Source organism: Mastigoproctus giganteus, chromosome 4 (assembly GCF_048544385.1).
Source record: "Mastigoproctus giganteus isolate SK-2022 chromosome 4, ASM4854438v1, whole genome shotgun sequence".
NCBI lineage: Eukaryota > Metazoa > Arthropoda > Arachnida > Uropygi > Thelyphonidae > Mastigoproctus > Mastigoproctus giganteus.
Window position 1 is genome coordinate 210,860,665 of NC_143578.1, and position 144,179 is coordinate 211,004,843.

The window sequence follows — 144,179 nt, forward strand, 5'->3', positions numbered from 1 at the left end:
TCCTTCAAAGGAAGCGTTGTCCATATACATCACAGTTTTCCATGCAATTTTTCAGGTATGTGCTCATTCTTTTTAGGTGGGAAAATTTCAGGGATGAGCAATATATTTGAGTGAAACTTCGATCGAACCCCCACTAGGAAAACAGTCGAAAAATAGAGGGGAAGAAGCCACGTTTTTCTTAAAAAAATAAATAAAAGTAAAATATTCTGTTTATCGTCTCACTCGACTACATACGTCAGAGTAGTTTACAGTTAGCTATTATAATATAACCATTAATCGTATTTAGCAGTCACGTGAGTTCGAACCACGGTCAACTCGGCTACAAGACTAACATACTGACCACTCGGCTAGGAATTGTATCCACGGTTAAACTGCCAATTAAGAGGATTAGAATGAAGTCCGGCCCTAATGATAGTGAAATGAAATGCGTAGTCTGCAGGAGCGAATTACACACATACATTTTCTAAATATATCTGGAGAAACATGAACTTTTTCGTTTTCATTATGTAATTACCATAATCTGTTACTAATACAAAAAAATCATATGCTTATCGGTAATAATAAGTTGTACCTCGGTACAAATTTTCATTTATAACTCACAGAATAAAGATGTTATTCTGGTGTTTGTGATCATTATCATAATTCTGTCAATCAGTGTACGTGCAGAAAGCAATGCAAACGATGTTTATCAGAACTTAAATTTAGTCGTTACGAGTGGCAGTGTTAATATGAAAGCCTAGTTCCTGCTTTCTTTATCTTGTTTCAACAGATGGCCTTCCACTTGACCGGATGTTGATAGTAACAGTAGAAAAGATTTAATTTCTACAGAGAAAGTGGCGCCAATTTTTAAAAGTATGACGTCCTTTCTAGGGAAAAGGCCACCTAGTGATTCATGATAGTGCTATTTCCGGGTACGGAAGGCAATCTTTTTTTTAATGAATGTGACAGGTTGACGCTGAAGGTCAAAGTGTTACGAGTTCACCACTATACAAGAAGCAGAAAGTGAATCAGAGCAGCCACTAGTTCCGTTTAGACGAATATTTTACAAGCTGGCCTAGTTTTGAAGGTGAAATTAGGATTTCCTTTTTTTTTTCTTCTTTTAAATTACATCGTCTGAAATTAAAGCAGCAGAAGACCAATTCTACGCTAACATTAATTGGGCAGACGCTTTAAATATTCAATGGCATTTACATGAAACTGATTGCTTTAGCATTTTAAGCGCACAAGAAGATAAGAAACAGAAGTGGCCCCAACACCGATCCCCGAGGGACTCCACTTGCTATACTCGTCCACTCTGAGCAATATCCATTTATAACTACCCTTTATATTCATTTTTTTTTTTAAGTAACTAAGGCGGTGGTCTCTTTTTTTCTATTGGTAATTTCATGTATTGTTTTTAGTCAATAATTTTAATTGACTAAAAATAATACAAGAAATTACAGAATATGATTTTTATTTATTTTTCTTCTATAGAGAAAAGTACACTCAAGAACTTTTTTATTAATATATTCATTACCTAAAAAACTAAATGATGGTTCTAAAATAAACTCTGCAAAGAAACTATATAAAAGAAAAAAAAATTAAAGAATTTCATCTTGGTGAAATTGAGGGTGTGGGTGGTAACAACGCCTTTGCTTATTTCCCTGCCTTACACAAATAATTGAACAGGTATGATCTATTTATTTTTAGCGAGCTTTAAATGTTTTTAGCTGTTTTTGAAAAATATTGGTTACACAACTTTTTACACAAGATGGCAGCACTCGTTATTCAACATAGCATCGGTCCCTCAAACAGCTAAATGCGCACATCATAGCTCAAGGTTGGTCTAATGATTTTTAAGACTGTAAAGATTATAACTTAATCGATTGCGAACACCAGGATTTGGTTTTATATGAAAAAGGAAAAAAATAAAGAGACCGGATGGATACACCCGCTTTGACTTAGAAATGATGAAATGAGGCGTCACACGAACAGGTTGGTCTCCAGCATCTTTCTACCACGTGATACTATGAGTTGCAGTGTGTAGGACGTCTATATTAAAAAAAATCTCTGGTTATGGGAACGGCAGCTACTTTCTTGATCAATCTTTCCCTCCCCCTTTCAGCAAACCCATCGGTGGGTGTTCGGAACATCTGCCTCAACGTCATCCTCGCTGTGAGCATGTCAGGTCCGTTCGTCACGGCCCCAGGCGTTGGACACCTCGCTACAAAAGGGCGGCCCAGAGGCGGGCCTTCTTATAAACGGTCATTGCTCTGAACGCACAGGCAGCGTTCCATAACGCGGAAGCCCAAGCATCGTCAGAGGTGTGTGTGTGCGAGTGTGTGTACGTTTGCAAAAGCTATCTCGGAGGTCCGTCAGAGAATATTCATGACTGTGCTGAGGAGCGAACAACAGACTTGGCTACCTCGTTCCAGGATGTGTTACACAGCTGTGCTCGCGTGCGTCTTGCTTGCAGGTAGGTGGTAATGCGATTTGTGCTAGTGCGTTGTTGTAGGTATCCCCTGAGAAAGGAACAGTACCGAATCTACTATTCATTTTTAGTGTTTAAAATATGCAAGAGGTCGCACATTCAGAGAACGGTAGATCAAGTTTAATAATTCCTTTTTATAATCTTATCTATCGGGTGGAAAAGTCTGTTTTTAATCCAATAAATCCGCATTTCCCATACTTTTGTCTTTTACCACCTACTATAATTTTCATAGAAGCATGAAAATAATTTTATAAAATTTAATTCATGGCACCATATTTAAATCTGTATATTTTAAGTAAAAATCTCGATACCTCATTATACCAAATCTTTCCTACTTCGGTTCGATGACAGGTTTCAATATGGAATCCAGAAACGTTGTTATTTACATTACTTCCACATTTGATTAATTTTTTTTTTATTTCGGTTTTTATTATTTCTTTTTAGTTTGGGCAAAAGCCATTCCTACAGATTGTACAGTCTGTTTTAAACACGGTCAGAAAGATGGACATCACTTGTTCAACAATAGTAATCAATATCGTAGTTATTGTGAATAGTTATTGGATATTTTACGTAACTTTAAACATAAATAATTGCAAATAAAAGTTGTCTTTTATGTATTAATCTTATATTTATTGGTCTCTGATATCAGTTGATGTCGGTTTGATATAAATTCTGTTTACAAATTATTTATGATAGTGTAGGGGGCCCCTTATAACGACTGGTTATTGTTCAGCTGACTCTTGTAGCAAACTGGAATGCAAGTGACCGGAAAATTTTCTTATTAGGACACGGAACAAGATTCTTTATGACTGGTTTTTCATCTTTGGTTAAGTGATTTTATGTCCATCGTGTCCTGGAAGCAGGCATGGAAATGTAATCGTCCTGGCCCTCGTAATAATGAGGGCAGTCAACTTCAGCCATGTTTATCAATGTGAAAGATGCCTAATTCAGTAGTAGAAATGAAAAGTGAATTATAAAACAAACAGTATTATATGAGTTCCATCATAGATATGAACCAATGAAGAATTAACCATCTAGGCTAATTGTAAATGGTTCTAACTTGGGCATACATTGAGAAAAATAGCTTAGTTTAAAATTTAACTTAAAAAACCGTGATGCAAATTTTAAATTTAAAAATTTATTTTATTAATTTTTTTAATTTTAAATATTTGCAATACATTTTTTTTTTTTTGTATTTTAATTCGGTTGCACTGAAATGAATCTTTTTGGTTTCATAAAGAGTATTTACTGTCCACTGACTCCAGATGAAGCAATAATTGAAGAATATCCGCGGTTCATTTAAATGTTTTTAAAAAACTGAAGACGCATTAAAAATATTTTTGGAACTGCAGTTGACGATTTACTTTATATGCATACTGACAGACGAAAAAAAAATGTTTCTTAATTGCATTTTTACATAAAACAACTATTTGAGTTTAAATATGTTATCATAATTTGAATTTTGTGAAATCATTTTCATGCTTCATAAATATTTACCCTATATTTCGGCTAACTCGTTTTTCAATAAAAAAAAAAAGAGAGAAAAATGATGTTGTGGTAGGTTTATAGATGCATTAGTGATTAAGGCCATATTTCTCCATATAATGTCTGTAAATTGTGTTCTGTGGTCGATTTTCTGTTTTGTTGGACGAAAAACACGAGTTTCTGGGGGAAAAAAACCATGCTATCCTCGCCTAAGACCGACTAACTCAGCGACGTTGTGAAAAAGACCCATAAAAATTCCTGACATCATTAACGGGACTCGAACTCGGGTCTGTTCCACCCAGTGTGGAAAATTAGATGTAACTTTGGATGAACTTTTACCCTGTTACGACTACTAAGTGCCCTGAAGCGAAACATGGTCATATCCTTGTAATTTTCTATTAACCAAGCTCCCTCATCGGAACTAAATCTGTCATGAAAATAACTTACTCTACGAGATTTGCTGATGATGTGCTGCTTCTAAAAAAAAGTAATTGCTGAAAATTGGTACTGTGATCTATAATTTAGTAACCCACACATGCGTCCTTTCACCCCCACCCTACTTATGCCCCATCTCTAATGACGCTACGCACCACCTTTGAACAGGATGTGGGAGACTAAAAGTACCCAGATGGAGTTATTTTCTTCTTTTTTGACACTGAAACCTCTTTCAAGAGAGCGCTTAAGGATTCTTAACTGAAATTTAGGAGAGATGAAATTCTCTCGAAAGAGCCGTTGATGACTTTTGAGACGTGCATTGAGCCTTACATTTTTGTGCAAGTGAGGATCCGTTTCCATGTAACTTGACCTGATCTGAACCTTAATTATTTAGTGTTCATATTCTCTGTACGACTTGTCTGTCAGTGTGACTCCCAAAATTTGCTCACTTGAAATTTTAATTGAGTACGTACACTTTATTTCCCAGTAAGTTCGAATTTCGATAGATTTGGTTTATTAAAATCTCATTGTTTATACGATTTGTATTTTGATTCTCCGCGACACAAAAGCGTGTTCCAGTAAGAGGCTTGGAACTGTGTAAGAACGAAAATCCCGAGTTTCTGGGAGAAGAAAACCATACTATCCTCTCCTGAAACCGACTAACTCAGCCAAGTTGAGGAAAAGGCCCATAAAAATCCCTCCCGTCATCGACACGACTCGAACTCAGGTCTTTTCCATCCGGTATGGGAGGACGGCGATTCTACCAACTGTGTTGCCCACGAGGGCATGGCGGAATTAGCCAATTAGATGGTTCTGAGATTTCCTAATATTTCACAGCCTTTATTGGGATGGAACCCGTTGCTGCAGCCCCTTCAGAATCCCTTCTAAATATGTTCCTCTGGTAGACTACTCCTAACAAAATGGGCGGTTTTGTACTTCAGTTAGGAGGGTGCTATTGTCGCCCACAATTTTTATTCTAGACAAGGCGGACTATGTTGGGTAACGTCAATTGGGTGTGCTACTGTGAAAAACGGTGATTCTCTGAAAAATGACAAATACAAAAACTACTAACTGACCCACTAATTTTCCCTTTTATGGGGACATCTTTTTAACTTGGTCTGATCAGTACTTTCGATTGAGACTCTTTTATTGCAATCAAAAGTACATAAAAAAATAAAAAATTAAAAAAATTAATTTATAATTTGGTTCCAATATCATCAATTTCTTCGATGAAGAGGAAATAATATGGGTAATACTCACGATAATATTATAATTTGTGAGAATTGTACCAAGACATACCATATCTTTATAGGGTTATTCCTAGAAAATATGTACAGAAATTTGAGTTCTTGTACAGAAATTTCAGTATCAAGTGAAGCAGATTCGTGTTTGAAAGAAGTAGCACAGGACTGAGTTTTAGAAGGATTGAAATCAATTAAGTTTTCTCCCCCTCTCCACTGATCAATCAGAATTTAACTGGTGGAGAATATTTGGAAAGTTATAGTCGGTAAAGAACAGGAGTTTATAAGTCGAAAATTATGGTTAGAATTTATTTCGAAATTTCAGTCTATTGGGTTAATCTCGAAGTTTTATTTCAGTATATTTATTTCCGATAGATAATAATCGTTTAAGTAAAAATACATTTTATACAGGGGGTAGCAACGGAGGTGTTAGACCCCCCGGGGACAAAGCTGGAAGGTGCAAGCATTATTGAAATTAAGTTGCAAGGTCAGATCATATGAGTTAGTTAGCAGGGATGGAAGGGGAGGAAATATTTTTGAATTACCACCTTTTGTGTACCTTGTGTTATGAATTCTTGCAAAAGATTCTTATGCGCATTTACCTGACTCGATTTTGCAGTTTCATTAAACAGCATGAAAGGAATTAAGAGGGCACTCCTTTGCCACCTTGACCCACATTGTTCACCAAAGGAAAATTCAAATACGCAGAACGACCGCTTTAATTCAGGAGTGGCGGGGAAGGCTGTTGTACCACGGCGGTATGCAACTATTCCTTTATTAAAAAAAGGAAATTTGGAAAACAGAGACATCCCTGAAATATCGTTCATTCTTCCCATCGTGGTTCTTTCAGCCTTCATACTGTCCTAAATTGGTAAAAATACACCACACACGTAGTACTCCTTGAGACATGACTCAAACACGTGGAAAAACCGGTATTGTGCCTACGACATTGCATCACGTACACTTCCGGTTCCAAAAAATGAAATCGACAAGCTGCTCGGGTCTGTGGACACGTGAAAGTGACGCACCGGCCCACGCGGATAAAACTCACTCTGACTTCATCACTTTTAAACAGCCCTTACAGATTTGGAAAAGCGATTTAGTACACTTAACATAAGATGCAATAGACTGCTGATGGAAGGTCGGATAATACCACTCTAATGAAGGTATATTATTGGTAAAAAGATAGGAAGAAAGTAATTCAGGATATGGAAAGTGTAGAATAAAATTCGCTTGCACTTTTTAAAAATATTAATAAAATATTTATCGACGATCGCTCTAAAAAGAAATGTTATTAAAAGGATTTTTTGTTTTTGACTAAGTCGGAGAGGGATTGATTAGTCTATAAACTACGTGACGACCTTTGATTTATGAATCAGTGTTGAGGGTGCAGATGACAGTGCTGACCTCTGTTGATTACTAACGATTCTCGGGTTGCTTTGCTGTCACCGATTTTTTGTTAGTCATCAGGTTGTGACGTTCTATACCTCGGGTTTTAGGAAATAAATCGAATTTCAAATACTAACTGACATTCAATTGAAAGTGATATATTTGCTTCTAGTGAATATTTCGTCACTTACTGATATCCCAGGACGCTCCAGGATAGCAAATACTACATAACTTGAGAGGTTATACAATAGATGGTTCAGAACAAGCGTATTTGATGGGGTGGGAAGTGAATAACGGAAATAAAGCTTACCGAAAAAAATTAATGTGCATTCATGTTAAATTTGTATTTTGTGCAGTTTTAGGTGGACTAGTGTTTATCACTGTAATGTATGTCCAAACAAGTAAATAACATTTAAAACATAAGATCATTTAACATACCATCGAAAGCGGTGGCTAATTTGGCCAATCTGAAGTTTTCACTCCACACAATGAAGGAGCCTTCTCTGAAATTTTATTTCAAATATTTAGGATTGCTTATAGCTTGAAATATATACAGGTAAGAGTTTGTTTTCAGTTTCAGCCCGCCGCCCCTAAATCAGATCCACTTGGTGCGCATCTTTTGTTCCTATTGATAAATAGGTCTCTGATCGAGAATCTCCCTTTCTGTGGTCTTCACATCATTGAGGTTTTGCCACTGTAGTTCAGTAAACCATGTCCTTGACGCCACTCATAAAAAAGTCTAATGGTGTTATATCCGGTGAGCAGAGATATCTGGCCATCACGTTCGCCATGCACATTACAATAAATGTAATATTCCAACTCAAAGCAATTGCTTTGAGGGATGGCAGTGTCAGCAATTTTTTTTTTAATCCTTGCTGATCACGTCATTATAAGTATGTGCAAAGTGTATTCATATCTCTGCAATGAAGAATATTTATTAGTTGAATTCACGGAGAATGCAACTAGCAAATTTCAAGACACCACCAGTATTCAGTACTGAACTCTACACAATGCAGTTTGTATTTCTGATTTGCTTTTAATGTTTTGAACATTATTACAGCAATCACACATAACAACACTTAAAATGTATAAAAATACACAAAAAAGAGCCAGTCTTACCTCAAAAAAATAAGTCTTGTTTTTGTTATTTAAAAAACAACTTTTCTGTCCTGGTCTACAGATCATTCTGGCATCCTTAAAAAAATCATGAGACTTTTGCTGCTACTTTTCATCTTTTGAGTATTTATTCCTAGAAATCAAAATATAAAGTTGACCAGGGATAAGGGAGACGATATGAAAATTAAACTTCACATTACATTATGGGGATTATTTTTTTAATTCAACTCGTTCAGATCTGGCTTTCTTTTGTGCAAAGCCCAAGCAGAACAAAAAAATCCACCTATCACATTAAATTTTAACAATGCCACTCACACCTTAGAATAACGCCATCTTGAAAAAAAGCGGATGTCTTAAATACATTGGAGTTTAATAAAATTTAAATCAATAAAATACGCATTAAGTTCACGCATTTTTATAAAAATCAACATAAATGGCAACATTATCATGAAGATTTTGTCTCTGTCAACGTCTTGTTAGAACATTTATTTTCTTACGTCGTTACTAGCACTCACATAATCAACGGTCTTTGCTGATTGTGCTGACAGGAAGTTGGCTTTAAACTAACTTCCTGTTATTGGATGCGATTATAAATTACCGGAGAGAAAAATGGCTTCGAATCTGCTGTTCTGGAAAACTTATGGACCATTCTACGAAATGAATAACTTTCACTGCGCTCTAAATGCCAAGGACGTGACGTCTACAAACACGAATTAAGAAAACAAACGTTAAAATCATTTAAATTTCATCGTGGATACTCCGAAGGGACGAAGGTTACCTTTTCGCACCGTGATCGTCTTCAGCGTGTCTGGCTTCGTTATCTGATCGTTGCATCCTTGAACAAAACAAGCGAGGAAATGGCCAAGCTTCGATACCCCGGCCCTTTTCCGCTTTTAACGCACGTATTGGAGTTATTAGTTATCGGCATTGTGTGGCCTTTCCAGATTTTCACTGCTGCAAGGTCGAAAGGCGAGCTGAAGTCGTGCTTGAGTAGTGTTATTCCAACCACAACACAGTCGTTGATTAATGTACTTGCATTAAGGTGTTGAATTTAACAAGCAGTAAATACGATTCCGGCTGCAATGCTCAACTGCAATCATTTCCATCTTTTATTACAAAAGTAATTGTCAACGATTTCGGTATCGATAATCCGGAAAATATTTAGAGGAACTTTCTTCATATAACAATTATAATAGGGTTTCTCAGAACTACCTTCAGAAAATAAGAATAGCGGTAATGAACTAGTAGACAACCTTTTAGGGGTAAACTGCTCGTTTCACTGTGGTGAAACGAGCAGTTTACTCCTAAAAGGTTGTCCACTCAGGTCCTTTGGGTGCTGGATTCATTTTGGTTTGGAATCTCTGCTACCAGTGGTGAATTTCTGAAATCGGAATGCCTGCGTATATGGAGACCATCTGAGGCTATTTTGAAAAACTAGTATTTTCAGTATTTCAAGAAAAGATAACTGGTTTACATATCATTAATTGTACAATAAGAACAAAAATGTAGTCAAGCAAATATATAACATTATTTTAATCTATATATCAAATAAAACAATGACAAAAGCTTTCCCAACATTTTTCGTAGTTATGACAGATCTACCATTTCTAGAACTGTTGAGAATACCCAGCAATGACTGATCAACTTTTGTTGGTGTCTCTACCATCAACAAAAGTTTTCTAGAATTATTTAAATTTTTTTTTTTTTCTTATCGCTGCATCTTTCTAAGAGGGCGCTCCAGAAGCTTATTTCAAGCACTATAGAGTCTGCATGAATGGCATTTGCGAATACAGAACGGTTGAATTAACATTAATTATTTTTATACATTTTAATTAGAAACTATGTAATAAATAACAATAATACTTATAAAACTTTCTTTCCGGTGGGTCCACAAAATAATGCAATTCATCCAACCATTTCACAGGTGGAGTGAAAATAATTATAAAAAGTAATCTGACAATTCAATAGACCCACTTGCTAGAATTGCGTTATGTTGCAATGCACGGTGACCCATTTTACCACCCAGCTTTCGTGTTAATTGGACAATCACCAGTAAGTAAACAGGAATGAATGAACGTCGCAGGAAAGATGGCAGAATGCGCAGCAAGAACTAGGTAGAGTGTGACTGTTATCTCGTGTAATCTAGACATTAAAACCCAGTGGAGACATTCTTAGAAGAAGCTCTCAAATAGGAAAATTCTCCCCTCCACTCCCTCCAGCGAAGAAGAAGCAGCCAACCGCGCAATAAACGAATAATGTTCAGTGATCTGCAATATTGCTCTTTGTTTAACGTCACTTGTATAGCAATGAAAGGGGAGGAAGCCAAATCAACGTTTAAAAAGATTGCCTCATGCTGCTTTATCCTTTGTTTCGCATCTTAGGATTCCAGCGTTGTAGGAGGTCAGGCGGGCCAAGGTCTCTGCGTGCAGCGTTTATATAATGAAACCCACTTCTGGATCTCACGTGAGAGCACAGGCAAACAGAACTTCAGTGGGAGTGTATAACGAGCTCTGCTACAAAGGATTTCGAGTATGATGTTTAAATTATTTCCTAATGAAAATGAGTTCCTAAAGCTGCACAAACGTCTCTTATTGTGTTTAGTTTTCAGTAACCCTCTACATACATTTAATAAAATAGCCAGGAAACGAGAAGGGACCATTCAAAAGCCATTACTATCGTTGAAGTGGAAGAATTTCTCTCTCTCAGATGCTGAGGATTCAAATATACCGTATTGCAAAGCACCTGCACTTCCTCATAGACCATGTCGGGGGCCTATTAGGAAACCTATTGTATGTTATTTGTGCGATACGTGGCAACTAAAAAAGAAACAGTTTTTTTACTCCCTTCCACGTAAAGGTTACAATATAGTGATAAAATATCTATTGATGGATATGAGGTATATCACAACTTTCACTCTTGCGGTCTTCTCTCCAGTTATCTGTTCGTTATCGGGAAAAGCACGGTGCGAAAGGGCCGAAAGGAAGCGCGTGTCCAGAAATAGCTAAACCACGGTGGAGTCAGTGACTTCGGCGTTCTGAAAATCCCGTTACCTGCATTAACGTGTGACCTTGCCACTAGTTGTTGGTTTCAGAGCATTGACCCTCCATCGTATGTGTCCCGTTAGGAAACTTCCTGATAGAGATGCTAGGTCAGGGACACCCCCGGGGGTGGCCAAGGACGTTTCCAGCAGAGATGTACGTAGTACCCCAGATGCCACCTACATACGTGGTGTGGATTAGCTCAAGGTATCGAATTGCGTGAACTCAACTCCACTGAGACGTCAGAAATACCTCTTAATTGGTCTTACACTCGCTTCCGGATTCTGGGGTCGTAATGTCTCGAGAAATTCCTACTAAGATATTAGCGTTTGATGAGATCGTCACGACACCTAGTGTGGTGCTCTGATAACGGCCATCAAACTGAGTACCGTCTAGTTTGTGGTGCATTATGGATGATTCATCTCATGTAATTTCCCAGTTCATGCTGCATCATCACACTACAGCCAGAAGGCACATTGGCCCAATTAAGCAACAGGCTACTTTATAATAATGTAACATCATCTGTCTAATTTGATGCAGCAAATACATTCTTCTACATGCTTTTCCCTGTAGGCAGAGAGAATGTGTTGCAACACTAGTAGGCAAGGACTGAAATGTTCGTATTTTGAAAACGAAAGACAATGCCCAAACATTATTTATTTTCAGTATTTTATTTTATTTTATTTACTGCTTCCTTTGAACTGGAACAGCGTCCAGCGATGTTCCAAAGCTCTGAAAAAAGGTTTTGGTTTCCAATGGTGCATTCCGGTCTGATTATTTGAAAATTTCTGGTCAAGAAGCACACGGGAGATAGAGCTAAGTGGGGATAAATCTTACGGAGGCTCAAAGGATTGTCTAGACAAGAATATTTGTAACACTGAAAGCATTGTTGCATTCGGTATAACTTTCTGCGTCTCTTGGCCTTGGTTGCCTGGCACATTTTGCCAATTAACTGTGCGTAGCTGTCCATGACGATTAGTTGTTTGTGACGATATCTCCTCTCAATAGGTATTAAACACGCACAATCCCTCCAGGCATCCGGAAAATGGATGAAATGACCTTGTTCCTAGACAGCAGTAAAAAAAATTACTTGGAAACAGAAATGAGTGATTCCGGCTTGTTTACTCCCAGGATCCTTCAAGTTTAAACGAAGCTGTTCCAAAAGCGCTTATGATTTCAATTTCATTCGATGCATTTACTGGATTTTATTTTTATTTAGATTCCCCATTTGTCATATCGAACTCATCAAATAAGGGGTCAGCTCTTATTTGAAACTTATAAGAAGGCGGGAGGGGGTCGCATTTAAAAGAATTCTCACTGTGGAACAAGGTGTTTGCCAATTCCCTTTCTCATGCCCTTCAGGGCCCAACCATAAAGAAAGGAATTACAGAAGAAGCGACCATGGAAGTATCTGTGGAACAGACGGATAAAGTCAAGGAGCTTGAGAGAGGTTTTTGGGGCATTGCCCCACATGTGGGAATAATATTCCATGTGGGGCAGTTAGAAGGATTGTAAAAAGTTGCTATTTAGAAGGAAAGTAACATAGACAGTAAAAGAGAAAATTCAGGCTTTTTTTGTTTTGTTTTTGATAGAGGAAGCAATACTTGTGATGTGCTTATGCCAAGAAAAGTTAGAAATAGGGATAATCCTAGATAAAGATATGTAACATTGTCTAGAAATTTAAGAGTTATCGAAATTGAGAATGGAAGCAGCAGACTATTTTTTGCGAGAAATAAGATAGAGTTGAGTTTTAGAGGGACTGACATTAACAAAGTTTTCCTCGCCTTGGAGACTGGCATATAGGCCAGAAGTAGCCAAGTGGTCAAAGCGGTGGTACAGAATTACACCCGTTTGAGTTGACCGTAGTTCAAGTCCACATGACCGTTATGTTCTTATTCTCTATTTGGTAAACTATTCCAACCCTATCTGGCTCTCCTGGGATATAAACAGAAAATCTATTTATTTATAAGGAACTGGTGATGGACATTCGAAAAGTTCAAGCCGTCATTCAGAGCAGGGCGTGTCAAACTAGAAGGTGAAATGCAGTGCGCTATCATTGCCAAAACTATGGACAGGATGTACAGTTGGTTGAAGAAGGTAATAAATATACACTGGTGTTCAAAGAGAGTGCATCACCCCTTAAAATTGGAATTGTCATCCGAATAACGTAAGCATATGGCAATATTTCTTACAGATTGCATCAGATAAGACTGACACGCGTAGGTGATGACGTAATATTGCATCAGCTGTTACTTTCAACTATATAAGCACTCTCTGCAAGAGTTGCAGTCATTCCTTGCTTGTGTCAGGATGGCGAGTTACGTGCAGTTGACGACACGGAGAAAGAGTGCTATTGTTGCTTTACGTGAGGAAGGATGTTCTTCCCGTCATATTGCTTATAGAGTGTCTTGTAATCAGTCGACAGTGAGTAGATTTATTTCCAAACTCAAGAATACTGGTTCTGCTGATAGGAAAAAAGGAACCGGACGCAAACGAGTCTTTACGCCGAAAGAGGACCGCGTTTTGAAGCGCTTATGCCTGAAAAACTGTAAAGCTTCTTCGTCTGAGCTGAAAAGAGAATGGGAAGAACATACAGGAGTGGTAGCAAGTGCAGTAACAGTCAGAAGATGCCTCTTCAAAAATGGACTTGTAGCCCGTCGTCCTAAGAAGAAGCCCCTCCTCATACAAAAAATGAAAAAGGCCCGATTAATTTGGTGTAAGGAGCATGTAAAATGGACCCCCAAGCAGTTATTTTCTCGAATGAAAAGAAATTCAACCTGCATGGCTTTGATGGAAGACAAACGATTCGCCGTAGACGTGGTGAAGAATTCCATCCAGACTGTATAGTGTCTACAGTGAAATTCCCTACCAGCCAAATGATATGGGGGTGCATTTTGTATCGCGGAGTAGGTCACTTGCAGTTTATAGAAGGTTCCGTAAATGACAATGGGTACCTGGCTATATCGGAAGGCAAATTGCTGCCAATCATTAGAGACCATTTCAACCTGCTAAGTAACTGCATCGGGCGAAAAGTGTAAGTTCTTTAGCTTCATTTCTGCATTAGAGGTTCGACAGTAATGTGTTTACATTTGTTACAGGAGAAAAAATGGTTGGAAGAACGGTCCATTACAATTGTCAGCTGGTTAGGAAACAGCCCGGCGCCGGACCTGAATCGTATAGAGAACTGTTGGCATCGTGTGGAATCTGCAGTTGCCAGAAAAAAACCAAAGACCCTTCGTGAACTTCAGGAAGCCATAATTCGTGTTCAGAACCACGAACTATCAGGTGATTATCTTCAGAAATTGATCTTGTCAATGCCTTGACGATGTACTGCTGTCATCAGGGTCAGAGGCAGTTTTTCATTTATGCCACGTAACTCGCCATCCAGGAATACTGGTTCTGCTCATAGGAAAAAAGGAAAATGATAAACTGAAGCAAAGTGGGGGCTTCTGATAACATTTCAGCCATAATTGTCGTGTTTAAGAAAACTGTTGTATAAAGGTTGCAAATGCTCATTTTGGAATATTTTGAGAGCACCTGTCAAATATTACTTAGCTTTTCCTTAACTATTAATAAATATCTTTTTCTATTTGTGATGCTAGTCATTAATGTAACATACCATCGTGAAAAGGGGTTAGAAATGTGAAATTCCTAGTTGATGCACTTTCTTTGAACGCCAGTGTGTAGGAGGAAGGGAGTGGGAGAAAGAACTGAATCTCAGAGAACACCATCGTTGGTGGAGAAGTTTGAAGACAGAAAGCCATCTACGTAGCATCACCTGCAGTGAGAGGTCAGAACAAAAACTGGATATCAAATTGCAAGAAACAGGCGGCAATTCATACCATAAGATGGAAGCTTGGTTAAAAGACCTTTACGCCAAATACGATAAGAAGACTTAGAAATGACAACAGCAACTTTTTGAGTTTCACGGAATTTTTGGAGTGAATTTATGCACAGATGAACAACGTACGCCATGATATCACCAGTGAATTAACACTAAGAAATCCACATAGGCGACCGTTGATCAGATGGAAGGTTTCGAGATAATTTAAGAGTTTGCAGTTGATGAATTTCTCCATTACTTTGGAATGAGGTGAGGTAAGTGCGGTGGGACGATAACTGGATTGAAGGGAATCGAATTTTCAAGAATTGGCAATATCAAGCCTGACATAGTCGAGTGATCAGGGGCGCGAGTGAAGTAGCACACACTCTTTGAGTGGACTGGGGTTCAAGCCCGTGACTGCTAAATACGATTAACATTTGTATTGATTGATTTATTGTAAACTCCACTGATCTGGTGGTCGAGCCGGAGTATAAACAAGAACATATTGGAAAATTTACATGCAAAAGGAAGAACACCAGTGGAATAAGAGAATGTAAAAAGGCAACACCAAACAGGAGTGAGTTCTGAGGCACAGCTTTTAACAGAAAGTGGAGAAATCCAACCAGAACCTGGATTGTTCAGAATTTTACTAATGTCTTTCCATCGGAAGCTCCGAATGATGTCTGGTTTGAGAGGCGTTGATTTAATAAGATCAGTGACGCAGGAGTTAAAGAAAAATTAGGATGCTAATAAGTCAGGTTTATCAGTCAGAATGAGGATGCATCGGAATTATTATGGTCTATCAGATGTAAATATGGATAGAAGCAGCGGCCAAAAGATATGTAAGAGAATAGAGGGCTAGACTGCCATTTGGCAAGAAGAAGTTTCCTAATCTTAATCATGTTCGAAATGGAGTTTGGATTGATTAATATTTTTACAATTGTTGTGAACCACTGGTTCACAACGATTAGTCAAGATCTGCAGATCTCACTACATCTCCAACTGCGACAAGTTATGTTCTTATCTTGTACAGTCTTAATCATTTTTATTGGAAAAACTAAGGTTGAAATAACGGACGAGACTACAGGATGGTTAAAGCCCGTGACTGCTAAATACGGTGCTGTTTCTTATATTCTCTCTATCTTGTGAACTCCTCTGACCGTGTGGTCGTCCCGGAGTATAAACAGAAAATTTATTATTATATACCACGAAGTTTTAAACCAGGGGCAGGCAGCTTTCTTTCTCACTGTATGAACTATCAGCAAGGTGACGAAATTGATCTACCACAATTTTTGACAAGTTTTATTTTAAATAAAGTACGATAGTTCTAGAATTGTAATTTTTATTATGAAAATCATTAGTAATAGGTACATAAAAATTTTAAATACACTCAAAAACTAAATCAGAAAAGTAATCAGGGAGATTTCTAGCATTGGCGTTCTCCAGAAAATTGTATTTTTATTTCTGTACACCGTGATCGAGCATTTACCCACCCTGTTTTAAACTCTACATGGGAGAGGGGCTCAATGGAAGAAGGGACCATCACCAAATTGTGATCAGAGAACCATTACCTTATTGTGTGCTTTGAAACACATTTCCCACCAACAGCAAGTTTATTGTGGCTGTTTGTGGGAAAAGATCAAGGGTGTTGGGTGGGCTGTTAAGGTTGCAGCAACTAAGGCCATTCTGGTAGCAAAATGAACAAGTTATATAAGATCATTAGTAACTCCAAAAGTTTCAGAACCTAGTTGCACGGAGATTTTAGTCAGAGATCAAAAAGAGATTCCAGCTTAGGGTATCTCTGAGAGGGAATGTCATAGCGAACATATGCACAAGTAACATTTAAAGTGAAAGGAATCACAATGCGAATGATTAGAACAAATGAGATGAGCGATTGTTGAATTAATCAATAACTGAGATTCTGTTAGAAAGAGTAAATGGAGCTTGGCAAACTGTAGGCGGAAGTGAACATCACTGAGATTCGAACAGTGACCACATATATTTGTGAATTGAAGGAGGGAGTTTTTGAGAGAGTCGGGTCTTTCCGCAGATAAGTTTGTTCTGTTAGTCTATTTATGATGTATTGAGTAACAGTTTGGAGCACGTGGTATGGGTTGATGAAAATTTCGGATATGGCATACTATAATAGCAAAGTACAGCGGGCTGAGACAATGCCACACTCGCAAGCATAATGCTCAGCCTCCCTCCAGTTACAACTAGCAGAGTAGAGCCAGTGAGATTATACGCTAGCTGATACAGATGCTGTTGTTGTTGTTGTTGTATTACGGTTTTAGGAGTATCAGCAACTAAGGCCATATTGCTTCATGTATATTGTCTTTAAATTGCGTGAGGTCGGTTTTCTGGACGAAAAATCCGAGTTTCTGGGAAAAAAAACGATGCTGCCCTCGCCTCAGAACGACTAACTCAGCCAGATACAGATGCTTCTAAAATGTTATCAATGAGTTCTGTCCGGTAGGCTATATGGCAGCCTGAGAAAATTGTTTTAAATCTTTACCCTCGAAATGTAAGGAATATTTGAATAACCTCAAAAGACATCTGTAATAGAAAAGATGGGAAGACCCTTAGAACTCCTGGTGATTGAACATGCGTATCACCGCCTCAAGCTTCCAATAAAAAAAGTCGTGGTATTGCACCAGGTGATGAAAATCAACAGTCACCTAGTACTGCCTAGTGACAGAGGGTGGCTTTATATCGCTAGGTGTGTGGTGTGCATGGCACGCCTTAATCCTTGCTTACGTGAATTAGAGTTGAATTTGAAAGTGACTGCAATTCTGCCCAGACACGATAGGAGGGAGTATATGATGAGAGCCTTGTCGATCAATTCGGCACTGGAAAGATTGTGTATGGCTCAAGGGGTACAATTTTTTTCAGCCTGGTCTGTACTTGTTAACAGGAGAGACTGCTTCTACAGGGATGGGATACACTTAAATAGAAAGGGTGCAAGTATATTTGCTGATGCTATCGAGGCAGTGTTAGGTGGGTCGGAAAACTGCTAGCTTGGGGGGGGGGTACAAGGACAAATAGATTAATAGTAGCACTGGCAGAGGTGAAAGTGATTCTTGCACTATTCTATTGGAATGAGCAGCAGCCTGGAAAACAAGATGCAGGGTATTTCAGAGACTGCTGGGAGTCATTACGGTACAAGTAAACACATGGGTTGTGTTAGGGTAGCTAATAATAGGAATAGGTGCATGTATGCTTGCATGTACACCAATGCTAGGAGTTTGGTAAATAAATTTGATGAATTTGAGGTATTGTTCAGAACATCAAAGGCAGATATTATTGTGATATCAGAGACGTGGTGTCACACAGATATAAAGAATGAAGAACTGGAATTTGGGGAGTACAATGTGTACAAGAAGGATAGACAAGATAGGAAGGGAGGAGGGGTTATGCTATTAGTTAAGAAACACATAAAATCCAAGGAAATGAAGCCAGTCGATATCGCTGGACAGTGCAGTGTCGAGACAGTTTGGTGTGACATAAGCATTGGGAGATCAAAATTGAGAGTAGGAGTGTGTTATAGGCCTAATGACTCTGATGGGTATAATAAGGAACTGTACAGGGGAAATAGAGAGGGCCAGTAAATCAGAGAGTCTTATAATGGGGGATTTCAATTTCCCAGATATTGACTGGAATTTGTGGGTTGGTCACTCACACACTAGCAAGGCTTTTGTGGATTTATTGGATGATTGTTTTCTACATCAGCATGTTCGGGAGGCAAATAGAGGGAGTAATACTCTTGATCTGATTATCAGTAGTGATTCTTCATGCATTAAGAATCTGCAGATAAAGGAACCACTAGGTGGCAGTGATCACAGTGTGCTGAAGTGGGATTTACTCAAAGAGGTAAATACCATCAGCGGTAAAGGGTAGGGTTTTTTCTTTCGTAAAGGTGACTACGGTGGTCTGAGACAGTATTTAAATTCTATACGGTGGGACCAACTGATAATGTTACCAACAGCAAATTCAAAATGGGAAGCATTCAAAGAATTTATCTTGGAAGCTACTAGGCTTTACATACCAAGAAATATTGTTCAAAGTTTAGGCCTAAATGGATGTCAGATGAACTAATGGGACATGTGGCAGAGAAGAAAAATGCATGGGATACATATAAATTAATGGGTAACATGGAAGCCTGTGATAGATATAAGCTGGTCTGTAACCAAGTCACAAATGAGATTAGGCAAGCAAAGGCAGATTATGAGAAATCCTTGGCAAACGATGCAAAGAAAAACAACAAACAGTTCTTTACCTATGTAAACTCAAGAAGGAAAGGGATGAATCAGATTGGTCCACTGGATATTGATGGTTCAACTGTTGATGATCCTGCTCAGGTGGCTAAAAACTAAATGAGTATTTTGCATCTATATTCACACATGAAGAGTTATTCAGGGAGGGGAATGCCAGAGGTGAGTTAAACTCTGGCAGTGAGCTGGATGATTTTGTAATAACTGAGAGGAAATTGTTGAAGATAAACATAAAAAAGGTACCCGGGTTGGACGGGATCTATCCAGTTATATTAAAGGAGGCAGCAAAGGAAGTAAGGTAAGCAAACCCTTAGCCATAATTATGAGAGCTTCTTTGGACTCAGGGGAGGTACCCATGGACTGGAGATCTGCAAATGTGACCCCCCCAATTCACAAAGGAGGATCAAAGGGCAACACAAGTAATTATAGATTTGTTAGTTTAACTTCTGTTCCAGGAAAATTAATGGAGGTACTGGTTAAAGAAGCAATGTAGGATCATCTAGACAAGACTTCAGTTATAGCTCGGACACAGCATGGTTTTGTTAAGGGAAAGTCTTCCCTGACTAATTTGATTGAATACTATGATGTGGTCACAAACGAATTGGATGCAGGGAATAACTTTGATATCATATATTTGGATCTTAGGAAGGATGTTGATAATGTTGCACATGGAAGCCTGCTGCACAAATTGGAGCAGTGTTGCACTGGAGGCAAATTGCTGCTACGGATAAAAGGATGGTTGAGTGGAACTAGACAGAGAGTGGTAATCAATGAAGATCATCGTGGACTAATGTTATTAGTGGAGTCCCTCAGGATGCAGTATTGGGTCCATTTTTGTTTTCTGTATTTATAAATAATATGGATGATGGTATATCAAGCTTAATGTCCAAGTTTGCAGACGATACGAAAGTTGGCAGGGTTGTTAAGGACACTAATGATAGTACGCTGCTGCAACAGGACCTAGAAAAGTTGAGCAGATGGGCTGAGAGGTGGCAAATGTAAAGTACTACATATGGGAAGCAGCAACCCCAGAGTAACGTATCACCTCTGTGGTACTACACTGACAAGGTATAAGGTATAAGGTATGTTCGTGTCAGACGGCACCTGGGATTTCTCCCATCTCCGCGTGTGTTTCGCTGTATCGAGGACAGTACACTGTCAAGCCAGAGACTTGAAAGTGTGTGGGTCGTGTCTGTGCAGTGTGATATGTTGTGCCCATTGTTTATCCGGCTTATTGGCCGCCAGGCCCCTAGTGGGGCCCGACGTTGCCCATACCCTGCCACGTGGAGGCTAGCCGGGTGTATCCAGTATCACAACAATTTGCTCTGGCAGGTCCTGCCACCTAGTTTCCTGGGATTTCAGTGGCTAGGGCCTATTTAAAAAAATAAAATAAATAAAAAATAAAAAATAAATAAAATAAAAGTTTATGCATTTGACATTAATGCTTAATGGGATTGCTGTTAGGAAATCGCTGGTTAGGGTTGAACACTAAAGAGATGTGTTAAAGGCCAAATAGGTCGGGCAAAATTTTGATGTTATTAAATTTAGACATGTAACGCTAGATAAAAGCTGATAGTGTTAGATATCTTAGAGATTTGCACAAAACCGGTAGAATTTAGACGTTGGTTATAATTTCTAAACTCTACCGGTTTTGTGCAAATCTCTAAGATATCTAACACTATCAGCTTTTATCTAGCGTTACATGTTTAAATTTAATAACATCAAAATTTTGCCCGACCTATTTGGCCTTTAACACATCTCTTTAGTGTTCAACCCTAACCAGCGATTTCCTAACAGCAATCCCATTAACCATTAATGTCAAATACACTGACAGTGGTAGAAAACGAAAAGGACCTGGGAGTAATTGTGCAGGCAGATATGAAGTTTTCTGAGCAGTGCAGACGGTCTGCAAGAGTAGCTCACATTGTCTTGTCAATGATATACAGGAATTTTTCTGGCAGGGATAAGGAAGTGATTATCCCCTTATATAAGGCAATGGTCAGGCCACACCTTGAGTACTGTATACAGGTCTGGAGGCCTCATTTTAGGAAGGATGTAGAGCTGTTGGAACGAGTACAGAGAAGGGCAACAAGATTAGTGAATGGAACAAAGTGTTGCACTTACGAAGAAAGGCTTATATTTTGCAAATTACAGTGTCTGGAGACTAGGCATCTGCGAGGTGATTTGATTGAGGTGTATAAAGCCTTGAATGGTTTGAGCATGCTCAATGCTGATGGAATTTTTCCTCTTGCTCGGAATAATCATTTGAGAGGGCATAAATTCAAATTGAGGAAAGACAGATGTAGAAAAGATGGACGGAAGTTTGCCTTTAGCGAGCGGGTAGTTGGTTGGTGGAACAGACTTAGCCTAAATAAATTTAAGGCTGAGCTGGACAGGTATTTGGAAAGAACGTAGGGGTGATATGATAGCGGCTTTTTTTTTTTTTTAGGCTGATGCTGCATAAGCTTGCTTTCTTGCATCATATGCCTCTACTAATGCTAATACGTTAATTCACACCTGGTTGATTATCTTCAGTCTACTATGCGCAATCTTGTTTAGACCTTGCACATGGAGATGTCTCAGTGTTGCCAACAGTAGTAAACGTGAAGACGCAAGAAAGACGACTGAATTTTGTCGAAATTCGACCCACTTGGCTCACAGGTGGGACCTGAATATTATTTTCATCCGTGTTTAAACTTCCAAGTTGTATAGTAGTATAAGTGTATAGTAGTAGCCTTAACTATCATCACTGGAAGAATGTGCGCAACAAAGCTGGCGGATAAGCCCAAGTAAATTGAAAAATTAAGCGCATAAGGAGTTAAAACATTAAATAAGAAAAAAACACGATTATAATTATAAATACATCATTATCTAAAATAAATCACATGAAATGTTTAAAAATTAAAACAAAAACCTCCTAATAATAATGAAATAAAATGTTTAATATTGATGAAAGGGACCAAGTCCAATTCACTGATATGCATAAAAAACAAAGTTTTTTAAAAAACTTTGTTTTTTTAAAAACCAAATTAGTTTTAAAAAGTAAAAACAAAGAAGTTCACACTCGTTTAAATTTATACCTTAACCGTTTTTTTTTTTCTTGTAAATTTGAACAGGATGTTTAAATATAAACAGTTTAGAACAGCCAATGAATTAGGCAAAGCTAAGCTTTATTATGCGATGCTAATCAAACACTCCTTATACCTTTAAGGACAAATTTATAATACCATAAATTTGTCCTTAATGGTGAAATAACTCCTTGATTTACTCAATGAAAATCTCTAGTTAAATGTTAAATCTCTAGTCTTTTTTTTTTTTTTTTCACAACGTGGCTGAGTTAGTCAGTCTCAGGCGAAAGTAGCATGGTTTTTTCTCCCGGAAACTCGAGTTTTTTGTCCAGCAAACAGAAAATCACCACAGAACACATGCAATTTACAGACAGTATACATGGAGCAATATGGTCTTAGTCGCTGATGCTCCTAAAACCGTGATCCCTACTACAACAACAACAACAACAACAACGTGGCTTAATGAAGATAATTAGGAAACTCCAGTTTTCGAAGTAGAGAATTTTGAATTAAGTACCTTGGTATTTTATCTACTATTTTATATCAGTTACATAATTAAACAGCCAAACAACGAGTGGATCAGTGATGCCATCATATCACAGAGTGTGCTTCATCAAATTGTGGCCTAAGAGTCAAAAACTCTACAGAGGTCAATGTAAATCGCATCTACCGATGCGATTAAAGGAAGAACCCAGCGTGGTTACCACCGAACCTCCAGAGCGAAAACCATGCATTTGAAACTTACCATGTGGTTTATATATTGAGATAATTTTCTCTGAATAACTGTATCAAAGATTTTAGAGATACTGCTTAGTAAAGTTATTGGACTATAGCTGAAGATCATATGAATAGATAGAAGAAAGCATGTTTAAATTGCACGAGATACTTGGCTTCTCGAAGTAATTTATTATAGATTAATAATTGAGTGATGAGGGCTGTTGTATATATTTTTATAATATAAAAGGGATAGATCCAGGGCCACAAGGAAAGTCATTTTTTAAATTTGACACAGCGTTCAAAATGTCTCATTAAAGTATAAAAGGACAAAAGACAGATATCGATGCGTATTCCAGTATTGGGCGAACAGTGGTGTGGACACTTAAGTTTTCCGTTGCTGGAGCACACCCAACTGCTTTGTATTCTTGTCAAAATGATTAACCGTAAACACCTCTGACGGATATGACTGTGCGGAGTATGACAGCCCACTGTAGCCGAGTGGTCAGCGGGAGGGTGCATAAGTACACGTGCCTTATTGGTCTGGGGATCAAGCCCTTGGCTGCTAAATACGGTGCTGTTTCTTGTATTCTCTCTATCTTGAATTCCTCTGACCGTGTGGTTGTCCCGAAGTATAAAAACAAAATTTATTTTATAAAATAGAAAAGTCTAATAGAAGATCTGAAGATTTCTCCTAAGGCCTTTTTTAATCTCGTCCCAGACAAGTGTTTAAGGATTATTTAGATGGAAGCTTAACTGATGTTTTTGATTTAAAAAGTAGCACAGATCTCAAAAGGGTATAGGTTTGCGCTTTTTAAATTTATTTTTCATTGCATTGGCGAATATCTTAAAAATACCCTAAAAGGCAAAGGAAGCGAATGTTCGTAATTTTGACATGTAAGCCCAAAGGCACAAATAAAAGACTCCATGTGACCCTCTAATCGGCAGGGAGCCGTTTTCTGACAGCGACTTCTTATGAAACTTGCCCATCCGTCTTCACAAGAACGGCAGATGCTTCAACTGGGTCAAGGAGATCGCGGATCAGGCTGGAAGGTTACCAGTTTCATTCACAACGTGCCTGTTTCGGATTTAGCTACTGGTGCGGCTACTTTGGAAGGGTCAGAGGTCTTTCGTAATTCATACGGGGATGTCAAGTCACACGCTGAAATGCATGATTCTTCAAACGAGGAAACCAGAATCTTCCTCAGAATCAATACTAACTGGAATAAACACAATTAAGAAGAAAAGATGTTTTGTCCCAACGACACCCTTTATTCAGGAGTTTAGCCAGATTCTAGCATGGGGTTAGTCGGTCATTATAAGCACGCGCCGACATGGTGAATAATGCTACTCAACCATGCCACATCCGGTAATGTTCTCTCTCTCTCTCTCTCTCTCTGTTATAGTTCTGTTCCGCCAGGTCACCCCTCTTGTTTTCTTGGACAATTGGTGGCCTATCAGCAGAACTCCCTTGGAAATACGTGGAAATAATAGGATAATCTTTTCCACCCCCCCCCCCCCCCCCCCGAGTCCCTCTCTATGCATGGTCGACGATCACTAATCAATGCTTGACATTTACCTCCTTGAACACTCCACTATTAGCCATAGTTATTACAGCAACATATCTGTGGTGTGCTCAACTAGAACCACGAACCCCGCTCCAGTTAATTCTCTATTGAGATAGTAGAAACAAGGTCTGCAGGGCAATTGTGATACTCCGAAAGATCTCTTTAATAATAGCACTCTTCATAACACTGATGAACCTACATTGCTGTTACTTAGGAGAGAAATTTATAAAGATCTCAATGTCATATCCAGCAGTTAAAACACGGGGCTTAATACAATACGTATTAAAAATGCTAATTTTGATAAGTACAGTATAGTTAAACAAAAAAATCATGTAAGAGCAGATTAATGAACAATTATACTTTAGATCAACGACTCTTAAACAGCACAAAGATTGTATTTGGTAAGAGCACCCTTACTTTTTGAGAATAACCTGACCAACAGCATTTTTTTTAAAAACAATGATGTTCAAACTTCCTTCCCGTTAGGCGTGAACATCCACTTTTTCACTCCTAATCTAAATACTACTGTATATACACTAAGGACGTTGAGATACACTGCTTGACAAAACTAACTGAACACGTAGAAAACGTGGTGTAATTCGTGCAGCTTGCGATGAAACTAAACAAAATTTGGTATGGTGGTGTACCATAGAATAACGATGAAATGAGGAAACAGTGAGAAACTTCGGTCAGGTATAAGGGACATTTATATATTTGTTTAAAAATTACAAAAAATACAAGATGCTCGAAAATATGGTCACATGACCATATTTTCGAGGTCTCTATAAGATTTTGTGGCAACAAATCCCATTCTTCCAACAGCGCCGACCTTAGCTCACCAAGTAACCGAGGATTTGGCTGTTAGCGGCCAATGCGCCTCCCAAGAGCGTCCCACACACGTTCGATCGGATTTAAGTCTGCTGATCGTGCTGGCCACGGCAGTCGTTGGATAGCTTCAGTTTCAAGATATTTCTCAACCACTTGAGCTCTACGTGCAGTGGCGCTGTCGTGCATGAAAAGAAAATCTGGGCCAACTGCACCCCCTAAAAAGTCGTGTTAGGGTTCGAGGATCTGTTCTCGGCACCTCTGCACATTACGGTACCTCTATCAAAAACACGAAGTGGGTGAAGCTGTTGATCATTATTTCGCCCCACACGAAAACACTTCCTCCACTGTAAGTGTCCCTTTCTCTGATGTTGGAGGGATGATACCGCATTCCTCGTTGTCTCCAGATGAAATAATGTATATAATCTGTTTGTACGCTAAAATGGGACTCATCAGAGAACAGAACTGTGCCCCATTTGTCAGGGCTTCAAGTTACATGTTCATGGCACCAGCTTCGACGAGCTCTGCGGTGGTTTGGGGTAAATGGGATGATTGTATAAATGGCGGTAACCAAGGTTTCCCCTATAAGTCGAGGGGTTAATGGGATAATTGTATAAATGGCGATAACCAGGGTTTCCACTATACGTGGAGGGGTTAATGGGATTTTTTTTTTTTTTTTGTACTTTGCTGCGGCCTCCAGGGTTTCCCCTATACGCCAATTGGTTAAGGGGATACAAACTGCTGGCTTCCTTGCGTAGAATCCACTTGAATTGAGCCTTCTTAACACAGTCGGGTTGGAAATGTTTTCACCTGTGGCCGCAGTAATCTAAAGAGACAGTTGATAACAGGACATCGTAGAGTTCTGTCTTGCTGTTAGAGTTAGATAGAGCAGTCTGTTCTGGTTGACGTAACTCGGGCGACCTTGGCCAGCTCTTCTTGTAATGGTTCCTGTCTCCTGAAACTGCTTCCACAGTGCCGAGACGACACTGCATGACATACTAAGCCAACGTGCCACCTCCGCCTGCGAATGCCCGGCTTCAAGTTGTTCAACGGCCCGACATCTCAAAGAATCATCTAAACGATGATGACTCGCCACCCTGAGTACTGGAGATGTGGCTATCCCACTGAGCAAGCCAAAAAGTGAGAATGAAGTGATGTGGTCGCAACCCATGTTTTTATAGGCATGAATAATTTGCATAATGTGCGGATATATAAAGTGATGGATCGATTTCAATTGGTTACTCGGAATTTGCATGCCAGGATGCTTATTATATCAAATATTCGCCTTCGGCAACACTGTTCACAATTAAATATTCATGAAAACTATTTTGTTCTGTTAAATTTGTAGAGCAGTGTATTATGTATATCAGCATACAAGAAGTTAGGAGTACGCAGTCCCAAAAGGGAACAGCTTAAAATGATCGAAACACTATTCTAGGGAAAATAATTAATATGAAATTTACGTGAAGGTGGAGAATATGTTATTGAAGCATTTCAGATGTTAAACCAGGTTTATGAGAATAATGTCTACTACAAGGGTTTTATGGCAGGCTGCAATCACGATGATGGGTAAACACAAAAAATCACAAGACCGAAAATGTTCAAGGGGAAGAGATTTCGTTCTTTCATATGGACGACTAACATTACACTTATTCAAAGCATTACATTTAGCTAAAGAAACAGATTCAGTGGGGTCTAATTTAACTATAAGGAATGTCCCTGTCAATGTGATTCTATAATTTGAGTCGAGAAAAGAAACAGCGAAGTACTGGAATTTGTTTGGATCTTTCAAGCAGGGCTACTACTAAATTATGAAATTATTATTTAACCTGCTCACCATAAGTCACAAAAGTAAGACCATATCTCTTTCTATGTTTTATATATTTTCTAATTTTTTTTCTAAATTCTAAACTATTAAACTTCTTAAAAAACTGAACTATTTCTAGAAGAGAAGGGAACTCTCCAAGGAGATACTATCTTCCGTAAACTATTTACTGCAGCCTTGGAAGAGGTATTTAGGGACCAAAACTAGATATCAGGAGGAATTAAAATAAAGGGAGAGAAGCTGACAGAATTAAGATTTGCCGAAGATGTGGTATTCATTGCAGAAGACATGTTGGACTCAGAAAGAAGACTAAACGAGCTTAACAAAGCCTCTAGTAAAATAGGTCTAAAAATAAACATGGCTAAGACAAAAATAATGACCAATAAACATATATACATGAGAACTGCTAAACCTGCTAAACCAAGAAATAAAAAGCACGTCAGCACATATCTATCTGGGACAAATAATAAGCATGGAAGACTGACATGCAATTAAAACATCTAAAAAATGGCACTCCTGCAATTTTCTGATTGAAAACAGCAGCGTCAAGACAAACATGGAGAGATACGAGGATGATCTTCGTCAGTCACATCGTCATTATCAGTCACACTGCTGGACGAGGGTGACCTTTGTCCAGCAATGTGACTGACAATGATTGAAGAAGATTTTTATAACTTTCAAACTAAGTTCAAGAAAACAGCAAATTTTGTAGACCATTATAAACTGGTAATGAAACTTGGTTGTTTTAGTATAACCCAGAAACCGAACTATGCAGAGTAGTCAATAAAAAACGACCTCATTTCAAGAAAAGCAAAGAAAATAATATTGGTTTATTTGTTATCAACGGCACTATTCATCCAGAATTCATCTCTTAACGGTGAAACAAACTTAACCTTTGGAAAATCGGGATGGAAAGGGGGAATTCTTTTGGGCACGCCCCAGGACTGAACTAATAACCTGATCATATTCTTAAGCCACATAAAACAGAGTGAAAGAGTGGAGAGCTTTTTTATATTAGAAAGGGCGGAATACGAGGCCAACAAATGTAGGTTACTCTGTACAGATTCGTTGTGATCACATCCATTAATGCGCTACAACGCGGGCGTGTCCTGAAAATAGTATTTTGTGCAGAAAACTATGGGCAGGATTTTTGATCTTTAAATGAAACCGATGAGTAGGTTAAACGATGAACGTTAGTGAAAAATACGCAAGAAGAGAAATGGTCAAAAATTTGCACTTCAAAAAAACATTAATACGAGTTCTTGCGTCACCTACCAATAAATTTAGACAGAGAAGCGGAAATGATTTCATGCGAAAGAAAAAAGAAAAATTCGTCATATCTCGAAGTATTTGTGATATCATAATAGTATTATTTCCCCTTCGATAAAACTGATACCCTCCATTCTGGCAGCTGGAGAAATAATCTTTACTTCGTGGAGCTCATTCTTTCGAATATCCCAGAGGACACAGAGGTCGTTAGAGTGAGAACAAAATTGTTGCTGGGATTTTCCATACATCCGGCTGAACTCGACCTTGACTTTCCTTCAGAGGTTTCCACCTAATAACATCCCACGGTATCTTTAATCGATGGCGTAGTAAAGACGTTATCTAGTCTTAAAAAAGAAAAAAAAACTAAAAGAATCACGAACACAAAGACAACTTTTACTTTCATTTTTTTTTTTTTTTTTTATTATCGAAGAAATAAAAGTTGCGAGGAGGAAAATGAATATCTGGTACTGAAAAATTTGCCTTTCACATTAGAATGAAATCTTATGATTTACAAATGTTAACTATAAATATATTTTTACTTTTAATTCTCTTTTTAGGTGGAGGAAAAAGAAATAAATATTTTTAAACTTTCAAAATCTATTACGATGTGAACCAGTAATTTATTAAAATTATATTTATGTAGTATAAAACATTTAGAAAGCGGCTATTTTTAAATATAATTTTATAACTTTATTTCCTTTAGCAGTAATTGAAACTTCCTCCAAGTAATTTACACATTCCAGTTATAAAATCGAAATTAATTCACTTGATAATGAACTTGAACAGGCACGCCCCCTGCTGGAATCTTAAACGTCCTTCTTTAATTAAAATTATCAAAATTTATACGGGAAATTCAGAATAACAAACCAGATTAAAATTAATCAAAATATGCATTTTAAATAGTCTTAAGTGCTCGTATCGGTAGGAAAAAAAATGCACTCCTGGATAGAAACTCAAAAGGTTTTTTTTCCATGTGAAATGAATTTATAAGGGCCACTTAAGTGTTTGAAGATGACGTCTTTGTCCAACAGAGAGTTCTGTGTTCTCGCATTTCACAACAACGTCGGCAAGAATTTCATAAAAGAAAATAAAAAAGTACTCAAGTAGATATTCTACATGTGCACGGTGTCAAACATTTACAAGCTGCTGTATCTGTAAAAAGAAAAGCCCGGAAAAATTTAGTGTTCGTGAAGCAACAGTTGAACGTGTCCAGGAAAACTTCATTCTTAATACCAAGAAATCCAATTAAAGAACAATTCACGAACTTAGGTTCCTGCAAACAACCATATGGAGAATTCTCAGGAAACATCTTGACTTTCTTATTTGAAGATAATAAAGCATTCAAACCTACGTTGGTTTAATTATGTTTATTTTCGATTTGGAAATATGTACATAATGGAGTTAAACGTTTCGTGGTATTTTCTTACCACTTCTTCAGTGACAGCTGAACTTTGTTCTTTGCAATATCACCGTCACAAAAGATTACTTAAGTGACAAGAACTTATTAACAAAAACATATTAACCTTCACCCTAACTCCTATAACACGTGGGTGACAACACCAACGTTGCGAATCATGTCGAGAGCGATACCATAGTGACAATGTGAGATTGCCTACCGTTTCGATGAGAGCAGAAAAGCGCACTGAGTGTATATACAACTTCCTTATTTTTTAGTTAACTGTAGCTGACATAATTAAAAGTAAATAAAAAAAGTTTACTTTTATTTTTTCTCCTTTACGTATATATTTAATTTTTCTTTGATAAACATACGTGACACACATAACATAGACTGTAATGAATAATGGGGTAGACTGGTATATAAACACCCTGTCCTACTGACCAGTGCTTCTCTGACAATCCCCTGGCAGGTTTTGCTGAGAATAAGGTCAGTGATGTGTAAACAACGTTAATAAGAGGCTCTGGGATATCACGCCGCAAGAGGGGAGGGGAGGATAGGTCTACAAGAACACTGAACTCAAGATTGATCGGCGTCGTGGTCACTGTACCATTTTGTGAGTAAAGGTGTGCGAGTGGGGCAAGAAAAGCGTGTCTCACTCCAGGTTAGTCGGAAAAATGATAAATACCGGAAAGAAGTATTTATCAAGGAAATGCTGCAGGTTATATGCACCAGATAGCATTTCATTCGAATAATTTACAACCGATAAGCCAGATGTAGTGAGCCCTTAAATTATTCAGTTCAAGGAGTGTGCAGAATTAATTAAAATCAAGATTTGCCATATACATAATGTATAAGGAGAGCCCAGAAACCGTCAACATTTTGTTACAAGTTATTTGAATCTGTACGGATAATTTTAGAAACAGTTCCTATTAGCTTATTTTATTTATTTATATTTTTTTGTTAAATTAAATGTATTTTGACTACCAAAAATCAAAAGGATGATTGAATTTTTTAAATTATTTTCATATTTTGCTCCAGGGGTTCACATCTGGTGAATATGGGCTTGGCACACCCAGGGTCCTGAGCTGGATACCATCATTCTTCTCTTTCTTGGTGATTCTTTTCTACTTCTCTCTCTCTCTCTCTCTCTCTCTCAGGGTAACTTGGGAATTTTTATTCTTACGAGAGTTCTGTGTGGGTTAGATGGCCGAGTGAGAATTTCTGCTATGGAGGGTGCTTTGATCCTATGAGAGGATTAATCCTGCCAAAAGTTGTTGTTTAGGCGCATCCGACTTAGACCATATTGCGTCGTATATATTATTTCTGTTAAATTGCGTGTGTTATATGGTCGGTTTGCTTGGTTGCTGGACGAAAAATCCGAGTTTCCTGAGGTTAAAAATCTGTAGACAGATTTTTAATGTTATATCTTAAATTTTGAAAAATGGAAAGACAAATTTTGAAAGTCGGTAAGAAATATTTTTGTTTAGCGATCACAATGGGTCCGTGTCCGAAAAAATTTGTGCGACACTGGTTTGGACATTTTAGTTGTTGAAATATGTTAATAATAAAAAAAAAAAAAAAAAAAATGCCACTCAGAAACTATGCACTTTATTCAAAAAACGCAATGCGCAAGCGAAAATCAAACTTGAAAATGTGTGTTGGATGACGTAATCATAGTATCATGTGACGCTCACTTTGCCTAAATAGCAAAATGGTGATTCAGACAGAGAAGGAAACTTGTGTGTGTGTGCACTGGTTTCATAAATCAGCATATGACACAACCCAGAAAGTTTCGCACGACTTATGAAAAGGATCTCAGAAAGTCAGAACACTTATACTTGGTATAAACATTTTTCGGAGGCACTGACTCCATAAACGAAAGAGCAATTGTGGTCCTAAAGGAAGCGAAAGGTCATTGAGCGTGTCAGAGAAACGCTTCTTTGTACTCTCTGGAAGCCATTATTACGTGCCAGTGAAGAAGAGAAAAAACGAGTCAAAGCACTGGTGATGTGTCCTCAAGACGTTTCTGCATGAAACCTTACAACTGCTCCACGCAACAAAGAATGACAAGGGATTGCCTTTCACTTTTATTTCGAAATGTTTGTGAACGAGAAAAGTATGCGTGATAGCCTCATTCTTAGTAACAGGCGGCTTTTCACTGTATGGATAAGTAACTAGCACAATATAGCATACCGAGAAGCCACAGGAACCTCGAAACTGTCCCGATTCTGCTTCTGAAAAGATCAACATTTTTTACCAACGTCACGAAACAAGTTGTATGACCTTTCTTTTTTCTTTTTTTACTTCACGGGAAAAACCATGATGTCTGCTTGCACATGGTACCGCTAGGCTGTTTTGGTATTTGAAGGAAGACATCCACAAAACTTGCAGCTCTACCGCAAGACTATGCTTTTTCTCATTATCTAAGTGTATCTGGAGAACTATTTTAACTAGCTCGCCACTCAAACTGTACTACTAATGGTCACGCTCAGAATTTCTACTAATTGTGATTTCTACAAACTGTACAAGTACAATGATTCTCAGCAGTAGGTCACGACTCCCTTTTTATCTCCCTTTTGCGCTATAAATAAATAAGTTCCTTTATCTTGTTGGTAGGAGGAAGGGGAATGTCGGGTCATCGCTGTTGTAGAAGTGGTAGGAAGTATTAGTCTTGCGAAAGCCAGGGATGAAATTCATTCCGAAATGTCAAATTATTCAGAAGACACACACTTCCCAAACTGCTTTCGGATTGCAGTCTTATGATACATGGAGTACGACTACCGGACGATGGACCATTCTGTGTGTAGGTTTCACATTGAGTCACAATGTTTGAGGTTTAATATCGCATACCTACTCTGTCCTTACGTGGCCGTTGGTATAATCACCGTCCTCCCCATACCGGGTGAAAAAACCTAAGTTCAAATCCCGTCAGTGACCACAGGAACTTTTATGGGTCTTTTTTACAATGGGGATGAGTTAGTCGGTCTCGGGCGAGGGTAGCATAGTTTTTCCCTCCCAGAAACTCGGGTTTTTCGTAATTTACAGACATATTATTATACGATATATTGATGTCTTATAGCCGTAATTGCCTTGGACTTTGACCAGCTCTGTAGGTCTGCAAGTTCCCAGTTTCTCGTACTAGAACTTCTAATTTTGCTTTATTTTATTTTACACAGTATAATAAATTAAAATTATTTTGATCCTTTCAAAAAACTACATGTTTTGTTGTTAGCTGGAACTAAAAGCATATGCCCTGCGTAATTCATTTCCGATATGACACTCAAAGTCAGCTTGAACCGTTGGCAGAAAACAAAACACACACAGAATAATATTTAGCAATATACTTCAAAAATATGAATATGTTAGCAGTTGTGATAGATAATTATATTATTCTTATTATTATTAAGACAATAATTAACAAACATTCTTTGCTAAACTAGGCTTATTGATTTAAATATTCTCTTTCTGTTCAGGTCTTGCTAGCAGCTTACCATCATTACCTTACTTTGGAGTTAAAATCGGAAAATTCTCCACCCAATTTCATGACGTCAGAGGCGATGTTTACGCTGTTGATGATAAAACAATCTTCATTAAGAACTTTAATTATGACGGCAAAGGGCCTGGTAAGTTAAGCTTTGTAAACACGAAAATAAATTCTAATCAGTGCGCGAAAGGAATGAATAAAAGTATGACAATTTATTAAGGTTATTATTATATTAAAACCATTCTTATACCACGTGAAAACTAAACGAGGTTTATTAGGCCGTTCATTACTATACATTAGGGTGACGTTTTGAGTATCTTACCGATACCCATCATCAGACCAAGCTGTTGGGGAACAGAAAATAGAAAGGGTTACAAATCTGAATGACTTAGAATATTACAATTACCAATATTACAATTACAATTTGCAAATTATGGTTCTATTATTAAGTTTTGAATTGCCGTTATAATAGAAAACAGGAAATCTAAGGTAAATTACAAAGATTACCTGCTGACAGACTCCTCCTGCTGATGCTCCAGAAACCTGATGTGCATACAGGCTGCCAGCAGTTAATTTACAGGTTGGTCTGATGATGGGTATCGGTAAGATACCCGAAACGTCACCCTAATGTATAGTAATGTAGGCGAACAGCCTAATAAACCATACTATTAGTGTTCACGTGGCATAAGAGTGGTTTTAATATAATAATAACCTTAATGGAAAACAACCACCTAGCGTCCTTCCCAACTATATGACAATTTACAAACCCCACAAATTGCAAAAATTTATTTTCTTGTTATTTTAAATGAAATATTTCGATATTTATTAATAAATATACGTATTTTAACAGATACCTTCTTCTGGGCTGGCAGTTCTGTACGCCCTGATCCGTCTGGTTTCATAATCCCCAACGAAAAAGGATCGTAAGTAATAATTTTGTATATGATCTATAAAAATACAGTACTGGTCATAATAAAGATGTGTGCAAGTCTCCACTTTCATATTATTACTAAAAAAAATAACTGAGTCATTATACAAACTGTTTTAAAAATTATGTATATTAAAAGTAATTCATCATGAGAAATAAAATGACGTTTTCAATTTTTAAAAAAATTAATTAAATTGAAGCTTTTAAGTTCATTACTTAAACAATAAAATGATAACATTAAATTAAGTGTAAAAATTGCATATTTATAAATTAAATAATATATAATAATACGGTGTAACTAATTAATAAAATATTATATGCCCTCAGCACAGAACCCCTGCCTGCATATCACAACCAAGATGTTTTACTCAGATTACCAGAGGGGAAGAGAATTCCAGATCTTAAATGGCTTGCAGTATGGTGCCGAAGATTCACAGTAAGTATTTACTAATAAGTCATACGCATACATATATAGAGTGGACTCCCGATTATCCGAGGGTAGTTTAACCGGATAATCGGGGTCCATGTCTAAAATCAATTACAATATCTACTTACAATAATTTATTTTTAAATTAAATTTAAATGCATAAAAAAATACCGCTTAGGACCCCATAAACCCTTAATCCAACACTGTAAGTTGTCTAGTATATAATCCTGTTTCTTAGAGATTCCTTCAATCTTTAGGGTGCGTATATAAACAGGTACGTATTTATTATTCATCAGTTAGTGCGTGTTAATACCTCCCCATTTTCCCACAGAGCCTCACTCAAGATCCTCAGGGTCCTCCTGTGTTCAAAATTTTTTTTAAATTTAAATTTTAATTTTTTTAAATATTAGATATTTTTAAATATTTTCGATTATTATTTTAAACGCATAAATTTGCTTAATTTAATTACTTTTTATAGTAAGTGCTCACTGTTTGCTAATTTCTGTTTGCCTTTGTTATTTAGGCTAACTTTGGAAGTCTGGTATTCCCCCGAAATTTAACGGTACCAGAAACTGTGGAGATTGGTCCATTATCCAGTACCAGTCATGGAGTGTCTTCTAGTTCGATTATCGTATTAGACTCTCAAACATTCCTCATACCGGACTTCAGTTACGATGGCAAAGAAAAAGGTACTTTATGATCTTTAAAATAAAATAATATATTAATTGCTACTTAATATTAAATTCTTTAACACAAGTTAATTATTAAAATTAATGATTTCATTCTACACCATTATTGGTATTAATGGTTTATAAATGAAATAAATTTCAGCAAATTTGATCGAAAAGAGTTCAAAGAAAGAAATGGATAAATTTTATACTTTTGTATTCGTTACCTGCCCTTTGCAGTACTGCAACTACACAGTAGTAACATATTTGACAATGCTGTAGTTAGCCAATCGGAACTGGTCGGAGTAGGATTTTTTCCCATTGAGTTATTCCGGGTTTTTAAACCCGCACAATATGCAAATCAGTCCGAACACTCTTATACGGACATAATACACGACAAACTGAAGTATGATAAATCGAAGACTGGAATTTCTCCAGTCTGCAACGTGATTTGAACCTAGAAATTTCCGATTGGGTGATGAAACCACCATACTGTTATTCAGTAAGCTATATTTTGTGATTGGTTTATTTAATAATAATAATAATAATATTGAACAACAAAAGAAGAAGGCGATTAAGAAGTGCAGGATTACTTCCAGAAAAACACAGCGCCAATGTACCAAGTCATAAGAAAGATAGACAAATGGCACACACCACTCAACCTAAATACGGAGACCCCAAGGAGGCACTTTTTTTCAGAAGAAACAAAGACAGACGTGTGGGTGAAGAAAAAGCACTCCATGGGAGACACTACAATGACCTCCATCAAGACTACATAGATAAGATGGCTTCCACGTATGGCTGACGAGCGGGAGGCTCTTCCCCGAGACCGAAGGATTCATGATCGTCATCCAAGATATGGTAATCAACACCAGGAACTACAGGGGATATTCATGTGTTGTTGTGGCAGACCCCAAGGTTCCCTCCCATTAGCCGCTGCTGTACATCTTGAGTAGAAGCTTATACCAAAACTAGCCATTTGTATGTTGGATGTGTAAGTGTAGTGATATGGTGTGTCGTTACGTTGTCGGCCAGTACCTGGCTCTTAGCAGATGGGAAGTAGCAACATCTGGTCACCACGTCCCCCCCCCCAAATCCCCGCCACGAGGAGGCGGCCAGGAGCTACTATCGCCTGCTGAACTCAACCCAGGGCAAAAGACCCGGTAGAGCCCAAATAAAGATGAAATGAAAAGGCTACAGAAGGAGAAGTTTGGGAACTACAGGAAATATATCACCAAGGGCCCCGAAGTGACAGATGACACATTTCGACGATGCCCCTAGAAACAATCCAGCACATCACCGTGGGATGCGCTGGATTGTTTCTAGGGACATCGTCCATGGGAGACACTACAATGACCTCCATCAAGACTAAGATGGCTTCCACGTACTAGAGACACCTACTCACAAACTCTATTGGGGCAATGCCATAATAACGGACAAGAAAATCCTGCACAACGAACCAGACATAACCCACATTGACAAGAAGGAAATGGCTATCTGATCGGCAGAGCGGTGCCCAACACCTCCAGAAAACATACGAGGAAAAGATCAGGAAGTACTCAGCCCTAAGACAGGAAGTCAAAGTTATGTGGCATAAAGAACAACTAATGGCCATCCCGATCACCGTGTAACTCCCGGCATGGTGCCAAAGAGCCTCCGTAAGAATCTAGCAGCAATAGGCCTCCTAGAGAACACTTACATGGAACTACAGAAAGCGGTGATCCTGAACTTCATTTTTTGAACTAGACAGATAATTTTCTAATTTAATAAAACTTGACTTCTCTTATCAAAGTTATTCCAGATATTATTTACCATTATAAGTTTAAAAATTCTACGAATAACCTTGTTTGTCACCCAAACTTCAGATAAACTGGATCTTGCCCATACACTAATTACATAATTAATTCGGGAATTAACCAATGCATGATGTATGGAAAATTTTTTTCTCAAATTCAACTTATTCTTTAAATAACATAAAACGTAGACAACTGAATCCATAAACCGAATGATTAGAAATTACTTTTACTGTCTGCCAGCTACTGCCCTCACGGATAGCGCAGTGGTTTTATAACCACTGTGGAAAAGGCTTGAGTTTGAATCCCCTCCATGACGCGAGGAATTTTTATGGACATTTTTCTTTCAAAACGTGTAAAAACGAGACTGGATAAAATAAGGAACTCATAAATCAGAAAATAATGTAATTTGTAGGATGGACAGCGACACAAAGACTGAAGTTGCTGGAAACAGTCAAATAGAAGACAGGCTGGGAACATGGATCGAATATGGGTCTCCATATTCGAAAGTAACCCCAATAAAATATAAAAATTGAGGCTTGTTTAGCTAGGTTATCCAGGACCACTTATATTTGCCAGTTCGCCACTAGAATGAAAAAAAGTAACGTTGTTGCTGATTGCTTTTAGATTTCGTGCCAAGGCAAAGGAGGCCATGACGTGCCAGTATATTAGTGCTGTAAATTTTCTGTATTCTACTGAAGATGAAGCCTTTTCCACGCGATGTGGAAGGAAAACGAGCATAATCGCTTGTACCTAATTGTGGTTTGAGGTTATATGTGATACTAAAATTCCATATGATGCCATCGTGGATATAAAAGAAATTCAATTTAACAAACTGAGGAAATAGATATTTTCAGATCTAGTAATATACTCGTATTTACTCACCTTTGATCGTTTTGTAAGATTCTATTTCTTACATACAAGTTGATTAAATTTCTCTTTGTGCTCAATAATTTTTGACGGAGAAAAAATGTTAACAGTCAACTATGATCATTCAACCTTGACCAGATTTTGTATAGCTTTTATTTTTAACTGGCAAAAAGGAAAAAAAAAAACAGAAGCTTGGTAATCAGTGGTTCCCTAAGAATTAATCACTGAAATAGCCCTTGAAGGCAAATGACGTTACAACCAGACAGAGAGCAACGATATGGAGAGGTCAATTGGACAGGAAGTAAATCTCATGAACATAACTTATGAAAAGTTGACGCTTTCGCGTATCAAGGAAGTTGGCAGGAAAAAGTATTTTTTATCAAGTGGACTTATCTCTGGCAAATTGAAGGAGAGTCAGGATTTTAGGCGGGAGCCGTAGGTAAACTTGTTAAGCCTTGAGTACAAAATCATACCCATATCATTTAATTTTAAGAATTAGCAAGCCTTTTAGGAAATTGATTTTATGGTTGTAAACTTATGGAAAATGAAAATAATGTTTAGTAATTTAAAAAAAATAAAAACAGTTAATTGGAAAAATGCATTTTCTGAATATATATATATATATATATATATTATTATTATTTTTTTATTTTTTATTTTTTTCCAATGACAGCATTTTGGTGGGTTTCGAGAGGAGCTCGTTCTAATAGTGGAGGTGTACGCCTTTTGGATGAAAATGGAAGGTAAGGGTTTTAAGTTTATTGTCAAGTTTCCTGTGAAATATCCACAAAATTGAGTCCATTCTGAACTTGTTTTAAAAATTAGTTCCTAAGTTCATTTTATCATTTTATTTTTAGTGATGTCCCCATGCGGAGATACACCAAACAGACTATTGTCATCTCCTTACCACGAGACGAGTCGATATACGATTACGATTGGCTCAGCGTCTGGAGTGAGGAAAGAAACGACGACTTTGGACACGTTAGAATCCCCACCGAAGTCCAAGTGCCCCCATCACCCCGTACTCTTGGTGTGAGTCAAGAGGTAAGGGCTTTTATTAAACCCTCTAACATAAAATAGATACGCAATGGATACAAATATTGGTTTAATCGTGCCTTAATACTTCCTTTCAGAATAAGCTGAACTGCGAAGTTTTGGACGATGATCTAGGATTTGAAGTGAGATGGGTCATGGACAAAGAAAACGTTGTAATGCAACTGGTTGGAAAGATTGGTGAGTCTCGGAATTTACAGTCATTTGATTATCAATCATAATTCTTGTGTTGCTAAAGTGGTGCCTCCTTACGGAGTTTAAAATAAAATAAAAAAATTGTGGGTTGGTAGGCTTTTTGATTTTTGCCACACAGGGTCATTTTGTTATTATTGCAGGCAACAAAGAGTACATGGCGTTCGGTTTAAGCAAAGATGACACAGAAACGAAGATGATAAATGCAGATAGCGTGGTTGTCTGGATGGACGAAAATGGAGAGGGGCATGCTGAGGATTACTATTTAGCTGCCAAGAAAGAAGTAAGTCATTCCAAATACAAAAAATCATAACATTATGGGTCATTATGAAGTAATATAAAAGTATAGCAGAAGTTCCTGTCAGTAACAACCAATTATGATACAAATGGAGTTAGCGATAAAATTAAATACAGCGTAGATCAAAAGTAGCTTCACACATCTGATGTGCCTTATAACTTTTTATGTTTACGTAGAATAAATATTATATTAGGAGAAAATTAATATAAATTCAAAGCTGGTGGAAGTAACAATTCCATTTCGATGTAACGTCCAGCAGTAATGCGGCATCCATCCCACAAAAATCTCTTGGCAAATGTGTTTGTAACATGACTGGTCCAACGGTGTCGATGGCTGCAGTGATCTTTCTTTTCAAGTCGTTCACATTTTCCAAGGTGAGGCGCGAGAAAGCTTGCACGTTTGGTTATTAACGTAATCCCGCAAAAAAAGAATACCAATGGTGTGATCCAGTGAGCGAGTTGGCTACATTGCACATGCCTGTAAAGCGAGAACAATAAGTGTGTGTTATTCGGCTGGTTTACTGTTTGCTGGACGACAAACACGAGTTTCCAGGAGCAAAAAAGCGACCCCGCAACGCTGAGACCGATTAACTCAGCCACGTTGTGAAAAAAAGCCCATAAAAATTCTTCGCATCTTTCATCTGGGGATCCAAACAGCCTCGAACATCTTTTTAGAGCGGATGCGCCGTCTTTGAAGAGCATATTTTGACAGGGATCATCCTGAGCAATTTGTGGCATCAGATAATTCTCCATAAAATCTCGATACATGACACCGGTGTGCATCTCTTTCTGCAGCAATGTATGCCGCCATTTCTGTTTACCCTACAGCAGCGCTACAGTGTCTACTTCAACAATAAATAACAAATGTGCAGGAACTCCAACTTTATCTATTTTTACCACTGTCAGCCCATGCTATTATAGTGAATTTTGGCATCCTGTATATTGTAGATATAAGATTCAACCGTACAGAAAAGTTAGGTACAATTTGGAGATTTAATTAGCCTAATTTTACTGCTCCAAGATATGCACCATTAACCATGGGCACTGTGGCAATTATTGTTTTTTTGTTATCTACATTGATTTCTTTCTTTCATCTCTTCCGAATTGTTTTATGTTCTTTTGTATACAAGACCTTTGCAACGGATCACAAAAGAAATTTGTTGCAACCATTCAGATGAATGGAAAGAAAGAGAAATTGGGCTTATCGAAATTAGCCTTTCGAATCCTGATTGTCTTTAAAGATGCTTGACATGGTATATTCAAAAACTGGGCCCACTCTATGGTACAATTTTCTCTTCTGAATTCGTGTTGACTGGATATAATCGAACTAGTTCTTTCTGACAGATTGCTGGCAGCTATGCTAATTTAAGTTTCAAAACATTACAAAAAAAAATATCTGATAAACGCATGTAGGACGCAGTATACAAAGAAGAGGAGGTGTTTTTAAAGATTGTTTATGGAGTTAATTTACGCTTCAAATTCTGGCATGATTTGTGGTCTATGATGTATTAATATTTAACGCGTTATTATCATTATAACCATTAACTTTATTATTAACGCTTTTCCCAATCAGCAATTTTTATGTACTTCTTAAGAATCAAACAAAGAACATCGAAGAAGCCTGCAGGCTGTGTATGGGTGCATTCAGTAGCGTGCTACCTGTGCTCGGTATTTGCGATGGTTCGTGACAGGAAGCAGTCATTTCCATGAGGATGTTACTTCGATATTACTGTTTTGATGAATACCTGCAGGTTAGTGCTATCTGTCATCATTTACTTGAGCGCTCATCCAAATTATTCTCTGTTCCCGGAACTTAAGTGTGTGAATCTTTCTCCCATGTTACCAGACTGACTTTCAGGTCAAAAGAAGTCAATGATTAATAAGCTGTCACTTGGTCAGGAATGCCAAAAAAATAATAAAATAAAAATAAAATCCGATAATCTCACATAGGACGAAGTCCACGAAGAACAGGAGGCGTATTTTCAAGGCCATTTTCGATAGGTAATTGCACATTTAGGAGTATAGCAGAGCTATAAAAATTTAACTCTTTTCAGGTTTTTTGTTAAATAATGAGTTTAGTCTTCAGAAAAACGTAATAGTAAGTTTTCTAGAGAGAAACTCCGCTTTTCAACTCTCAAAGACTGAAAAATCCACATTTTAGAAGGAAAAAAAATAAATAAATAAAAAATACAGATGCATTCCTGTTCAAAGCAATAAATTGGACTAACAGCAGGTCAGCTTTCTAAGTAAAAAGCTCTGCTGAACCCAGGACAGTACTAATAGGCTTTTTTGGTTATACACAGAGATGATGGAAATGCATCTTAAAGGGAATGGGATTATTAATTTATGCATTTTATTTATTTATTTTATTATTATTTTTTAATGTTTGTAGTAGCATTGGACAGCTCTTAGCCAATCACGTGCGTCTGATGCTCCACACAGATACTCCGCACAGAAAGATGGACCCATACGTCTTACAGAGTTAAAAAAAAAATAAAAAAACTTCTGTTTTGTTGAGAATAAGTACGTTAAATAAATAAATACATATATATTTAGACCCAATTTCCAACATCAGTAGAAGAACTTCAAAACCAGATTTTAAATATTTTTATTTTACCTCTACGTTGATTCAAACCAACAAAATTTACAGCTTAAAATAACCGATTTCCAATGCTGGATTAAAATTATTTTTTTAGACCATAAAATTGAATTTTACAAGAAATACATCTAACGATCAAGAATCTGTATAGCGGTATATGTAAAGCAGAATAATTTTTTGTACTCATTTTGACTTATTGATCATGTAACCCTTTACATCAGATGCAGTACGTTGCAATAACTCTTTATGGTCATAATGATAAAGACATTATTCTATAAATGAAATTTCTCAAAGGAAGAACAATATCAGCAGTGTCAGGATGATTTCAGTACAAACTACATTACGAGAACTGTTTGAAAAGTAAGGTAACCAGGATTCAACGTTGTTTAACTTCATTGTCATCACCGAAATGGTTCCCCACCAGATATCAGAAGGGTTGAGGTCTGCGGTATGTATTACTATCCAAGAAAATCAAACTGGTTTATTGGATAGACACATCTCTGACACAGCTCGCAGTTGTTGAAGAAGTTCTGTGATTTTAGTTCCTTTGGAATGCAGAAATCGGACATGTTGTAGTTGTTGTGGGGTTTTATGAGCATCAGCGACTAAGGCCATATTTCTCCGTGTATACTATCTGTAAATTTCGCGTGTTCTGTGGTCGATTTTCTATTTGCTGGGCGAAAAACTTGAGTTTCCGAGAGAAAAAACCATGCTATCCTCGTCTGAGACCAACTAACTCAGCCACTTTGTGAAAAGGGCCCATAGAAACTGTTCAGGTCATCGACGAGACTCAAACTCGAATCTTTTCCATTGGGTGTGGGGAGGACGGCGATCATACCAACTGCGCTACCCACGAGGGCAGAAATCACACAATTGTGCACTTCTTTATTTGTCCACGTTACAAATTGGGCAGCCATTTTGGTTTAATCACTCAACGTTAACAAAACTGTAGCTTCATATAACAAGATGAAAATAAACGTCTGGTTTGAAGTTGTCACGTGTCTTGGCAAATCACAATTACCTCATATATCTAAGCATAAATTTGGTCCAAAATCCTCCATATAGTGCAATGTCACCGAAACTTAAAATTTTTGGTTATAGTTTTTTTTTTTTTTTCTTAAGGAAATGATTTTCGATCAAAATGAACAATAAATAAAAACTCAAATTTCTTAAATAAACGACTGAATTAATTTTTTTTTTTTTTCACTCCACTGTTCGTATACTGGATTGAACTTTGAAATAATTATTCTAAAATTATTTTTTAACTTTATCCGGTTTACAGATTATTTGTGTATACAACTCAGATTTGTATTAATCGTTTTCTAATCGATACATGGTAATACAATATACAGTAGTATTTACATTACTACTACGAAGTACAGTATCTACCTTATTAGGTTAAGTACGTGGCGCCATCTATTGTCCAAATTGTAAAGTAATGGATGATTTGTACATTCATTGGGAATGTTAACTAGTACAATGTCGGATTACCGAACGAATATGTAGTGTTTACATTTGTGTCTATTAACGTATCAGGGTCCATCTGAAAGGGATGGAAGGGGAACTACGGACCCCAAATACTTAAAGTACTTATACTTAATTTAAAAAATAAAGCAGTATACAATAAACAACAGTGCTTTTATGCTATATAAAACTGCTTCCCTTGTTAGGAAATGTTCCAAGAATTTCTCAAAGTGGACTTCAAAAATTCCTCTTAGGAATGCCTCATGTATTATCTTGTAATTATTCTTGAAGTTTTATATAATTATTATAACTTAGTAATCATAGTTAGTGCTTGTAAAATCAATCTGCAGTTGCTTGTTAAAAAGAAGAATGGCACACGACACGAGGTTGCCACTACTTTTAACATTAAAATAAAAGTAATGAATAAATATTAAATTATGTTTTATTGACACGCAATTAAAATAAAATTGATGCGAAAATAAATACAGTTATATTGTAATTACGAATCGAGTATGTGTAATTTCTGCTAAGACGAAACTTATTGCAAACCAGAAACAGTTTTACCATTCTTATCACTATCGTTAAATAATCGTCATTATCAAATAAATACTGATTTTTGTTTTAAATAAAACGAAAAAATAGCCCCTACTTACCTTCTTTGTATCATCTCATGAACATTTTAGGCCTTTTTGTTAAGTGTGTAGAGCGCCACTAAGCGACAAGATAAAAGGTTTAAATTTAATTTAATTATTAAATTATTATTTAAAATATTGGACAATTAGTATTAGATAATTTATAAAATATGGCGATGCTAAATTAAAAAGAAATCTCCATTTTAAAAAAAATTTATATAATTGTGTATCCGCAGCGATACATGAGGCAAGAATTTTTAGGAGAGGGAAAAGATTTTTTTTTATCTTCTTCTGCATACCTAAAAATTACTTTTGCTGTTCTGACATGTTTCTTCTTTTTTTTTTTTTAACTAAAAATACTAAGAAATTTTTAGGAGCTTAAAGAATATATAGCAGTCATATATATTGTAATTTTGACTCATATTTGAAAGGACTGGAGCCTTGCCTTTAATGAATACAAACCAAAACGCAACACAAATGTGCTGTAGCTGACTTGTTTTAAATAGTGGGAGGGAGGACTCATGACTGAGTTCCCCTCTCGCACTATTTTCAGGCTTCTAACACACTTATATTTTAGGTAATGTTCACTTTCATCGAATACTTTGAGAAATATTATTAAAAACGTTTGAGATCCTTGATAGAAGTCAGATTCAAAGGGCTCCTCAAAATGACTCAGAAAAAAGTTTTTCCGAATCATTTTAAGGTTTAAAAACCTCAGTAGGGTGACCACAAAGACGACTGATTTCTTGAACTGGAATCGCTCCCTATAACAATATGCCTTTGTACAGGGAATTTGGGTCCTAGGCAAAATATTTTCCAAGGACATCTACACATTACTTTTATTAATAAAAAAAAAAATTAACACTATAATCCAAAATTAGAATTACAGTCAATATAAAAATGTGAAGTAAATAAATTTACATATATTTCTAAGGAAATATATGCAAAATTGAACATATCGGCGACACGCGCCTTTTGACCAGAAGCTACAACATTGCAACAGTTTGAAAGTATATTTTATTTGCAAATTTTATAAGGAACAAGAGCGCACATGGTCGCCGTTACTCTACTGGATATCACTGATTTTGGCTGTGTCTATTACCATTTACGGAATCTAGATGCATGCCGTGTTTGACTAGGCCTAGACCCCTGCCTTTGCAATCATGAACAGGGTTGCCTCCTCATGAGTTATTCCAGGTTTTTCAGACAAACAACATGCAGATCCGTGAACACACTGGAGCAGATATTAGTTTTGACACACAGATTAAAAATCCAATTAAGATGTGCAAAAAATTAAAATTAAATCATTATAAAAAAATTCAATTACATAGAAACAAATGACAAATACATAAAGAATTCTACATTGATGACAATATACAGCAGAACAGGAAATCAATTGCTATACACTAATGTTTTAAACTCCTTAATAAATTCCATATAAAGTACAAAAGGATACAAACCATTAAAATCCGACTATAGTCCTGGGTTAAGTAAACACAAAAACTTCTAAATTATAACTGTATAAATACATTTCAAACCTTTAATGAAAGTTCTAAACAGAGTCTGAGATTAATTCATCGACAATCAGCAATCCCTTTTGGTTGCAAAAGTTATTGAATTATTTTGGATTGTATATATTCAATTTTATGTATATACTATTGTAAAAGCTCCAAAAATAAATTTTGATAAAATTACACTAGGGAAAAAGACGTTTGACATAGCATGATTTTTAAATCATCAGCAGTAATTCAGTCTTGTGACTGATCAGTTCCTCTGATGAGCTGTCTCCAACTTTGCCTCTCCTGTGCCGTTTGTTTTAGTTTCTCAAAACTTCGAAGTCCTGCTTCATCTAGCAATGTCCCGAAGAACGTCCCGTCTTCCCCTAGGGCATCCTTCCAAAACTGGGGATCGTAGACCAGTTCCAGGGGGGTTCCGCGAAACCAACCCTCTGGAACTGGTCTATTCGTTCTATGTATAGCAAATTGATCATAAATAAAGTTATTATTATATTTTTATGTAAAAATAAATAAAACTTTGAATTTTCTTTTCAGAAAACCCAGTGTTCACACACACACAGAAACATATATTAGAATACTATTACAGATTTCATTGTAATAGTATTCGCACTATATGGCGAATACTATTACAATGAAATTTGACTGGAAATTACCTGGTTCGATGTTAGTGAAAGGGATTATTAGGATAATTATAATTGTGATGTTAGGGATAATCGATTTTGGAGAGGGAAATTGGTTCACGAGAAGAAAGAGATATGCTGAGTGGAAAAATTTATAATTGATCTAACGAAATTTCTGTGGCACAAAGCTTTATTTCATAAAGAGAGAATAAAAACCATTAACGCCCCCATGTGGGCTTGAACCACCAACTTTTCGGGTAACAGCCGAACACGCCACGGAGGCAGCTATTTGCGTTTTTCGAAGTTTGTGTTTCCACACATATTTCATGCTTCAGCAGAGCATTTCCTAATGTAAGGTAGCCATTCTAATATAAAATGGTGTACAATGGTGCAACCAGAAATTTTGTTTCGTGAGGGAGTGGGTTCTTATGTTCCACACTGGTGGCTTTTACAAGCATCAGTACGTGACAGTAAAGTAAAAAAAAATATAACATAAAATGCCCTTGAGGAGGTTTTGTCCCACTAACTCCTCCGCGAGTGCGCCTATGATGGTATTATTGTATTTGCGGGCATACCGTTGCAGAGTGGTATTCAGAAAGGGAAGAAATAGCCCTTTTTCCTATTAGGGTAAAAGAAGCAGCGTTTACCCTATTAGCGGAAAAAGAAAAGTATTTTCAAGATTCTGAAAAAGTCTAGAAAAGAATCGACCAGAAAGAAAGACGCAACTTTATGAAGAAAAACCATTAACCAGGACAGAACAGTTCGAGGAATTACAATGCTGTTCCAGACTCACCTAAGAGTTTAAAAATTAATACGTTTGGAGACAATTTCGAATTTGTATTACTGCATACGAGTCTAGCAAGTCTCTCATCCTCTCACAGTAATAGCCTTTGCTGTTCATCTCATACCTCCATTTACTCGTATTACTGGTGACAATTGGTGCAACTGGCTTCCACTGAAAAAGTTTCAAAATGTCTTCTCGATCATTACAATATATAAATTTTCTGTTTACACGCTGGGTCAGAGGAATTCACAATATAGAAGAACTATTTATTAGAGTCACCTGGAAAGTTATTTCATCTACCCATGTGTATTGTGTCTGTAAACTGCGTGTGTTCTCTGGTCGATTTGCCTGCTTTGCTGGATGAAAAACTCGGGATAAACTGCTCGTTCGAATTTATAAAAGAAAATTTGAAATGGTGAAAGGTAGGTAGGCCATAATAGCCACTGGTGAAGCGCGAAGGGTATGTAATGTACGTGCACAGCTGTAAAGGTGACTGAGTAACTCACGTAACTGCTAAATAAGACAATGTTCTTGTGTTCTCTCTAAGTTGCAAACTCCTTTAATCTTATATGGGTGCCAAGAGTATAAACAGTACAATTTATATATTTTATTAAAAGATAAAACGTAAATTGCAAATATTAAACAGTAAATTGTAAAAGAAACTGGTGTTCCAGCTGAAAGTACAACTTACTGGTGCATGCGTAAAAAGATATTTTTGAAAAAAATAAAATAAAACAGCAGTAACAAAATCAATAATAAACAAATGATTTTAGATTTGAAGGAGAAACTGTTCTTGATAAATGTGGCTCTCATGAAAGTAATTTGATTTGAATAGTTTTGTAGTAATACATAGGTTTTCATTCCTTCTGTTCTTTTTCCTTTTCAGTGTACCAATAATGGAGGTGTTTGTCCGGACACAAAATTTCCTGGGGGTGTAAACAGTGCAACAATGCTTAATGCTGCAACTGTAAATGGCTATACAATGATCACATTTAAGAGACCTGTAAAGGCAGGTAAGTTCGATACACGCATTCTTTTAAGAATATGCTTAAATTATTAAACCTATTAATAAACCTCATGAACTGACCTTTTCAAGTTTTATGAGCAACCAAACCAAATATTATATAGTGAATCCTTTAAGAGTATCATGTTAAGATCCTCCCCTTCTCTGTGAAGTTTTTAGATTCTCCGATCCCGGTAAATGTCCAACAAATTTAATGTATTTTTCACCAACTGAAAATACTCTTTTAAGAAGTTAAAAATCTTGATATTCTCAAAAGCATCTTTGTAGATTCCACTATACTGATCCACATAAAAAGTAAGATGAGACTCTGTCTCTATGTCAATCTTCATTGTAGTGATATTAAACCAGTGATGTTTGATGTTTCTTCTGATGTTAATTTCAATAACTTTGAATGGAAATTATTAAATTGGAAATTAAGTTCTGGGACTGTGCCAATTTAAAGGAAGCTAGACGTTAGAATGGAAAATCGTGCTTTTAATATTTTTCATAGTAATCGCCCTGACCAGCCACAAAACTGAAATCGTTCGTAGAGCCTTTGAAACAATTTTTGAGCTCATTTGAACTGACTGCCAATAATTTTTTGGTCGCGTTTCTTTCAATATCCTTTTCACCGTCAAGTTGTCGTCCTTTCAGCGGATTTGATTTTGGAGAGCAAGGATAGACTGAGAGAAGGATAACTGGGTGATTTAACACCACAATCTCACTCTTTTTCAAAAACAGATCCATGATAATCAGAGCAGAATGCGGCCTAGCATTGTGGTGTAGAAAAACCAGTCCCAATTTTTTTGAAACTGATGCCTCGCTCAGTGAATTCTCTTAATCAAACGATACAAAACTTGTGCATAGTACTCCTTAGTCTGGGTGCGAGGTTGGCCTGCGCGGACATTGTACCTTAAAGCTCTTCAAACAGAGAAGTTTTTCGTGATTCCTTTTCTGCTTTATTAGTTTAAATTGTCATATTAACTTATTTTCTAGAGTAGCTTTATATTCCTAGTTACGATACTTAGTTTAAAGTTTAACTTAGACAGAGATATTGTAGATATTACTTAGTATCGGTAACGGTATCAAATCCACGTGTCACAAACCAATTTTTTTTTAACCAAATTTAGTCGATTTATTAACCAACTGTTATATCAAATTATCTTCTATAAGTAGATTATAGACCTAGTCAGGATCCTTAGTTTATTCTAAATTGAGATAGCGAGATTTGGAAGCTAATCAATACTTACGAGTCCGTAGAAGTACCGTTCGTGAATTCCCGCCATTTTACACGATAGCATAAGCTTAGTGTCGTATAGTGCATAATATAATATTGTCAATTAATCAGTAAATCTATTAATCTTGATAAACTTTATTGTCAATTAAATTGTACTTTTAACTCTATATATATATAACGACTTAATCGTAACAAATAATTAATACATAACTATAGTGGTGCACGTGATACGGAAGTTGTATAAAGGGAACTCGTAGAAAACACTAGATACCGAAAAAAAAATATATATAACATAACTGTTTTGGGATATAACTTAAGGATTTAATTTTTGTTTTGAATTTTATTGAATTAAATCGGAATCATGACTCTGACCAGAGCAGCAAAGCAAAAGGCTCAAGCTAATGGGAGTGCTGTGGTTCAGGGGAGAACTGAGGGGGGCAGTTGCCCTCTGAATCACAGTCTTTTAAAATGCACTGTTTGCTTAATGTTTGCGGAGCATCGGGTACGGGACATGATACTGCCAAGGGGGATGTCTCTGTGTGTGCACGATGTAAGGAGTGCAAGGAAATCAGGCGACAACTCAGCGTTGTTATGGGCCTTTATGAGAGCTTGAAGGACAGGGTGGATGCCCTCGAAGGTAATAAATTGAGGGGCCCATCAAGCTCTCAGCTGCCCACATCAACGCCAGAGCTTGCACTTGGTCATCAGGCAACACAGAAGCAGCCCCCTAGGCAGAATGCGCTGGTCCCACAGGAACTAGTAGTTGTTGGTGACTCTATTGTCAGGGAAACGGGGAACATACTTTGTAAAAAGGATAGGTGGAATAGGACCAGGGTATGTCTGCCAGGGGCAAAGGTTGATGACGTTGTAGAGCGGATATCATCTTTTAAGGGCACAAAAGGTGATATAGTTGTACACGTTGGCACTAATGATATTAAGAGTAGGAGACCGGCGGAATTACTTAGCAAGTACAGGTCACTGTTGAAAAAAAGCCGTGAATTAGGGTTGAACTTGAAAGTGTCTGCAATTCTGCCCAGATACGATAGGAGGGAGTATATGATGAGAGCCTTGTCGATCAATTCGGCCCTGGAGGGATTGTGCAAGGCTCAAGGGGTAGAATTTTTTTCAGCCTGGACTGTACTTGTTAACAGGAGAGATTGCTTCTACAGGGATGGGATACACTTAAATAGAAAGGGTGCAAGAATTTTTGCTGATGCTGTCGAGGCAGTGTTAGGTGGGTCGGAAAACTGCTAGCTTAGGGGGAGACAAAGACTAATAGATTAACAGTAGCCAGTGGCAGAGGTGGAAGTGATTCTTGCACTGCTTCTATTGAAATGAGCAGAAGTCTGAAAAACAAGATGCAGGATATTTCAGAGACTGCTGGTAGTCATTGCGGTACAAGTAAACACATGGGTTGTGTTAGAGTAGCTAAGAATAGAAACAGGTGCATGTATACCTGCGTGTACACCAATGCTAGGAGTTTGGTAAATAAATTTGATGAATTTGAGGTATTGCTCAAAACATCAAAGGCAGATATTGTTGGGATATCAGAGACGTGGTGTCACACAGATATAAGTAATGCGGAACTGGAATTTGGGGAATACAATGTGTATAGAAAGGATAGACAGGACAGGAGGGGAGGAGGGGTTATGCTATTAATTAAGAAACACATAAAGTCCAAGGAAGTGAAGCCAGTCGACATCGATGGACAGGGCAGTGTCGAGTCAGTTTGGTGTGACATAAGCATAGGGAAATCAAAATTGAGAGTAGGAGTGTGCTATAGGCCTAATGACTCTGATGAGTATAATAAGATATTGTACAGGGAAATAGAGTGGGCCAGTAAATCAGAGAGTCTTATAATGGGGGACTTTAATTTCCCAGATATTGACTGGAATTTGTGGGTTGGTCACTCGCACACTAGCAAGGCTTTTGTGGATTTATTGGATGATTGTTTTCTACATCAGCATGTTCGTGAGGCAACAAGAGGGAGCAATACTCTTGATCTGATTATCAGTAGTGATTCTTCATGCATTAAGAACCTGCAGATAAATGAACCACTAGGTGGCAGTGATCACAGTGTGTTGAAGTGGGATTTACTCAAGGAGGTAACTACCATCAGAGGTAAAGGGAAGGGTTTTTGTTTTCGTAAAGGCGACTATGATGGTCTGAGACAGTATTTAAATTCTATACAGTGGGACCAACTGATGATGTTACCAACAGCAAACTCAAAATGGGAAGCATTCAAGGAACTAATCTTGGAGGCTACCAGGCTTTACATACCAACTAAGAAATATTGTTCAAGGTTTAGGCCTAAATGGTTGTCAGATGAACTAATGAGACATGTGGCAGAGAAGAAAAATGCATGGGATACATACAAATTAATGGGTGACATGGAAGCCTATGATAGATATAAGTTGGTCTGTAACCAAGTCACAAAGGAGATTAGGCAGGCAAAGGCAGACTATGAAAAATCCTTGGCAAAGGATGCAAAGAAAAACAGAAAAGAGTTCTTTACATACTTGAACTCGAAAAGGAAAGGGATGAATCAGATTGGTCCACTGGATATTGATGGTTCAACAGTTGAGGATCCTGCTCAGGTGGCTAACAATCTAAACGAGTATTTTGCATCTACATTCACGCATGAAGAGTTATTCAGGAAGGAGAATGATGTAGGTAAAGTAAACATTGGCAGTGAGCTGGATGATTTTGTAATAACTGAGAGGAAAGTGGAGGAGAGATTGTTGAGGATAAACATAAAAAAGGCACCTGGGGTGGATGGGATCTATCCAGTTATATTAAAGGAGGCAGCAAAGGAAGTATGCAAACCCCTAGCCATAATTATGAGAGCTTCTTTGGACTCAGGGGAGGTACCCATAGACTGGAGATGTGCAAATGTAACCCCAATTCACAAAGGAGGATCAAAGGCTGACACAAGTAATTATAGACCTGTTAGTTTAACTTCTGTTCCAGGTAAATTAATGGAGGCACTGGTTAAAGAAGCACTGCAGGATCATCTAGACAAGAATTCAGTTATAGCTCAGACGCAGCATGGTTTTGTTAAGGGCAGGTCTTGCCTGACCAATTTGATTGGATACTATGATGTAGTCACAAAAGAACTGGATGCAGGGAATAACTTTGATATTATATATTTGGATCTTAGAAAGGCTTTTGATACTGTTGCACATGGAAGACTGCTGCACAAATTGGAGCAGTGTGGTATTGGAGGCAAATTGCTGCTATGGATAAGGGGATGGTTGAGTGGCAGAAGACAGAGAGTGGTAATCAATGGACACTGCTCAACGTGGACTAATGTTATTAGTGGAGTTCCTCAAGGTTCAGTGTTGGGTCCGTTGTTGTTTTCGGTGTTTATGAATGATATTGATGATGGGATATCAAGTTTAATGTCCAAGTTTGCAGATGATACAAAGGTTGGCAGGGTCGTTAAGGACAATACTGACGCTATGCTGCTGCAACAGGATCTGGAAAGGTTGAACAGATGAGCTGAGAGGTGGCAAATGAGGTTTAACATCGACAAATGTAAAGTGCTGCATATGGGAAACAGTAATCCCAGAGCAACGTATCAACTCTGCGGTACTACACTGACAGTGGTGGAGAATGAAAAGGACCTGGGGGTAATTGTGCAGGCAGATATGAAGTTCTCTGAGCAGTGCAGACGAGCTGCAAGAGTAGCTCATGGTGTCTTGTCAATGATATACAGGAATTTTTCTAGCAGGGATAAGGAGGTGATTATTCCCTTGTATAAGGCAATGGTAAGGCCACATCTTGAGTACTGTATACAGGTCTGGAGGCCTCATTTCAAGAAGGATGTAGAGCTGCTGGAACGGGTACAGAGAAGGGCAACAAGATTAGTAAATGGAACAAAGGGTTGCTCTTACGAAGAAAGGCTTAAGTTTTGCAAATTACAGAGTTTGGAGACTAGGCACCGGCGAGGTGATCTGATAGAGGTGTATAAGGCTTTGAATGGTTTGAGCCTGCTCAATGCCAATGGGATTCTTCATCTTTCTCAGAATAATCACCTCAGAGGGCATAAATTCAAATTGAGGAAGGACGGATGTCGGATAGATGTGCGGAAATTTGCCTTTGGCCAGCGGGTGGTTGGTTGGTGGAACCGACTTCCATCACTTGTTGTTGAAGTTGATAGCCTAAACAAATTTAAAGCTCAACTGAACAGGTATTTCGAACGAACGGAGGGGTGAAATGGGAGTGGGTTTTTTTTTTTTTTTTTTGGCTGATGCTGAATAAGCTTGCTTTCTTGCATCATATGTCTCTGCTAATGCTAATGCTAATGCTTATTCACTATTTTACCTGCTGGAACAAATGCCTCGTGAATTCTGGTGGAACAAATTCATATGCTATCGAAATCGAAGAACGTCATCAGGATCACTTTGGATTTTGAATTTTGAAACCGAAATTATTCATGTCTCGGAGAGCATGTCAACTGCCATTCCATGTTTTGCCTCTTCGTTTGTAGATCATATTCTAAACACGAAGACTTGGCACCTGTTACGATCGATTCATAAACGGAAAGATTATCAATGGCTTAATGAGATCTTCACATGCTTCCAGTCTGAGCAGCTTTGTTCATCGGTCAAACAAAACGTCTGCCTGAATCCGAACATGTTTCTCTGTTAATATATATTTGTTCTTCCGTCATTCGAAGAGTTATTCGACAATCAGACGCAATCAATGTGCGGACTTGTTTGACATTTCTAAGATCTGCACTCGAAGCGTTGTTGGTGGGTGGCCACAATGCTCATCCTCTTACAGATCCTCAAGGCCATCGCCAAATCTTATAGATCAATAAAAACAAGCCAATGAGATAGAGAATCGTTGCCTTTTACTTGTTTTACCAATTCATAGATTTTGGTCAAATTTTCCTGCTGCTTCAAACAAAATTTAATATTCGATCTTTGTTCTACCCCTTAACACAATGAAAACGGCTTGAACAGTCCTAACACGACTGCGTGCAAACGATTTGCAATACTCAAATGACCTTGTAGAGGGAAGCAGTCGTGTAGATCAGTTTGCAAGGCGTATGCCATCATGGTCTTATCTGTTTAAAGCGTGATGCCATGCGTGTTGCATCATGGTCCTAACTGCTTTTACCTGGGTGAAACTTAATCCTGGAACTTAATTTTCAAATCTCGTAATAAATAAATAATGTGAACTGCATGGTTTTCTAATCTTCTGTGTACCTTTAACCCATAGAAGATGCCCAGTTCGACCAACAGGTATATTCGGATGGTCCACAAGCAGTGGTTTGGGCCATTGGACCACGAAGCGATGACGGCTCCATCGGTTACCACAGAATAAGGACAAAAGGTAAGAAAACTGTGTTCTTAATCTATCTATCTATGAATATAATTAGGTGGAGAGTTACCCTGCTTACAAAGTATCATTAATTACAGGAAACTTGTTGATGGACTTCGGACGCAAATCAAAATGGAATTGTCCTCCGCCTGACGATGAGGTGAGCTCAAGTGAGTCAGAGAATCTGTCAACTCGCAGCACTCCAGAAATCGTGTGTCCTATAGACCGAACCTTCCGAATGCAGATCGGTCCCTCACAGATACTGCCAGAAGGGGAAGGTAAGATAGCGATTGGATATAATTTATCTTCATTAATATCCGATTGATTTTTGCGGATTCATATATTCCATTAAATTTAAGATGGAAATCGGAATATAATGTAGGCTAGAACCACATTTTAATTTTGTTTACTTGAAGTAATTTAATGCTTCTTATGATTGATTTGTTTTCATCTCAATTCAATGTTTACAATGCAATGTCTTGTTTATTCATTAGCATCTAATTTGATTCATAATTAATTATTCTGCTGACTGGTAACAGTCAACGGACAAAATTTAAAAGATTGTAATCCTTTTATCAACTATGTTTCCATTTAATTTTCAAAAGAATCTTGATGTCTCCGCAGCATATTTAATCGGTAGTTTCTTGCATGTGGAATGCTCATTGACACGGAGCCAACAAATTGTGTTCCGGATATTTCATGTCTCTGTAGAGGGTATTTCGGATACACAAATTGCACACTTTGAAGGATGCGTGATACGAATATTTTTCTTAATTTCTTCCCCTTCCTTTTTTTTTTTTTTTTTTTGACCACAGAAAGCAAAACACGCAGATTGCATTAACATTTAGATTGGCCTGTTCTGCTATTTCTGTTGCCAAATGCTATGCTTGGTTGTCAAGGGGTTCCACGTGACCTGCATATTATGCGCATAATGGAGATAGCAATACTTGAGAATGAAATATTCATTGAAACGGTAGAAAAGATCCTCATGCGGTCTAGCAACAGAAGTAATGATGGTAGAGAAATGGCTAAGCTTAGACGTGACCAGGATGCCAATAGACCTCTAATGGTAGCTTTGCTTTTGCTAAATACAATCGTTCCTCTGCAGATCCATGTATTAAGTATGAACAAGCACATTCAAGACCTTACCTATTTCTTACTGAGGAAGAGTTGATTCACATTTATTACGTGGTCACATAGCAACTACATAATAGCATCCTTTAACATTGAATACTCTTAGGGATTATTTAATATTGAGAAAATATATACATGGTAAATAAAAATAAAATAAAAACAGAAAATAAAAAATATTATCCCTTGTAAGTTTAAAAGAGTGAATTCTACAAAGCCTTTTTTCTTTTACAGATGATACGGATCAGCCAAGGTTCGTTTGGTACATCAATGGACTCCCAACTCCAGATATTACGGTTCAAAGAGGAAAGAGCTACATCTTCTTAGTAGAAGGAGGAAACAATCCCAAAAGGCTTTCGTTGTATCATCCACTCTATATCACAGATAATCCTCAAGGAGGCTATGGTCAGAAATCTCCCACAGACAAGCAGGTAAGTCTATGTCCCATCAATACGCGTATATTCAAATTTCTCCACTAAAATAATTTTGATCATGTTTTACTTTCTGTTTACCAACGTACCATCGTACGCGAATACCAATACATACACACAGTACAGATGAGCTCATACATTGCCACAAAAAATGTACGACCAATTATTAACTGCTATATTACGATTTATGATTTTCCATTTGAGCAGTGGCTGAACTAGAGCGAGGCAACCAAGTTCCTTTCATAGGGGAACTGTGAAGCGAACCAATAGCATGGGAGTGAGAATCATAAACTCTATAAACCTGAGAATTCATAAGTATTTCCGGGGGGGGGGGAGAAAACAGCCAAAGTCTACAACGAATCTTGTTTCGGGACGACTTGCTTTGTGGGCTTTATTTCTAAGCTTGTGACTCTGTTCATAGTTTCTTAGACATTTAAAATGGGGTTAAAAATTGGCATGGACATATTAATAATTACAGATTTTTGTTGTACTGTAATTAAAATCGCAGCTTTACAGTCATCCTGTATACTCCGATTAAGACTTCTCTCCCTGCGTCCAATATTGTAACTTACCGACGTTTCTATGGTAACATGACTTTGTGTAGAAATCTGAAATGAGCAAACGTAGAGTAAAAAATATTTTTAAACTTGCTGAAGTCGTTTAATGTCAAAGTTCAAATAATATCTCAACGCATACAGAATGAGATATAGATTTAGAGTTTTAATTTTTTTTAGAGTTTTTAGAGATAATATCTTTATTGAGAACGGATCAAGTTAAATTAATAAAGTTAATTAACTTAACTTAATTAAATGCTGTCACTGCAGACGTCCAAAAATAGTCAAAACCTAAGGATATCTGGAAAAGTGGTTCACAGACCAACTGGTTTGGAAGGGTATTTCCAACATACATAGTTTCAGTTGCTTTACAGGCAGTGAAATCTGTTTGAAAATAGAGTTGATCTCTAAGGAACTATCGCTACCAAGATTATCAGATCTTACCTCTCCTGATGTCTCTTTGTAGGATATCTTGAACGATACACACTCTGGTGAAGAATTAAAGAACACCATCATCGAGTTAATTTTCGACATTTCTCGGGACATGCTTCCTTTGAGTATGTTTACTACAGAATGGCCCACACTGCCAGCATATAACGCATTGTGACCTTATACAGCAGGTCTACGCGTAAACCAAATTATACGTTGGTTTGAATACCTTTTGCTATTCAATAATCGCGTTATATTATAATATTTTTTTCTTTATACTCAGTCCTCATATACACTGTTTACTGTTTATTTGGTTTTCTATCCTATGAACATAAAAATTGGCTACTTACAACTATTTTCTTATTTTTTGTAGAGTGAAGAAATATTTGGAGGAACAGCCCAAGACCAGAATGGACAGTCTGTACCAACAGCAGGTAAGAATATTTCAGAATAACAAAAAATTAAAACAAGTCATTGCTGTAGTTTACTTTTATTATTTCACCATACTATTATCATAATAATAAAACAGTGGGTATTTATTACTCAAATTATAATTAATTTTAGTACATTTTAATTTCTAGCTGGGAGACTTTGTAGATGGAGCTTCACGAATAATAACGAGGAACAACCAGAGACATCATCAAATCTTTTGGGAAACCAATATACGTTGGAACTCAGTTGCGAAGTGGGAGATGCTGCTCAGCTGGAATTTCATCCTGATGTTGATACCCCTGATATTCTATATTATCAGGTAAGACATGTAGCCTTTATCTGTTTTATAGTCGAGAGGTATGCCTCATTTTATTGTTCCGAAGTGGCAGTTTATTGAGAAATCTAAACTTTATATGAATCGTTCTTTTCAATAATTTTTAAAAATTTCTTCTCCTTTATTTTCAGAGCTTTTTTGGTTCAAACATGGGAGGAAGAATCTATGTAGTGGACACATGTGAAGAGACTTCGCCAGATCCTTATTTAATAGAGTATAATTCAACCAGAGTTAACGATCCTGAGAGAGAAGCAGAAAAAGTTTCAGACAGTGAAGGACAAATTCAAGATCAAGTGAACATCGATCAACAGTCGCAGCTTCCCTTGACTGAGGAACAAGAAGACGTTGATGGACAGGACGAACTCGAAGATCAAATCGCTAATTCTGGAAGACTTCCGAACCGCATCCAGCAAGAGGCACAACAACAGATTCCTTTCGATTATATGTCTGATGCTGCAGTTCCCCCTGAACCCTTTATGAATGCAGGTGGCCCAATACAAATGTTTCAACGAGTAATTGCTGATCCAAATCGTAATCCTCACTATCCACATCCTTTTATTCAACAACAGCTTGTGCAAGCAGATGCTGATCGTGAGCAACCTCATCCATCTGTAGACATTTCTCCAAGATTTCCAATAATTCAACAAGGGGCTTCTGCAGAAAATCCAGAAATTCAGTATGAAAGTGGATTTATTCCCTTGTTTTCCCATCCAAACAATGAGCCGGCAAGGTTTCCTGATCCAACAACTCCTCCAGGTCCACTGAAGCCTTTTCCATTTGGAGCAAACGATTCTGTTCCATTTCATGGTTCTTTCAAGCCAGGAAAACCAGATTTCAGTGGATTTAATGTATCGAGCTATCGACAGAGTGGCAACCCAAATCACATCAACCATCAAGCAGGAAACGGTAAACTTCCAACAATCCCAGCAACTCAAGCCATTCAGCGTCCATCGCAGTTTGGTAACAATATTCCTCCATCCTTACTTTCTCTGCCGTCCAACCCCAATGCACCTGTGGTACATTTAGGAGCTCGACCTGTTCCTCCCTATCCTTTGCCTGGTAACCACAGGCCTCGTCCTGGTGAAGAATCCTTTGTGTATGTGCAACTTCCACCTCGTCACGTTCCTGTGAATTATCCTCCTCCACCTTCTCCTCCTTCTAGACCTTCAGATGCGGACTTGCAGGCCCATGGATCCCAACAAGTTTATGTAGCCATCCAAGCTCCAGATGAAGAACGTGAAAAGCAACTTCCCTATACAATGGGTAATCCCATGGGATACCAAGGAGAACGTGAAAAAATGCTACCTCCACGTCATATACGACACAAACCTCAAGGATACATGGGCAGTATTCCTCGCCCAGGAGGTTTAAATGATCAAGAGCGACAACCCGTACCATCCCGACTACTCCGACCTAACTTCATTCCTTTTCCTCAGGGTGGAAATAGAGAAGTTTATCTTATTCCTCGTCCAGTCCATAGTCCCACTCGCTTCATCCCAAAGAGACCTCTCCCGACAAGAGTTGAAAGTAGTGACATCAACCAAGGCCGTCCGAGTAATGTTCCATTTGGTACTCGACTAAGACCACCAATATTTAGAGGCCAGCCACATCCACTCCCTTTACTTCCAGGCCGACCATACTTAACACCTCAATTTCAACGTCATCAGGTGGCTATCGAAGATGATATTCCATTCAGAATTGCTAATTCCAATGAACAGCCAGCTGAAATGGAACTTCAAATTCCAGAAGAAAAATTACACCTTTCAGCATCAGAGTGGCCCGAAAAAAAGGTATACACACTAAAGAAAGATCAAGGAGCAGAGCAAGAAGATGAAGACGAAGAAGAAGTAGAAGGAGAATACGAAGAAGAAGACGAAGGCGATGAGGAAGAAGAACAGGAAGCAATACAAACGAACAGCAACGCAGAAAGAGTTGAAATTCAACCAGAGACGGAAGAAGCTTTGAATGCCCATGAACCAGTAATATATCCACACTCACCCATAATGGAAAATGTGAATAGCAATAGTGCACACGTATCTGCATCTCAATCGACAGAACAAGAATCTGTTCCAGCTACAGAAGATCTGTTATTACCCCATATACCAGGTAGGGCACCTCCTACTGACAATACAACTGATTACTCCATTCTGAAGCACGTTTTATCTTTGATTACCGCAGATGAAGCCTCACAAATCGCTGTTCCGAGATCAAGGCCTGACTTTGATCGGGAACCTTAAAAACAGGACACAGCCAACAAGGATGTTGTGGAGCAACCAACCTAATTTTGTAATAACAAGAAGAAAAAAACAAAACAAAAAACGATTACCACAATACTCACAGTAGTGTGCAAATGGTTGCACGTTATTGTAAAAATGTTAAATAAGAAAGACACATTGATGTAGCATTGTTCCACCAGAGGGCCTCAGCAGGTTCTGAATATATGAGCGGAAAATTTTAATAACTTAATATGATATTGGATCAGAGTTGATTGTATTCGTAAAAGACATTTGCATGTTTTGTAAATATCCATTGTGCGTTATGTCAATCAGGATGAATAGATTATCGATGTGGTGATTGGATTCCTACCATGTTAAGCCACTAGTGATTTCAGAATGTTAGTCCATATATTTCATCATTCTTCAATTTCTACATTCATTTGGAATTCGACTTTCTCATTTTGATTGTTTTCTCTTCCCCACCGGGCACGTGTCGCGAGATTTTTTTAAAAATATATTGTGAGATCAGCAGAGATTTATTTATTGAAATAAATGAGAAAAAGTTTGATATTGTGGCTGAGTGAAAAATGAATAAAACAATAAAGCCACCATAGACAATAAAGAAAACTTTTATTACATGATTTATAAACATTGTTATCATAATGTTATGATTTATAAATACTTTCATAGACATCATGTTAGTAAGTATATTCAGTAGCAGGGTAAATGAGTTAATTTTTCCCTCTTCAATTACGTTATCTACACTGCTTTGCAAAATAATCTCCCTTCCTTCATACGTATTTATAGAAAATTACAACCTATAGAAACTGATGTTCACTGCTAACAAGGTTCTCGTTACAGGCCCTCGTGGTCCTCCCTACACCGGGTGGACAAGACTTGAGTTAGAGTCCAGTCGATGACGTGAGGAGTTTTTATGGGTTCTTTTCACAATGTGGCTGAGTTAGTCAGTCTCAGGCGAGGGTAGCATGGTTTTCCTCCCAGAAACTCAGGTTTTTCGACCAGCAAACATAAAATCGACCACAGAACATAAGCAATTTGCAGACAATATACACAGTGCAATATGGCCTTAGTCGCTGATGCTTCTAAAACCCTACTACAACAACAATAGCTTGTCGTTTCTCAATCCTCGTCCCATCCACAGTATTACAGTATTATAGATCTCAACAAACTTTGGTGTTTGTAAAGATAAAAAAGAAAATGGAAATAAAAAAGCTGATGATAACTATAAAAATTAATGATTTTCTTAGTTAGATATTTAACTATATCCAAACTCAAATATCACTTTGTCCTCGCAGGTAGCACAGTGGATATAATCGCCATCTAATCCTAACCATGAAAATTCTCACTGATTTATTACAGGGAAGTAAATGATGAGAATACAGTTTAAAAATGACAGTATATATATATATATATATATATATATACATATATATATATATATATATATATATATATATATATATATATATATATATATATATCCTGCAGCTGAAGAGCTGTGTGATTAGTTATACTGGCAGAAAAAATCTTGTGGAATTAAATCAATTGTTGGCGCTTTAGTAAGTCGTTATTTATGGAAGAGACTGACCAAAGGTTTACGAAACATGCATTTTTCGAGCTGTACTCATACCAATTATTCTCTTAGCTCTCACCTGTTTTACAGTGACGTAACTCTGGTTACCGGCCGATGTTGTTGTTGTTTGTTGTTTTGTGGCGCATTGGCATCTAAGGCCATAATGCGCCAAGTCGAGTCACCGGCTGACGCAAGCACTGTATGACTAGCCACATAGCTGTTATTTGCAAGAGCAATTCGCGCTAAAAGCGAATGTCACCCTTTTTAACATGGATTCTTAAAATTGAAAATGCGATCGTTTATAAAAATGATGGATCTTCTTAATATTTACGTATTGTAAACTGGTGATTATTTATTTATTTATTATATAATCGGGATTTAGAAGAATTCAGGATTGTAAAATGCAGAATTTTACAGTTTTCTGTATGTTCTCGAAAGCTTACCTGACTCACATGCTATCATTATACACTAGTTCTTGTTGGCTGCAACGTGTGAACATCACGATCGAAAAATACGATCACGAATGAGCTGACGTTTTAATCGTTTTTACATTTTCTTCTTTTTTCTTTTGGAATTTTAATGACCAGAACGCTTGAGCTACTTTTCAGCTCAATTTGAACACTGTGCAACACCATTGCGTACCCAGCGGCAACTCAAAATTTGTGAAAATTCAAATGTTGAAACTTGTTTTTTGTTACAAACAAGTTTCAGCGTTAAGAGTCAGAAGCATATACCCGACTGAAGTGATGATTTCGAAAGGATATCAGAACCAATAGCCACATATCCTTGTGTTTATACCATTATCCCCATGATTCTTGTTTGATTATCCTTTGGAATTCAAGCGTCTTTGGAATTTCCAGCAATGGTTTGTCTTGCAAAGACCGCTTTTATGGTCCATGATTAATTATCTAAAAACTGCTTTTCTCATGGTCAAGTTGTTCAAGGGTCAGAAACATTTGTATATTGTTAGACCAAATGAAAAACATACTGAAAACTAGTTTACAATGCGTCTTACAGACTATAATCTGGGTACAAGTCTAGTTAAAGAGCAAATCAAATCACCAATAATGTTACATTAATGAAGTGTGATCAAAATAATGTAAGCAATAGTCTAGAAATTTAATTTTATTTCACAAACTGTTGCACTTATAACAAGAACTTCACAAATAACCCTTTTATGCATTACGAAATGCATAATATTATCACATGATACATAACCATTTCATATGGGTTGTTTATATACAGTATACTTTCCTTCTGAAAATTTTTATATTCTTCTTGATTAAAAATGTTCCACTTTCAATCTGGGTTCCTGCTATGATTCTTTTTAATTATTATCATCAACCTCGTTCAGTGGCATAGCGAAAAATCGAGAGCCCTCCCATAAAATTTTATATTTTACCAACTTTTTAAGATATGCTGATGTTCCTGTTATGATAGTCAGAAACTATTCAGGACTTTCCTTCTCCTCTAGCTATATGGCATATCAGTAACATGCGAAGCGTTCCTCTACGTCGCTGACCACACTTACTTGCCAGCAACCCTACATCCATTTAAAGAACCTTGTGTGCAATAAAAATAGTGTTATGACACTTTATAACATAATCGTGCGGCATGGCATCCCCCTATGAATGACAGCTATGAAAATAGTCTTTAAATGTCAAATGGGTAGCTGCATGTCAGGAATTTCCGGTGCGTGGGTTAATATTAAGAAACATGGGTATTCCATCGTTGCTGGTACTGCTACTGATTGCGGAGGTGAATGGTTGGTTCACTGTTGGATTTGGACCATGAGTTTGTAAGAGCCGGAGGATGTTACAGGCAGCGATACTTTCAGCGTTCGACTTGTTCAGTTCTTCTTCTTTTGTTTTTTCCCTTTTGTATTTGGACCTACGGTTCTGGAACCATACCTTGACCTGAAACAAAAATGAAGAAAGGTTTACCTAGTGACTGAACTTTAAAACTGTTTAAAAATGGAATAGAATGAAAAATTTCGAAATCTAAAGTGTTCATGACGGCTTGTTGATAAATTAGCATTTGCAGTACAATAACTCTTAAAATTTAAGAAATTAAACTTCAATTTTTTATTCACAAATTTTTAAGAAATATTCACAAATGATACTTTCTTTACAAAAATCTTTTTGTAAAAGATTTAGCACATTTTATTAGTTTTATTTACTCAGGACCATTGACAACATACAAGGTTTGGGGGAGGGAGAATTTCTACATGAGTCGTAAGCATTCAGAAAGAATGTTTTGGGAAGTGGTACTGAGCCGCACTGGTTGGATTAAAATTAAGAGATTAATATCGTGCATCAGTATGAATAAACATTGAATGAGACCACCGAATCTTGCATAAAATAGGACTGTCATCTACGAAGAAGAGCGCTGAACAGATCTCCGACCATAAATTTATTGGTGTCATAGTGGAAATCTGCGTTCGGGAACCCTAAAGATTATTTCTTGTTAGATTTTTTCTTCCACGGGAATACTTTTCCTGCTAAGCCGGGGGCCTCTAAACTATCTGGGCCATCGTGAACTGTGTTTTCTGCCCTTACAGTTGGACTCTGACACTGATAATAAAGATTTGTGGATGAGTCAATAAAATAAACCTATAACAGTAGTTACCAACCTTTTTCTCTTCGTAAACTCCTTAAAAAAAAACAAAAAAAAACGGGAGGGTGTAATTCTTCCTTGAAAATTCATGGTATGCCGTATTGTCTGTAGACTCATAACTCTAAATTAAGACCCTTGAGGCGCGTCGGCTTTTGTCAGCCATTTTTACATATTTTACACCTACCCGGTCGTTCCTTGGGCACATTATCCGCTTGACTTCCATTTTTCTAGCATGCTGCCAACTGTCCACTTGACAATGTCTACTTCTTGAACATACACACATTCTCCTAGTGACATTCGACTGTCGTGTCCCTTTGAAACTCTGTTATAAGCCCTGTCCACGTCGTCATTGTTCAGCCTTGAAATTAATGTTGGACTAACCGCTGATTATCTTTATAGGTTAAAATATTTGCATATTTCGTAGTCGTACAATTTTTTTTACGATTAGAAGGTGTACGCAACTTTTGGGAGAGCGCAGGTGAATGCCATGGGTGGCTGTGTCCCAAGGTGAACGATGGCCACATTTATTATTAAAAAACTAATACTTGCTGCTTTAAGGTGATAATACCAGCCTTGCCAAAGCTGTGAAAATACTTCAGTCGTCTACTACTCCTGGTTTACAAAGAAAGCTATCTTATTCGATTTTGATAAATAAAAATTTTGAGTCTTCTTGACTCGAATTAATATCTGGTAGTTTCCTTTTCTCTAAAATTTGCTGCTAGAGAATTTGCGAGTCAGTGACTGGTGTTTCTTAGTCTGTCGATTCTGTTGGAGAGCAAATAGTAACACCACTCCCCACTTTGTTTTCATTTTGATGAATAATAATGTTTCTAATAATACAGTGCTACAATTAATTCGACTTTAATATCAACTTAAGAGTATCCCTAAGAAAATTGCTTTTGGACTGTCATTGCAGCTAATAGAGCAAGCAAAAGTTGTTCTTTTTTTTTTTTTTCTCTCCTTCATAATTTATTGCATAGCAATTCTGAATTCTGAGTAAGGTCACATATGCAACCCACCTATAGGTTTTCTTCCTGTTGAACCAACTCACTGATGTCATCCCAACTCTGATAAGGCACGGGCCAGTAGCTTACTGAATACCTTTATACTGGATGTTGGCAATTCCTTCAAAGTAAGCAACAACTTTCAAAAAAGAAAGTAATAACGACTGTAGCAACTATGCGGAGGACGTAGGCTTAATGAGCTAATGCTAAATGAATATCTAATAATCTGATACCACCGGAACACATTTTCCCTATATGGAACCCGGACCCTTCACATATGACTAACAGAAAAGGAAGCTGTTGAAAGTTGACAAGAGAGAAAGGAGTGTGTGTATGTATATGAGGAAACGTATATTGACGACCTGAGGACACCATAGACCATGGTAATATGAGTGACGCACTCCCTGACCCGTGCTGTCATTGGACAGCAAAACTGAACAAGAATAACAGCTACTCTCCCCCTTCCCTCTTCAGCATGGAAGCAGATTCTTATATTTAAATAGTTCAGCGCAAAAAAAAAAAAGAAAAGACAAGTCCTTTTTCTCCTATTCGAAGCAGTCTCCTGCTTTAACCAGCAGCAGGGAAGTAGAGTAGCGCCCAGCCCTGATCGTAAGCAAGGACTTTAAAGATATCTGTAGTAAGCGTTCTGTTAGTACTTTGCTCTAACGCGAATTCGAGCTTTCTCCCAACCGTGACACTAAACTGCACACATACACGCAGAAGGGCGATAGTCATTGTCAGTAGCCCTCACCAAGGAAATAGCTTTAAAACAACCCGGTAAGAAACATGAACGACAGCGACTTAAAATAATTTTCCGCGATTTCCCACAACGCCATGTTAAAGTCAGAATTCAAATGCAATTATTCAAGAACTCATTCTGGAAGAAGTATTGTCTAAGAGCCTGACTTGTGAACTGCAGGATTAAGATTCTCTGTGTGGCAAATTAACGCAAACCCTAATCTTAAGCTTAAATATGTACGGGGATATTTCTTTGATTTATTTGTTTTACATTTATGATAAATGGGGTTATTATTTACCATAACATATCAACTTTAGGTCTGTATAGTCATGAGAAAATCAAAGTTAGTCATCATGTATCTGACAAGCTAAACTAATATGTGAAAGTCCACCCAAAGAAGCACCAGTTACTACCTCAGGAAGATGTATCCGACTTCACGGAAGTTGCTGAATGAATGCGCTCATCTCCATGTAATCTCTGTGATCAACTTTCATTAAACTTGTTATTGTTGTGAATAAAAGCTTTAGCTCTATTTTCTGTTTAAAAAAATGTTCTTGTTTATACTCCGGCACGATTACCACGTCAGTGGAGTTTACAATAAATCAATACTAATGTTAATCGTATTTAACAGTCACTGACTTGAACCCCGGTCTGCTCAAAGAGCGTGTACTACTGCACTTGCGCTCCTGACCACTCGGCTACGTCAGGCCTAGTTTATCCATCTTTTGTCTGAGATCAATGTGTGAGATCTCGAATCACGATGATCTTATTTTGAACAGTTGTTAAGCAAGGGAAAAATATTAAAACAAAACATTTGGGTTATATTGCGGTCCTTAGGTCTGAACGAGGAGAATCACCTCGGAGAGCCTAGAGTAATAAACGCAACAACGCACCTTTAGACTTGTCTCTGCAAGAAGCTACTCTCTCCCCTTCTGTCGAGAACAAATCTGTCCTTAAATTCGGTTACGATGTATCATCATAAGTTATGACATTTGATGCCATTATACGATATTCAGAACTAGACAACGTCTCTTCATGGTGGCAGACTACTTGATTTTATAGCATATCTATAACATAGAGTTGAAGAAATGGATTAGAGCAGTGGGTTCCCAAAGTGTGGGACAACCCCATCCCCTGGGGGAGTACTTGGTTTTTTAGAGGGCGCTTGTTGTTTTCATGAAGCACTTTTTAAACGAAATACGGATAAATTATCCCACTAATCCAGGTACGAAGCTTTTCAATTTATTTATATTATTCTTATTTTATTTCTTTGTGAGATTAAATGTATTCAAGTATATATTAATTTATAAAAGTATGCATATTCATAACTATTTTTTTGTCAGATCTGTTTATTTGCGCTTGTTCTGGAACTTAGAGAAGGCATGAAATTTATGAAACATTTTAAAGGGGACTCGAGTTATAAAAGTTTGGGTTTGTTTGTGTATCACAGAAGTCTGTGAAGGCCAGAGGTTTAGAAAGTGTAATGTGTGTGTGTTAGCGTTGTGTAGTGTCGTGTTATGTTGTTCTTCTGACCATTTAGCCGTACTTGGACCCCTTGGTGGGACCCCCAGTTGCCCATACTTAGCCCTGAGGAGGCAGGTCAGGCAGTAGAGGGATCGCTTAAGTACTCTAGCAGGCCCTGCCACCTAATTTCCGAAGATTTCAGTGGCAAAGACCTAAAAAAATTAATTAAATAAAATAATAATAATAACAAAATAATAAAAAAACCAAAATAAATAAATAAAGTAAAAAAAATATGAAGTAACAAGTTAGAGTAGGGGAAGAGTCTGAATGAGGGGGGACAGGTAGAAACATGAGGATGATAGGGAAGATTCCGTCCCCCCCTTGCCCAAGGGATGGAGATTAAAAGTGAACTAGGCTAGAGTGCCCCGTTCAGGTCGCCAATGTCAACAGTCACTGTCAGGTAATGGATCCATTATCCCGGACAAGAAGTAGATTCAGAGGCTGGCATTTAGTGTTATTTTGCCTCCTCCGGGTGTTTCTTGGGCCTTCCTTGCCTTATCAATGGCCATTGTCTGGAGAGGTCAGGTCCAGTTTAATTGCCTCTAATAGGACTAAGTCACAGTTAGGAGTTGATGGTCTAAGTTTCCATTTCTCAAGGACAACCACGATGCATCTCCAGTGGCTGTGCTGGCTCCCGATCGAAGTACGACACATCCGGTCTTGTAAGATCGCTCCTGATCCACAAAGGTAGGTCGTCAGCGAACAGTTTGATTTCACTCTCATTGTTTCAAACCACTAATTAGTAGTAGTATATGCCAATTCTCAGTGGGTCCTGAGGATATTGATCCATCCGGTAGGTGTTGTTATTTTCAGGATGCAATTTTAAGTCCAGGGTTTTCAAGTCCACTGGTTTCAATTCCCTGTGTCTCTCATTGGAAGCATCCGTGAGCTAACAGTTTGATTTCACTGTCATTGTTTCAAGTCAGTAATTTGATAGTAGTACATGTCAGTTCCCAATGGGTCCCTAGGGTATGTTGTCCAGTAAGTGTTATTTTCAAGGTGCAGTTTCAAGTCCAGGATTGTCAAGTCGAGTGTTGTCATTTTTCAGTTGCCTTTCATTAGAAGTATTTATTTTGTTCGTCATTTACGTCAGGTCAGTTTGTCTAGGTAGTTTGTCCATTTCCGATCAGTTTAGTCATATAGTCAATTCTATGGCACATATCAGTAAGGTCCATGCTAGTGGTCTCTGTGGATGGCAATTAATGTCCTGCGTCGGATAAAAAGTTCCTCCATACTTAGTAAAAGTCTTGTACTCTTCTGGTAAGTCGAGGAGATGTGATTCCATATTCCGTGGGAAGTGTGATTGTTATCATTAACCGGCAGCGAATTGGAGCAGTAAACATTTTGAATCAGTTATTACAGCAATATTTATTACATAACAAGTACATGTATATGTCTTAACCGCCAAAGCAACTAAGGCGCTGAGCCGTCGGTATGTTGTGTCGGTATTATGTGGCCAATTTGCTTGTTTGCGCGAAGAGAACCCGAATATTCGGGAGAAAAAAATCATGCTACCCTCGCCTGAGCCCAACTAACTCATTGAACCCTTGTGAAAAAGACCCATAAAAATTCATCGCTCATTGACGGGATTCGGGTTCGGGTGTTTTCCACCCAGTGTGGTGAGGATGGTGATTATATTAAGTAACAATAGTTCAATACTACATTGCTCAGTGGCAGTAATTAATTTATGCTCCTAAAAAAACGAAATATTTCTAAGAATATTGTAATAATAATAAATTATTTTTATTGCATTACAGCAAGAGTATAAAAAAAAAGGAGCAGAAAGAAATCCATGAAATGTAGATGGATACAAGTCCGTCTCACAAATTCAATTCATAATCTAGTGGCGCATACGTACATTTGTAGCAAAACATTACCAGAGGTCAGCTGAAGGTCAAAAAGTGTCAAATTTTTTTTCCCAAAATTGGTCTTGTTGTGATGAACAGGCTTTCCCTATCAGTTGTTAGGTTTACAAACCAACAGCTGTAAGCGAGCGCGAAGCCCGTGGAAGAGTGTTCTAGTTATGGAGGTAGAACCAACCTAAGCTAAGCGCCAATGTAGGGGATACCTAGATAATTCCCCGCCACGGAAGGCTATCAAAGTGCATATATTATTATTATTATTTTAGCGATATGGTGCAAGGAAGCCTGAAGCGTATGCTGCACCAGCTAAGAAAAAAATTCCCGAGTTACCCTTAGAGAGAGAGAGAGAGAGAGAGAGAGAGAAGTAGAAAGGAATCACCAAGATATACGTAAAATTGAAGCTATCATTTGGCAAAGAAGAGCGCTGATCAGAGAGTCCCAACCTCGAATTTATTAGTCCTAGTAAAAATCTTCGTTCAGGAATCCCAAAGATTGTTTATTATTAGATTTTTACCACCACGGTAATATTTTTCTTGATAAGTGGGGCCTTCCTGACTATTTGGGCCCTGGGATACTGTGAATATCCTCGCTTATAGTTGTGCTCTGATGTTGACAACAAAGATTGGTGGATGAGTCAGCAAACTCATCTTTAACAGCGGATTTTATCGATCTTTTAACCTTCGCGAACTTCTTGAAAGAAAGGGATAAAAACGGATAATACTTTGAATGCATTAAAGTTATTGAAAACAAAGTTTTTGTAACACATTATAAAATCTGTATTCGGTATTGTCTTGAGGTATATCGAATGATGTAGTAATATTAAAATATTATTCTTAAAACATAGAAGATATTAACGGAAACCTATTAAGCAATGGAGCTTTCTTGAGCTTGTTTTCAAGAATAAAGCACTACAATTTGGCTCAGCATTAACGAATATCCATTCCTTTGGTACTGTGAAAATTGATACTTATCAATATTCTTACTTCATTTTCAGCCTAAAGTTCACCAGAAAAATTTTATGAAGTTTTCAACCCAAAATAAATGGAATACCTATCTATCAGATCAGCTGCTTAACTATAAAATCTTTTTCTTTTATCGGCGAGACAGGAGAGGTTTCGTGTCGCTTGCAAATAATCGGAAGATTGCACATAATGGTTAAAGATACTCTTTAAATCTAGTATATGAAAAACCAATTTCATATTAACATCACTATGTTTTCTTCTCTTGATATTGCATTTGAAGGTCCAGGGCCATCTTCATTACACTGCATGTGAGTCTAAAAAGGAGATTTGTAACGGATATGTTTAATTAGGATCATCTTTTTACGAAATTGTAACAGTAACATAAGGTCGAATTCTCAAGGCAATACAGTGCTGGTAATTTACTTGATACACTGTTTGTGAGTAATGGTGTTAGCATTAGCAAAGGCACATGATGCAAGAAAGCAAGCTTATGCATCAGCCAAAAAAAAAAAAAAAAAAAAAAAAAATCCCTTATTTTACACGTCCATTCGCTCCAAATGTTTGTCAAGTTCTGCCTTGAATCTATTTAAGCTATCAACTTCTACAACGACAGATGGAAACTTGTTTCAGCAATCAACCACCCACTGGCTAAAGGCAAACTTTCGCTCATCTATCCTACAACCGTCTTTCCTCAATTTGAATTTATGCCCTCTCAGCGATTATTCTGAGCAAGAGGAAGAATCCCATCCGCATTGAGCATGCTCAAACCATTCTTTTTTTTTTTTTTTGGTAGTTGTTGGCGCATAGGCTCCTGTGGCCATAATGCACCGCCCAAGGTTTTTGCAGTACTTTGATCCAAGCCCGAGGCGGAAATCGAACCCGCTACCTTTGGGTTGCCAGGCTTTGCCTGGTAATTTGCGAAGCTTAAGCCTTTCTTCGTAAGAGCAACCCTTTGTTCCATTCACTAATCCTGTTGCCCTTCTCTGTACTCGTTCCAACAGCTCTACATCCTACTTAAAATGAGGCCTCCAGACCTGTATACAGTACTCAATGTGTGGCCTGACCATTGCATTATACAAGGGGATAATCACCTCCTTATCCCTGCTAGAAAAATTCCTGTATATCATTGACCATGAGCTACTCTTGCTGACCGTCTGCACTGCTCAGAAAACTTCATATCTGCCTGCACAATAGGTCCTTTTCATTCTCTATCACTGTTAGTGTGGTACCACAAAGTTGATACGTTACTCTGGGATTACTGTTTCCCATATGTAGTACTTTACATTTGTCAATGTTAAACTTCATTTGCCACCTCTCAGCCCATCTGCTCAACTTTTCTAGATCCTGTTGCAGCAGTGTACTGTCATTAGTGTCATTAACAACCCTGCCAACCTTTGTATTGTCTGCAAACTTGGACATTAAGCCTGATATACCATCATCAATATGGTGTTACTGAATAACGATATAATAAGATATAACGTTAATTATTTTTACATTGCACACTGACACCACGATATACAGTATATATCTTAGAAATTTTATACGTATGAAAAATAAAAGACTGTCTTCCTGATTTATATTTTTTGTCCGGCAAGGATTTTAATTTCGAAAGCTGAAATTTAAAACCATCAGTACAGTATATAAATATGTATATCGAGTAATGTCATAGTATTATTAAAAAAGATATTCTTAAAACAAAAAAAAAAAAAAAATTAAAGCAAAACCATTAAGAAAAAACTACTCAGGCTTCTGAGCTTGTTTTGAAGAATACGATACGTTTCCTTATTCTCCCTTAAACATATTTAACTAATACGAGATTTATATAAAATAATTATGCTTGTATTTCATTTCTTACGATTATACAATTAAAATAAGTATGGTGGCGCTGCAATTTATTTAATTATAGTAAAAAAATAAGTATGGTGGCGCTGCTAGTATTTTTTTTTTTAAATTACGCTAATAAAATAAGTCTGTTGGCTCGGTATAACTTGAATGTAGGCTTTGTGGATTTAAGTGCTGCGACAAATATTCTGTATTTGATACTGTAAGTATTTAGAGATAGTGTTTCATTTTCAATTCATTTTGATAGTCAATATATACCAGTTTATTGTTTTTCGATCATGCGTAAACTAACGTGGCATTACTAGGGAATAATGGACGACGTCTTTTCCTTCAGTGCGCTTGCAAATAAGACAATAAGGATTCTGATACCAGAATTAACGGTTACAGGTAAGAGTAACCTCAGTGTTTTACTTATTTTGTAATATTATCAGAAAGAGCATAAAGTCAGAGAACTTTAGGTATTAGTTATTTTTTAATTTAATATATCTCGTGCGTTATATAAGTACAAGAGGAAATAATCTCGATAATTCTAAAAGTATACGCTAGTTATGAGGTATATCAAAATACAGGATGATTGAAAATTATTTATAAACATTGAGATGCACTTCCAAAGGTTTAATCGAAATTTTTCTAAATAATTAGTTGATATGTGGAAAATATAATATATAGCAAACATTGTCAGATGTTCAAAATATCGACACAATGGGACAAACTCTAATTTTGCGTGATTGCTGTTGTACGATGGCTCCTTTTTTTTTTTTTTTTTTTTAATTGAATCCATTACGTTGCCAACGGAGGCGTTTAAAATATGCAGAATAATAAGTTATACTCCAGTTTATGGGTACACCTGGTTTATGGGTAATCCTCGATACCATATTTTGTGGTATTGGGGATTCCAGTAAATGGCCTGATAGCTTCAAAAATTTTATATTGTCAGAAAATATAAAAGTTTTAACAATATTGCCCTTTAATAAAATAATTAAGGCTTGCAATAAAGTAGAAAAAAGTAAAGGGCCTAAGGAGGATCCCTGTGAGACACTTCAACAATAAAACTGATTTATTTCATTTATCATTGTTGTTCTTTTTGTAATTTTTCTTCCACTTGAAGGTCAGCATTTTAAGTTTATAACTGTATACGTTTAAGTTATCCCCACGCAAAAACATCTGGATATTTTTGTGTGGTAGATAACTTAAGATTTTGAAGAACTTTTATGAGTTTTCCCCTTAACGACATAATCACTTGCATGCGAACGTCTGTACGCGTTCGAACAAAATGAATACAAAAAAAAAAAAAAAAAAAAAAAAATATATATATATATATATATATATATATATATATATAATAATAATAATAAAAAAATCGCAACTCTTTCTATTATGTGTGATAAACCATAAATCTATATATATCGTCCTCCGCGACAGTATAGTGGTTTCGCAATAGTGGAGTGGTTTGTCACTCGTTTGGAGAGCTCTAGGTTCGGGTTCCGTCGATAATTGGAGGAATTTCTGAAGGACTCTTCAATCGTGGCTGTAGTTAGGCAATATTTCAGGCAGAGGGGGTAGGGTTTCTTCCGTGAGTTATTCCGGATTTTTCAGCTGCACAACAAGAAATTGTCACCTGAACATACTCTGTGGCAGGAACTGCATAGTTCTCGTTGGAGGATTGCCTTTGCAGTGACTTTAAGCAGACTGGATGTAGTTGCAATTCGACGGAACAGTTAACAAGAGTGGCTCCTGTGCATTTAGGGAGCAGGCCACATCGAATAGTGATTACATTTGAGGAACTAGTGTTCAATAAGGATTCTGTCGACTATTATAAGGAGTGGCCCAACTGTGTAAACGCTCTGACACGTGATCACAAATCGTGATATGTTTTCACTACTGTGATTGGCTGTTTTAGAAAGTGCTTGGATTAGTTGCTTCTGATGACACGTATTTTTGCAAGACTGTTATGACTTGATAAGCAAGTTAACATCGATTACCAATTATTTGCTTTTTGTTCTTTTCAAGATAGTTTATTTGGGCAATTTTACGTGAAGTTGTACTCTTCTACCATGATTTGAACCATTTCTGGAATCTCGTATACTGATATCGATTATAGTGCCCTCGACGTACTCTGCTAAACTTCTCCAAAGACCCAAAGTATGTCCCATTTAGCGAAGTTTTGTAACTTGAAAAAGGAAAGTCAGTGGAGCCAAATAAGTGAAAAGGGGAGCTGGTCAGCTGATTGGACCGTTTTTCTTTCAGAATTCTCAACGACAATGCGCTGGCTTACACTGGAAGGTCGGTGAGATATTTTCTGACGTAAAAAGGATGTTTAAAGATAGATATTCTCCATTTCACTTTTTGCTGTTCCAAACTCAAAACTGGTAGAACAGAGACGTTTCCATGGAAGAGTTTATGCTTTTTTGTTGTTTAATTTTACAGATCAACATCTGAATATAGGGAATTTATTTGCTATAATAAAAATAAAGTCCCACTTGAAAATATTTTCGTATAAATTATTTCTTACTACATTGCTTTCCAAATATTTTACTAGACAAAATTGGTTCGTCAACATTAGTTCCTTAATTGAGTTGTGTTTTATTTTTCAAAACGCTCTAATAATTATTATCATTTTGCATTAGCTGTAGCTTTTAATAATTACATCCGGTACATATTTTTGTACGAGAGTTGGTGTTTTTTAATTATTGCCTGATAGACCCAAACACTACTTGATGTCATTAGTGGAAGTGGCCAATTATTTCAGCCAGTAAGGACACTTAAAAGAATTAAGCAGCACGAGGAGGTGTTCAATACCTGTACTTAAAAAATAAGTAGGAACCCGTACTCGGAAGCGTTAAGTGTTGCATTATTTAAAATACAAGTGGTTCGCCATTAATCAATTCAGGCGAATTAGTAAATTGCTACAGTATATTGATGGGTGATAAATAATACGACAGCAGTGTTTTTTAAAATACTTTTTTAAAGTTTAAAATGTGATGTATGGTAAAGAATTATTCTTTAACAAAAAAAAAAAGAAAAAAAAAAGGTTATATATGAAGGGTAGCGTTAGAAACAAAATGATACGTATTTGCTATTAATTTCTGCGAAGTATTTGTCATCATTGGAATAGATGGAGTGCATTTTTATTGCCTTTTGTGTTTCTCTACAATACCGTTGCCATAGCAATGAAAGTTGAGTAACGAACACTGCGCCATCTATAAATGTCGATAGTATTTACCCTAGTTACATTGAGTTAGTGTTTTGTTTTACACGCCTCATAAATAAATATAAACATACAAACCATTTTATCGTAATCATTTACTTTATGATTTATTTTGAGGAGCAAGCTTTTAAAAATTAACCTAACATTTAAAAGGCTTGGCTTGCAATAATAATGATAATAATACAATATTTATTTAATGCAATGTTTATTATTATAGTATTATTATTAATGTTGCTGTTGATACGATAAAAATGGAGGGCAAAGATATGATTACATTAAATCAGATGTTTCTTAAAATAAGACTGGTGTTTTCTAGATTTAAAAATATATGTTTGCGAGGTATTTTTTGTAATATTCAATACGTGCCTTTCGCCATATAGTATTTATTCGACATCGTTTTGTGTCGTGATATTTGAGGCCTCAAAAAGATCAGAGATTGTAAGAAGCCTCAGTAGAATTGCTTATCGAATTAAATTGGCTGATTTTTTCAAAACTAAATTAAATTTTAATTTTTGCTCAGAGAATAGTATTTTATAGCTAGTTTATTTCTCCTTTTGTTTACATTATTCCAGATTTCATTCTCAATGCTAATTTTTTTTTATAAAAGTTATTTACGTTTAATTAAGTTTTAAGTTATTTTATTCAAAAAGTTATTTATTTCAGTCACTTACCTTAACCCAGAAGGGTTAAAATGTTTAGAGCTTAATTAAAAACTGAAAATACTATATATATATAATAATATATGCGACTCAGTGATAGTATATATATACAATCACTGAGTCGCAGGTTGCCATGTGGAGCTTCCAAAATCAAATAGCTGCGACTCGTAAACTCTGGTTGTAAGACGTAACACTTTTTAACACGTAACACTTTTAACTGTTACGTCTTACAACCAGATAAGAAATGATACACTGCATAATGGAATAAAAATTGAACAGAAGGAAGGGGAAATAGTTCTGTTTTTGAAGCCTCGAGGAAAAGATCTCAGCTCTTGGAGAAAAGGGATATTTTGTTTCAAGGAAGCAGTGGCGTAACTATGCCAATACAGCCAATGCGGTGCATTGGGGCTCACTGCCCTCCTGCCCGAAACAGAAAAAAACTAATTGAGTAAAAATGTAAGTTTTTTAGTTATGTTTCTGATAAAATTTATAATCGATAACTATCGATTATAGCCATTGCTCACTTTCCCCTGACAAGGGAGACCATATAGTGTGCTGTTACCTCTGAAGAGGATTATCCCAGGATCTGGCTTAGGCCGAGGCATAACCCACACTTTTTACCCTAGGCGATATCACGGAATAAAACACGCCTTAATGGCAAAAACCCAGGGTTGTAAGCCAGAGGAACATTTGTAGCAGCTAACCATGAAATTTCTCACTTATTTATTACAGGGAAGTAAATGATGATCATACCAACTATTGTAACCAACCGTGCTGAAAAGCCAACAAAGAAAATAAATAATGTCCTCGAATCAGCACTCGTGAAGGTCTCGTGTCACCTTACACTCAAGATTTTTTATCAAAATGTTCGTAGTATTCGGAATAAGCTCGAGACACTTGAGCAGATGCTTCTGTCCAAAATGGCTGACGTCATCTGCATGTCTGAAACCTGGCTGGAACCACAACAAGAATCAATTGCCTCCGCCCAAGCTGCTGGTTACAAATCTTTCTTCACCTCCCGCTCTCATACCTGTGGTGGGGGCGTTGCTGTTATCATAAATGCCAGTAGACTTGAGTTCGTACATGTAGTCTCCAGCAAATCCAATCTATTCGAAGCATTGATAGTAACGGTCAAGATCAACTCTTGCTTATTAGATCTCGGTGCAGTATATACACCCCCAACCCCCGATGCTCAGACAATCAATGATATTGCATCCTGGCTAATAAATACGCTTCACACATCTGCTATCCACCTCATCTGTGGGGATTTTAACTTACCACCAAATCTCCAACATCTTCATGAGTCACTTATGGCTAAGATTGCACCTAGTGGCCTCAGGATCATAAACGAAGGCCCAACTAGAGGTCTTCATCGCCTGGATCTCATATTATCGTCTGGTTCCTGTAGCGTCGACATTAAACCCGAAACTCACTTTGAATCCGATCATGAACCCATCGTAGTCCTATTGCAGCTCCCAACGCCCAACTTTAATGTCTCCCACTACGTCAAAAGGAAGATCATCATCTCTCCCACCTTCCTACAACCGAACAGATGCCTTTATGCAACAAAATTAATTACCTGGGAAGTTCTCGAATCAGGAGATCCGGAACTGGCTCTTGACATATTAACTAGATGGTTGCACACTGTTACTATGTTCTCAGCAGCTAAACAGGTCAGTATCTCCGCTAGAACTAATGCTTGGTGGTCTTCGGAGCTAAATTACAGTTTCAAGTGCAAACAGTCCCTCCATAAACAATGGAAACAGTCTGGTACAGCATATGACCGAACTCAGTACTCCAAAGCTAGAGCACTGTTTAATAGACTGAAATCGCAAGCCATTAAAGAATACACTGACAAGACCTTATCCAAAGGCAAAGTGCCATATACCCGTAACTCTGAACCAGATTCCAATTTCAATCCAGTTGAATGGATCAACTATGTAGCCAGATTCCAAGACAACATCACACAACCATATGATTACCAACCAGACCCCATTTCAAGTCCAGATGATGAGCTGTTTTCCATTCAAATCGATCGACAGCAGCTTCGTTAAGCCATCAACTCGCTGCGTCCGTCATGCACCGCTGGCATCGATAATGTCCCACATTTCATCGTAAAGTGCCTCAGTCCATATATCCTTGATCCTCTGCTCTACTTGTTCAACTCCATCCTCTCTCATAGAGTGTTTCCGGCATCCTGGAGCAAATACAGTCTTGCCCCACTACCTAAAGTTCAACTACCAAGCCAGCCGAAGCACTATAGACCGATTTCCACTGCATCCACGCTCCTAAAGCTACTGGAAAAAGTCCTTCTTCCGCATATAACACGCCATCTTCTTCCACAATCATCAAAACAACTCCATTATGTTCTCCCTAATAGATCAACTGTCTCCAACCTTCTGGCAGTCCAAACGGAAATTTTAAATGCATTTGAGGCCAAATCAGAAATGGCGGTTGTTTATGCCGATATTGAAGCTGCTTTTGATAGCCTCAACATCTCAGCCCTTCTGAATCTCCTAACCAATTTCTTTCGGATGAAAGGTGACGTTTTCGCTTTTCTGCACTCGCTCCTCCGGAACAGAACAGTGTACCTCACTCATCGTAACCTCTGCTATACCCGATCCATCAATGCTGGTGTGCCGCAAGGTGGCGTTTTATCGGGGTTACTTTTTACCGCCCTCCTTATTCCGTTTGTGTGTAACAGAGATGATGTCATTACCTACGCCGACGATATAAAGTTCCTAACGGAAATACCACCATCAGCCGACAGGGGAGTGATCACATCGGAAATCTGTAATAAGATCACAGCTTTCTCTAGCCATCTCAACCATTTCGGTCTCAAACTGAACCCCCAAAAATCCGTTATTATGGTTTTTTTCTCTGAAGAAGTGTCCCACATCCATACAACCCTCACTGCAGGGTGCAGTTATTCCAAGTGTTACTAAACACAAAGATCTCGGTGTAACCTTCGACCCAAACCTTAGGTTCAACTGTCACATCGAATGTGTTCTACGCAAGATCAGCCGAATGCGCTGGATTGCCCGTCAACATCTTCTTCATAACACAGACGCAAGAACCACAATCAGATATCTGGAAACCATTGTGTATCCTACCTTTCTGTATGCCTCTGAAATATGGGCATCCGCAGTACCTTCTCTCATGAAGCCCATCTTCGCCAGTGAATACTGGATATTGAAGTGGGCAACCCACAAACATCGACTCCCCCCTCAGCAGAGGACCACCAGCATGGCCGACCAACTCCAAATCCCGCGGCTGCCTCAAATAATCAGCATGAGGAGAACTGCGACCACAGTCAAAATGCTGGTTGGCAAAATCAACTCCCCTGACTTCTGGGATATATGCCAGTGGCATGTTCCACTTCCGTCCTTACGAGCCACCCCTCTTCTTCAGCTACAACGGAACAGGCTGAAGATCAGTGACAGATTCCTACCTGGACAAGTACTTCCTACAGTACAAGCCCTGCTAATGATCGGAGTTGACCTGCAGAAATTCGCTTCCGATCGCAATTACAGGCGCTCGTTGGCCGAACTTGTTCCCCTTTTGTTTGGCCCCTGATGTCGACTCATACTGATATCTCCATCTGCTATCTCCTATGAGGTGCATAACGGCACGTCGCAGGCAAATCAACGAACTGTCTTCACAAGAAAATGCAATACCGAACAATAATTTGGCACTGTGAAATTTTCTGACTTGTGTGAATATGCTTAAATATGTGCTTTGTACATATGAACGTGCACATACCTTGGTGCACTGTCTGCCTCACAACTATGTACATACTCATATCTATTGAATGGCTAATGCTACGTTTTTAATTGTTATGTAATATTTTATACTGCACAAATTTTTATACTGTACATATTTTTATATTACCCTATATCATTGTCAAGCCCCTGGCCTCCTGGCTGTGGCGGGCACATTATTGTATCTTTACTGTACAATAAAGATTTTCTTCTTCTACAGTTTCAAAATGACAGTACATTTACTTAAAAATAATTTTCAGTTAATAACGACTTTTATATTCATACATTAAAATAATGAATAAATAAATATAAAAACTTGTAAAAAAAGCTGACTTCTTTTGTGCAATAAAGGTTACGAAAAATTGCTGTTTTGAAGTTTGGCGTATTAGCGTACATTTTCAACGAACGTAAAATCGGAGATCGTAAAATCAGTTTCCCGTTATTGTTGGTATGCTATTCTTCCCCTCCTCCCTCACGCGCACACTCACTGACACACACAAAATTGACACACATAAAAAGTTACTTACCTGGGTTTCGGAGAGACCTAGGCGTTCTGCAAGAATCGTTCTTTCTTTGCCAACTACATACTGGTTGTGGCGGAATACTTCTTCCAAGCAGTTCAACTGGTAATCGGAGAATGCAGTTCGAGCTCTTTTCGGTCGGTCTAGATCTAGTCCTTTAGGGAAAAGCAGCCTTCGAACTTTACCGGTAGAGTCTAATATAATAAGTAAGAGAAAGACAAACAAAATAGAGCGAATTTATGAGTGAGCGTACACGAAAGATAGAGAAAAAATAAAAATATTGTTACATAATCAGATCATATAGTATATTCTTTAGCTTTGTAGGGAATTCTTTGCTCATTTTCTTTAGAGCTCTATTGCTCTAAAAGTTTAAGTTTTGAACCTCAAAAGGCTAAAATTTGCTATTAATACAGGAGGCTCTCAATTTTTTCCCAACCACACTGGGCGATCGGTAATCCACTGTATATACAGGGTGACACTACCAGTGCGACAAACTTGCAGGAGGTGTAGGGGGCACAAAGACGATTCGGAATCACATAGCATTGCCCCAAATGCCTTCTTCATGCGGTAGAGGACGTTGAATGGGAGGTCGCGTGAACAGCGATCCCGCTGAAAGTCATCATTTGCGAACCGGTTCCCGAGGCAGTAGGATGGACGAGTATTCAAACATTGAACTGGCCGACATGCACCTCGCATATGGAGCTGCGGAGTGTAACGGGCGCGCCGCTCTGCGCTTTTACCAGGAACGTTTCCCGCACAGGCGTGCTCCTCATCATACGATTTTCGCACTTGTGCACAGAAGGTTACGTGAGACTGGTTGTTTCACGAGGGGTACCATGAATCCAGAGCGAACGACGAGGACGCCAGACAATGAGGAGAATGTCCTACGTCTTGCAGAAGGCAATCCGAGTACGAGTACTCGAGCGATAGGCCAACGATTGGGTATTTCCCAATCCACTGTATGGAGGATACTGTGAACAAACCAAATGAATTCATACCATCTGCAACGCGTCCAATCATTGGAGCCTGCGGATTATCCACTCCGGAGGACTTTTGCTACTTGGTTTCTTCAACAGAAACGGTTCGCAAATGCTGACTTCCAGCGGGATCGCTGTTCACGCGACCTCCCGTTCAACGTCCTCTACCGCATGGCGAAGGCATTTCGGACCCTGCAATGCCATGTGATTCCGATTCGTCTTTGTGCCCCCTACACCTCCTGCAAGTTTGTCGCACTGGTAGTGAATCACCCTGTATATACCCATTAGCCAAAACTTTATGATCACCTGTCTCTAACGAGTGGGCGCACTTAGGAGTGTCGTCACCGACTCGCGCAGCATATATAGTGACGGCACGCGTACGAAGCGAGTGCTTGTTTGTTTGTTATTTTATGGCGCATTGGCTTCTAAGGTCCCGAAGCGCGTGCAATGGGAAAGGAATTTGAACGGGGAATGGTTTGCGGCGCTAGGAAGGCGGGGACCAGCATCTTATCAATCACAGTATTGTCGTCTGTTCAAGGGCCGCTGTAGTGAAGGTTTGGCAAGAATGGTCCAAAGTGGGATGCACAACCACTTAACGTGCCGGGATGGGGAGACCACTACTATTTGTCAGTTGTGAATCGGCTGTTGGCACGTGCCGTTCGGGACAGCAGACGATCCACAAATCTCCAGTTAACGGCAGACTACATCCAGGGCGTACAAAAAAACGTTTCCGACACACCATCAGTCGCTCTGGAGGATATGGCTCCGGAATAGGGGCCTGTTCATTTGCCCATGTTGATCGACCATTCACCAATAACTCCGCCTGTAGTGGGCACGGGAGCACCGTTACTGGACATTGGATTACTGTAAAAGAGTCGAATAGTCAAATTAATCAAGGTTCCAGCTCCATCATGCCAATGGGCGGATGCGTATTCGACGGAAGAAGATAAACAACTGCACCTGGATTGTACGGTTGGACGAAAACAGGCTATGGCAATGGTATCATGGTTTGAGGAACGCTTTTATGGACGTCAGGTCCTCTCATCTTCATTGAACACGCCCTCACCGCCAGATCCTGCCTTGGCATTGTTTCGGACTACGTGGTGAATTTTTGCCCTGCGTGGTAACCCTATATCCAAGTGGCACCAGGCTCTTGAACAAGGCAATGCTCTGTGTCACAAGGCTCGCATCGAGCAGGAATGGTTTGAAGATTGTGTTCAAACATTTCGTGTGTTTTTTGGCTGCAAAATTCCTCCGATATCAATCCCATCAAACATTTGTGGAATGCAGTGGAACGCTATTCGCCAGTGCTTCACTCAGTTGTTGAAGTCCAAGGTGACCTGCTGTCCAGCTGGATGAATCCGCGGTTTCGTCTAGTTGATGCCATGCCGGGTGCAAGCGGTTATCGAAGCGAAAGGCGGCCCAACACGCTATTAGGTAGGTGGTCATAATGTTTCGACTCATGAGTGTACATTTTCACTTTAAAGGACTAATATAAATAATTTGTAATCGTGGAAAATAATAAATAACACGATAAGTGGTTCAGTCTTGATAATTACGTATGTTAGTGCATATTATATAAAAATAAAAATAAAAAAGCGGTGACGCAACACGGTACATCCGAACATGTACAGTCAAGTTTTGAGGCCCATTTTACACCCACTTTAAAAATGTGTAGATGCTCTTATGTTCAATGCTATCAAATTGGGATAGCACTCTCTAGCAATCCTTTATACGTCGATCACTTGTGATTAATTTTTCGACAACGGTAATTCTTTCTGTATAGACTGTATCAGATGGTCTTCCAGATCTTGGATCGTCTTCAGTAGTTAATTAGTTAACGCGTATTAATCGCCAAAGCAACTAAAGCTATGAGGCGTCAGTATATTGAGTGTCTATTTGCTGGACGAAAAATCGCGTTTCCGGGATTAAAAACCATGCTGCTCTCTCGCCTGAGACCGAATAACTGAACCGTTGTGAAAAAAATCAATAAACATTTCCCACGTCATTGACAGGATTCGAACTCTTGCCTTTCCACCCCGTATGGGGAGGACAGTGGTATTATGTTCACTGTTCTACGATCAAGGTTGACCTTCAGCGTTTCCCGCATATTTAAATTTATTGTGCCACCTGGTTTTCGTGGCATAATGGCTCAGTACTTTCCTTTATAACATTCGTTCGTTTTTGAATTTGCTTTGGATTTCTTTACAGACATACAATTTGCACGACAGTTGTAAACTCGCTTTGGGATTTCTATTACTTTCCATAAAATAATAATACTACCTAAGGGGGAAAAAAATATATATATATATTGTATTTTAAGTACTTTATATTATTCATATATTGTGTTTTTAACTACCCTCCTTTTTATATCAGTTAAGGTGGACACATTATATAAGTTAAATATATATTTTTTTGTTAGCGCATCGGCTTCTGGGGCCATAATGCACCTCCCAAAGTGTCTGCATTTTACTCTGATCCAAGCCCGAGTCGGGATTCGCACCCGCGCCCTTTGGGTTGCCAGGTAGGCAATTTACCCACCTGGCTAACCTGGTCGGCAAGCTGGATATATACAGTAGTTGTAAAATATGCAGGTAGAAGTATTTCTCCTCGAGAAATTCATCCTTCCATCACTGATAATACCCCGTTTTATCGCTACAAAGCACTTATAATTCCAATTTCATCCTCCCATGACGTAATAACTGATTATTTAATTAGCAGTTTATAGAAATGTTCTGAATACAGTGGTGTACCAACTGGAGTTTCGAATGTTTCAAGTTGGTATGAAGATTATGAGATACTATTTTTTATTTTTATTTTACGACCCAACTATTATATCATAGAAATCTATTAGGTTAATGGAGTCAAGCTTTTATTGAAGGCCAGTATCTTACTTTTTCGATTAGCTCGTCTATAATTAGCTGGCAGGGATCGATAGTTGTTAAGGTCATTTTTCTTGTCTGATTGTACTGTGTGTATGCGGGATTGATGCAGTTTTACGTAACCTCAAAGACATATCCATTTAGATTAATTTGCTGCAGAAGGATCGTATTACTTTAATTAGCTTAAAATGAGGTAATTTCAGGTGCATACGAGACATATTTCGTATATTTAAATGTTTGGCTTCTTTCTTATACCCATATCGAGAAATCAATATACCGAGAACTACGATTTATCATTGCAGTGGAGCTCTGTTGGACTTCTACGCCTCAACCTATACTTGGTCTGTGCAAATAGTACAGTGGTTATAATCACCGTCTTCCCCACACCCGGTGGATAAGACCCGGGGTTGAATCCCATCAATGGCAGGAAGATCTTTTATGGGCTTCTTTCACTCCGTGCCTGAGTTAATCGGTCTCAGACCCTTAGCAAGATTCTTCCCCCACCCATCGGAAACTCGGGTTTATTATCCAGCAAATCGATCTCAGAATACGTGCAATTTATGGGCATATAAGTTAGTGCTTGGGGTGGCCCTAATGTGATAGTTTATTTATTATTTTTTGAACTCTCTATTTGACATTGGCCTGATTTTATAGTATCAACATCTGAAATTTTTAATTTTTTAACCGAATGATGAAAGAGGTGGATTGTTTAAGGTAAACTCCGAAGCAACTAAGGGCATAAGGCGTCCATATATTAGCCTGTTTCACACACTTTAGATACACTGTTCGACAAAATTAACAGAACAAAATGTTTTTCATGAATATTTTATTGTGAACGGTGTCACCAAAGGCGGATATTTTATATGATATGCATCCTAGCAGTGAAATTCATAATATTCAATAGAAATCGGTCTGCCACCTGACAGGGCCGCACATTATGCAAATTGTTCATTCCTATAAAAACACGGGTTACAACTACATCACTTCATTCCCGTTTTTTGGCTTGCTCAGTGAGATAGCCACATCTCCAGTACTTAGGATGGCAAGTTATAGTCGTTTAGGTGTGCTGTTGGACGCCGTTAATCCGTGTAGTCGCAAGCGGAGGTGGCACGTTGGCTTAATGTGTCACTCAGTGTCGTCTCCGGCACTATGGAAGCAGTTTCAGGAGACAGAAACCATTACAAGAAGAGCTAACCAAGGTCGCCCGAGGGCTACGTCAACCAGAACAGAGCTGTCTGGCTCAAACAGCAAGATGGAACCCTACGATATCCTGTCATCAACTGTGTCTTGAGGTTGCTGCGCCACAGGTGTAAATACTGTATTTCCAACCAGACTGTGTTAAGAAGGATCAATTCAAATGGAAGCTACAAGGAAGCCGGTGGTTTGTATCCCATAACCCCAAACCACCGCAGAGCTCGTCGAAAGTGGTGCCTCGGACCCTATGTGCGATTTTTGAAAGGTTCAGTTGACCCAGATTTTATTTTCATGCACGACAACGCCACTGCACATTGAGCTCAAGTGATGGATGAATATCTTGAAACTGAAGATATCCAGCGACTGCCGTGGCCAGCGCCATCACCTGACTTAAATCTGATTGAACATGTGTGGGCGTCGCATTGCACGCCGACAGCCAACTCCTCGGGCAATTAGTGAGCTAAGGTATGCGCTAGTGGAAGAATGAGATTTGTTGCCATATGGAAGAATGAGATTTGGTTGTATAATTCTTATACAACCCCTATAAATTTCCTGCATACTTGTCTGAAGTTTCTCGCTGTTTCCTCATTTCATCGTTATTCTATGGTACACCACCATACCAAATTTTGTTCCGCTTCATCGGAAGCTGCATGAGTTACACCACATTTTCTACGTGTTCTGTTAATTTTGTCGAGTAATCTATAAACACATAAAAAAAAAACCGAATAACTTTTCACTCTGCTTAATCTTATAACATCATATAGCAACTTTATATTGGGCGAAAAAGATGATAGTTTTATCCGTAAATGTGATTCGACATTCAGTCTTTCTTTTCTTGTTTTTGAAAAAAACTAAAGGCAAAAAACTAGTTTCACATTTATTTGTCGCGTTAAAAAAAGTCGAGTGATAATAGGGTCATGCGATTCTTTACATATTTGCTAAGGACCGGTATATTTTTTCAAGGACTGGTATCGGGTAGCTGACCACACTTTGGGAAATGCTAGCTTATAGCCTATCATGTCTTTACGTTACTTGTATTCTAGACCAGTTTGCGTGTAATGTGGGTTCACAAATTTTACGTTAATAATACATGAAGCATCAATTAAGTGTTTGAAAATCGTTAAATCTAGTCTCATATGTGCAGTGGGCATATATTTTAACTGAGAGGAGATAACATGTTCGAAAATTTTCCTTTGGTCAAAGAGTGACTGGCTGTTGCAATATAAACTTCCATCTAGTCGTGTCTGTGCCATTTTTTAAAAAAAAATTATTGTATTTTATTTATTTTTTTGACTTAGTATTAAAATATAATGATGCAATGAAGCGAAAGTTATTTTGCATCTGCCAAAAAAAAAAAAAAAATAAAATAAAAAAAAAAAAAAGTTAACGTTGTTTGACACTAAACCCTCGATTTTCAATACTGCGTTCAAATATGGAGACAGCACCTCAAAAAGACGTCGAGCTTCTTGAATGAGTCCGACGTCGGGCATCGCGCCTGGTGAGATCGGCAAAAGGGCATCCATACGAGGAAGGACTTCGAATATGAGGGCTACAGACTTGGTAACTAGGCACTTGATTGAGGTGTATAAAGGTTCAGAGAGGTGAAATTTTTAGTTATCGATTCCAGAACTTAGGGACATTAATTCAAATTATGAGAGAAAGAGATTTAGACTGGATTAGCCTACAGGAGGAGGGAGTCAAACAGGCAGTTTCTTTTATTTTATGTTATTATTTATTTATTAGTGTTATTCCGACCTGTGAACACGTATCAACGAAAAGTTTCGTCCAACTTAGGAGGAAAATATGCCATCGCGTAATTTTAATAATTTAAAACCATTTTAGTATTAGACACGATGTTTTCCGATGCCGATGGCTTTGTCGCGGTTGGTGGTTTTGGGGTCGGGTTGGGTTGGGTTCTCGACGTTGATCCCGGACTATTAATTTGCGTTCACTCTACCGGTATGGAACTGTGAGGTTCCTTTTTTTTTTATTAATACTTTAATTTTCAGAATTACTGCAACTTCTATTCAGTTCTCTCTCTTCGCTCCTCACTTTACACTACCTGACTACTAGTATTTCTCAGAAGGTTTCAGGATCTTTCGAGTATCTATCCCTTATATTGTTTAATTCCAATCGAACGTTGCTTTAGCAACATTCTCCCTTCAGCTAGGCATGTGTGTGCTGAATGACCGCCCTCAGTTCAACCATAGTTAACAGTTTCTTTAATACAACTATATACATTATAGCACACAACAAAAGTTTATACTCATTTGATTACCTGTTACATAAACTTACTCATTAGCATATACAAATATTTGTATCTAAAAAAATCATTAAACAATTTCACTATGGATGGAAGCTGCACTGTACTTATTAACACCTAACACTTAAACATACTCTGCTTCTTTCTTCAATCTATCTGATTCATTTAAACAATTACTATTCCATCTTTCTCTTTGTACCACACTCTGGTTACGAAGTTACATTCCTTATTAGTCACAATACGTCTCACTCTTATTACATCCTACTTTTCTGAATATACTTTAAATGTATTAATTACTTCAATTTCCCATTTATTACACCTTCAGCCATATCATTGATTTATAATTCTTTATCTTCTTTACTCCTTAAACTGCCCAGTACAAACAGTACAATTTTATCAGCATCAAACAGTACTACTTTATCAGCCTTTACCACAGCAACATGAATTCGAACCCTTTAATGTTATTTATTTTTTCATACTTAAATCACTCCCTCATAACCCTCTTGTCTTGCTAACGCCCCTTCTATTACCTTCTTAATTTATCCCAACGCTTCTCCCTATTACGCTCCTCCTTACCTCGCCTGGTATACCGTATATCCGATCTAGCGATCGAATTCCACCTAATAGTGGATTTCTCGCTTAGGACAGATTTTGTTACCCATTGAACCCTTATCATTACCTTCCTCTATAACAATACTAACTTGCCCTAAAGTCCTTCCCTATATAAAACATTCAATCAAAAATCTTTCTCACTCTTTTAATAGTCGTCTGGCTAGATGTATCTTAATTAACAGTAAACTAAAATCTTACATTCTACCTCTTTCTTTACTTTTAATTTTGTCTCTAATCTTCAGTCTGAGTCCTATCACTGCCTTTGTTCCCATCGTTTTTCTTCTTCCTTTCTTTAGCGCTGAACACACTTGTATTCGCTAGGACAGTCCCTTTGCGGCTAAGTTGCTTCCTTCCTCCAGTGGCTGCTCCTTTCCGTTCCTTACGCTGTTTTTCTGCCTCCCAGGCTGCTTCCTCCTTACTCTCCGAAGCTGTTTCTTGCCGCTGCAGAGGCTGCTTTTTACTTCAAAAATGATGCTGCTTGCTAGCGAAGATTGAAATCCTTCCGCCCATGCAAGTCATCTTTGTTTCATTTTTTCATTTTCTTTCTTTTTTCCCTTCAAAGTCCTCTCTATCATCTACTTCATTTCGATTTCCTCCAATCTTCGTTAACCTCCCCAGTTTACCAACTGTTCTCCACACACTATCCCACACTCCCTTACATTTTCCTCCACTACTCACGACTCCTCTCCTTAGCTCCTTTTTCTCGGCTGTCTCCCTTTTCCTTCTCCTCGGATCGCCCTTCCCTTACTCCAGAGGGATTTTGTATTTATTTTTGCAATATATCAAACGGGCCTATATCGATGGCTCTTGCTTGTTTTCATTACTTCCCTTTCTCTTTTTGTCTCCAATCTCCCCAACTTTCTCACATTCTGCCTATTCCAATATATTCTTCAAGACCCACACTCTAAACCTAAAATCATGCTATGCCGATCCTCTAATCCTGTCTATCGTGCGACTTCCCCTCGTTATTTATCTCCTGTTCCGTACACGTTTCCCCTAAAGGGTGGGTCCGTGTTTTTGCAGGTTGCTGTATCTGGATTCCTTTCCAAAGCCGCTCCACCCGCATGAACACTTACCACTTATTTCTTTTACTAGAACACATTCGCTTTTTGTAAATTTAAAATTACTTCTTTCCACCATACTTCAACTCCTAACCAGAATTATCCCAGAAATTTAGGTAAGATTGCCATCTTACAGAACACATCAAGACGAAGTTAAATATCCTTTTAATCATTTTATGTGGTGGACCTGGAGAGTTGGATAGAAGCTTCCCTATAAAAGAAATCAAGGTAATCCCTGTTTAATTACATAATTAATATTTATTTAATTGATTATTATTTTTATTTATTTTTTGACTAATGCAGCAAAAGCCTAGGGCTTCCTTTCATCATTTGGCTAATACTAATACTATTTCCATAGTCAAAAAGTCCACGCCTCACAACCCCTGCGAGCGACTTATTTCAAAATTGCACAACACGCTGCCCGAAGAGAAACTTCGTAAGATCAATTCTACTGTTACGCCCTAATTTTTGTAGTTGTTCCCTCCTGTTCTTTCTTCATTTATCGGTATGCATTCGCGCATCGATTTGTATTTTGAGTGGGCTGAAAAACTCGGGATAACTCGAATTTGTCTCTTCCCCCTCGCCCTAAGCCCGGCAAAATGTTGTCCGTTCTATAAATCACTGGGAACAAATGGATCATTTTATGCTCTGTCGTCCGTTTACGTTGCCGTCGTGTCCTACAGAACGCCAGCGGCAAAAAGTCGCACGAATTTTCTAAGTACATGGTGTCTAATTGGTCCATTTATTATTATTATTCAGTTTATTAAGCTTAATTTCATCCCGTGTACAGCTGGTTGGCTAGAAGGGTATACATAGAATTATAATTGAAAAATACATACATTAAAAGGACAATAGATAACATTTGACAATGCGCTTGCCTGAAGTTGGCATAGCATATGTATACATATTTACAAGAGGGAGAAAACTTGCATTTACATATATACAGGGAATTAATTAAAGTTTACACAAATTCAGTTTATTAAATGACAGCCAAAGTCTTGAACTTCAGAGAATTTTATGCATCTGTCGATGGCATGTGATGGACTGGTAGATGGAGTGACTTGATCGTGTTTGCCGAGATTTACTGGTGGTCGGTCCGTCGATGCAAGTCTTCCAGGATATTCTTCCTATATTTCTTGTCATCCAATAATTCGTCGGGGTTAATTTGCAGATTGTTGAAATGTTCCATAATGTTTGCAGGGGACATATTGCAGGGGATATATCTGTAAGGCGGACAAAGTTGGTAGGAGTCTACCTATACCATTGTTTATGTCGCTCTCTTGGATGGGTACTTGAGGCTAAGATGATTTCTTGCATGTTGGGAGAATCAATCCTATTAGTTAACAGTTTGGCAAGAGTAATGAGGTTCTTTTCCAGAATTTTGATCTTCCATGGTGTCATGGAAGATCAAATGCAAACGCGCCACTTGTCTGTCGTGCGCTGTCTAGACATCAGTGCTGCCAACCGCTCTGTCAGATTTAAACTAATCTTATTTTTATAGACTTACCCGAGAGTTATTGCCAACATTTCCTGCGGAGAAAATGACAAGCTTTGCACCAAATCTTACCTAGCTTGAATCGTTCCTTGGAATTTGTCCACCAGCTCACCAAACGATGCTACAGACATTCTAAAATAATTAAAAAACTTGTCCCTGTCGTCCCTTAATTTTCCGTAGAGGTTACGAAATTCACCATCTATAAATCTAGCACTGTTGATGGGATGAACAGCCCATCTTCTTTTCCGTCTTTTCACTGCAATGAGCCGATACGCAAAATAGATCACGCACGGATCCATCTTCCACTCTCCATCATCATCATCATCATATATACACTCACTTAGGCGTTTCCTGAGCAGAAGCTCATCAACGCAATTACACTTCTTCCGACCTATTTAGCCTTCCCAGCAGCGGGAGTGATCCCGCTACTAGGAAGTTTACCATCCCTAGCCCCGTGGAGGCAGGTCGCTACTATCCTTATTATTAACACCTCTTAATTCTCTAATTTTACACTTATAGATCTTGCTACATATTTGATTTCACTCATTTAGAAAGTCTTAGGAGAATTCCTCTATTTCTAATAACACTATTTCTATTTACACTATTTATATTTTGCAATCATTGCTGTTGCGGTCACTGCTAACATCCGCGAGCATGCGGGAATAATGCCCCGTAGGGTCTGGTATCGTCGAGCGCCACCCCAACGATACCACTATATGTAATGCAACGACAGGTGTTGCGGTCATTTCTAACTTCCGCAACATGCGGGAATAACGAACCCGAAGGTTCAAGTAGTGTCAGGCACACTACGTATAGCATTTACTTCATTAAGATAGCTTACAAAAGTGATATAATGTTCTTTAGTCTCAAAGAACCTCTGCATCTCATGAGGAGAGGAAATCCCTAATTGGCTAATTAGCCTCCGCCTTGGTGTGTCATAGTGTGGGCATTGAAAGATAATATGCTGGCTATCCTCAGTCTGTCCGCAGCGACAGCGATCACTGTCTACGAGTCCCAACTGAGACAGCCGCAACCTCAGCCCATGTCCTGTTACCACCATTGCCTGGAAAACTCCCAGTCTAGGCCACTTGCTTATCTGTTCGAGTCTTGAGATGTCCGGTATCATCTCATGAGTTATCCTGCCCTTGACTGAAGCAGCCCAACGCTCCTGCCAGAGGCGGTGGATGTCCAGTTCGATCCGCTTGCTCTCGTCCTTCAGGTCAGTTCTGCTGTATGTTTTCCCCACAACAGGGCAGCAGCAAACACCCATGAACTCCAGGGGTTGATTATTCTTGGTGCGGTACTTCATCAGTCTTCCTAGGATCAGAAGGTCAACTGGCAGAGCTCCTGCTATGACCTGTAGGGCTTCTGTGGAGACGGTGCGGCACGCCCTGGTCACGCACAAGAGAGCAAATCTCTGTGCAGCCATCAGGTGACGTCTCACCACGCAACCGTCGATTGCCTGTCCCCAGGCACCACAGGCGTATGTAATGATCGGGACAAAAAGGCACTTGTAAAGTATATCTAAGTTTCGTCCTTTTATACCCCAGTCTGATCGGGTGATACGCCTCAATTTCCCGTACAGGTTTTTAATCCTGTCCCTCATGGCCTTCGCATGGGGTATAAAGTTCAACCTCTGATCCAGGTTGACTCCCAAGTATTTAACTACTGGAGCAAATTTCAAAGGGAGCCCATCCAATCCTATAGTGGGTGGTCTGGTAGGGCTGAATTTACCCTTGAGCATCAGGCATAACGACTTCGTCGCCGATATCACCAACTTATGAGTTGCTGCCCAGGTCAGGACTTTGGTCAGTGCCCAATTGGCCTTTGTCTCAAGCTCCAGGCGGGCGTCTGCACCCACCAGTACAGCGACATCATCTGCGTACGCTACTATCTCCACGCCATTCCAGTCTTGGTTTAAAAGGTCATCCAAGACGAAGTTCCACATATAGGGCCCAATGATGGAGCCCTGTGGAACCCCTCTGGAGACTACGTGGGTCACTTTCTCGAAGCGGTTCTGTACTGTCACACTTCGGTCTTGAAAGTAGCTACGCATCAGACGATACAGTGCACCCGGGCAACTCACAAGTCTCAATCTGCTTAGAATGCTCTCCCACCAAAGGCGGTCAAAAGCTCCCTTAAAGTCTAGAAATATGCCCAGGACATACTTGTTCTCTGAACAACGCACCGTCGAGAGCAAACGTACCACTGCATCCTCGGCAGAACGGCCCTGCCTGAAGCCGAACTGCCTGTCAGACTCTTGATGCCTGTCTCTGTAGACGGCATTTAGGCGACCCATGATTAGTCTCTCAAAGGTCTTGCCTAGTACTGGAAGCAAGGCAATCGGCCTGTATGAAGACGGGTCTGTCTTCTCTCTGTCATCTCCCTTCAGGAGAATTACCAGTTTAGCCTCTTTCCAGCATCGTGGAAATGTACATTCCTCGAGGCACTGATTAAACATTGACAGGAGCAAGTCAGGACATTGTTTGTGGAATTCCTTTAAGATCTCAGCAGTAATGTTGTCTGAGCCAGGGGCCCTACGGTTCCTCATGCTTTTTACAGCGAACTCTAGCTCCGCAGCGGTGAACATCTCAAGGGATGTACCAGAACTACAGTAGTTCTGGTTTGCCGCGCGGTGTGCCAGTTGTTCCGCCGTCTCCCCCGTGACATCGTCATCAGGGAAGAGCGTCTGAAGCACCGTAAGCATTGTGTCGCTCCAGGTCTGAGTCTCGCTCATATCCCCTAGAACGGAATGCTGGACTTGTTCAGGTCGAACCCTCTCCATTGCTAACCGATACGGCAAACCCCAAGGATTCATGTTGCCTCTATCAGAGACAAAATCCTGCCAAGCCTTGCGCTTGCAGCTTCGAATTTCCTTGATGTAGTTCCTCTTTGCCGTTGCGTACTGCTCTCGGTAGCTGGCAAGGTCTAAATAACCTGAACGCCTGGCTCGTTGAAACTTCCTGCGAGTTTGATTCACCAGGCGTCTGAGTCTAGTCAGTTCCCCGCACCACCAGGGAACAGACGTGATTCTAGTCCGGCCTCTCCTCATAGATGCATTACAGGCCCTTTGCAATAATTTATTAACCATTGAAGCTCGCTGGGCCGCCAGGCTGCAACTCCAGCGCTGTCTCCAGGTTTCATTGGCAGTTATGTTGTTCAAAACTGATTTGAACACACTCCAGTCGGCGGTACTCACCACAAACCTATCGACCTCACAGTTCTCTGTTTTTCGTTCAAACCGGCGTATCTCGCACCGGAGAACTCTATGGTCGCTCGTAGACCAGCCGGTCTCGACTGACCATTTTACAATCTCAGGAACCAATGCACTCGTGCAAACAGTCACATCAATGTTTGATTCACCCTGCAGTGTGGAAAAGGTGAATGGTTGATCGGGAACATTCAGGATATCTAGCCTGTTTGCCAAGAAGCAGTCTTCGAAGAGCGCACCTCTATAGTCTGAGATGTCGCTCCCCCAGCATACTGACTTGGCATTGGCGTCGATACCCAGAAGTATCCGTTGCCCTCTCAACTGAGTGCATAGTTCATCTATGTAACGGAGATAGGCCTGTGGCTCTTCCCGGAACTGGGCATATATACTGACCAAGTATACCCTGCCAAAGGTACCTATAACCTCTGCACATACACAGTGCGAGGAGCACAGCTTCTGCAACTGGGTTATCACCAGCGTCTTGTTGCAGACAACGATCGCAGCCTGGCAACCCACGCCAGCCTGAACAACCCTATAGTCTAAGGGGTAACCACAAACTTTGTTGTTTACAGTGTATGGTTCTTGTAGGAGGATACAATCAATCTTTTCACGTCTGGAGCGCTGAGCTAGTTGTAAGGAGACTGGATACGACCTCTGACCATTGATCTGGATGATGCTTAACCCATCAGTTGAAGGTGTTATGGGTGTATTATCCATAAACAACCTTTTGTTTTAACTGTTCGAGATAGCTCTTCAGTACAGGACAGTCTCTGCTGCGCACGGAATGGTCAGAGGGTTTTCCTCGCTTCTTACAGTTCGAGCAGGTCGGCTTCTCGGCCGCCTTGGGACACTCCTTGTGAAAATGATTTTCCCCGGCACAATGGGCACACACTGCTTTAAATTTGCAATTCCTTGCCAAGTGCCCGAAGGCTAGACATTTGAAACACTTCACTGTAAAGTGTATATCGCGCACTTTGTAGGAAGACCAGTGGAGGAACACTCTGCCTTTGTTGATCAGGATGTTCCTCACATCCGAGGAAACTTCCACGATCCAATTCTTGGTATTCCTGTCCGCGACTGTCGCCGTGGATCTTATTGTGGTACTCTGTAAGAACTGCTCTCTCGTGACGTTATAGGAAGTTAGATTCCGCTCATGTAGTTCTGTAAGGAAGTCCTCCTTTTGGACCTCCGGGTCCACGTCGTAGATGATCAGGCGGTGACCTGGTCGCTTGGGGACCTCAGTCTTCAGGCCTTTGGCTTTTATCATCTCACACTCTAGAACTCGCTGAGCATCGGCTTGGCTAGAAACCTCCAGCACAATACCGTTGTCTTTTATTGTTCTCATCCGGCGAACGTTTACCGTCTTCAAGGCAGGCTTTACAGACTGTAAAACAACCTGCTTTACAGCCTCACTGGTCTTGAGAGAGTCTGTGTTCGACTTTATCAGCACTGCATGCACCTCCGTCTTCTTTTGAGTATTTCCCTGCGGGAAACGTACGACTTCCGCGTACGATGTGGGAGCTACGTTGGCCGAGGACTGTCTCGTCTCCAACATCGCCTTCAATGTTTGGTTTTGGGCGAAGATCTCCATCGCCTTGGATTCTAGCTCGTCCCACATCCCCAATATGGCGTGCATTGCCGTGCGATTCACTTTATTGGAGTCGTTGAACAGGAAGTTGCGCAAGCGCTCCCGTACTATCTTCAAGTCATCGAAGGGTTCCGTCGGGCTGGCATCTTCAGGAGAGTCAGGTCGGGGTCCCGCTGCGATGTCTCGCTGACGGGGCTCCGCGACCGAGGAGTCACTGGAGTCACTGTCTATAGAGATCTCCACCATGTCGTTTGTCACTTGGTCATTCACTACACGTGTCACTTCTTGTCTAGTGCTTTCGGCACTACCGTCCGTAGTACTCGTTGCACACTTTGCACTTTTCACTCCCTTCGTACGTGGTTGTCCAGACATGTTCATGGTCTTTGCAACTGTACTTTTTCACTTTTGTTTGTTTTTATGGTTTGAAAACGAGCACACAATGTCTTGCTCCCAAAAGAGTCCCACACTACACTGTATTTGATCGACAAGTCCGCCGATCGGGCCTAATTTCGCCGACCAGGACTCGCCTGGCCGCCCACCCCGAACTACGTGGAAGTATAGGCCCACACCAATCAGCAGTGCACACAGTATAACAAGTAGTCTCTTGTTGAAATCGCTAAGATTCTAATATACGCAAATCTGAGCAATAAGATAAGATCACTGTGCACCCAGACCGCTAAAATGGTACCGGGGCATCTTCCACTCTCCAGTGCGAAAAGGCACTGGCAGCACTGTTGATGACGACAAATGTTGCGTGCATAAAATAAACCTAGAAAACGTGCGGCAATCTGCCGCCGGCTGTTGCGCTACACAAAACGTATGCATAAAAACGTATGCATAAAATGCTAGCTAATATATAACTATATCCCAATTTATCTCTATCCTGCTCCAAACATTTTCTGTTCTGCTTCAACAAGATCCATGTAAATTTTTGGGATGAGCTGAAAATAGCAAGTGAGATATACCATTGGAAAATGCAAGGCCTTGCATCTTGGTAGCAGCGATCCTGTAGTAGCTTGCAACTTCGTCAAAACTTAACTCCAGATAACTGGTAATGAAAAGACTCAGGTCTGATATGAAGGTCTCTGAACAGTGCAGGTAGGCTATTTAGGAGAGTTTCTGGGATTCTGTCAGTGAGATACAGGAACTTTCACAGTAGAGATGCAAGATTTTGCGTAATCATGTAACATACACAAAGGGGCATAAATTTAAATTGAGGTATTATTGTAGAATAGATGTCTATAAAGGTTCTTTTACTAAAAGAGTGACTATTGGAATAAACTCTTGCCTACTGTTGTGAATGTTGTAAATTTATCTTTATTCCAACAAATTATTTTTGCAAAGACAAGATACATTTCAGTAATAAACATCCAAATATATCCATATCTCTAATGGATGGAAGGTAAGTGTGGATGAATTGGATCATTCGGGGAAAAATTATTATTATTAAACATCTAACAAGTAAAGGTAATATCTATTTTACCCTTACTTGTGGGCCAAATGGATATTATATTTAACCCCAGGGGTTCACATCTGGTGAGTATGGGCTTGGTACACCCAGGGTCCTGAGCTGGATATCATCGTTCTTCTCTTTTTTGGTGATTCCCTTCTACTTCTGTCTGTCTCTCTCTCTCTCTCTCTCTCTCTCTCAGGGTAATTCAGAATTTTTTTTTTTTTTTTTTTTTTTTTTCGGCTGGTGCAGCACAAGCCTCAAACTTCCTTGCACCATATGACTAATAATAATATGTTTTATGAATGGGTGAGTTGGATCGCAGCTGTATTTTTCGCTATACTGTACACTTTCCACCAATTAATTTAAGATTTCCTGTGGCTCCAACGCTATACTCGCGAAACCGTGATTTCCAGGGTATTCATTGAATCCACCGGGCAGCCTGGGATGATGGCTGGGCATAAAAGTTAGTAAAGTTATATGAGTAAAGTGTTATTGCAAGCTGATTAAATTTCTGAGCTAGTGCTTCTGAATTATTATTTGCGTTTTTTCGTTTTTCCTTTGGTAATTTGTTTTGAATATTTTTAATTTTACGCACTCTGTTGTTTCCATAATCATTCAATTAATTCAGGTTTTTTTAATTTTCTTTCTTTCTTTCTTTATTTATTTTTGTAGTACTTGGTTTCGATGGTCTGGTGAAGTGATGAGCTTGGTATTTTGTTTTGTTTGTTTTCATATTTTTTTCGGTACTATGGTCTCTGTTTCATTGAAATGGTAAACATCGTTGAAGCAATTATTTCAACCTAAGACTTGAATGATACTCTAGCATATTTTTTCCATTACTGTTGCACAGCAGTGACCAGACTCATTTGTTGATACAGGTCTTGCAGCTTCAGTCTCAATATTTTTATACTTTTCTGGCTTTAAAAACTGTGTTGATGATAGTTGATCTATTAAGTGGATAGATCCACATGTCTCCGAACACGGGGACATATGGATTTACATACGTAGACATTCGAAACTGTTACTGCTAGCGCTAAAGCTTTGGAAGTGTCTTTAAAAGATACAGTTGCTTGCTTGTATCCCGTCGAGGCGAGGAATTTTTATATACTCTTTTCACCACTTGGTTGAGTTAGTCGGTCTCCTGTGAAGTCGCATTTTTTTTTCCCCTCCCGGAAGCTAGTAGCGTTTTTCATCGAACAAACAGCAAATCGACCGAGGGATACACGTAGTTACGGACATAATATACTGACGCCTCGCAGCATTAATTGCCTTGGCACTTAATACACACACACACACGCACACACTGTTTGTTGGATTTACAAAAACCACTGATACGCTGCTTGCTTGAAAAACCCCTTTAGTGTTTTAAAAAATGAGGGGTTGTATTTCCCATGTCCAAATTAAATTTAACGTGTCTAAAATTTGATCTATTTGTTCTTTTTTTTTGCTACCTGTTTTTTTTTTTATCAGTTCTACCAGTTATTATTTTTCTCTATCAATTCTACCAATTATTTTTTTTTATCTTTGGGGTTTTCATAAAATAAAATAAAAAAAAAACAACATCCTGTTATACAGGGAATTGCTATGCCATGACTTACACAAAATTCCAAAACAGATAAGGGTTTTACATGTGGTGCCTGCCCAGCTAGTAGAAAAGAACTCTTTTAACAGGCTTGTAGTTTGAAAAACGTTTGAACCAAGCATGAAAAAGGGTGTCATTAATGTATTCACTTTCTGACATGAATACAGCAGTTCCCAATGGCACTTTTTTTTTTATATATTCAGCTTTCTGATTTATTTTTGTGAATGACAGATGCTGGAATATACAAATCTGTAGCACGACAACAGGCTACCACTATTATGTTTTTCTTTTCACTTTTTAGGTATTTAGAATATACTTCATGCTCGCTCTGGCCAGGCAACACATTACGTGTGGGGAAGCGGGGTTTTATTTAATGCCATACCTGTCTCGACCATATGAAAAACAGGCCCTGAATTATTCTGTAAATGGGGCTCAATCATAATTTCTCGAGTAAATTATAAACTCCTAGTCTTTCTCGAGTTGAACTATTTGCTCTGTCTTGAGAAAGACCCTCAAGTTTCTACAAAGGAAGTTTGCTGCCATGCCTTCAAACTATGCTCGACCGACACAATATTCAAAAATGTTCTGAGTAATATATAGTGTACTAACTTATATACTGCGCTGCAAACATATTCTTCTTGAGCGGAAACCCTTTTGATCCCATATCTAAAATTTGAAATACGAGTTGCTTCTTTTTGCTGCTTTTACGTGATGGCAAAGGGTACCACTTACGCATTATGACCCTCGTAGTTCATGCGCCAGTAAAACCCAACCCAAGGGTACCACAGGGAACGTAACATTTCGAATTTCTATCGAATTTTAAATCGTCATTCTGTTGATCCTGTGCCCTCCTTTAACCACTTTAAATAACTAATCAAATAGTGAAATTGCTCTTACTGAATTATATTATTTTTTAATTAAACATTAAGCATAATTGAATTATTTATTACAATTAGGTAGCAAAATAATTATTTATCAGAAATATTTCATATTCGATAGGTGACCATTTCCCTACAAATACATATTCGAAAATGAACCATGTAGTGTAATCGCAGCCACGTCACACATGGACTTCACAAACACGTTGCAAAAATATGATCTCTGACATACCATCTATACCTTAGAGGGGAGCAAAAATGTTAAACAACAAAAACTCCTTGATTTCATCGGATTTTTTCAAAACAGAAGGACCGCGTTTACGAATATACCTCAAACTGCTATTTGAGTGATGCAGCAATATACAATGCCGCTACCCTGTATGAGAAATGTGAAATTAGGTTCCATCGCCGGCTATTTTAGAGTAACAAGTTTAGCAATTCAAAGTTCATCTTGGAGGTTAATTAGAATTGCTAATCAGTCCCAATGCGTATCGTGGCTCCTTTCCAGGACTGCATTTAGACTTGATAAGGTTCTAAACTGCAAATTGCATTGTCGGAAGACTAGGTGTTTAAGGCTTTGAATAGATTGAGCAAGTTTAGTGCTGATGAGATGCTTCCTCTTGCTCAGACCGCACACATGAGGAGCACAAATTCAATTTGAGGAAAGATGGTTGCAGAATAGATGTGCGGAAGTTTACCTTTAGCCGGCGGGTGGTTGGTAGCTGGAACAAACTTCCATCTGTTGTTGTGGAAGTTGATAATTTAAATAAATTCAACAAAGAACTAGACAGACTATTGGAGTGAATGAATAGGTGAAATGAGAGGTGTCGTGTTTTTTTTTTTTTGGCTGATACTGTATAAGTTTGCTTTCTTGCATCATATGCCACTGCTAATGCTAATGCTAGAGACCCCAAACCATGGCTTCTTTGGCTTATGTCTAAATCCGGCACCACTCCTTTCATAAGACAGTGGTTTCAAACTTTATGTAATGTCCCATCCCTTATTTTAGTGATATTTTCATTGCATTTATCTTCCTAATAACTGAATTTATTAATCCAACATTCGTTGATGCCTCCCCCAGACAGTGAGACATGCTCCACAGTTTAGAAACCACTGTCATCTACTTTTAAGATCGCTCGAAAATTACTGTGTACATCTCTGGTTATAAGATAAGCCGTTCAAAAAAGTTCGAAACTTCTTTATTCTTTGTGTAGCACAGCAGGGATTTAAAATTGTAACATGTCTTTGTAGCAAATATATATATATATATATATTAAGTAGGAATAGAAAATATGAATTCGGATGTAACAATACGTGTGTATTGCAACATCCAGGTCCATGTATACTAAATTCTATCATGCATATACCATCTTATTAAAAATATTGTGGCGTCTTTCGTGCATTGAAATCTTATGATTCTTTTGTTGTCTATAAATTTGTGTTACTTTATATAAATTATTAATGTGCAGCATTACCTGTTTCTAAAAGTTCCTCGAGTGTTTTATATGCATCGTTATATGAAACTCAGAGTAATAATTATTTCGCGAGGACACCAGATCTCATTGTTCGAAGTTTGATTTTGTTGTGCATGTAGTGGGTTTTCCACTAATACAATTTGAAGTATTGCGTTGATAGTTGGATGACCCGTTATCGTTATCAGTCTGTCGATGGCATAACATGGAAATCCCATTACTAGCAGCGACAAAAAAATAATGGAAAAAAATCCGCTTTGCTACTACAAACGGACACTTTTCCTTGTTGGACACTCGCTGCACTCCCTCTTTCGACTTCATATCTTTATGTGTGCACTGCTGACAGTTCGTTATCTCTCAACCATGCGCTGACGGAGATCTCTGACCTTTTCAGTTATCTCGTCAAAGTCCAACTTGTGGACGTATCTCCTGTCCCATCTTTGTCAAGTCACCAAAGATAAAAGTCTTAATTAACTTGTCTTTCTTCATGATAATAAACGACAGTATGCGTCTGTCCGTACTGTTTCCTCTATGTAGGTTGTCAAGGGGGTGGTCTACGTCACCTTATCGTGGTAAAGCCGATAATATTTCCAAAATAATGGAGAAACATTCCTTTCCATTCTTCAGACTCTCTTCTCACGAAAACAAACATGGGTTGATCCTGACATGTCTGATCACTGCCATTTGTGTCACGGATTAAAAAAAAAAAAAAAAAAAAAAACCGCAAAATAATCTTTCAAGGTCGGAATGTTCTCCTTAGTCGGTTTAATCTCTTTTCGTTCTTTTTAAAAACAAAATGCTCCATATTCTGATATTTTTTACCCAGGACCACAGTTAGCCCGGTTAATATACACACCCCACTCTTCTGGAAAGGGGTGTGTAAATCAAGTATTAAAACCTCACTAAAGTTATAGCACGGTAATTCCTTCAGAAACTTCATAAGTTCAGAACGGCATCAATTAACTCGTGGGATATCAGTAATGTTGCTGTCAATGGCATGCTCTTACAGAATTTTCCTGAATACAACGTAATCTCTTTAAAATAAGAGATTACCTTATTTGGCTCTTTTATTTTCAGAAAGTAAATTTGCATTTAGAACCAGGCTATGCAGGATTCTCTTTGTTAAAATTCACAAAAGAACAGCAAATGAGTTTCAGTATTTAACTACGATCAAGCCAATTGACGAGCATAAAGTTTTCACGATGTATACAAACACTCCTCCCCGCGTCAGTATTGATTTAACATCAAGGTAGTAAATATCTATAACAGTAAAAGGATCACTGTCCAATTATTTAATTTTAAAAAAATATATATGAAAAGTTAGCTATTTTAACTGTAGTAAGGGTGTAAAATAAAATAAGTATCGCCTACCCGTTATGCGAATGGACTGGCAATAATCAGGTACTTCATCACCCTTCATGCCCTTGTTCAATAGAACCGGATCGGGAACAACTTCGGCGGTATCTTGCTCCTCTTGTGAAGAGTCGGTCATCTTTCCATACGCTTGTCAACGCGACAAACACCAACACGTGCGACAGCCAGGAAATGCCACCACTTGCCAACTGCTCCTAGTTAGCATCAGACCGTCCGAGGTGGGAGTTCAAAGCTTGATGCTGCCTCTCGACGAGTGGTAGGCTCGAACTTCAGCGAATGAGACAGATGCGCGCTTGTGGAAAAAAGAAAACGAGATAGAAAAATGGAAGTCCTGTGGTCCTTTCAAAAAAGCCGTGTACCAACGAATGGGGCGGAGCTTCTCCTTTTTTTATTCCTTCCCCCCCGCTAGTCCTCACAACAGTTGGCTTCAGTTTAAACCCATGGCAGCTGTTCGAACCAGGATGAAGTCTTTAATAGAATGGAGGAGAAAAAAAATGATGGGGTGATGAGTATATATACACTTCATAAAGACTAAATTACTCTGACTCACCTTATAAACTAGTTGTTAAAACGATTGTGATAGGTAATATTCACGATGCAATTAGGGTAGGCGTCCACACTTCCGAATAACGAAGTCATTAAGATAAGAAACTGTTTTTCATAAAAACGTCAGAATAAGCCACTACATGATGCATCGGTGTCAAGGGAATTTTAATGTTCGCATTGCTGTCGTTCTGTGTGGGTCTTTTTATAGGTCTTTGAACAAAGCGTTTATCGCACTTTCCGGAGAATTGCCATCCGTTCTGTTTGTGGAGATTTCCGTGATAATTCCTACCTTAACATTACGGTAGGGTCTGTTTGATTCCACTTGGAGGCGCCCTTGTTTCGCAGATTGGGTAAGACGACTCTGGTGAACACGGCCAATTGTCTCCGTCAAATTCTAAGCCTCGTTCAACTGATGCCACTGACAATGGCCTCCATTGTCCCATAGAACGTCCCGACAGGGGGCTATGTAAAGAGTAGCCGATGGGTGGGGTCAATTTGCCCGGCTCTATTGGCTCCAGTACCGCAATAAGCAGGCCAGCTAAAGGAGATGATGCTGGGCCCCTGTGGTGAAAATACTGTGCAGCCCGCCCAGAGGGACGAAGAAAGAAATTTCACCGTCCAATGGGCACACTGTGAGGTACAATTTCACCGCTTGAGGCGGTATAGGTTAATAGATCTCCCGGTATAGACTCCGTGACAAGGTGCTTGACAGGCCTTGTAGTAGGAGATCATTTTGTATCCCTCTTAACCCTGCAGGGTCAGAACTGTTTGTGACTGAAATTCCCATGTTGCCAATAGTTCTGTAGTTTCGTATTTCTGGAATCATTCTTAACAGTTCATACCTACAAATGTAACCTCGTTCCGACTATTGAGCGTATCGGATTACAGTCGAACTTCCTGAAAACTACAGTCGTAATCACATTACTGTCAAGGAAGAGTAGGCAACATGCGTAGGTAAGTTGGGATAATATCAAAAACAGAAATACCCATTAAGCAGTTTCATTTTCTAATTAAATTTAGATATAGCACATTGAAGCAGAAACTTTTAAATTCGGTTCTCAACCTATTGGATATTCATCGAGAGTTTTTCAGTTTTCATCAGCAACGATATTATTTTCATCTATCGCCGTATTCGTTTCAACAGATCTTTTAATTCTTTGCGTATTAATTCATTTTAACCTTTTGCAAATCAAAAGTATATCACGTGTCTCCATTTTGTTTAGGACTGATAATTTTAGATTAGTTCGCGTACTGAAATTTGATATTCAGAAACTGGCTTCATAGGTTACGATAATATGTGATTATATCCAAGCAAAACATATTCGACTTATGAAAGATTTATGCTTTCATTTGTTAAAGTAGCATTACCTTTTTATGAAATATCTCAAGCAACACTGGAGATATATCGGTATTTTAGCACAAGCAAGCTTCACTGTAGGAAGGTGAATCGACCAAGCAGTCTGCATTGACAGATTTCGGTAGTTTGGAACCCTAATGCACACATATTTAGAGACTCTAAAGCAGGACGTTGGGAGGGACATTAGAACCGCCCAGGACCTCTAACCCGTTGCCTTGGGATCCTGGAACTTGCCCTCTTTTAGCTTGCATATTCATTAGTAGAAAAGACGTTTTCAACCGTCTGGTGGATGTATTTCTTGTTCTCCACATTTTTTCTATATTTGAGACATCCTGAGTAGGACTGGTGCATAAAGACTTTTTAAAGTTGTCTAATCGCAGTTGCATTAATAGTTTATTGTACTGTGAATTGATTTATTGCCAGTTTGTCAGCCCCTATAATGAACAAATCGGACGGTGGACTCAGACTTGTACAGTTAAAATATATAGCGAATACTATATTAACGAGTATATGAAAAGAGATATGTACCATCACTAAAAAAAGGAGTTGATGTGCCCAAGACTTCCAAAACAAATTCTGTGGGGTAGGGAAATTACAGACTTTTTCTTAGCAGTACACCCATAAACATAATTTGTACCAGATTATTCTCCTAGTAGACAAACTCTTACATGAGCTTCTCTCTTCATCTTCATTTTATAAATGTCTCTGTCTTCACTTAAAAAATACAGTGCATGATATTGTCCTCACGGATAATGTTATCATTCGTTTAAATTATAGACGTATACTAATACATAGAAATAACCTCGCGTATTGTAATCAGTGCTTCAGTTTATGTTATTCCTTTATTTATTTATTTTTATTCCTTATTGCGGTGGTAGTGATTACGTAACAGCCATATTTGTTCTTGAATTCTGACACGTTGCGTGTCTAGTTACTGCTATTTGCTTCGTACAGTTCGAATGTTTGTCGGCGTTGTTACTTCGTGAAAGAAAGTACTTACCCATACTCCTACCAATCTGCCTGTTTTGGAGTAAAGCATTAACCCTTTTTTTAATTATTGATTTTAATATTTTCTTTATTTGTTTTTAATGATTTGTATGAATTTCCAGAAACATTGACAGTTTCATTTTTATTGATGACTTTCTCGAAAAAATAATGAATAATCAAATTAAAGTATTCTGTATTGCTTGATTTTAATGTTTTCTTTCTGTCCACTTCCACCTTTTTTTATGTGCACATTTCTGCTCTGCATCAATAAACAACGCTGAACAGCTGAATTCTTGTTTAATCAGTTTAGCCGAGTCAGAGAGAGAGATAATCTTTTATTACCCTTCACGGCCATAAAGCCAGGGGCTTACAGAGTCCTCCGAAGTGATCACATTAAGCGGAGTCCCACTGTATTTTTTTAAATTTCCTTTTTTAGAATGAATTGAAACTGACCTCGAGATTACTTGCAGCACAGGGTTTCTCTATCCCAACTTGGTGACATAGAGTTTAGTTCAGATTACTGATGATATCAATGCTCTAAAATGCCGAAGAGGTTCACAATGCGATCAGTGGAAAACGTCTACGAAGTTAATACCGACAGGATCAAATCGGCAAGGTAACTTAAATGCTGAATTCGAAACTGGCTGGATAAAGTGTCGACAAGAGATTATAGTACCAGCTTGTTGCATTATTGCTACTTAAAATGTTTGTACTGTATTATTAAAAATTCATTGAGAATTTTTGACAGATTTTCTGACGACATTCACAAGTTATTCTAAGATGGTAAATCCAAGTTTTCATGATGGAAACATTGATATATCACAACCGAATGTTATTATTATATGGCAAGGGTGTCCATAAGGTAGATTGCGAAATAATTTTTGGTCGATCGCCAATAAAAATTACAATTCGATTTTACGGTATTCTCAATTTTCCATATACATGTTCTATTTGGAAATATTCCTGTAGTATTCTGTTTATATGCCTTCCGGATATTTGATTTATTAAGGAGTAACTGTCATTTATTAAGGAATAACTCAATGCTCTGCCATTTTGGATAATTATTACCTTTTGTTATCGATAGATCGCTCATGACAAGAACATCAATTATCATTTGTGTCATGCAAAATAGTGAAGCACTTCAATTCCCTTATTTCTTCTTTCAATTAGGATTCCGTTGACTACGTGAAGTGTACTTCGTAATGCTTAACTTTTTCTTAATTTTTATTAATTAATTTTTACAGGAGTGTATAATTTATAATATAAATTATTTTTTATACAATGCATACAAAATAGTGCCACATTAAAACAGTAGAGGAATTGCGAACCGTGCAGTTGCCATCCTAAAATACGAGGTATGGGAACCATGAGTTTCCTTCAACTGTTCAGCAACGGCTCAATGCGTTGTCTGTAACATTTAAATCTGGTGACTGGCTCGCCAATTTAAATACCCTACCATTTATTAGTGTTCCACGTGCCACATTAAAACAGTAGAGGAACCGTATAGATACCATGAATACCAAAAAAAGACGAAGATTTTGCAGCTTATCTTCTTGGGAGAAGGCTATGAGTTCCATTTCTCGCTTCCATCAGACAATGATATTCATTGGAGTCATTTTACTTTGATAATTGTCAGCGAGTTTACTTTGAGTGAGCGCCAATGCCTCTATATGCATGTATACATAAAATACGAAACAGTAGAGTAGAGTAAATTTTTTTGTAAAATTAGTGTTGCTACTACTGTGTTTTATTTTCTTTATATGATTTCTAGCAAAAAAAAAAAAAAAAAACCCATTTTTTCTGATGTTTATTACAATCGGGACATTTCAGAAAATTAGATAAATTTAAAATAAATAAATGCAATCTATTAACCTAAAGTAACCATTCCGAAATCCCGAAACCGTCTGATCAATTAGACAGGTTGCTTTAGTGTTCCTTTCGTACTTTCAAATGTTTTTCAGAGTTGTAGACCGTAATCAAACAATACATACTGCCTAGCCAGACTGTCCAAAAGTATATGGATGCCTCTATGGAAATGAGTTATGCCATTGTAGCAAAACTGCAACACCCTAGATCAGTGGTACACAAACCTGGTTCCCGGACCACAGGAGGCCCGCAAGATGCTGTTATCGGACTCTAGGAGCATTAACAACTTATTGTTCCGTATATACTATTTGTAAATTGCGTGTGTACTGTGGTCGATTTTCTGTTTGCTGGACCCGAGTCACCGGGAGAAAAAAACATGCTACCCTCCCCGAGACCAACTAACTCAGCCACATTGTGAGAAAGCCCATAAAAATTCCCATCGTCATCGAGGTGGTTTCCACGCGTTGTGGGAAGGACGGCGATTCTACAAACCGTGCTACTCACGAGGGCTGCACGCAAGAAGATGAACTTTGTACGTCACGAATGAATTGCATAGCAAAAAAAAGATACAAACTGACCCATTCCACTACTGATTTTTAGGGTAGGTTGTTGGGACTTTTTTTCCCTTAGATCTTCTGAAATTTGAGATAAGACACTGGATAAAAAATTATTCACCTGATAATGTGCGATTTCTCCTTTAGCACGAATCATTTCATGAATTCCTTGTTGGTAGGGATTCAACCAGACCCTTAAATAGTTTATATCAATATTAGAACAATCCGAAAACAGTTCAGCCCGTAATTTATTCAGCCTTAGTGCATACTGTTGTTGCGTTTTCACTTTCCGTACAAGATAGTACTATACGTTCTCTGTAGAATTTAAATCTGGTGACTGACTCGCCAATTTAAATGCCCTACCGTACTCATGTCCCACGTGCCACATTAAAACAGTAGAGGAATTGCGAACCGTGCAGTTGCCATCCTAAAATACGGGGTATGGGAACCATGAGCTTCCTTCAACTGTTCAGCAACGGCACAACCTGATCATCCCCAATATTTTATAGGCAGTTTGATTCGTCCTAGTTGGTATTTCAAGAAGAAGACACACTTCGTGATAGTCATAACGTCCTCAAAACATCACTGACCCACCACTAGCTTTTACAACTTGTATACAGTCTGGATGAAATTCCTCTATTGCTTTCTCCCGTGAATAAAAATTAGACTGTTAAATGATTGGAAATCTATGATGTGGTCTAGCAAATCATAGCTTTCCAATCATATAACAGTCTATTTTTATGTACTTTAATCCATATTAGCCGGTTTTTTATGTACAGACATTGGTCTTTTTAGAATCCATATTACGCAATTCTCTTGGCAGTGTCTCTCATAAGTCGGATAATGAGGTCCTTGGTTAATTCTTTGCAGTAGATGTTATCTTGTTTGAAATTGTTTTTTGTTTACTAGACGCGATGTTCCTTGCCACGCCTTAAGACAAACTTTAGACTCCAATTGCGCGCTGATTTCTGGTTAATTTCGACTCATTATTCCTTAAAAGCTCTTATTATTATAGTTGAATTTGCTTGTGTTTCAGAAGAAACACCAGCAAATTCAGCTATTTCTTTAACAGGATGTCCTTTAGACCTGCTAAGTGCCATCACACCTATTTGCCATTCACTAACATGGTTTCTGCGCCCCATCTGTCGTGTTGGAAACCCTTGCTTCTTGAGTCACAGCTGGCATACCTGTAAATATAGAAAATTGATTAACCTTATACTCTAGTTTCAGTGCTGAGCAAATAAGGATATAAGATATACGTGTTCAATCTTATATCCCTAAATACCCCAAGTGACTAATTTTTCTCCCCGATATCTGTATGTTCATTTTATTTCATTTCACCCTTGCTTGTGGGTGTTTGCAGTTGTTTCTCATGATCTGCACATGGCCCATTGGTCGTCGATAGTGAAAGAATGAAAATTAGTGACTTTTCGTACATCCAGTAACGACCTGTAGTGATTTGGGTTGAAAACAAGGGAGTGCAAAAACTTCCTTGCCCTGTACCTGCCTCGACATTAACCCCATTGAACAGCACGTTAGCTTCGGCCCTGGGCCAAACATGACTTCGGTCAGTAGCGGAATTAACCGCTATATTGAAGGAGGAATGGACCAAATCACTGCTTTCCTACCGACACGGATTCAGTGTGTAATTAATGCTCAGTGCGGGCCAACACGATATTAAATATTGTATAAAAGGTTCTTTAAAACGTGTAAGTATCCGGTTACTTTGGCAATATAGTGCAGATCTAAATTTAAATGTAACCTTGACATTTACTGTATATGCTAAACGGGACAGTACTGGAATCTTTTGCTTGAATCTATTGACTGATTTTGTTCAATTCACGTATACTACGCTGCCTTTAGAAAATATTAGAGCGTTTTCTTCTTTTATCGAAAACGAGAAAAGGAATATTTCTTGGCATAGGTTATGTAAAATAAGTCACACCATGTACAGGTGTGACTGGACTAACAGCTGAACAAGATAATTGTTTCTGTATACCTTAGCGTGTTCCTGTAAGATTAAGTTGTGCTCTTCAGATTTTCCACATTAATGGGCGGCTGGTATTCTTCGCTGATGCATTTTTCCCAGTGACTGCAGCTATCAACTGGATTCAGATCCGGAGAATTTGGGACCTAAGAAAAATGTCACGTGTATATTCAGAATGTTTTTCAGATCTTTACATGTTGAGTGTTTCTTGTGAGTAGTATGGTACTTATGGCATACATCTTTCAACGTTTTATGACTGCTAAGGTCAACAATTCAGGAAAGAACTTGGTTCACAGCACACCCGAGAATTTTCCAAGACCTCAAGGATGATCACTATGGAGACGAGAAAACATTTCTCGTAGCAGAATATCTCCAGAGTCCTGAACAGTGGCACCGTATATTCTGGAGCTATTGCTTCGTGTTGCTTCTTCCACACCGCATCTGTTGATGGTAAACAGTGTGACACGGGGTTTCTCGGACGAGATTAGTTTTCTCTGTACCGCCGCTGAAAACTAACTGTCGCTGTAAACGATACCACTCGACTCGAAAGGGTATGTTTGTTTTGTTCTTAAATTTCCAGGTTTGCTGAAGACTCAAATATCTCCCATCCGGCATTGAGTTTTTCCGTAATTTTCATTGCACGAGAAAAGAAATCACGAATTTTTTCTGACCTGCCTTGTGCTTGTTGCTACTGGTTTTCCATTTGATGAACACTGACAGTAAACCTTTAAAACTATTTGGTCATCAGCCCCTACAACACACTTCAGAAAGTTTCTTATCCTGGAATACTGGCTCCGGAAATGGCTTATCTAGCGGACTAGCAAACAGTACACCATTTCTTGGGCCCAACTCTACATCAATCTCGAAGTCACACCATGGAAACAACGAATTGGGGCAGCTAACCTTCTTACACTGGCCAGACTAATCACAGGACGACTTGACGCTCCTGATATCAGTGGCCTAATAAAAACTCCCCGAATTGCCGGAAGAAGTCAACTGGACACAAGGCTTCCGCTGAGTATCAGTTTCAGCAACCTCAAAGGCCTGAGACGCATGTTCTCAGGAAACACGGTTGATTTGATAAAGTCTAACCATCGACCTCGATAAATTCTGCCAGCAGCACACCTACAGACGCCAGAAGCTAATGGACACATACTTAAATCTACCCTTATGAATGTAATAATCACCCCTCTAGCTTACTGCTGTCCACGGGGTGGCTCTAGAGCCATCCCCTGGACAGCAAGGGATATTAGGGTCCCTTGTAAATGATTACATCTACTCATATTTATTTTGTCTGTAAATTGCGTGTGTTCTCTGGTCGATTCCCTATACAGAAAGTTGAATATCACAAGGATCTCGGAAAAGGCCGCCGTAGCCTAGTGGTCAGGCGCGCGGGTGCATAAGTACACGTGCCTTGAGTGACGGGGGTTCAAGCCCGTGACTGCTGAATACGGTGATGTTTCTTGTATTCTGTCTATCTTGTGAACTCCTCTGATCATTTGGTCGTCCCGGAGTATAAACAGAAAATTTATTATTAAATTTATTATTTATTATTACCTGGGACATCAAGTTATCCTTCAGGGATCATTTCACTACAAAGAAGACCCTAGCCGCCATCTAGCGCTTAAGACAAAAATTAATTGGGATCCATGATGCTCAACTGGTGAAACAATACATTCTTAAGGTGGAATTCCACTGAGGCAACATTTAGGCAACATGTAGCATGCCACATTGACGCATGCTACACACAGTCTTTCAATCGAAGGAACACGAAGCGACAAGAAGCAAGTATCTGTGCCGCATGTTGATTGTTGTTGCCGGGGCGCATGCGTCACCTCTCGACAAGTTTCCACGTGTTGCACAATGTCGTCGTTATCCAACAGTCGGCGGATCGGTGCGGCTTGTAGCATGCGACATGGAGTGGAATATTGAAAAAACTACCTTGTTTATTGAAGATTATCATAATTCAACGGAGTTTTTCTCTGTTCTCTTTATAATCACTAATAAAATTAGTGATTATAAAGAGAACAGAGAAAAAATGATAAGCTGAAGTAGTTAGCGAGTAAATACGATTGTAGTGTGACTGATGTGAAAAAGAAAATCAAGAATTTGCGTTCAGCTTTCCATCGTGAGCGAAAAAACTACAATCAAAGAAGAGTGGTTCATTTTTTCAGTTTTTTCTCAGTTCAGTTTTTCTACGATTCAAAGCTATTACCAAATATGCAGCCGCCGCGACTGTTTGTAAAGACATGATGCACCAACTGAAGTTGCCTCCATGGAATCGTTGAGACGCATGCTTCAAAGCATAGACGACATAGCGCATGCGACACGTGGAGTCAAATTCCGCATGCGACATTGTGGCACACCTAGAAACAGGCAACACTAGGAAACTGTAGCATGCCTCTTGTCGTTCAGTGTTGCCTCAGTGGAATTGCACCTTTAGGTGCGTTGCTCCTGTTGCCTTATACGCTTCGGTCATTTAGTCATCAGCTCCAGAAACGTATGTTTATACCTTCCTAAGCATTGAATATTTTATTCTAAGGCGGTTATCTAAGATCTTCCAATTTCCTTTCACTGTATCAAGAGGCATTCTGGATGCAAATATGGAGCGGACACCTTGGATGTTTGTTATCAGGACAAATATAAATTTTTCTGTTTATACTCCAGCACGACAACCAAGTCAGTAGAGTTTATAATAAATCGTCAATACAAATATTTATCTTATTTAGTAGTCACTGGCTTGAACCCCGGTTCACTCAAAGAACGCGTGCTAAGCACTCTCGCTCTGACCACTCGGCTACGTCAGGCCTTTACATATCCTGGCCAAGTTGACAGGTAGATATGACACGCTGTTCCTATCCGGCATCATCCCACACCCACGAAGGCTGAGACAATCATGCAGTCTCCAAATCAAGCCACTTCGCTCCAACCTAATCTCCTTGAAAAGTATTAATATAATGTTCCTGCTTAATACAATGGAAATCTTGAACCAGTTTCAAGTTAATTGGGTAAAATTATGCTCCAGTAAGACCTATAGAACGACTATCTTTCAACAAACAACTGAGTCACATCAGTACTAACTGGAACAAGATGTGAATACTCCTCTTTGGAGACACCCAGCACGATGGACTTTTTTTTTTTTTTTTTTTGAACTGTCAATATTTATGTAAATTTATTCTCTGTGTTGTAAAGCTCTATCCCCTCTGGCTTGCATACTGTACAAGGGGTGATTGTAACTAGCAATCAATTGAATAAATAAATAAAAATATCGGGATGACTGATGTTTTCTATGTTGTTTGGACAATGTAGAACTCTTAGGTCTTAAATAGAATTCTAAATTATTTGATTTAAATACAACGATTCCGAAGAATCGTCTATTTAATGAATTTTACAGATTTCCCCGTAACAGAGCATGCAAAACAGTTATGGGGAAATCTGTAAAATTAATTAAATTTTATTCCGATATTTTCATATTAGTGGAAAACAGATTGAAAGATTTTTGTCGTTTCTACACTGTTTTAAAAATTCTACATTTATGAGAATTTATTCCGATGCCTTTTTTACTGTAAAAATCTTTTATTTCCGTTTTTTAAATTCTTAATCTAGTTTTATTGCATGACATTTTCAAAATGTTAAAGATTGAAAATTATGAAGAAGTGAAGCTTGCTTTCTTCACGTTTCAGAAGACTGTGACCATAACATCAGTCTTTCTTTCCAAAGAGGACTTTGGACTGTGTGGAGATTGCATAGCTACTATGCCATTATCCTGTTGTCCACTGATCTGAAGTCAGCACAGTGGACAACAAGAGAAAGGTACGGCAGCCATGCTGTTTTTTCTGCCGGAAACACCAATTAGAAACTTTTCTTGCAATCTGAAATGAACAAAGGGAATTAGATTTAAATGAGTTTCACCTACAATAAGAATTGTTAAGAATTATTTTTGCTTATACCAAGTATTTACTTAAATTAAAAATCTCAGGACTTTCGTCCATTTTTTTTAAACAATAAAAAGAGCTTTAATGTGTTATGGACAAAATAAAAAATTAACAGATTTTTCTTTAAACAGCTTTTATCTGCTTATCTCAAATTAACTCCTCTGACCCCAACTTCCCCTCAATGGTAGCAATGGTTTTTTTATTTAAAGTGCGTAGTGCCATATCGAGGCAACTCAGATGAAGGGCTTCTACAATATAATATCAATGCACTTAGTAGGAAATGCTTAAATCAATGCTTAGTACTACCTACAAACTGTGGCTATGCTCTACCTGAATACAATGATTAATTCATGAATCTATATTTACTAGCGTGGTTTTTATCACCTTGGAATAAATTACAAGTAGCCTTATAAATGTTTAAAAAAATCGGTTTAGTATCATTAAGGGTAGAAAAGTGTTTTTAATTTATAAATTGTCAGATATAATTAATTACCCATCGTATCGATAATTAATTATGGCTCATACCAGCTTAGCCAATGAAATAAAAGGAGATAAATATCTTTAATGTAACTGTAGAGAATACGAGACCAGCCAACGTGGATTATCTTGTTTTAGGGCATAGATGGTTCAGTTATTTTTATTTTTTTTTTTTGCACACACACGTTATTTATTCTTGAAATGGAAATTTCTTTATGAGCATAAATGTTTCTAAGTCCCGAAGATTGGGACAGATGAAGTTAGAATACGTTCGTAATGATAAAAAACTATCAATGTATATTGATATGAAAATAATGATTTCAATATACTGCATGTCAACTTTTGATTTCTCCCGTTATATATTAATGATAAAGAAAATTGAAGCTAACTTTGGCCCATGAATTTGAGTTTGTATATTTAGGGATGATAAAATGTAGTTACTATTGCAGGGATAACCAGTATAAATGGCGGTTCAGCAATATAATATCAGTCACTGGAAATTTTGCGAGGGATTCCATTTCTTCACACAAAATCATTGGCTGTAAATTGGATCATCCTCCTGCATGAAGAATATACTGCTAGAGTGAATATTATGTCCTCTTTACAGAAAATCGACCTCAGAACACATCAATTTACAGAGAGCAACATGGCCTTAGTCGCCGATACTCCTAAAAACCCAACAACCACAGCAACGTGCATGTAGTCGGTGAAACTTGCATCGTTTGTTTGTTGTCTGTAAAACTTGCATCGTTTGTTTGTTGTCTGTAAAACTTGCATCGTTTGCTTGCAATCAGTGAAGCATGCATCGTTTGCTTGTAGATATATTATCCTTTGTTTTTCAGTTTTAAAATTTATTCTTAACTAAACTTTATGTATTTTGATTATTTGGATTATCTGTGGTATAATGGATTTATAGTTAAATTCTTATCAGCATAAAAATACAGTATACAGAAATTATTGTTAAATAATTTCGATTGACAGCAAAGTTTCGTAATGCTGAACGACCAACGGAAGCCGGTCGCAGTGGAAGTAGGCGTGGCCAATTTATAATAATGTCCTTCCTCTCTGCAGATACTCACATATTTTGTATAAAAAGTTGCGAAAAGTTACGGATTCTTGTCGCGTCATAAATTAAGCCCTGGGTGTGGCTGTTGTTTAACCCAAATGTTCTCCAATTAAACTAATAAGGGTCGTGTTTTAACGCGGATAGTAATAATCTTTAACGTGCGTTTAGGCCAGAGTGTTTAGGTATGTTTTGCATTTAGATTTCTCAAGGCAGAAGGAACATTGCTGAATACAGTCCAGCAGATTACTGGAAGCTAAAAGAGCTCTTTGTAAATAAATAAATAAATAAATAAATCTTTATTGTGAAGTAGATTTACAGCACAATATCCCATCACGGCGACGAGCGCCAGGGGTTCACATATAGATAACATAAGTACAAATTCAAATGGCTACAAAATATAGCGAACACATACAAAAGGCTACAAAATACAGATTACAAATGCAAAAAGAAATACAAATACATCATCAAAACAAGGAGCTGAACACAAATAAAGAAAAACAAATACAAGTTGGCAGTGATTCAGGTTTCAAGAGCTTTGATAAACTTGTGTCTGTCCTTCTTTTTACTTATTATGGTGTCGATGTCGGCGTCCACACGGTTGAGGGCAGCGAGCATCTGCTTGGGCAGAAATCTTTCGGTGAGTACAAGCCTGTTGTGGTGAGCCACAAGTGCTGGTACCGACCTTAGGCTTGGCTGTGGAATCCTCCAAGAGCAAGCATTCCAAATATTTGGAGATGATATTTGGCCTGAGATGAGTTTGGCTGTGAAGACCAGCCTCTTTTCAACGATCAGGAACTTCAACCTCGGGATGTCGAGTGCTTGTGCCATCATGGTAGTTGTGGTAGCGGGAGGTAGCCGAAGCTTGTTATTCGCCCATTTCAGTAGCCAGTATTCAGCAGTGTACACCCGCTTAAGGTTTGTATGTGCAGCAGAGGCCCATATTTCTGCACCATAGAGAATGGCAGGGTAGACGGTGGAGGTGATGAACCTTTTAACAGTGGCAGGATGTCGGACGTGTAGCAGCTGCTGCTTTGAGATCCACCGTAAACGAGAAAATCTGGTACTGAGTTTGTCGATCTGGTGGACAAAGGACATCTTTTGGTCGAACAGAACGCCAAGGTCTGTGTGCGAGGGTACGTTTGGTATTCGTACCCCTGCGAGTGAAACGTTGAGTACTGTCGGCATGGATTTAAGGGAGAATATAACCTGAGCAGACTTCAGAGGGTTGATTTTTAGATTGAAGTTTGCCAGGTACAATTCTAGATCCTTAAGTTGGGAATTGATCCTGTTGCTAAGCTGGGCGGGGTCGTCGCCAGGGTTAATTGGAGTCAGCAGTATGCACAATGAAAATTGTACATATTCATTAACTAAAGCTAGTATGAACCAAATTATTGTTCATATCGTACGTATTCATTGGCTAAGCTGGTATGAGCCATAATTAATTATCGATACCATGGGTAATTAATTATATCTGACAATTAAATTACTTCGGAATGAACAATAAAATGAAATAAAAACTAACAGGTCACCAAAGGTTGTGTTTGTAATAAATAGAAGCACTGCAGTGCACATATCAAAGATACAATGCGCTGACTTGCAATCATAGGTTTTTATTACAAATTCATTACTGAGAATAGCTCAACTTCTTCGAAGCCGTTCGCTTTTGAACACATGATTGGTGTTCGAAGGGGTATAATTTACTGTATAGACACTGGAAATATATTCTTAGTATGGCTACCCCCTTTACCCCATTGTGTACGGCCGTTTTATTCTCACGCAAGTTGGATTGTAGTCACGACATCGAGTAATTTCCTGAGAAACAGGAAAACTGTGCATTGAGAGGGGTAGTTATGGCCCGAAATATTACTGGAATAATTAGAATTATTCTTAGTATCCAAGGCGCTGCTACTTGGGCTAGTCGCTTGCCGGTCCTCAATAGATAGATGGTATGGGATTTTTAGCTTGAAACATCTTTAAACAGGCTTGAGGTTGTTGCTCTGTATGAGAAAAAACAGATAGAGAAGGGTAAAAATATTTCCAAGAAATATCAAGCACTGACTTCGTTCCAGAATTTGAGACTACTTTCTCATTGCACGTGAAAGGTCCGAATTAGAATTCCCCTATGAACATTTCCACAAATCACGAAATACATCGTAATACGAATTTTGAAATCACTCATTACCTTAAGCAACTTGTTATTGGCAGCTATAATTTTCACCAGCTAACGGTTCAATGCGTCATTGACTTCCATACATTGCAAGTATGAGTATCTTCATGCAGATCTTTTGATATAGAATTAAAACAAAAATAATTTCTAATCTTCAAGAGTGCTGGGTAATGTCATGGTCTGATATGTTGCCAGCGGCTTGAATAACAAGTTTGTTGAGTCCACGGAGAATAAACACAAGTCACGTCGTGCGTTCGAAAATATCCTTTCATTAATTAATAGCGCTGATATTATCATATCCGACTGAGCGTGCTCAGAAACATTGGGTGAAAAGAATTGTTCTGTTGTTTATATTCTGTGAAGCCTGAACAAAAATAAAATGATTATAGTGGAAAGATTGGACGGTTCCCTAACGTGACAGCATTCACCTGAATGTCGGAAGGAGAGGACATTTGCTCCTCTGGATTTTAGATGAGAGTACTTATACCTTTCTACAGAGTCGAAATTTCCTCTTCTTCCAGCAGTGCATCAGAGAGAGAGAGAGAGAGCAGACCTTTCGGCTAGCGGAGTGGCTACGAGCTCTTCGTCCATAAAAAGCTTGGGGGATTTCATTCCCCTCAGAACGGCAAGAACTTTTATTGGCGTTTTTTTTTTTTTTTTTTTTTAAGACTGTAGAAGAACTTACGCCCTTAGCTATCTCTGCCTTAGCTTATTTGAAAATATCCCGATGTGTTCGGAATAATTCAACAAGCTTCGAGCTAACATAATCCTGAAGAAACTGAAACTCTGGGCCGACTCCAGTAAACAGATACGACAGGTAACAGAATGCTGTTCCTGTAAGAAGAAATCTCCGAAATTTGGGATCGAATATAACATTTGGTTGGAGAGCCAATTGAAATCCGTAATGAACTTGCAATGGAATGCATGCAGTTTTTTTTTTTTTTTGAACATGTAGAATGTTGAACACTAACTTATTAAAAATAAAATCTCTTTACTAGCCAAGAATTAATTGAATAAAGTAACAGAACTAGCAAGCTGGATTACATTACTATTATTACCGTCACACATTACTACACTAGTGCCGACCGGGCTAGTCGGGTGGGTAAAGCGCCTGCCTGGCAACCCAAAGGTCGCGGGTTCGAATCCCGCTTCGGGCTTGGATCAAAGTACTGCAAAAAACCTTGGGAGGTGCACTATGACCACAGAAGCCGATGCGCCAATAACTACCAAAAAAAAAAAAAAAAAAATACTACACTAGTCGACAAAAGTTAAGGTATAGTGAATTTGTACACCTAACCTTGTAAATGATACCTGTGCTGATTTCTGAAATAAGCATTCTATCGTTCCCACAATGTTTAATAGCAAGAATTCTTATCTTCCCATTATTATAACAAAATATATTCAAAATTACATTACAGTGTATATATATATATATATATATATATATATTGCCAAAAGTAACCGGGAACTGCATGTCTCAAAGCACCTTTTATTAAAGCAATATTTAATGACTTATCAGCCCACCTTTGCCTTAACTGTATCCTTATTGGTAGAATCCAAACCAGTTTTTGTTGAGTGGAAGGGTGGGGGGGGGGATATTTTAGTCCACAGCGGGCAGTTCAGCTACTGATTGTGGCCGTTTTTGCCTTTTCCAAAGCCGACGTTCCAAAGGTGGACAGGCCAGTGAAGTTTTTGCCAACCATGTCTTCAACTCAACTCCCTGCTGGCTGTTCAGTATGACGTGGTACATTGTTATGTTAAAGCAGAAAAGAACCATCTCTATACTGGTGGCGCAGTATATGAAGAACAGAATTATCTAGAATGTCGTATCGCATAGCTCTTATTGTTCCAGGAATGAGGATCGATGACCTAAGCCACAAGAAACATCTTGAGAGGGTTACAGCACCTCGGTCAAAACTACACAGTTGGGACGACACACTCTGGGACGCAACATTCTTCCAACATCTAACAGACCCAAACACGATCATCATATTGGAACTGTCTGCCATGATTGATCACTACATAACGAAGTTTTTTTTTGAATTTTCAGGAACCAATTTTACTATGGGTTGTGTAGGCAAATCGACGTTGTGCATTGCATGCTGTGATGTTTGGTTGCTGTGATGTGCTGCAGCAGCCCTTCCGATACTATGCAGCTCCGTATTCTTATACTAATATCAGGAACTGATATTAGTATAAGAATACGACTTCCCTAAATTCCTGGTTGACGGAATTCAATGAAGACTGACGGAATATGCGTACCAATCTTCTGAGCATCCTCCAGTCTCTTTCCCTCAATTTTTGTGGCCTACTCGAACGTTTCTTGGCCGTAATAGCACTATGACGTTTTCATTTGCTGATTATATCATTTACTGTTGAACTAGGGTGTTGCAGTTTTGTTGAAATGGAACGAACAAATTGATTGCCAATATGGCATTCAATGATGGTTACCCGTGTACTGTTTTCGTTGATTTGCTTCCTTGTGGAGTGCTTTTATGCCTATTATGGTGGGTGTGGTTAATTTTTCCAAATCCAGGGTTTACTCGCTATACTTCGGCCATATTATGCATATACAGTATTTAAGTTTTATGTGTTTATTTATTTCCAGAGTAACTCCAATATAGGCGGCCTATAATTATTAGCACTTACAGTACTTACATTAAAATATCAGTCTGTAAATAGGCCTATACCAGGGGTGTATTCAGGAGTGGGCAGAGAGGGCAATATGCCCCGCCCTTAACCAAAAATTTGAAATTAAAGAAAAAGAACGTAGAGGGCGTTCTAAAAAAAAAACAACCTCAAAAGCCTGGTCGCCATGCACCCTCTTACGATGATACCTGGATACGCCACTGGCCTATACTGAGATAAGCTTAAAACGAAAAGGAATCTAATGTTCCGTCACTTGACCCAGCAAAAGCAGAATAAAGTTAATTTCTTAAATATATAGGTAAAAAGATTTAATGTCATTTTTATTTAAATAGCTAAAAAGACGATTACAGTAATCGTAGCAGAGGTAATTAATTTTAGAACATCCCTCAGCGGTCTGGCTGGACAGGTAAAGATAATTCTATGAATTATACCAGGAGCATCGTATTTCTTGGGGACTTGAATAAAGTGTTGTAAATTTGTTACATTAGAAGCCCCAGAAGTACAAAACCACACGCCAGGATTTCAAATTTTAGATTATCTTCGTAATTACTTTGGCACGTGTCGTGTCAAAGTAATTGTAAGTGAATGCAGAAGTCAAAGGAAATAATAATGTTTTCCAGATTTGACGTTTGAGTTTGTTCACTTGTTTTTCCTTAAGCTGTATTCAATTCTTTCTAGTCGTAAAGATTATGAAGTAAAATTTATGTTTAAAGAGCTTTTATACCATCAGCGTATATGAAGGAAGACACGAATGGTGTCTCTCTCATGTGCAACAAGCAGAGGACCACGATCCCTGTACTCATCCACGACTGGCTAACTCTGGGATATTATTGTTTGTGTTTGCACCAAAACTAAGACAGGTGTCAGTGTATCATATATGTAAATTACGTGTCTCGTACTATTGGTTTGTTTGTTTTGATAGTTGTGTAGGGTTTTAGGAGCATCTGCGACTAAGGCCATATTGCTCTGTACATATCAGTAAATTGCGTGTGTTCCGAGGTGATTTTCTGTTTGCTGGACGAAAAACCGAGTTTCCTAGAGAAAAAAAAAAACACGTTACCTCGCCTGAGAACCGACTAACTCAGCCACGTTGTGAAAAATGCCCATAAAAATTCCTCTCGTCATCGACGGGACTCGGAAGGGTCTCGTCGATGACGAGACGTGTGGGGAAGATGGTGATCCTACCAACTGTGCTTCTCACGAGAGTTTGCTTTGATAGATAAAATACCAGTTTCATGATAAAAACAGTGTACGCTGACCCGAGGCCGACTAGCTCGGCCACAATGTAAAAAAAAAAAAAAAAAAACCCTGATAAATTCTTTCTGTTTCTAAAGGTTTCGAAATCGGATATGTTCCATGTCGCGTGTAAAGACAATGAACGAAAAGCCACTGTGCAATCCGCAAGAGTTTAGGAGACTAGAACGCTTATTTCCTCCCACATAACCTGCTAAAAATCAAAAACTTAGAAAGGCAAAGCCGAAGTGAGGATAAATTAGAAGTATCCTATTCAAGTTAAATTTATAGAGTAATAAATCTTTAGACACCAAAAAAAATTTTTTTTATTGGATAAGCCACTATAAATGTAGGTGGGTAACAGTAGTTACACTTTTAATAAACTATTATTTTTAGGCCGCCCGAATAATTAAATTCATCCGCCGTGCTGTGCTGTGTGTCTTATATCTGTTAATTCGTGTGTTCTGTGGTCCATTCGTCTTTTTTTTTTTTTTGCTGGACGAAAAACTCCAGTTTCTTGGGGAAAAGCCTTGCTATCTATGCCTGAGATCGACTAACTCAGCCACGGAGTGAAAAAAGCCCATTAAAGTTCCTCGCGTCATCAATGGGATTCAAACCTGGGCCTTTTCCACTGTGATGATACCACTGTGCTACTGCGCAGACTATTTCTACTTTTAATAAATTCATGATGTTCAAGGATAGAAAATTATCTTTAATGAAGTTTGCAGTTCGTTTGAATATAATGATCTCGCGGCTCTTCGCCAAAGAATTGTTGGCGTATATTTTTCTATAGTTACTCAGAATAGATTTACCACTATTTTTTAAAACCAGGAAAGGCTGTTTGAGTTTAGTTTGCTAATTGCAGATGTAATGTATGGAGTACCCGGAAACTCATTGCTTGTTATAGCACCTTTTCCTACATATAAATTATAAATAAATTTTTCTGTTTATACTCCGGGACGACCAAACGGCCAGAGGAGTTCACAAGATAGACAGAATGCAAGAAACAGCACCGTATTCAGCAGTCACGGGCTTGAACCCTGGTAACTCAAGGCACGTGTATTTATGCACCCGCGCGTCTAACCACTAGGCTACGGCGGCGCTTTATGCCTCACAATGTCTCTTTAGCAAAAAACTTTATATAATAGCTGCTGCTTGAAATCAAAATTCAGCGTAGTATCTTGCTTCAAATAATTATGAATTATTCCATTTAAGGAGGTCCTTCTTAATGAAGCAGAAATAGAATCAAAAGTTATTTATTCCAACGGTTCAAGAAATATGAAATCAGGCCGTTGTGCTAAATAAGTTTTGAATAAATTACGTTTAAATGTTAGCACTTCTCCTGGGAGTGCAAAACTTGTAATGCACTGAGAGATATTGAAATAGGATCACCTACCTAATATCTACTCTGGCTGCCTTGGGCTTGCAGAACGGCTTGCACACTTTTTGGCATGGACGTTGAACACAGCTGAAGATATGGAGATATAGTGTTCCATAAAAATCTAACAGCCGTCTGACAGCCAGTTCGACTTCATCCCACAGGTTCGATGATGTTGAAGATAGAGCAATTAGACGATAACGGAGTACATCGCCATCACTACCAGCGTGCAATGTTCTGCACGATGCATGTGGGATTCGTCGCCTCTTATTGTCGCCACGCACATATACTTCTTTTGGCAGGATACTCGTACAAAAGGAAACTGAAACTGTCGACCACCAAATCTCCCAGTCATCCGCACCCGTCGCTGCTCCAGCTGAGATGCAGATATCTGTGACATGCAATCAGAACGGGACGTCACAACGAGTCTGCCCTGATACCCCATCCGATAGAGATTTTAAATAGTCCAGCAGCGTGCCTTCGATTATCTCGCATTGTACCCTGAGGTTAGTTGCGCCATCTGGCTATCCTATTGGTCTGCACGAGCCATTGCGGTCTTCTCCTACCCCATTCATCTTCTATCGGATTCGCCCCACAGGCTTTGTGCATGCTGGTTGTTTTTACCATTATCTGCCACTCCTAATATACTCGCAGAACGATAGTCTGGAACAACCCATTAGGCACGGTGTCTCAAATATGGAGACACCTCCTCACCTTGTACTAATAATCATAACTCGTTGTAAGTCCCTCATGTCGCGACTTCTTCCTGTGCTTGTCATGATGTAACACTACGTGCTAATTGCACAAATACCCACCAATTGAATTTTGACTGCGTTCACTTGGTTGGGCTTTTATTCCCGTGGTGCAATTCAATCCGCTTTCTTCCATTAGGGTAGATGGCGCTGTATCAGTGTCTTTTCATTATAGTTGATATCGTTGATAATATTTATAAATACAGTGTACGTACTTTATTACTTTATTATTTTTTTCTCTCAGTTTTTTTAAGATTGAGGAGAAAAATATGGGAAGAATTTTCTTCCCTTTCATCCAGGAATAACAGTATTTATTATTATATATTATATTATTAAGTATTATTGTTAATTTTGGTATTTGAATGGATAGGAAGCTGTGAATGATTCAAGGAGGTGGACGTTTTCTATATTTACTAAAAATAAAAATAAAAAGAAAAGTCATTTATACTTTCTTCGTCGCTAAAAATGGCGATCTAATTCTGTTCTGAATCTTACCACGCTCTCAGCCTCCAGCACTCGACAGGTAATTTAATCATAAGAGTACGTATATTATACCTCATTTCATGTCCTGTGATACCAGTTGGATTATTTAGGATTATAGGATTATTTAGTCATAGCATGTTGGTTTCGGACGAACGGTATTAGATATTTGTTACCTAAAAACGATTTTTTTTTTCGGTCACTGGACGATTTTTTAAATTTTCTTCCATTTACTAATACCAGGAAAAGGAAATACAACAGTAATGTAGGAGGAGCATTTTATTATTTAAAACTAAAATAAAATCCAACAAAAAAAAAAAAAAAAAACACTGGAACACAAATTATAACCAAGAGTGAAATCATAATTTTATGATTTAAAAAAAATAATAATAAAATAAAATAACATAACAAAAAATTAACTACGAGAAATCCTAACTCTTTCCCCATACCATGGCGAACCAATATGTCGCAATTTGAACAAAGAAACAGAATGCGCACTCGTCTACTTTTTTTCTGGCTTACACAAGATATGAAGTTTTCTGAGCAATGCAGACAGGCTGCCAGGGCAGGTCATGGGGTTTTGTCAATGATATATAGGAATTTTGCTAGCAGGGAAAAGGAGGTGATTGTCCCTCTGTATAAGGCAATGGTCAGGCCACGCCTTGAGTACTGCGTACGGGTCTGGAGACCTCATTTTAGGAAGGATGTAGATTTGCTTGAGCGTGTACAGAGAAGAGCAACAAGATTGGTGAGGGGAATGAAGGGATCCTCTTACCAAGAGAGGCTTAAGTTCTGCAGATTGCAGTGGCTGGAGAACTAGGCACATTCGAGGTGATCTGATTGAGGTGTATAAGGCCTTGAATGGGTTGAGCACGCTGAATTCTGATGGGATCCTTCCACTTGTTCAGATAACGAACCTAAGGGGGCATAAATTCAAATTAAGAAAAGACAGATGCAGAATAGATGTGCGGAAATTTGCCTTTAGCCAGCGGATGGTTAATTGCTGGAACAAAATTCCATCTGTCGTTGTGGAAGTTGATACGTTAAATGAATTTAAGGAGGAACTGGACAGGCATTTGGAGGGAATGGTGTGTTTTTTTTTTTTTTTTGGCTGATGCTGCATAAGCTCATACACTTGCTTTCTTGCATCACATGCCAATACTACTACAAACTAACTGAGCGTGCATTCTCCTAACAAATAATTGATCGTAAGTATATTTGTACATGCCTTAGCCGACATAAAGTGAACACCTGAGCTTCATCCATGGTTCGCTGTTTCAAAAGTTACCAAACCTTCCTTTTTTTTTTTTCGTTTTCAGTCTTCTAAGTATCTTTTTTCTTGGAGGGGGGGGGGATGTACCGATGGAAAAATATTTTATCCGTGGATGCTGTTGCTTCTTCCTCCGTGACAGTGTAGTGGTCTCGCCATATGCCACATTTTGGAGAGCTTTAGGTTCAAGTCACGTTAGTCTGAAGGCTCCTTCAATCGAGGTTGTAGTTGGTATTACTTTTAAATCAGCAGATATATACACTGTTTCCAAAATTATTGGAACACTAACAGAGCAATTTGTTATTTTCTTGTTTTGTAGGAGAAAAGAAAAGAAAAAATTATTGATACAGTTTTATAGGCATCGACAAGGTGAGTGTCCGTCAATCTTTTTGAACTCTTCTTGCCCAGAATGATTGCTTAACTCGTTTATGTGCTATGGTATTATTAATATTAATTCTAATACTTATTCATGACAACACTTTTCCGTGAAATGTGAGCTGAGATAAGCTTTTGGTGTATCCGATTAACATAATGTCAGCGAAGAAATCTAGAGGAAATAGGCCATATTAATTCTTCCAGCTCGTTAAAATTCAGCAAATGAATCTAAGCTCTTGACAAGAGTATCACGTGCTAATGTTTACGTAATTATAGCGTGTAATTTGTAGCGAGGGAGGCGGCACGTTGAAGTGCAGTAGCATTTCGTCTGCTTATAGAAATGCGACACTCCTCCGCTACTCGATAATCATGTTTTGAATGCGATAGCAAACGCAGGCGGAAAAAGAACAGCTACTTCGAAAGTTAGGCGAATTTAAGAAGTTTTAACTTTTAAATAATTCCCTACCCAAAGAAAAAAAAAAAAAAAAAATAGTGCATAAACACGTTTTGAATTTTAAAATGTTCAGTGAAACCAGTGCTTGAATAATTAATTAATTATTTATTTATTAAAGACGTTTGCATATTATTCATTGATTTTATTTCTTGACAATTTATGGATATAAATATGTTAATAAAGTGAAGCATCCAATGAATAATAATACGAGGAAGTACTCGGGGCCGGCTTTAGGGTAAGGCCAAGTAGGCACAGGCCTAGGGGCACCAACGCTGCCCCCTCTTCCCAAAAACAAAGCCCACAAGAAAAATGTGTTATATTGCGGGTAATTTACTTTTTTGTGAGTAAATAAAATGTAAAATTAATCATTCTAAAAAATTAAAATCTTTGCATCGGCGGGAGGGGGTACCATCAATCAATGTGGTCTAGGGACGCCAAAACCCTTGAGACGCACTGGAAGTACCGAATAAACCGGTACGATTTAGCATTTCAGCGTTAAACTAACTTAAAAAAAAATACTGCTTGTGTACCCTGTACGCACGAAAGATGTTTTATTTTATGTGAAACATCCTTAGGAAACATATGTGAAACATCCTTAGGAAACATACACTTGAGATTGTATTTTCAATACTTTTTACAATTGGATTATAGACGACGAAAGAAGGTCAAAACCGTTTAAATTTGACTCTCTCTACTGAATCAATGTTAGTGACTGAGTTAGCGTCATTAGCATAATATAAGAAGTGATGTCACTTCCGTCTCGCAATTTCGTTACGAATCGGTTTTACTTCAGTCCGAAAAATTTAGTACCGTCAGCCCTGATTTTTTGATGTGAAAAAAATCAGCGATAGGGATGCGCAAGTGAGGCACTTTCCACAGTCGCCACCTAAAATAGGCGCTGCTAGATGTGTTACTGCATATATATCCGTGTTAAGATACGATATGAATTAGGCGCCTTTACAAGGTTTTGCCTCAGGCGCCACAAACACTAGCGCCAGCCCTGCAAAGAATTATTCTATTTCGGAAGTAGTTATATTTTAATTTCCAGTCCGTTCGATGGCCAATCATAATGTTGAACTCAGAATAAATTCTCTTCGCGCTCACTATGGGAGACACCTGCAGAGATCGGGCTCAGTGGCGGCGCATTGCGGTCTCTGTTACGGCCATTTACATTTTGAACGATTTTCTTCCATTGAAAGATTTAAATTTTGATACATTTACATTTAAAATTGCAGCGATGCTATTACGTTAAGTTACTCGTTGTAATTATACGAGTCCAATTAATGGACTTCTGGATTTAATGTGCTGTTCGTGCACGCACGTCGTTAGATTTTTATGGGAGTGTCGTTGTCATGGCTTCTACACACGCTCATGCTGTGTTCTAGCTTTTTTTTTTTTTTTCTTCTTTTGTCTTTGTGTGTGTTTGGTTTGCCCCGATGGTGAACAGAATGAATAATATATTAGCAGTGTAATGGCAATGAATGGTCACAATTTTTTTCACGCTCGACGAAACAGCTTGTATGAGTTGCAGAACAAACAAAAGTAATATTTCATCTGTAGGCGACAAGTTAACTTCAGCCTATTGTGCTGGCTGCCGAATTTGTTTGCATATTTGCTCATCCGATGAAGAAAATAGTCATTACCGCGAGAAAGACGATTATTTGTAAATAAAGTGATAATTAAAAAAATAAATTCGATCGTCCTAGTGGTGGTTATATAAATAGAGTCGCGCTATTTATGAACACGGGCCGGCTCTCTCAATAGCTTATATCAGAGTGGAAATACATAAATGCCAAAATACTAGAACAAAGAAATTCAAAAGGAGAAAAAAAAAATACACAAAAAAATCCCCGGAGTTTCCACTGGGTCAGGGCCCTTAGAGAGAAGGTGCCAGAAGTCACGTGTTGGTTGTGATATAGTTGGGAGAGGTCAAGAGGTAGGGCGTATGGAGAGGTGCAGGAAAAGTTGTGTTAGTGTGGGTTCATCCTTAAAAAGGGGATGAAATAGAATTAATGTACGATTACGATGAACAAAATATCTGATCTACCAATCAATTCAGTTGGGAAGATATGACTCCATGACTTTTGGAGGAGAGAGCAGGCAACGAGAACACGAAAAAGGGACTGGCAATAATCAGTTTCTAAGAAACTCTAATTCTGTTTATAAAAACACCCACCAATACTACCTAACTGATCCCCAAATGACGTTCAGGCTTGAAAATTTTCCTCCCCGTAAGGCATTCAGTTTGCGAATAATTCATTATTCGCAAACTGAATTTGAGAATGCCTCTAAGAAAGGGCAAACAAATGGTGTGAAACAGTACGCACCCCAAGATATAAAGGTGCCTACAGTATCTATAAACTCGTGTGTACACAGTCTACCTAGTATGTAATAAGCTAACAGCTTATTATGTACTTAGTATAGCATATTATACACCTGGTAACTTAGAAGAAGAGTCACTCTATAGCACTAGTCACGCTGTAAAGGGACACAATGATCGATTAAGAAAAAACACAAATTGGGGTATGGAGGTTTCGTGCAGTAGTTGGAATGGTTTTCATATAACCGTTCCAACTACTGCACGGGTCTCATTTCATTGCATGAAATTACAGCTAAAGAAGTACATTATTTCTTTGAATTAGGATGAAATTTATGGCGTTGTTTAGGTCTAGCGATATCCAGTTCGCTCTTACATTAAGCGATAATGATAAGAAATAATGTTGCTTGCTGAGTCTTGGATGAATTGAAATGAACTCTTAATTAAAAATTAAAATAAAACTTTGCATTACTTTGGCATTTTAAAAGAAGTTACGCACACACTCACTAAAATATAATTTTTAGATAGATAAATAACTTTAATGGGCTCTTACATTAATGAATTACATTAACAGAAATGTGATATGTACTTGATACTAAGTTATATTAATTTTAAATGTCTCTAAAATTCATGTAAAGTCCTCACTGCTGTCACTTTTTGACCTTATAGGTAAAAACCGGACCTGCTTATAAGAAAAGATAAATACGTACAATACATTGTTGCATTTTCTATATAGGACCATGCAATGCCATCTTAGAGCCCGGGTACATTTTTGAGCCTCTTATGTTTGGCTTTAACTGCATTATAACTGTTCATCAACCATTTTGGAGTTCCCTTCAATCGTGACTTGGTACTTCGCATCTAGTGCATCCTATTTTGCATGGTTGTTTTTTAATTCATATTGATAATCAAAACGGGAATAGGTTTAACATAGCGATACAGTGAAAACTCTAAAATGGTTAAAACGCAATCTTCTAGGCCCTAAATGTTATAGTGCCAACAGATTGCGTTGTCCGTACATAAAATGGTAAGGTGTCAGTGGAGGACAAACTGGTCAGTTTGCCCAGGCCTGGACATCACGAAGACTCCGGATCTGGTGGGGATAGAGAAATTAGAGAGGAAAGATGAGCCCAGCATAAAATGCATGTATTATTAGCAATTCAGGGGAAAAAAATTTGACTAAAGATTTTTTGTCGAGTTTTAGGTTGTTACAGCGTTTGATGAGGTATCACAAGTTGATAAATTCAAATTTACATGACGAAAAATTGGATTTATTATCAACAGTATATTATTGTTATATTCAGTCCTTTATTCCTTGTTTGTTAATTATATAAGTACCTTATAGCAGGACTATGAAAAATCGTATTTCAGTACTGTAATAATTGCGGGGTATACTATTCTGAGCAAGGTCAAGATGCATCCCTGATCATTCATCCTTTCTCCTCATTCTGCTCATTCCTAATCGCTGCACCTTCCCTCTTTCTAACATATAGTCTCAGAAGTTACCAAGGGTTCTTAAGAAAACTGCATCTTGAAGGAATTATAGTTTTCCTGCACAGAAAATGACTGTGTCCTGCAGTTCTTTGTGGCTGAGTTAGTCGGTCCGAGGCGGGGTTAGTAAAGTTCCCCCCCACCGGGAACTCAGGTTATTCGCCCATCAAAACAGGCTAATCGAACAGAGAACACACACGCAATTTATGAACATGATACACATGGGTAGATGAGATAGTTCTCGGATGGCACTATTATGGCAGTTTTCTGTTCCGTGTAATTATAACAGTAGCATTCAAGCATGGGCTGTCATGATTCTTCTTTATGGTCCTTATGTAACAGAATCCTCGTGGGTAACACAGTTCGTATAATTACCGTCCTCTCGATACCGAGTGGAAAAGACTTGAGTTCGAATCCCCCGTCAGTGAAGCGAGAAATATTTATAGGACTTTTTCACAACGTTCCTGAGTTAGTCGTTGTCAGGTGGTGGTTCCGGAAACTCGGAATTTTCGTCAAGCAAAACAGCAAAAGGACCACAGAACACACGCAATTTGACATATTATATATGGTGCATATGGCTTAAGTTGCTGATGTGCCTAAAACCGTATAGCAAGCAACCATATGTAACAGAGATAATATTCGGTTAGTTATACTTCATCATGATTCCTGGTCATAGTGTGCTTTTCTGCAGGCGAGGGGCAACGGTAGGAGGTTCATCACCTTAGTTCCTTAGAGGCAAGAAACAAAATGTGATTTCACAAAAAAAAATTCATCTTTATTATCTATTATGGCTGTATAGTTGTGTTCACGAGTAATTCCTCCTTACGAGATCGATTTCGATCTTAATGAAAACATTACCAAACATAATGAAAATAATAAATGCAAGTCAGCCATATCCTATCATTACTATATTTCCAAACATACCAATAGAGTAAGGATAATAATTCAATTCGTTGATCCTTACTACATCTTTTCTCACTTGAGTTTTTTATTTTGTGGTCCTATTTTAACTCTTTTTTTTTTACAGTTTATTTTTCGTAGTCTGTGCTAAGCTGCAGGGGGGTTCGCAGGGCATTGGCGAACCACTTGATTCCGTTCAGGATTCAGAAATTTTTGTTTACATACATTGCTAAGTATTGCAAATCAAAGTTGCAAAACCGAAAAGGCAATAACTTGCTTATTCTCAACGGATGGAGATAAAAAAGAAAAAGCAAAAAAAAAAAAAAAAAAAAGCATAGATAGCTCATTGTCAAAAGACATCCGATTTACCGGTGGTTCTCAGCTGGTGGGACGCCAGTCTTCCCCTAAAGGAAATTTCGATCCTTAAAAAGGAATTGTCAGAAAGTAAAAGGTTGGAAAATGTATTAGAAGAACAAATCGAATGAGATGAATAATTCTTAATTTTGTTTGGTGGGTTCGGAATTTGTAGCTATGCCATTGGTGTCGACCCCTGAAAGATAAGGAAAGTCTTACTACACTTTCAGTTGTAGCAAGCTGACTGACTTTCCTTATCTTTAATGTTTCGTGATTGCCAATGACGAGAGGGCAATTTTTATATTTCACCAAGTGGCGTGTTTCTTGATTATCAGAAAAACAGTGGCCTTCAAGTTTATCGATGGAACGGAACCGTGCCTTTATTTAAGACATATCGTAGCCCATATTTCGAAGATTCGGAACGAAAATATTCGATAAGAAATCTTCATAATTACCACCAATCGCTGATAAGCCTGTACCTTTTCCAGGAAAGTGCAGCTTCGAAATTGCGTGTGCCATTAGTTACAGTGGTACTTCCAGACTCGAGATCACGTGAACCATCTGTTCACTATCATCACTGAATATCAAAAATTCCAAAGTAATGATTTTTTCATATGCTGGACACTGGGAAAACAGCAGAAAAAACATTTCACATTTTGTGCAATATTTTATCTCAGACATAAACACAGAACATTTATAAACATCCCCACGAAAGAAATATAGTGTAGTAAAACTCAAACTGTTGAAATGCAAAAAGAAAATTATCAAAAAAGCCTTATCATTGATCATTGGCATGGAATCCTACTTGAGTTTTTGTGCACGAACATGGTCCATTTTTTCTGAAAGTTCCTAAATTTCAATAAGCAATATCTGTTAAAAATCACAGCAGTAAAGCCCCTGCAAGTAGCTCAGTGTATATAACCACCATCCTCCCTACATGGAGTGGAAAAGGCCCGAGTTCGAATCCCTTCAATGATGCGAGGAATTTTTATAGGCTTTTTTTCACAGCGTGGTTGAGTTAGTCAGTTGCATGGTTTGATCCCAGAAACTAGAGTTTTTCGTCCACCAAACAGGCAAATCGACTACAAAACACAACACAAGCAATTTAAAGACATACTCATATAGGGCACAATGTAGTCTAAGTTGCCAATGCTCCTTAAACAATAACAGCAAATTACTGCGTATACATCTTATTTATATCTTAAGACAAAAATTTACTAAAACATCACCTAGAGATTTTTAGTCTAGAGTAATTTGATGATATTAAAAATATTACTTGATTAAATGTCTAAGAGTATGAAAGATGTTCTTTATGCATGGGTACTGCACTTCCATCATTTCTACTACCTAGATGGTATGCATCGTTTAATTATATCTCATATTCATAACGAGTTGCCTAAGGTTGCCATAAGGTATTGCACTGCTTCGAATAAGTAACGCTTCAGCAGTGGAGAAGACTAATGCTACTTATTCTCGGCGGATACAAGAAAAAGTAACATTAGTCTTCTTCACTGGTGAAGCATTACTTATTCAAAGCAGCGCAATACCTCGGCAACTCGTTGTGAATATGAGATATAATTAAACGATGCATGCATACTACCTGGGTAGTAGAAATGATGGAAGTGTAGTACCCACGCATAAACATAAACATCTTTAAATTTGATTATTGTTTCGAAGTTCGATTATGCTGATGCCGATATTTGTATAAGTGACCTGGTTCCACCCATTTCTGGTATAAAGTGTTCAATGTGGGTCACATCGGACATCACATCCTGTGCATGCCGCGTTGTTTGTTTGTTTGTTATTTGGTTTTTAGGAGCATTAGCAACTAAGGCCATATTGCTCCGGGATATGCGGTGGTCATTCCCTGACCTTTCCGCATCCTCCGTATTTGGTGGTGACGGGCTCGAATCCCGGTCTAATCAAGAAGCCTGTGCTACGCACTGATGCCCTTCCCACCTGACTATGGAGGCGCCTACATGCCGCGTAGAACAATATCGGTGTGCAATACACTATGCGTGAAACTTCTGCAAGACCAATAACATTTTAGGTACGGAATTAGAATTCACTGTCCATTAAGCATGTATTAGGAAAGTCAACATAGGACAGTGAAAGTGTAAAACACCAAGTCTTTGCTATTAAGATTCAATTGAGGATGCACTGCATATAAATTACTTGAATAGAAAATTGTATTTTCATTAATCGAATGTTTATATGTAAAACGAATCATAAACGTGTGTTCACAGATATCTAAGTCTTGAAAGCAAGGCCTCCTCCAACTACCTGTTTGCCAACGTTAGATGACTACTAAACTATGTGTTTCGTTTGACCTGTAAACTAATTGTCCAGAAGTTTCAGTTTAGTTAAATGGCGATTTTTAGAGGAAGCAACATTAAAATAATTCCCCCGTTTAGCTAAATTGCTTACATTTTTACACAGGGTGCTAACAATCAAAATCGGCCTTATACTATTTCGTTTATTTGTAGAGGAACGCTTACAACGTATGAAAAGACTTGATTTTTCATTTAGTAACGAGCAGATAATAATAAAAAAAGTCACTTTGTAACATGAGTGAAAAATGCAGGGCCGATTTTGGCTTGGGACGCTTTTCTGGTTTCCAGACAGTGAAATAAATAATATCAATAAAAGGATCCGTTACTCAGATTAAATGTTTTGCTTTTAATTTTACGATTTCTGTCTGGTGGACCAAGAAAGTCACCGTCACTACAGTCCCTATCACTTAGTTCAAAAGATCAAATGATTCCATACATCCGAAAGCCATCCCTTTCCCCTTCCCCATGGCCTAAGATATCTTCAGATATGTTATCAATATGGAAGTTCTAACTGAAGCTTAACTTACCTAAACATCCCACCTGGCTCGTGCATCTGCAGCAGTAACTGTAGCCGGCCAGCTGTAACTCTCTGTAGGAATGCGAATGTTGCTGAAGTCCTTGCCTTTACCGGACACGTCTCGAGTTGTGGTTGGCTTGGTGGTTCCCTCAATAAAGGCGCGCTGGACTCCGAGAATGCACGTGTCGTATGGCAGTAACGCAATGCGTTGATCACCCACCTGCCAATAAGGTCCTGTCACTGATTTCGTGCAGACAGTTAGTCGCGCCCCTGTGGTTGCCATAGCAAAGCACGCGAACCACTCTTGCAAACAAAGCATGCAGGAAGCGGTACTGGCACCCGTAGCTGCTCCCATGGGTGGACGAAACAGAGAAACTTGGTGTTTCATGTATATCCCACGCTAAGTATTCTCAGAGGTGGCCCCACCTCTTACAAAACTTTCCCCCTCGTGAAGCTGGCGTAAATCACAGCTTGTAGATAAATCAGAGAAAAAGTCATAACGAAATGTATATCGCCATGGCCTAAACACTTGTTTAAATTATGGATACAGCCTATCGCATAAAGCAATCTGTTCCTGTTTATTATGCGCGATTGACTTGAACTGTAGGCAGACGAAACAGAATTACAGTTCATGCTGAAACTGCTATTTCGTCTGGGATGACGTCACCAGATTTGAACATTATTGACGCATTTTCAATGTTTTTTTTTTTTTTGTTTCTTTTTAATTTTCGATGCAATTAATGCATTCTGTACCAAGCGCGAATATTGAACATCCAATTATGAAAAGCTGAAGAACAACAAAAATAACAGTTACAAAAGCACACTTTGTGACTACTGTTGGCCTAAAATTCTTGTGTGTATTGTTCCTGGCCTGCATTATTACAAGAAATAACGGTTCTTTTTATCAGCGACTGATGTAATGGAGATTTGGAAGAATTGGTGGCCATCATAAGGAGTGCCAAATGACTGCTAACGGCTCTACGAGATGGGTAGTCGTTGGTGCAATGGCACAGCGGAAAGTGTACTACATACTACATTTAAAACGCCTGTGCTCACCACTGCCTGTGCAAATGCACATCCGTGGCTTTTTATCTCATCATAAACTGGCGTCAGAATTAGAAAATTTTAAATTTAGTTAAATTAAAACTGAACTCAAGTTAAACTGAACTCAAAGAAAGGTTTATTGGCCATTTAGCCCGCTCTTAGGAACAATATGTTTGTTCTTTTACATATTTTGATGAGAGCGATTTCCATCCCTGCCCCTGGGAGGCAGGCCACTACTATCTAGCAATCTTTTCCTTCTTTGAAAAACTGCACTTATAAATTCATTGAAGAAATTAAAATTCGTTCTACAAGAAAACAGGACACTGAGACGATCCCGTTCCATCAATTCACCAATTGAACATTCTAATATATTTCTAACATCACTATACTGAACACATTCAAGCATTATATGTTCAGAAGTCTCCACACCGCCACAGGTGCAGAGATCAGACTCTCTAAGCCCGAGTTCAAATAATCTTTTGGCTAAGCCATGACCAGTCATCAAAAATGTAGCATTTAAGCCAAATTGGAGCCATGGTTTTGTTTTAGGATTAATAATTTGGACTGATGGTAAGAACAAATAAGACTGCCTGCCCTTTTCAGAATTTTGCCAATTCTGTTGCCATAGGTTTTCTATTTCAAGACTAATCCTTTTCTTTTCTAGCTTTAGATCACTTCTTGAATAAATATAATTTTCTTCTTGACAGGAAGAAATTCCTAGTATCGTCTTTCTTATGTTGTTCTTGGTGTAGTACATCATGCCAGCCAATAGTACATTATATAATGCTGGAATTCTACCCGCAACCACCTGTAAGGCATCGGTCGAGACTGTACGACATGCCCGGGTGATGCTTAACAAAACAAAACGTTGAGTTTGAGACATATATTTTTTAATCAACGAATTTTCTATTCGGTGTACCCAAGCTCCAGAGGCATAAGTAATGATTGGAACAAATACGCAATCATATAGTAAGTTCAGTGAACGTGCCTTGATGCCCCAATCACACCTTACGACCCTCCGGAGCTTAGAGTACAATATCCTAACTTTATTTTTCAAATATTTAATATGTTCTGTAAAATAGAGCCTTTCTTCTAGCATAATTCCCAAATACCTCACCACTCTGGCATACCGCACAGTCCCTCCACCCAGCCGAACAGTAGGGGGACGATTGGTACTTAACTTCCCTTTTAATAGCATTTGGACAGCGGAAAGTGTACTGAAAGAAAAACTTGAAAATATTTAAAAAATGAATGCAACGTGGCCAGTCAAAGGTCTTCATCTAATCGAAACGAAAATAAGAAGCTCTGTTCCATAATTGTACTGTACTGAGCACTGTTCCAGACTGTACTGCTGTTCTTCTACACCGCATAAGGAGGCTTGGATTGGATTCCCATCAAAAAGTGGGGCGGAATTTTTATTGGCTTTTTTATTTTATTTTTTATCCCTTCAACCTTGACCGAGTTAGTAGGTCTCAAGAGAGAGAAGTTTATCTTCCCCCGGAAAGCCTGTTTTTCATCCCGTAAACAGAAACCCGACCGTAGAATACAGCAATTTACAAACCACATATACTGATAAATCATTTGAGCAGTTCGGCGTTTATTCTAAAACAGCCCAACCTAATTCCTTGAAAAAATAACTTTCATTATGTTTTTCGTGAGTATTTAAAATATAACTCGTAAAATATGGTTAATTTTTGGAAGTCCGTAAGAATCCCAAAAACGTAACTAATTTGCGAGACTGTTCGGAAATTGTATAAAATCTGCGTTATATTGGAGTCTGATGAACCCTGTAGTGGTACACACTTTCGAGTTTACGTGTTTCTAGTCCACGACCACTCAGTACAGTTGTCACGTGGACCATTTGTAAACTACTATGGCCTATGCAGTCGTGGCGAAGTACTGTATACACAGAACATATCACTTATTTTCGTTTAACAAGCTTATGTTTATAATCCGTTAAAAATATCGTTTAAGGATCATTTTACTTTGATTACACAGCTGAGTACATTAGTAGGACATATAACGAATTTATTCGAATACCACGCACACATTTTTTTAAATTCACATTAAAACTTCCGATACTCGATATAAGTAGATCGATACTTGAAGTAAGCTGTGTTTAAAGTCATTCAGAGCTGTCCTTAAGCAGAAATATGCTAAATGAATAGGCGTCTGGCAACCAACCACAAAACTTATTTAAAGAGGCAGTGATTTGCCTTTTAGAGGTAGTTAGATTGGTTGTGTTTTTTAAGCGCCAAAGCAAGTAAGGTTATGAGGCGTCAGTATATTGTGTCTATAATTGTATGGATTCTTCAAACTTGAGTTTCCTGGGGGGGGGGACACTCACCCTTCGCTTGAGACTAATTGGCTCAGCCACATTGTGAAAAAAACCCACAAAAATTCCTCGCGTCATTGGCGGATTCGAATTCAGGCCTTTCCACCTAGTGTGAGGGAATAATGATTATAACCACTGTGCTAACTGCCAGGCACAGTGGCACAGTGCCACTGTGCTAACTGCCAGGACAAAGTCAATTCGACAGTTGTTTTTCCAGTGGATTATATCAGAGGGGTTGATCCTAGCATCTAAAGTAGATTCAAATCACTTAATATAAAATTACATGCAAATTGAATCGGACCATCAACAGTCCTGTTGATGGCCAGATCCAATATAGTAAATGATTTAGGCCATTTTAAATCATTCAGTTTTTAAAAATATATATATAACATACTCGTACAAAAAAGTATTTTATTAAATTTTTGCTGGCTCCAGGGTTCCCCCTATCCGCCGCTAAAAGGTAACGGTATACACTGTATACAATTTAAAGCAACTATATACAATGATAATGATACATAAAGGCTATTTACAATGATAATGAAATAAAATAAACACTGGGCTTCGAAGTCCAACAGACTGATCAATACATCAGGTAAGAGAACCCAAAAACAGAAACAGTCTACAACAAGCCAAGGTTATCAGTCCCCAACAACCAGCTGCTTGTTACAAAGATTTATACTTCAGAAGAATAGTTACAATTTCTGGTTTCCAAAACAATAGAAAGGACCGTAAACCCTTCCATCTAAAATTCAAAAAAATCCAGTAAAGTCTTTCCAACCAATCGACAGACGAAGGTCTTTTACTATCAATTAATATTAAGTTAGTATTTTACTGAACCTCAGGAGTAAGAATTCTTTTCCTCCGTTTAAACATTTCTCCGCATTGGTGGAGAAGGCAGCAAAATACTCAGGACAGTTAACTAATCTTGGCAGTTCAGAGCAATCGAATACATTTATGAGAAGTTGAAAGTCCAGTCTTAAATCATCATACGTAGGACAATGAAAGACGAGGTGCTCAACAGTTTCTTGAGCACCACAACTGCAGAGAGGAGTGTTACTTAATCCCAATGAGAACAATTTAGAGTTAAGACTGCCATGGCCGGTATATAGAAACGTAACATATAAGCCAGGATTGAACCAGTCCATTTTCTTATCATAGTCAGAAATCTCGGGAAAAAACCTAAAGGTCTTCCTACCCAAGGCAGAAGCAGACCAAGTATTTTGCCACGCTCTACAACATTTATTTCTCATTCTTTTGATGTCTACATTTTCTTGTAAGTTAGTATTATAAGTAAAACCATTTACAACTGCAGGAACATTTTTTCTTCTACAATACAAAAGATAGTGTAACATTACTTCATATTGGATTGGCAAACGATGACTGAGGATCTGAAGAGCAGCTGTAGAGACAGTTCGACAAACTCTACTTACAGCGAGAAGAAAAAAATCTTTGTGCTTGAGTAAGATATTTTTGAACAAGGGAATTACCAATTCTATATCCACATGTTGTTGTTGTTATTTGTTTTTTTTAGGAGCATTAGCAACTAAGGCCATATTGCTCCGGGAATATGTGGTGGTCATTCCCTGACCTTTCCGCATCCTCCGTATTTGGTGGTCACGGACTTGAACCCCTGTCTAATCAAAAAGCGTGTGCTACGCACTGCTGCTCCTGCCCACCTGGCTACGGAGGCGCCCTATATCCACAGGCCCCCGGCTGCATAACACACAATTGGTATAAATATACAAGAGTAGTATAATTTAATAGAAGATTTCTTTATACCAAAAGTCCTTCCGTAGCCTAGTGGTCAGGCGCGCGGGTGCATAATTACACGTGCCTTGAGTGACCGGGGTTCACGCCCGTGACTGCTGAATACGGTGCTATTTCTTGTATTCTGTATATCTTGTAAACTCCTCTTACCGTTCGGTCGTCCCGGAGTATAAACAGAAAAATTATTATTATAACTCTTGGTAATTTTATAGGTTATAACTTTTATTTTCTGAAGTACATATTTTGCATGATAATTAAAATTAAGACGGTCATCCAAATAAATTCCTACGTATTTATGCTGCCTAGTACTCCTAATCATTTCTCCATTTAGCTTAATAATAGGTGGTTCGTTCAGTCACGTCAAGGAAGCCCTTTAGCAACATTTGTTTTATTAGTCGAGATTTGAAGTTTATGTTTGACACCAGATATTCAAGTCCTCGAGAACTTCATTTGCTCTGTACTCAAGTTCCCGGCGGGAATTACCAAAAATCAGAATAACAAGGTCGTCTGCGTAAGCGAGCTGAAGGATGTCGTCACGAACAACCGAAAGCCACTCATCAAGGACCATGTTCCAGTACACAGGGCCAAGAACAGAAAAGCTCCTAGTTACAGATCTTATGACAGAACAAAATCCTGAGGTGACTGTGGTGCTGCGAGAATCAAAATAATTCGAAAGGAGACGGTAAATGGGAGCAGAGACCCGGACCTCGCCAGGACACTCGGCCACCAAACAGCGTCGAATGCCCCTTTGAAGTCAACAAAGGGACCGAGGACATATTTAGAAGTGGAACATACATGCTCGTACAAAAAAAAAAAAAAAAAAATGATATCTGGGGAAAAAACCTTGCCATCTATGCCTGAGACCGACTAACTCAGCCACGAAGTAAAAAGAAAGTCCGCTCAAGTTCCTCGCATCATCGAAGGGATTCGAACACAGGCGTTTTCCAGTTGGTGTGGGGAGGACGGTGACGATACCACTGTGCTACACGCCCAGACTAATACATACTCGTACATCCACATTTCTCATTGAAACGATATTTGGTTATTTTACTGGTTCTTAAACATAACGCCCCCGAGGGGTAGCACATTTGGTAGAATCGCCGTCCTCCCCACACCGGGCGGAAAAGATCTGAATTCGAATTCCGTCGATAACGGAAGGAATTTTTATGTGTCTTTTTCACAACGTGGCTGAGATAGTCGGTCTCAGGCGAGGGTCGCATGGTTTTTTCCTCCTGGAAACTCGGGTTTTTCGTCCAGCAAACAGCAAATCAACCTCAGAACACGCAATTTACAGACAATATACACGGAGCAACATGGCCTTAGTCGCCGATGCTTCTAAAATTCATAATAATAATAACAGCAACAACTTAAGCGTAATTTTAAATTTATTTGTTGAGTGTTCAGGTAGAGGAGATGTATCAAGACTGTTGCAGTTCAAAAAAAAGTTGGAATTCACTCTTCTGGAACAGTAGTAGTAGTAGTATAGGCATGTGATGCAAGGAAGCAAGCTAATGTAGCATCAGCCACAAAAAAAAACAAAAAAACAAAACCATTTCGAACATCCATTCCCTCTAAAAGTTTGTCCAGTTCCTCCTAGATTTATTTAAGCTATCAACTTCCACTACGACAAATGGAAGTTTGTTCCAGCAATCAACTACCCTACAGCTAAAGACAAATTTCAGCACATTTATTCTACAACTGTCCTCCTCAATTTAAATTTATGCCCCTCAGGTTCGTAATCTGAGCAAGAAGAAGAATCCCATCAGAATTGTGCCTGCTCAACTCATTCAAGGCCTTATACACCTCAATCTGGTTACCTCGCGGGTGCCTAGTCTCCACACGCTGCAATTTACAGAACTTAAGCCTTTCTTGGTAAGACCACCCCTTCGTTTCCCTCATCAATCTTTTTACCCTTCTCTGCACTCGCTCAAGTAACTCTACATCCTTCCTAAAATGAGGCCTTCAGACATGTACGCAGTACTCAAGGCGTGACCTGACTGTTGCCTTATACAACGGGATGACCACCCCCTTTTCCCTACTAGCAAAATTCCTGTATATCATTGACAAAACCCCATGACCTGCTCTGGCAGCCTGTCTGCACTGCTCAGAAAATTTCATATCTGACCCGAAGTGTAGTACCACACAGTTAGTACGTTTCTCTGGGGTTACATCTACCCATATGCAGTACTTTGCCTTTGTCAATGTTATACTTAGTTGCCACTTCTCAGCCCATCTGTCCAACTTTTCTAGATCGTGTTGCAGTAGCACACTGCCATTACTGTAATTAACAACGCTGCCAACCTTAGTATCATCTGCAAACATGGATATTAAGCATGATATATCTTCATAAATATCATTGATAAATACGCAAAACAACAGTGGGCCCAACACCGAACCCTGGAGGACTCCAATAATAACATTAGTCCACGAAGAGCAGCGTTTATTGATTACCACTCTCTGTCTTGTCCCACTCAACCATCCTTTTATCCATTGTATCAACTTGCCCTTAATAACATACTGCTCCAATTTGTACAGTAGTCTTCCATGCGCAACAGTATCAATAGCTTTCCTGAAGTCCAAGTATATGATATCAGAATTATTTTTTGCATTCAGTTCCTTTGTAACCACATTATAGTGTCCCATTAAATATAAATCTCATCCTTGAGAATTTAATTGTGTGGCTAACGTTTTCTTCCTTTATTATTTTTTAATGACTAATTACACTTAAGTTTTCATTTCATTACTTTATGAAAGAAAAATTAATAAAACTCTGAAAGATCCACCAATTCGAGATTTGTTTCCACCACAGTTTGGTTATTTGCCAATAATTTGTTTCTGCATCCCAGGGTTATTAAATTTAAAAAGATTTTACCTTTTGCTGAGCTATAAATATAATTATAAAATATTTTGAACAGTATTTTTGATTTTATGGATGTATGCACTTGTGTCTCTGATGACTAGAGTAAGAGCATGGTTACAGACACCATAGAAAATGCGCGGTTGTTGAACGTGCCTAAGACCGATAGTGTGTGACAACCCCATCACAGGAAATAAGCTTGACATATCGTTTCCGGAACACATAATTACTACTAACCTCTCAGAAGTATTTTCGAGCAGTTCTCCTTCTCATTTTCCGACAGAAATTACTAATGAGGACGGATGTCACGGCAGAAATATGACTTACATCAACAACTGCGGATCAGAGCAACTCTAAATAGTTTCCCCTTTTCTTCTCAAATTAAGTCATCATCGTTTTAATTCCTGATTTAAGCGTATTTGAAAGAACGTTAAAAAAACAGACAGGTTCTGAATGAAAAGAATACAGGTACTCATATAAGTCATTAAATTATACCGTGTTAATTAACGTTATAATCTTTTCTCACTGATCTTTTCTTTAACTTCAGAAACTTATTTTTAATCAAATTAGACAATAATCCTTTGGGACTGCTTTTCAGTGGAGTTCATATCGCTCGATTACAAGCTAAGCCGAATTATAAAGAGGTCCATTTATAAGTTCCCAGCCTCTAGTCAGAAACTTTACTTTAAATTTGGGAATCCAAGACTGAACCGTCTTCACCTCTCTGCAGCGACACAGGATACTTGGATATTTATTCCCTTCCCCTAACAGTTGGAGGCAGTGTCACGTAACTAAATGTGTGGAATATTAATATTAGTGGGAGTAGGAAAGAGGCAACGCCTCCCTCTTTAAATCGGTTAAAACGAATTAATTTGACCGAGACCATGCAGTAGTAATCCTAATGGGTGATCATTCATCTTACTGGCATGTCTAGCTGCCTTAAAAGGTCAGGCAATCAATGCCGTTCTAACGTGTAGGTTTCTAAAAGGTCCAACGAAAGAAATTTTGTTATTTTCAGAATCATCACGGCGAAAATCAATTCGTTTCCCTCCTGTGTGACAAGGGAGTAGTGGTTAAGTCACTTTTCAATCGTTTGGGGGTGTGGGTGCGAGGCCCGTCGATAACTGGAGGAATTTCTTAAAGCTTGTAGGCTATTTATTTGTATTATTACCTAGCGCCACAAGGCAGGCATCCCAATTATATATAAATAATTTTTCCCCCTTCTTTTTTGAAATTTGTTATTGTATTTATTAGAACTGCACTTTGGCGGATCAGGTATTTGAACTCATCCGACCAACACACTCGTTTCCAGTTCTCCATTGTCCAACCAGCGTATTGTTAACACCACGGTTGTGTGTTTGTGTGCATATGCATGCACACAAACACACAACCTCTCTACGCAAATATAAGTACCCTTCCTATGATGTGGACTTGTGTTGTAACTTTTGTAGGACAGCTCCTAAACTTTAGTTTAACTCCGCCACAGTTCTCTGTGGTGATACAGAACTCTAACAAGGCTAGAAATGGGTGTTCGTGCAATGTTTGCGCAATATGCGTTGTGTTTAGTTGTTTCTGGACACTTTGTTACAAGGAAGGCTTCTTCCCAGTATCCAGTTCACACACCACGAGGAGGCAGATCACAACTATGTACGCTTATTTTTTTAAAGTCCTATTTACCAAGTAGTACCAGAAAAGTTCCTGCCTCAAAAGAGACAAAAAAAAAAAAAAAAAAAAAAAAAGTGGTGTAAAGTCCAGTCCATGTAAGGTGTCACGGAAAAAAGTAGAAGTCCAAGGACAGAATAGGAGCCTTAAAGCAGGTAAGATAATACCAACCGAGAAAGTGTCAATGTCGCCTGAATCCTTAGGAAGCGATGAAGGGAAAAGGCTCAAAAGGCTGGCTGTGCAAATTTTTGAAGGATTGAGAAGAGCAATTATTTAAGAGAAAGCAAGTTTCATTTTCTATAGTTAGTGGATCTTGACATGATAGAAACGGTGCTCTTAAATCGTTGTATGATGAACATTAGTACAAAATATG

At 38.4% G+C, this 144,179-nt stretch overlaps 2 protein-coding genes across 2 annotated transcripts; one reads left to right on the plus strand and one right to left on the minus strand.

Moving 5' to 3' along the window:
- The first annotated feature begins 2,073 nt into the window (after positions 1-2,073).
- Positions 2,074-60,930, plus strand: LOC150087372 (uncharacterized). Its single transcript, XM_090371157.1, has 16 exons — positions 2,074-2,455; positions 33,410-33,559; positions 34,271-34,343; positions 34,676-34,784; positions 35,299-35,464; positions 38,780-38,849; positions 38,964-39,150; positions 39,240-39,339; positions 39,495-39,634; positions 48,151-48,277; positions 54,734-54,847; positions 54,934-55,113; positions 56,201-56,397; positions 57,754-57,814; positions 57,962-58,131; positions 58,278-60,930. Exons 1-16 carry the CDS (start codon positions 2,368-2,370, stop codon positions 60,381-60,383), a joined length of 4,038 nt encoding a protein of 1,345 aa, XP_090227283.1. The 5' UTR covers positions 2,074-2,367; the 3' UTR covers positions 60,384-60,930.
- Positions 60,931-63,635: 2,705 nt separating this feature from the next.
- On the minus strand, positions 63,636-89,722 carry LOC150087373 (ventral anterior homeobox 2a-like). Its single transcript, XM_090372458.1, has 3 exons — positions 89,659-89,722; positions 80,661-80,848; positions 63,636-63,872 (listed from the first exon to the last, which is right to left on the minus strand). The coding sequence occupies exons 1-3, from the start codon at positions 89,720-89,722 to the stop codon at positions 63,636-63,638; spliced, it is 489 nt and encodes a 162-aa protein (XP_090228584.1).
- Positions 89,723-144,179: the final 54,457 nt, after the last annotated feature.

Excerpts from the sequence above, each read along its gene's own strand:
- LOC150087372 (XM_090371157.1), top strand. The coding sequence starts at position 2,368 with ATGACTGTGCTGAGGAGCGAACAACAGACTTGGCTACCTCGTTCCAGG. Across the intron at positions 33,560-34,270 it reads TTATGACGGCAAAGGGCCTG|ATACCTTCTTCTGGGCTGGC; the intron begins GTAAGTTAAGCT and ends GTATTTTAACAG. Across the intron at positions 56,398-57,753 it reads AATCTCCCACAGACAAGCAG|AGTGAAGAAATATTTGGAGG; the intron begins GTAAGTCTATGT and ends TATTTTTTGTAG.
- LOC150087373 (XM_090372458.1), bottom strand. The coding sequence starts at position 89,722 with ATGGTGGAAAGAAGTAATTTTAAATTTACAAAAAGCGAATGTGTTCTA. Across the intron at positions 80,849-89,658 it reads TCTAGTAAAAGAAATAAGTG|ACTCTACCGGTAAAGTTCGA; the intron begins GTAAGTGTTCAT and ends TTATTATATTAG. Across the intron at positions 63,873-80,660 it reads TAGGTCTCTCCGAAACCCAG|GTCAAGGTATGGTTCCAGAA; the intron begins GTAAGTAACTTT and ends TTTTTGTTTCAG.